The 120,719-nt window shown below is 38.7% G+C and overlaps 1 protein-coding gene across 4 annotated transcripts; it reads right to left on the bottom strand.

The window, feature by feature from the left end:
* Positions 1 to 46,710: 46,710 nt before the first annotated feature.
* LOC118709645 (cytohesin 1 interacting protein) lies at positions 46,711 to 117,939 on the bottom strand. Of its 4 annotated transcripts, none has more exons than XM_045575329.1 (9): positions 117,826 to 117,939; positions 116,320 to 116,572; positions 68,535 to 68,584; positions 68,234 to 68,288; positions 64,313 to 64,415; positions 64,000 to 64,093; positions 60,267 to 60,336; positions 53,549 to 53,615; positions 46,711 to 49,818 (listed from the first exon to the last, which is right to left on the bottom strand). In XM_045575329.1, exons 2-9 carry the CDS (start codon positions 116,320 to 116,322, stop codon positions 49,355 to 49,357), a joined length of 906 nt encoding a protein of 301 aa, XP_045431285.1. In that variant the 5' UTR covers positions 116,323 to 116,572; positions 117,826 to 117,939; the 3' UTR covers positions 46,711 to 49,354. The 4 variants fall into 4 exon arrangements, with proteins under 4 accessions (XP_045431285.1, XP_045431286.1, XP_036277783.1 ...); XM_045575330.1 differs by having other exon boundaries at positions 116,320 to 116,437; positions 117,826 to 117,926; XM_036421890.2 differs by lacking the exons at positions 116,320 to 116,572; positions 117,826 to 117,939 and adding an exon at positions 75,408 to 75,731.
* Positions 117,940 to 120,719: the final 2,780 nt, after the last annotated feature.

The following is a 120,719-nucleotide window of genomic DNA, read 5'->3' as shown; positions in this document are numbered from 1 at the left end:
AATTCTGCCATCTTGCTAATAGCAGAAATGTTACAATTTTAGAGTAATGCATTTGGTCTATAGCTTCTTATTCTCTAGTTTATTTACATCACATGTGTCAAACACAAGGCCCGCGGGCCAAATCCTTCCCGCCAGGCCTTGTAATGTGGCCCGCACTGCGCTGTCATCACTGCACTCCGCTGGGTTTCCATCACAATGACAGTTTATGACTGTTCAGTAAACCAATTTGTCCCGCGATTTAGGCTGGATTTTAGATTTTCACCCCTTCTCTGATTGAGTTTGACACCCCTAATTTACATCTATTGAAGTCCAACCCACCCTTTAAACCCTTCAGATAACTTCCTCCATGAAGTTTTGTCTCCTCCAATCAGAAATTGTCTCTATATTTCCTACTGATACAGCCTGATGCTGGTGTTGACATAAAAACATTCAAACCAGCAAAGAATTTTTGTGAATTTATTTGAACCAAACTCTTGACAATTACCGGGAAGCAGAATCTCAACGGATAAGGATAATGCTCCAGAGAATGACAGTTTTACATCTATTTTTATATCTTACAATCAAAAGAGAAGACTTAAGTGGGTTATGTAAGATTCATTGGTGATAGATTAGGGAGGCAGGAGAAAGCAAAGGAGAGGGGACTCTGGGATTGGATAAAAATCCTTATTTTACATAGGTGGGTGCTGGATAGTAACAGTCAACAATTAACATGATAACAATAACAATGAAGGGATTTGTGGTCATATGTCCTGGCACCCAGGGCATTAGGTTGTTCCATGTGTAGTCCTGAAAAAAAGGGAAGTTACAAGTTACCCTGACATTGCAAGGATGTCATCATAGATGCAAAAAGACAATAAACTCAGTCAAGGTAAAGATTGACCTTGTCAGGGAAGATACCAGCCTAGGAGGTGACTACCCACCATAACTGCTTTAGTTAAAGTTTAATTTCAGACCATCCTGTAAGGTTTGAGGCTCAGGAAACTGGCCACCAAGGAGTTTTAAAGTAAAGTTTATTCCCCAGTAATGAGCGGACTCATTACGGAGGTAGAGAAATCAGAATTGAAGGAGTTAGGAGGGAGGATGGACCCAGCCGGGCTGCCTCCTGGACATGGAGGATCAGCAACACGTGGCTGGTCTGGGGGTTTTTAAGGGGAGAAACAGGAGAAGCTTGGACCCAGGGCAGTACAGGAAGGGGTGGGCTCCAGGACACTTTGGCAGGCGCTGATTGATGGCTCAATGTCTTGGAGATGTCTCTGTGACAGATGCCAGTAATGTCATAACTCCACCAGTTGGGAGGAGGGAGAACCTTATACATCCTTTGTGGTTACTTTAGGTCTCTGAGTTTGTAAGACTGCCATGCAGGCCTTCCTTGAGCTTGTCAAGTTAGCAATGTGGTCCCTGTCATCCACACTGGTAAAATGATATAGCACCAACATAGCCTGCCCTCAGGGGAAACAGGTGATTATGTAAAACATCTGCTACGACCACACCTTCCTTTTCAAAGACGACATCAATTATTTTTCTTTTTTGGATCTCATCTAGTGCAAAAAGATCCCAGAGTCTTTGTCCATGATGCCTCCACCCCCAGCCTTGGAATGCCTTCCCTTCCCCAAGGCCAAACAAACCCCTGACCTAACCAGGTCCTCAAATATCTTTTCTTTCGTGATACTTTCCCTGACACACAGGATTAAAACAGGATTCCTGCTACACTTTATCCTTGTCCTTCAGAGTACCCTGAACATTAAACTAGTAATTGCACAATTATCTGTAACATCTCTTTCACCAAAGAGAATCTAAGCTTTATCTGAGCAGGAACCATTTTAATTTCCTCACAGGTGTCCTCACCGTGTAGTATCTGCCTTGGACTAGGAAGATACTCAATAAAATAATATATTTTTAATATTATACATGAATGAATTTTACTCCCACGATAATACAGTTCAGATCTTTTCTAAAGAGGAGAAGAGCCCTGGCTGGGTTGGCTCAGTCGATAGATCTTCAGCTTGAGACTGAAGGGTCCTGTGTTTGATCTCAGTCAGGGGCAGGTGTCCAGGTTGGGGGCTCAATCCCCAGTAGGGAGCATTGGGGAGGCAGCAGATTGATGACTCTCTGTCATCACTGATGTTTCTATCTCTTTCTCTCCTGTTCCCTTCCTCTTTGAAATTACTAAAAATACATTTAAAAAAAAAAAAGAGAGAGAGAGAAGAGAGGTTGAATAGTAATTATAAGTATACCACCTTTAAAATTGTATCTGAGGCTAGATCCACTAAGATCTATGTCAGGAATGACAAATAACATGGCACTGGGCTCATCCTCTCCCAATGAAAGGAATTTTTAGGGGTGAAATAGGCAGGTTTAGGAAAGGTTAGGAATTAAGAGGTTTATGGAAAAAGAAGAGGGCTACAGAGCTGCAAAGGGTACATTTTCATAAGATAAGGGAGCTGGGAGTAGCAAAAGGAACACATTTACAGAATAAAGGGAAGAAAGCCCCTCGTTCAAAGAGGGGGGAAGAAAAGCCAGGAGGGAATAGGAGAACAGTAAGGGAGAAGAAGGAGGGAACCTCACTTACCTGAAGCTTGAGGTCAGGAGCTGCTATAGTGACCGAATCAAAGGGGAATAGTGACCAACCAGAGGGGAAACTGCAGCCTTTATAAATCATGGGAAGGGGGACTCGGTGGGACTTTTTCCCCCTCCCCACATGAGAGTCTATGTTTGTTTCTCAATAATTTCCATCTTTTGCTATACCGTCTTTCATATGTGGTTTCATTCTTCGACTGCACCGGACAAAGAACCTAGGAACCAGCCTACCCAAGGGAATACCGTGTTCCAGTCCCATTTTCCAGTATCACCAAGTACATGGAAGACATCTCTACAGATCCTAGAATTCTCTCCCTGTCTTCACTCGCTCTTCTCTACCCAATACACTAATTAATTGTTTGTGTAGGAGAGGAAAATACTTTTCACTCTTCTGAGTTATTGGCTGAGGCCTTGCAGTAAAAACAGATCAGAGTAAAGGGAACAGATGTTTATTAACAAGTGTACCTCAGGTATACGTAGGGGATACCCAAGGAAACTGAGTAATTCCCTGAGATGGCCCAAGTTACTTAAATATAACTTTAAATTAAAGGCAAAGGAAAGAAAGGGGGTGGGGATAGAGGCCTTATGAGGGATTACCAGTCAATGAGGGTGAGGTTTGTCCTGCAATAGTTATGCCTTCTCCATTGATGAGATTCCCTTCTGGTTTCGAGTCATTCTTCTTTCTCTAGTACAAAGGGGGAGACACACAAAGATTTTCTTTATGAATGTCCACCCCCCACCCAAAAAAGGGGGGGAATGTTCCTATATCCTCTGCTTTATTTTCAGAGATCCTCCAATGCCTGCTGTTTCTGAAAATAATTGGCTCACAGTAATTCTTAGGCCAAAAAGACATATTTTGGGGTGGCATAGTTGGTTATCCTTCATTTGTTTGATCTTATTTTGTTTGATTAACACTTATATAGCACTTACTATATGCCAGGCACTACTCAAATTGCTTCACAAATAGTACACAGTTGATCTGCATAAAAGCCCTGTATAGTTGATACTGTTATTATCCCCTTTCAACAGACTAGAAAAGTGAAGCCCAGAGAGATTGAGGAACTTATTCAAGGTCACACAGCCAGCAAGCCTACCAATAAGAGTTTGCAGCGTAGATCAAGCTGATTGCCAGCCCATGCCTGGGTGCTACTGTCTCTTTCAGCCCTAAGTTCCACTGGGCTCCAGCTTGATGAATGAGCAACCTTGCAGCAAGATGTACAAGAAGTAGTTGTAGTCGTTGTAGCCAGGAAAGGGCAGCTGACTGCCTGAGGTGGACTAGCCCTCCCTAAGGTGGACACTCCAGCTGCTGAGGACAGTGTTGGCAGGCCAGAGTGTTTCTGTCACCAGGAATAGCAGATTCAAAGATCAGAATCTAGAGTTTGAGGGCTAGGTCAGTATACCCCACTAATTTGGAGTGAAAACAGCCCAGGATCTAAGGCAAAAAAGAAATATTGCATGAAATTTGATGGAAAAAGACAAAAACCAACACCAAGCTAGAAACACATGGGGACATACTAGCTTGTGAGATCCTTAAGAGCAGAAAGTGACACTATTCTATGGAATGCCTTCAATAAACATACAAACACAGAAATGCTCACATGATCCTTGAAATATCTTCAATCACTCTCCATTCCCTTGAGACTGCCAAGCTCCTTAATCCAGGGATGCAGCAGAGAGCAGAAAGTTGAGTTTATCTTTTCTACTCCTAGATTTCTATGACCTTATAGCAACCTGCAATTCATACCCTTGGCTTAGTTTTTATGGAAGTTTAATTTTTTTGAATATTTTCTTTTTCATGCCATGCTTTGACATTTTTTTTCCTGGCATTAGATTTCAGATTTTAAAAGATAAAGATAAATGATCCAGAATTCCATCCGTATCAGCCAACCAGTGCATCACCTCTAGAAAGAGCATTGTTCATATGCTGTGCTACAGAATAATGGACATCAGGTCACTAGTTTGCAACATGTATTATGTTCCTACAAGTAGTTGGCAACATGAGATACATTTATGCCAAGATGAGTCTACCCAACAAAAAAATAAAACAGAAGGTCTTTTATCTTTAACAAGGTAAGTTGCCACCCATTGTATGTAACAAACTATTACTTGTAAAGTATATTTGAATTTGCACTGATGATCCTTAATTTAAATACTATTGCATAATCTCCACAGCATGAAACATGATTTTTTTAAGATGATTTACTGACTTAGTTATTGTTTCCCCTAGTTATTATTCTTTCTAGTAAAGGATATTTTATAAATTCATGTAAATGTATCAACTACTAAATCTATAACAAAATATGATAAGAGTTTCTTCACCTGGGTTTATAAAGTATCGAAATAAAATTATGTAAATATTCACATTCCGTTTGTCAATTGAGAAATGATTAACATTAAGGCTATATTAGTTCCAGAAGAAAGATTTAAGGAAAAGTCATAGTTCCTGACCTTTAATAACATGTGAAAAGCCAAGCCACAAGTTCATGTTATAGCTCTAACAGCCAAAGAGCACTGAATAAAAACAAGAAGTAAATTTAAAAGATCAGTGTTTTATCCTGGTAGGTTGGAGGCAATATTTATGCAAATCTCAGGTTGACATAACATCACTACTTTGGACTTTAAGCACCTTTCAAAGCCAGAGTGGTACCATGTGCAAACTTTCAGCTCAAAATCACACTAATAACCCACAGAATCTTCTGTAGAGAATAAAGTAATACCTCATGAAGTGTGCAACCCTGAAGGTCCCTGAGGAGATAGGGTAATCTTACATGGTTCACTTAAGGAATTAACATTCCAAATTTATAAGACAGAAATATAAAATATCATCATAATACAATAAAATCAATCAGTTTCCAAATATTTTAGTTTAATAAACAATAACTGCCTTCCACTGGGTATAAATTAAGTTGGTACCTTGTGTCTGTATTTATGCCTAGTGTGAAGCAACAGCTATCATTTTGGCAATACCAGATCTCAAGTAAAGGATGGCTTCTCCCAGGAAGCCAGTGATGAAGTTTATGGATAGCACTTAAGTTTTAGTGATTTAATGTAACAGAATTGGAAAATTCAGTTGCATCTTATAAGAAGCATGTTTTCTAAACTTAGAGGTGAGTCAGTGTGTGTGTGTGTGTGTGTGTGTGTGTGTGTGTGTGTGTGTGTTGGGGGGAGGGTGTCCATCATTTCTCTAAAAACAAAGCCTTTCTTATATCTCAGGGAAGGTATACCTGTTTGTGGTCTTAGAATCTGAGGCCTTGGAGAGTATAGCTCAGAAAAGAGTCACAATGTAAGTCCCTGTGACCCTGACAGGGATTCGAGATGGGGAAGGATAGCACTAGACAAGAATTAAGAGGCCCACTCAAATAGAGGACAAATGTGCATTATAATCAGTGAGCCCTATAAGTGGTGAAGAGGATGGACTCATGCATCAGATGACCTAGAATGAAGTCATGGCTCTGCAGTTTTGTGACCCTGGGCAAGGCCTATTTGCATTGCAGAAAGTCCAGAGTTGGCTTCATATTTATTTGGATCCAAGGATTTCAACAATGTCACATAACTTTTCCCAATTACAAGGAAGGTGAATAATAGTAGGCACTTGGGTGGACCTGAGGGTTCAGTCTTCTTTGGAGATCTCTAATATCTCCAGCTGAGTGTGTTCATCTGAATTATGGCCAGCCCAAGGGTGGCCGTAGCCTGTGAAAATCCCTTTCACTACCTTACATGGTGAAGGGGATTTTGCAGACATGATGTTAAGTGAGGAAATTATCTTAGATTATTAGATGGAATCTAATGTATTACTTTCACATGAGGCAAAGTTAAAGAGAGAGGTATGGATTGTAACACCACAGCAAGAGGTTGGAGTGACTCAAGGAAGGGATCATGGGCTAAGAAACACAGGAAGCCTTTAAGATCTGAAAAATGCAAGAAAACAGTTTATCCTCTGAGCCTCTTAATGGAATACAGTCCTGTCAACACCTTGATTTTAGACGTCAAACCTCTAGAGCCAAAAATATTAATTTGTACTGTTCAAGTCATTAAATATGTGGTAAGTTGTCGGCACAGTAATTGGAGACTAATACACTAATTATCCTGTCTCTGGCTTCATTTTCATTGACTGGCTAGGAGCAGAAAATTCAGTTCTTTCAGCCATTGCGGGGCATATAATTTTGATAGTCATATTCAACTATCTTGAATTGCTTCTTACTGGCCAAAAATACTTCTCACAATCAGATTGTATTAGCTTCTCTCTCATCTTTCTGATACTACAAGTTTGACTGAAGCTTGTAGCAGTTTACGAAAAACTATAAGAAAATTACAAACATTACAGCAACATGATATTTTTCTACCAAATCTCCTAAAATTCAGTCTTAAGTAAGAAATGGTCTAAATCAAGATTTAAGGAGACTGTTTAGAGCAATGGTGATCAGTTTCACAATCGGACATGAACGAATTCTCGCCACTTCTCATTGCTTCTCCATGAAGAGTATATATTATTTTTATTATTATTTGAGAATGAAAGTCTCCTGAAAGAACAGGGTATATCTCATCTACATATGCATGACTTTTTTTTTTTAACAAGCCAAACTCTGAAATTTGATTTCTGAGGCCAGACTGGTGGAGTTTGGTAGCTGAAAGGTTCTATTTACTCAGTAGAAGGCAATGTGGAGGTTGTGACATGTCTACTCTTGAGATTGGTGCACATACATGGAGTTTAGATCTAATGTGGCCTCAGTCCTATCCTTCCTGCAGTCTCCAGGAAACCTTCAGTCATTGATTGGCATCCTTTAGAATGGCTGGTGGTAGGATGTCACTGAAAACAATGGTGACATCAGTTGTATCTTATAATACACACTTTGGGTACCATGGTTTCATCTTCCTTACCTTGGATAGGGATTAGCCTATGGCCACTACAAACACCCCAGTGGTGGAAACTGATCCTAAAAGAGTGTGAAATAACAGGGTGACTGTAGACCTTGACCCATAGATTCCTCTTCACATGAATCCATGCAGTAGAGAACAAATCATGTATGAGACCATCGCAGAGCAATCACACAGGTAAGGAAGGGGGAATTTCCCTCTCTTGGTCATATGTTAGAGATATGCTTTCCCAGATGCACAAGGGAGCGCCCCCAATGAGCTGGGCTCTGTAGAGCATTAGCTAAGCAATTTTAATTCTGTCTACTTACAGTGGGATTTTTCTTAGTACATTTTAATGGAAAGAGTGCTTTCTCTGTTCACAGAGACTCTGTCAGCTATGTAGAAATAGAATTTGTGCAGGTGTTTATAAAACCACAGGGAGAGAATTTTGAATCATATATGCATACATACTCTTTGGTAGTTTGAAAATATTTTATGATCCTACTGGGGAAGCAGAACCGCTTGAAAGTGATGTCACTGTCAGCAGCCTCTCATTTTGAATGTCACCAGGAATTTAAGGCAACATGTTGTTTTTCAATGGAGAAATGCAAAAAAAATAATAATAATAATTAAACACATTTTTCCTTAAGGAACAAAGAAAAAAAACAAAACAAGTTGTCTCTGATTTTGCAAGAAGGTGAGAGTGACATGACCATGGAAAAATACAGTTCCTCCTAGGATGCCTCTGATAACTTAGCTCAGTGCGCTGTCTGAAGGAAAGCAGGAGAGTCCACAGGCTCTCAGGGAGTGAGATAAATCCACAGATATATTAGAAGCTCTTGTAAAGCCTTTGTGTTGAATCGAAGAAAGGAATATTGGCCAGCTGTACTACTGACCTTTAGATGAGGAGAGCTTTGACTTTAAAGCTCTATTTATTGATTAGCTTACCCGTCTCCAAGAACGTGAAGCCAGACAGGAAATGTACTTCAGGAGCTGTGCAACTCAGAGGCATGTGGGCACAGAGCAGCACAAGGACGCAATGGAGTCCCCACACTAAAGTGAATTTAGCCTCTGAGAACTGCTCATGTGGCTATTGTAATATTTCACTTCAACCCAATCTCCTACCTCATCTCCAATCCTCTCGTCACCCACCTCCAAATTGGGATAATAATAGTAAATCGCATAGTACATTATCTAATCACAGTAAACATTCAATAAAAATTAATTTTAAAACATTCTATATCTGCCATAATCTCCTACACACACACACACACACACACACACACACACACACTACAAACAAACAAACAAAACCTCTGCTTTTTCCCATTGTTATCATATTAAGTACAAACTCCTTATAACATGATCCAGCTACTTTACAGGTTTATCAGCCCACAGTGCCCAGTTCTTTTTCACCCTTCCATAGGCAACTATTCCATATCACCAAACATAATTTTCTATGTTCATTTTTTGGCTTATTCTTTCCTTCATATCTGGAACACCTGCCTTCTCATAGTAACTAAAGGTAGCATCGTCCTCACTGTCTCTTCCAAAGCCAGAGACCTATGTCAAGCCCTATCTCAAGTATTACATTCACTAGGAAGTATTTTATGACACTTTTACTTGTACTTTTCTTTGAGCCTCTTAGCAATTTATATTGTTTCAGGTTGCCTTGCATATTTAGGCAATTGTCTTATCTCACTACCAGAAATGCTTATGCTGTAACGAAAAGACCCTGGTTTAAACCTCTGTCCTGCCACTGAAAAGCTGTATGAACTTGGGCAAATTATTTATTTGGGAGAATGAATGTCTCATGGAGGTTTTTATTAAATTGCATGACAATACACATGTGAATCAACCACTACAGTGTCTGACACGTCATGAGATCTGAGCAATAGCAATAATGCTATTAATATATTTTCAGGTCCTTATAAACTTTGTGTGGTTCATTTTTTACTTCTGTAGAGACAAGCATACCTCATCCAAAGTTTATGTTGTATAAATATGATTTGAGTTGGCAACGGAGGTTTCTGGCATTATAATGTGATAGGAAAGTTCATTTGAACACATCTCTGACCCAATTTTTCATCCTTTTTTTTTTTTTAAATCCATTTCTATCTATTTAAATTAAAAATTAGGGATTCAGGATCCAAGTGTTGCTTTTTTTTAGTGTAGGATTGTGGTATGATTGAGAAGACGCCACCTACTGGCAGACAGGCAGCGCGTAAATTAGGAAATAAATGAACACAGCTCTATGGCCCGCAGATGTTTATTCTGTGTTCTGTTTTTCACCATCCTTCGGGCTGCAGAAAGTACTCTTACTAATATACTCCTTATAAGGAGGGGTGGCTACATCAGCCCTGACTAATCTGGAGGTGAATAGTCTGGGTCTGATTTGCCAGAACTGAAAGCCTCAGCAGAGAATTATGTGCTCCGACAGAATGTGACTTGTTCGACCGGTTTAGAAACACCTAAACAGCTAGACCTCACCCAATCCATCCAATCCTTTTGTGTGCCCCTCATCACCAGATTTTTGGCAAATAATTGACCCCATGAAAGCCATAATTCCTGACCTGAAAATCATAATAGAACCTGCCCTCCAAGGACCCTTGTGAGGGTTAAATAAGATCCAATTTAGAGAGCTTAGTGGCTGATGTCTGATATATGCTCTAGAAATGAACCTATTGCTGTGATAAGCAAAAGTAGGGTTTTGCTTGTTTTACCCATCTGTATTCAAACTTCAGTCGGCCTCGAATCTTCTTGATACCTATTTAGAGCAAACAGGTTTCTAGACCACACTCCCAGATAGTCCGTTTTTGGTCAAGACACAGAGAAGGCACTATCAGTAAGAACCTGCATGAGTCTGGTACACTGTCTCATAAGCAATACTATGCTTCCTAACTTCTAGCTCATGCCTTCACAAGGGGAAGGAAAGGGTAGCAGCTCTCTTGGAGGACAGCACTTTTTTATTATTATTCATATTATTTAAGAACTTAAGTCCTTGGGGCAAATAAACTTCTGGTAGTAACAGGAATAATAATAATAACCAACACACACTAACACTTATTGCACCAAGATTGGTCAGAGTATTTAATACACTCTCCCTTCAATCTTCCCAACAGCCCTTTGAGATAGGTAACTCCTGTTGTCATCATTTTGCAGGTAAGAAAAGTGAGGAACAGAAAAAGTTTATGTAACTTGCCAAAGTCACCTATCTAGGAAAGGACAGAGCCAGGAGCCACAATCCGAACCAGGAAAGACTGGCTCAGAGCCTCTGCTCTTAAACACAAATCCACCCTTTATTAAAAGCATAGTAATATTTCCTACCAAATCAGTCATGTGGACTAAACAGTTGTTCTTCAAAATAAGGGCCAAGTTTCCTGTATGGCATTTCCATTTAATGGAGCCTCGGGGGATTAGGTAACGAATATATCAGATACATGACACCTTTTAATGCTTTTAATCTTTTTTTTTTTTTTTTTTTTTTTTTTTTTTTTTTACTTTATCCTAAATAGGATGATCTCAAATTCTTTTACTTTTCAGAACCCAGTGTTCAATTTCGCACACTGCTAACATTCTTTAGTCTGGTGTTCCTGGATAGACTTGCAACGGTCTTTAAACTTATCTGCATTTCTAATTTAGAATTCGAACCCTTCCTTACTAAAAGTCAAGGTTCACAGAGACTGAAGGGATGGAGAGGTCCTAGTAACCTCAAAGGCTTAGATTATTCTCTTTCTCTGCTCTTTTGCATCCCTTTTATAAGGATCTCTGTGATTATATCAGGTATACAAGGATAATTCAGATAATCCACCTCAGCATTCTTAATTTAATCACTTCTGCAAAGTCCCTTTTGCCTTATAAGGTAATATATTCACAGGTTTGAAAAATGTGAACACGGACATTTTTGGGAGCTATTATTCAGCCCATCACAAGTAGAAAGTAGGGAGGAGTTTCTCAATGATACAATCTTTTTTCTAGTTTCATTGAGAAATAATTGACATACATCACTATATAAATTTAAAGTGGACAGCATGGTAGTTTGATTTACAGATATTGTGAAATTATGACAACAATGGGTTCAACGAAAACCTATTTTCTCATATAAATATAATAAAAATAAAAGAAAGAAAAAAAAAATGTGTCCCTTGCAATGAGAACTCATAGGCTATACTCTCTTTACAATGTTCCTATATATATCATACAGACACATTAGTTGTTCTTGATTGAACTTTTGGAGCCACAAGGAACAAGTCTAGTCTGTGTTTTAACTAACAATCCTTTAAATAGTTGAAGACAACTTTCAGGCTCCTCCTCCCCCACTTTCAGCAAATCTTCCCTTTTCATGCTTAAGTGAATTCCCTGTGTATACAAATTAAAATCTGTGTGTGTTTTTTCCTGTTAATCTGCTGTATGTCAATTGAATTATTAGCCAGCTAGAAGAACTTAGAAGGTAGGAAAACTTTTAGGTGTATTTTTTTTTCAGACCCCAAAGAAGAGAAGAGAGAAATATCAAAATAATTGAAAGAAAAAAAAACTTCACCAACCTAGAATTCTATATCCTATGAATTTATCCATCAAAAGTGAAGATGAAATAAAGACTTTAATCAGACAAACAAAAACTGAGGGAATTTGTCAGCAGCAGACCTGTCATGCAAGAAATGTTAAATATGGAAGTATCTAGTGAGGCAATGTAAGAGCTTCCTCTTTGTATGATATCATTCTATCAAGCATCCCTGTTCATACACATGTGAAACTTCTTGCAATAGGGTATTGATCATTGCATTAAATCCTTTCCCTAGAAACTTTATGAAAGCAATTTCTTTTTTTAAAAACATATTTTATTGATTTTTTTACAGAGAGGAAGAGAGGGATAGAGAGTTAGAAACATTGGATGAGAGAGAAACATTGATCAGCTAACTCCTGCACACTCCTTACTGGATATGTGCCCACAACCAAGGTGCATGCCCTTGACCAGAATAGAACCTGGGATCCATGAGTCCATAGGTCGACATTCTGTCCACTGAGCCAAACCAGTTAGGGCATGAAAGCAATTTCAATATACCTATTGAGTATCACATACACTTATAGAACAATGTTTCTGGCTAACAATAAAAATGATGTTATTCTATCATGAATAGTGAACTTTTGCTTAAACCCCTTCTAAGATTTTATGAATCATCTCTTTAATAATTCATTCTGGAATTTTGCCCAACATTCATATAGAGTTCACTACTTTGGAATGGCAGAATATAATCTTCTTTTGTTCCTCTTTATAAAATGTGAATCTACTTTTTTATTTTCCTACCTTCCATTTTTCCCTTTATCCTTCAAATTTCTTCACATATCACTGTCCTTATTTGTACCTTAGGATATGTCCACTCACCTGGACTATGAGGGAGCTAATAATCTAATTGTGAAATAACCCCTTATTCTTAAGCCTGTGCATTTGATGATCATATTCTTGTCTTAAATGTTACTAAGATCTTTTGATATCCATATATCTATTACACTATATACAAATGCAGATGAATAAAATTTACTTACTAATCAAGATCCCTGTTGAAATAAACCATGAGGAGGTGCCACATATCGCTCTAGTTAATAAAATGCTTATCATTAGGGTACTGAAATGAGGAAAATAAATGCCCTGTTTCTTAAAGAAAAACATTTGATAATTTCCATTGTTACTTATTTGAGGCCAGAGGCCTGGTATATAAATTCATGCCTGGATGGAGTTGATGAGGGCTGTCTTGCCCAGTCCCAGGGTTGATCGTGGTTGGCCAGCCGGGGGAGGGACTGAGGGAGGTTGGCTGGCCATGGGAGGTTGGCTATGAGAGCACACTGACCACCAGGGGGCAGCTCCTTCTTTGAGTGTCTGCCCCTTGGTGGTCAGTGCACATCATAGTGACCAGTCAAATGGTCATTTAGTTGTAACAGTTGCTTAGGCTTTTATATATATATATATATATACATATACATACATATATATATATATATATATATATATATATATATATATATATATATGTATATGTATGTATATATATATATATAAAAGCTGACCCTAGGCAGCTGGGCAGCCACCATCCAAGCTTGCCTATGCCTATATATATTTAATAATAAAGGAACTTAAAAAAAGTCAAATGGAAAGAAATACTAAATGATATCACTTACATGTAAAATCTTAAAAAGCTAAACTCATAGAAACAGAGAGTAAAATGGTAGGTGTCAAGGACTGGGGAACTGGGGGTTATGGGTAGATGTTGGTCAAAAAGGTCAAATTCCCAGTTGTAAGATGAATAAGTTCTGTAGGGGATCTAATGTACAGCATGGTAATTATAGTAAATAATACTTTGTTATATACTTGAAAGTTGATAAGAGAGTGAATCTTAAATGTCCTTATCACAAAAAAGAAATGGTAATTATGTGATGTGATGTAGGTGATAGCTAACCCTATGATTGTAATAATTTTGCAATGTATAAGTGTATCAAATCAACATGATGTGCACCTTAAACCTTGCACAATGCTATAGTCAATTATATCTAAACTAGAGGCATGGTGCATGAAAATTCATGCCCTGGAGGGGGCGTCCCTCAGCCCAGCTTGCTCCCTCTCACAGTCTGGGATCCCTCAGGGGAAGGAGGCAAACCAGCAATCAGGGGAAGGTGATGCCCCCATCACACCTCTGATGCTGCCACTGCCGGCAGCACAAGCCTTGGCCAGCCATGGTTAGGTGAGGGTGACCCTGGGCAGCTGGGCAGCCACCACCCAAGCTTGCCAATGCCTCGAGAGGGCTTGCCAGGCATCTGCCATCCAAGGCTTGCCTGCTTCTTGCCAGAGCTAACTTAGGGACTGAAGGGACTGGGGGACTCCAGAGGCAGGTGCACTGAGTGGCCAGACTTGCGTAGGGGACTGCCTGGTCATGCCGCATGCCTGCTGCCCTGGCAGGGATGAGGGGACTGGGTGCTGCCATATTGTGGCTGTGTCAGTCAATTAGCATATTATCTTCTTATTGGCTGTGGGCACCACCATCTTTGTGAGGGCATGACAGTCAATGAGCATATTCCCTCTTTATTAGATAGGATGAAGCTGGGGAAGGAGGAAAAAGTTTGAGATGATAGTTGGGTAATGTATAATATAACAATAGTGTATAATATTATATGTTGATTGTATAATGGAAAAGGGGATTGGTTTTCAAAAATGTGGGTTTGTATCTGTAGCTAACACTGAGTAAACAGAAGGCGGGACAGGGGTTGTGTGTCTTTTAATCTGTGCCTTTGCTTTCACATCTGTAAAATTGCATAAATAATTGAATATGCTGTAAACACCAACTGCATAAGGTTCTTGTAAGGGCACATGAAATACAATACATCAACTTGATCTTGGACCTAAGAACAGTGAATTCCAAAGTGTGAAACAGGATTATTTTAGATAGCTATTGTACATGTATTAAATAACACTAAATCACGTAGTAAAAATATTGCAGTTCTCTTTTAATCCTCCTAATTACATAAAGAAGAAAATGTTTGGTGCTAGTATGTTTCCCCACCTTTCTAGAACTTGTTAATCTCCCTTTGAAACAAAGGGACAATAGGTCTCAGGCCTCCTATTAGGAGGTAACAGCATTTATCTAGAATTTTAATACATTATTTTGTTTTAACTGTACATATTTTTTTCTTACCTTCTTTTTATCACAAGCAATACTTTATCAATGCCTCATCCTTTTTCAAATAATTTAAACAAAAAGAAAATGGGTTTATATTAAATAAGCAAAAACTAGTACAGCTTTGGCCAGGTTATAGTGTTGTCCCAATATGCCAAGGTTGTGGGTTCATTCCACCCTCAGTCAGGGCATATACAAGAATCAACTAATGAATTCATAAATAAGTGAAATAAGAAATTAATCTCTCTCTCTCTCTTTCTCTCTCTCTCTCTCCCTCCCTCCCTTTTTCTCTCCTCTTCCTTTCTCTCTAAAATCAATAAATAAAATTAAGAAAAAAAACTAGTATAGGTGAGTTAAAGTTTGGCAAAAATCATGAATTTAGTATATAAAAGCCTGATAAAAATATTCTGTATACCTTTTTTATGTATTTTACTGGTATTATCACTGAAGTTTTATTTGTCGTAATTATTACTATAAAAATAATCCTTGGAAAAATTGGTGCAAGATATAAATTTCTAAGTCTGCTTCCCAAAGCGTATTATATAGAATTTTAAAAAGATTCATACATAAATAATAAAGATGCAACTGGCTTTTGATATCTGATTTTATCTCCTTAAGTTAGGATCATACCCTACCTCCTTTGCTTGTCCTAAGTAACAATCAGAGTACTGAGTGCACAGTTGTTGCTAACTAAATATTCAGATGTGTTTAATTGGCATTTAGGTGTATCAGGAAGTTTGTGTTTAAGATATTAGAGCACCCCCAACTCTTCTCAAAGTACCTCCAGATATTAACTACCAACTCAATTTTTATACCTAACTCCCACTCTCTAAGTCCTAGGGAGCACTATGTTCCCCACAGTGGTTTCTATTTTTCTGGCTGAGCCTTGACAAATATAATGACATCATTTTATAATGAGGTTGAGAACGTAGTCTACCTGGCTTTGAGCCCCATGCTCAAAGAATAAATGGCACACTTGTGAAGGTAAGGAAATGTCTGTCCCCTTAGATACATGTACTACTTAGGCTACCTAAAGTTTAGCTGAGCATTGCGTGGCACCTTTGAAGTCATTCTGGTGCAATGCCCTCACTTTACAGATGAGAAAACTGAGACCTAGAATTATTAAGAGACTTATCAGAATCACCCCGACAAAAAGTAGTGCAGTGATAATATGAGTGCAAATATTCTGGGTCACAGGAAGGAATTTATTTGATTAACCCATTAATTTCTATGTCACCACACAGAGGGAAAGAGTCCTGCGACTAAAGGTGAGGGGGGAGCAGGTTGGGATCTTGTTAAGGAAGGGAGGACAAATGTGGATGGGCCTGCACTTTATGGAAAAAATTAGGAGTAGAAGAGGATGCTAAAGATTAATTCTGTCTCCTCAAAATTTGGCCAACAGAATTCATACACACACACACACACACACACACACACACACACACACATACACACAGAGTTATTTCTCAAAACCATGTCTGTTCATGGGTATAAAATTATGAGTCTAACCCAGCTTCTTTCTTTAGGATTGAGGAAACAAGTCTGCGTTAAAGTGGTAAAGTAAACTGTGAGGCATGAAAAGGTGGGGATACTAATTGCCAGCCTATGCTGAAGGAATACCTGGCTAACCTGTACTCACCACCTGGCAGGTGAAGGGCTGACCAGGGTTGTGCATATAAAATTCTCCAGAGCAGTGACTCCCAGGCCGGGGACTACAGATTCCCAAAGGAGAGGGAAGGGCGGGCTCAGAGAAATTTCAGGAATTTTGCCCATACATACAAGTTTCTAACACAGCACTTTCCATGGACTAATTATTATCCGAAGAAGGTCGAGGGTGCAAGGAGAAAATAAGGAAAATGGATCCTAAATATTCCAAATTATTAGGAGTTGTTTGAAGCAACCGTGCTGGCTTGGCCACACTTTCCCTCACACTGGCTTCCTGCCCTTGGCCACCTTGATCTTTTCTGGGTCACTGCATGCCACAGCTGAGAGAGGCAGCTGGGACTGCCCCAGATACCTGGCGCGGAAACTCAGTGGGGGCACTGCTGCTTCTGTGTGAAGACAGGATCCAGCAAAACAGAAGTTATGGGCATGGTCCTAGTCCCTCTGACTTATGTTCACATGTTTCTTTAATGCTCCCCCCACCCCAATTTCCGCCAGAGGCAAAATAGGAAGAAACAAACAAACAAAAAACTGAAAAAGCTTTGCAAATATCATCCAAAGTCACTTTGAGATTTTCTCAATTGAAAGAATTTATTGCAAATAGCAATTCGCCTCAGTAGTCAAGAGCTGTGTGTCTGATTTAGAGATTGGGTTGAGAGGGGGAAAGGAAATCTGAAGATCCCTAAGCCCAAAGTGATGGCACTCAGGAAAGTGAGAAAGGAAATGGAGAGGGGCATGATGACTCACGATCCATGGCAACGAAGGCCAGGATCAACATGTTTGGCAAGAATTCCCAAGAAACAGCCATTGAATTGAACTGAAACTAGATAACAAAGTGGAATTTTAATTTGATATTTGAATAGAAAAGAAAATAATTCTAGATAAAAGTGTATACTGTAAAGAATAAAGAAACAGATAAGATGTCTGGTAATTCCAGTGAAATTTTAAAGACAAACACATACTTTTTAAAAAAAATTTTAGATGAGTAAATAAGATAATATATCAATAAAAGTCACAAACAGTAAACTGAAAATCTTAAAGGAGAATAGAAAAGAGAAAATGCTGTGCCCATTCTATGGGTCAAATACATCACCTCCTTTAACAGTCATAATGACTGACCTTACAAGATAGTATTATCTCTGTGGGTTAAGAGGCCATGATTCTAGAAGATTTGTAATATCCCTGAGGTCACAAAGACAATTGTGTTTCTGCAAATGTTAATAAATATTCCACAAAAATTTTTGAAAAATGATTTATCCTATTTCTCTCTTCTAGAGATTAGGTGCTGAGAACTCATGCAGATATAAATCTTTTAGCCTTTTTTTTTTTTCTTTTTTTTGAGCGGGGAGAGGAGTAATCCACACCTGAGCATATTTTTTCCATTTCTTTTCAGAGAGAGTAGAAGAGAGGGGGAGAGAGAGAGAGAGAGAGAGAGAGAGAGAGAGAGAGAGAGAGAGAGAGAGAGAGAGAGATATTGATGTGAGAGAGACACAATGACTAGTTGCCTCATGCAGGCATCCCAATCAGGGGTAGGAAGCAAACCTGAAACCCAGGTATTTGCCTTTGACCAGAAATTGAACCTGAGAGCCTTCAGTGCTCAGGCCGGTGCTTTAACTGCTAAGCAACAACACGAGGGCTAGCTCTTTTTAACACTGAACTTCTCAAACTTATAACATTATGAGAAGTGTGTGTGTTCTTACTATCTTCATGACCACATGAATGTTCCCAGGAAGCATTTTGGGAAAGACAGAAAAAACCTATAATATGTAGAGCTAAACCAATAAGACTAAATTTAATAGAGATAAATTTAAATCTGGCATTTGATATTTTAAAAGCCTGATTATACAAGAACAAAATTCAGTTCCACAGTGTCGTTTAAAATGCTCAAGAGAAGTACTACCATGAGTCAAAAGATGATGACAAAGTTAAAAGTTTATGAGATTATAGGCTACATTAATAGAGGTATAGTGTTTATATCAAGGGAGGTGAAGGTGTATGCTTGGCTCTAGATGAAACCTTGAAATAGAATGTTTACAACTTAAAAGAGAACCAGACATAGACAATAAGTTGAAAGTGTGGGTGGGAACTATGTCATATGACATTACTGGGGAATTTGGGGATATTTTAATTGATGTAATTACGTGGCTAAAGTTCTGGGGTTACTAAGATGTGGTAGTTAAAAGATTGTCATAAGGATAATGGTGTAGATTTAATTGGTTTTTCAAGAGTCCCGAACTAGGACCAACAAATGATAGTTATAAGCAATTAAGTTTAGGTGTAACATAATAAAATGATTCAATAAGCTGTCTCAAAAGAAGATGGGCTGATGAAAGAGGAGGCTGGTTAGATAATGTCTTAGAACTTGCCAACAAACAGGGGCATTTTTCCAGTTACCTCACTTAAAAGCTTTCACTCTGAAAACTCACTAGTGAAAACAGCAGCCTCAGAAATCTCACAGCTGTGTTTAAGAAAGAAATAGAAGTTTATTTACTGACATCCAGATTTTAATAATATCTTTGGTTATCAAATAACTGTTCTGTTGACCCAACACAGCTACTATGCTTCTCATGACTATGCTTCTCCTCTTTGCTGCTCTACCTGCTTTGACCTGTCTCACCACCGTCTAATTTCTTACCTTCTCATGGCTTCACCTACTCATGGCCTCTTATGTTTCAGGGCAAGCAAACCTGTCCCATGGCTTCTCCTCACTAGTTCCTTTGTCTGTTGTTTGACTTCTTACGTCTCTGCTATCTGATGATTTTCCTCTGTGACTTACCTTAAAACCTCCTTTGAGATCATCTTCTTGGATTGGCCTGTGAGCCTCTAGTACAGTGCGTCGCTGTTATAGTTCTCCCACGAGGCTGTCTTATAGATTGCATTCTTCAGACAACTGCCTTTTGGACAGCTACCCAGCCACACTGCTCAGCTGGGACCAGACGGATGTCTACATGATAGCAAACACTGCAACCTGTATGCAACAAGCTCTTAGGAGACGTTATAAATGGCAGACACTTTGATGGCCTACCCCAGTGGTCGGCAAACTCATTAGTCAACAGAGCCAAATATCAACAGTACAATGATTGAAATTTCTTTTGAGAGCCAAATTTTTTAAACTTAAACTTCTTCCAATGCTACTTCTTTAAAACAGACTCACTCAGGCCGAAAACCAACTTCTGTGCATGGGCCAAGAAGTTTCAATCACACTATATGTACATGCCCACACGTCGTATTTTGTGGAAGAACCACACTCAAGGGGCCAAAAAGCTGCATGTAGCTCGAGAGCTGTGGTTTGCTGACCACTGGCCTATTCAATACCACCAACTCATAGGAATGCTTAGAAGGTGCTTCCATTTTCTATGAAAAGTTAAACAAGATCTCCTCAACAATTGCAATAGTAGTCTTCTATTTAGAGTAGGGGTGTCGAACTCAATCAGAGAAGGGGCCAAAATCTAAAATCCAGTCTAAATCGCGGGCCGAATGGTTTACTGAACAGTCATAAACTGTCATTGTGATGGAAACGCAGCAGAGTGCAGTGATGCCAGCGCGGTGCGGGCCACATTGCAAGGCCTGGCGGGACGGATTTGGCCCGCGGGCCTTGTGTTTGACACATGTGATTTAGAGCATAGCTTAAAGCCAGTGTTTTTCTTCATATGGATAAACTAACTCTTAGGTCTAAGGACATAATAGGATGACTGGCATCATATTTAGTACAGAGCAAAATTGAACATAGTTTTACTTCTTTCAACACAAGTCTCTAATCCAGATCCTTTATTAACATGTGAGACAGACAGAGAGAGAGAGAGAGAGAGAGAGAGAGAGAGAGAGAGAGATGAGAATAAGATATAAATATACAGAGACACAAGAATTCATTTTACATGTTCCACCCTGGGTCTTGGCTGAGTTTAAGCATTATTTGAATGTCTCAGAGATTCCATTTCCTCATTTGAAAAATATAGAGGCTACCACCTGATTTTTGGGGTGTGGAGATCAAATTTTATAATATAAGTATTACAATTCTTTATACATTGGAATTTTTTTTTCTGTAATATCCTTAACCAATAACCCAGAAGTAAAATCACAGAGCGTCAATATCTTGTGTGAAAAAGGTAGTTTCTCTCAAGCAACTACAGAGGATTTATTTGATGCTCAGAAGAAAACCAGGTGTTAGGAATTTTCAAAGGGGCAAAAACTCAGGCATCCTTCTAGGCAATGAACTTAGTTCCAACCAGAGGTGATGCCTTGATTCTCATCTTTCTGATCCCCACATTCTTATCATTTGATTCCCCTTAATGATTCATAAGTATAGAATCACCAATTGTTCTATATTTCAAATTAAGCTCTACAAGCCAAATTGGGTTACAACTTATTTAAAAAAATCTTAGGGGAAAAACCCAAGAGACTGTCATTTTTTGTTCTTTAGCATAAGCAGAGATCATAATTAAGATCACATGACATATCACTAAAAATAGATTTCCTGTGTGGTTTTTGTCATACACGCATCTAAGCTCTTTTTTTGTTGTTAATGTTTATCTTGATGTACTACAACGTTAGCCTCTGGGAATCATTTCACTGAGTAGCTGGGAAGCTGCAGTAAAGTCTTGGTTACTAAAATGACAAGTGGGTGAGTTATTTAAATACCTTTATGTTCATAACAATACATGTGTTTGAGGCCAAGCTTTCTATTGTGACTAATTCACAAAAAACTCATGATCTAGGTGAGAGATGCTTGGCATCTTCCCCTCCCCCCCGCCCCCCCCCTCCCCAATGCATGACTCTCTTTAGGTATTCACTCATTTATTCAACCTTTATTCAACATCTACAGTGTACCAGGCACTGTTCCCAGGACTGAAGACACTGCAGTCAGCAGGACAGATGAATATCCTGCTCTCACAAACTCATCACCCTTCTGTGTTAGAAAGGCAGACAGTAAACATGCCAATAAATTAATAGATAATTCTAGCTGGAAATGTGTTATAAAGAAAAGAAACTGGGTAATAAAATAAAGAAAAGCAATAGAGATGGGATGAGGAAGAGCTCAGTTAGATGGGGTGATTATGGCAGGCTCTGAGAAGTGAAAAACGGAGTGACGAGAAGCCTGCCACTAGAACATTGAGAGGAAAAATGGTTAAAGCTGAGGGAACCACAATGATGAGCACAACGTGTTTAAGGAAGAGGCTGCAGCATGGAAATCAGATGTGGCTGGAAATGTGGTCAGTGTGATAGACAGCAGCCAATTCTGCAAGGATATGTGAACCGTGAATCGAGATGAGGAATTTGTTTTTCATTGAAGTTCAATGGGAAGCAATTGGCGAGTTTTTAGAAATGGATGATAGGGTCTAATTTACATTTTAAGAGCTCTCTCTGGTTATTTGGCAGATGAGAATGGAAGTGGGGGAATCATCTAGGCCTTTGAAACATTCAATAACAGACAAAAACAGCTGATGGCTTGGAGCACTGTTGCAGGCAGGAAGGGAGATGAAATGGTGATTGTGAGAGGTGGTCAAATTCAGGTTACATTTTGGAGGTAAAGCCAAGGTTATCCTTTTTATAATGTGATATGAAATAAAAAGGAAGAATCAAGGCAGCAATTTCTGTACTTTATTCCTCAATTCATTTTATACTGGTCTCTGTATTGCATGGTAAGAGTTAAAACTGATATTAAAAATAGTGTCCAGTCTGTTACGTAGCCGTTCTATTACAAGGCCCATGGACAGTATGAGAATAAGGAAGGATCTATCACATGTGTCAAACACAAGGCCCGCGGGCCAAATCCGTCCCGCCAGGCCTTGCAATGTGGCCCACACCGCGCTGTCATCACTGCACTCCGCTGCGTTTCCATCACAATGACAGTTTATGACTGTTCAGTAAACCATTCAGCCCGCGATTTAGTCTGGATTTTAGATTTTGGCCCCTTCTCTGATTGAGTTCGACACCCCTATTAGAGCCTTACAGAACAACGGGCTGGGAGACCTCCATGGAAACTAAAGTAAATACTGCTTCTGGCTCTGTGATCAATGTGGGAACACCAGGCGTTCTGGGTTTGTGAAATGTTCTGCCTCCTTTCTCTATTACAACAGGTTATCCTACTTCTGTCTTTGCAGTTTATACAAGACTAAAGTTTGCACAATGTTTCATTAAGCACCACAACCCTATTATGTAATTTCAATAACATTTGGTCAGCATAAATGTGGACAATAAGAAAACAAAATAAAAGTGGGGGGAAAAAGTAGAATCAAAGAGGATGAAAGGAATAAAGGGGAAAAGCCTAGAACATGCCTGGAAAATCAAAGAAAGTTCATTTCTAATCATCAGCTCCTGTGTACTTTTGAACTGAGGAAGTTTTGAATTGAGTGAGTTCAAAAGGTGGCCAAGACTGATAAAGAGTCTTTGTTAATAGGAAAATTTAAACTGAGTACTTGAGGGAACCAACCATATTTAGAAATCTTCCAATGAGTGCTCAGTGGGGGAAAAAATCTGAGCCTGATCTTTTGGTTTAATAAGTTAGTTCTCTTTAGTGAAAGAGGTGTGGAGGGAACCAACTAATATGAAATGCTGAAAGAAAAACTAAAAAAATCTGGGCTCCCAAAACTGCATTTCAAGCCTTTCCCCTCTGTTTGCTTCATCCTCTTTGCTGGCTAATCTAGGAACTGTGTATCAGGCTGCCAGGCAATGCAAAGGCCTGCGTTCTTTGTAATGGGAATTTGAAATAAATGTTATGTTTGTCAAAGCTTTGTATTTATGGAGATGAACAGTAACAATGAAGAGAGAAAAAATCTGTGACCTGTATTTGCATTACAGAGATAATGTCCAGAACCCTTTATTCTTAGTAGAAAAATAGTATGGGATCTCAGTCTAAGTCCTTGAAGTACAAATATGATTACACAAGACCTTCAATGGAACGCTTCTGCCTTGAACTTCATGGTCCTTGGTATTTTGGTAAACCTAGATTCATAGCCTGATAAATGATGCAAGGGCATTTCAATAGAAGCATCATAAAAGTCGACTTGGGTTGCAGAAAATTTTATTTTATAAAGCTTTACTTCTGTAAGTCTCGAAGGTAAATGTACACATTCAACTTTACCAGCTCATTACAAATAGCTCCTTTTATCTATGGAATAAAGAGCATAAGAAATTTAAAGTTTCAGAGCTCTAAACTTTTTAAAATTAATTTCTAAACACTTACAGAAGATATTTTGTCAACATGAATAAATAAAATGTGGTACTTGTGTTAAAACTGGAGGTCTTGCTTTGCTAAGTATTTATATAGAACTTTTCATGGTAAAATGGCCAAGGTAAATTGGATAATGGGTCTGGAGGGAGGAACACATTATTTTTGGTGATATAAAAGCAGAGAATAAGTTTTCCTTTTTTACTGATAATCAGCAAGTACCATTGAACCTCTGTAGAAACAATATTTTTCATTAATGGAAGAAAAAGAACTAGTATATGTGGGTGATTGTGCAAATCTGGAAAAAAATAATATCAAAAGCAAAATCATGCATTATAGCTTAATTCATGTATATAGGTTGCTTTATTGGAAAGCCACATGGTATTAGAAAAAAAATAGTGCAGAGCATCTTAGTAAAAATGACATGTTTGTAGCCACACTCTATCACTTACCAACCAGGTGATCTTGGGCCAGTTACTTCACCTTTCTGAGCCTCAATGTTCTTAACAGTAAAGTTATGATTCAAAAATTAATCTTATGAAGCTGTTGAAACACAAATAAAACAGCACCTTTGAAGTACCTGACCTGTGGTAGATAATATCTAGAGAATCTTCACATCTAGTTCACAATGCCATTACTAGTATAGGTAGTAAAACTTTATCACTTTGTATTTAATGGCAATCAGACTCTATCGATAATGATAAAAGCCCAATGTGCTAATTAGAAAGGACATCCTTCCCAATGTCCTTCCTTCCAGACAAAGCTGTGGCAGGCGGGGGCCAGAGCCCTTGCACTAATTTTATGCATCAGGCCTCTAGTTCAATAAATAAGAGAAAGAAAATAATTCCATATTTATTTTCCTTTTAAATACTGCAGCCTCCTGTGTAATTACATTGAGCCATTTTACTAGGTGGCAATGAAATAACTGCCTCTTTACATGAGTGCACTTCTTGTTGCCTTAGAAGCTCAGGACAGAAAATAATGAGAAACTTGCCTTTTTTACAGGCTTACGGATAAAAGGAATAAAGTAAGAGGCTAGCACGACAGGCAATTTCTTCTCTCAAAAACACATTTAGAGAAAGGATCAGAGTTTCTACAGAAGAGTAATAAATATGGATTTATTTGAGGGAAATTTTATTATTTGGAAAGTAATGATCTGACATACAATATTAGTAATATAATATTGTGTGTCAACTGTAATTGAAAAAAAATTGTTTTAAGTAGAAAACAAACAATTTGAGTTATATAAACTCAAGTAGGCTTATTGATTAATAAAAATAAATTTGAGAATTAATAAAGCAACTTCTCAACTGTCAAGTTGGGGAGATAGGTGGTGAAGTGTGGCAGTTTCAAGCATAATTAACACATATTGAATCTTTATTATGGACCAGGCACTATACTGAGAATTTACATTAAGGATCTTATCTCATCATACAACAACTCTGTGAGGAGGCAACATTTTGATCTATAATTTAAAGATAAGGAAATAGGCCAAGATTATACAATTAGGAGACAGGCAACACCATCATCTGGTTGCAAAGTCCAAGCTCTGAACTACTTCACTCCACTCATTAACAACACTGGGAAACCTCATGAGCTTCTGCCCAAACATTTCACTCACCAGTTGCAGCCTCCTGCTGTTTAGCCATATTTTATGAGATTGAACTCTTCAAAAGGAGCAGTATGATATGGGATGCAGTCTCACAATTCATTGTCAGTTTCTTAACGAGCCCATGAAAGTCTCCATTTGGGCTTCCTATTTATTTTTCCAAGTGAATTTATAAACAAAACTATTCCATTTTCTTTTCCATTTGCAAATATTACTAGGCGTGAAGTTCAGTAAACTGTAGGATTGATTTGCAGGCATTTCCTCTTCTGCTGTAACCTATTGCTTTCAGTGAAGATATGAATTATCCATTGTCTTTATAGCTAGCATTTATTGGAATGCTTAGGATGTGCTAGGCATTGTGATAAACTTTACACCTAACTTATCCATTGAATCCTCATAGATCTCCACAGGTAGAGCTACTATCACCTGCATGTATGGCTGAAGAAACTGAGGTTTAGAAAAGTCATATGTTGTACATCACAAAGTTAGAAAAAAGGTGCAGGATTTGATTCCAGAGTTATTTGATGACAAACCCAAACTTTTAATCATAAAATTGGAATAATGGTACACTTTACTAGCAATGTGTACCTTGTGCAAGATATATAACCTCAGTGAGCCACAGTCTCCTCATATGAAAAATGGGAGTAATGATATAACTGGCTCTATGAGTTAGATGAGCAGATATGAAATAACATGTGTAAGTGTTTGAAGAATGCTAGAGCAGTGGTCGGCAAACTTATTAGTCAACAGAGCCAAATATCAACAGTACAATGATTGAAATTTCTTTTGAGAGTCAAATTTTTTTAACTTAAACTTCTTCTAATGCTACTTCTTCAAAATAGATTCACCCAAGGCCATGGTATTTTGTGGAAGAGCCACACTCAAGAGACCAAAGAGCCACATATGGCTTGTGAGCCACAGTTTGCTGACCACTGTTCTAGAGCATACATAGTAAACATTACATAAATGCTAAATAAAAATGTGATTCTCCCTAACAGTGTCCTCATGAAGCACCATGTTGCAATAATGACAGGACAGAGAAGCTTCCTGGAAAGACCTCAAACTAAGTACACACAGTTAAAGTGCGATGGTTGGTGGTGGTGAATATTGCTTGGATTTGTCCATTGGCTCAAATTCCACCTCCATCTAAACTACTATCTGAGTCCTATGGAGATAGGAGCTTATTCGTGCAAGCATAGATAGTGCTTTGTACCCAAAAATATCTGTAAGATTTTCTTGGATAGAAACAAAAATGCAAGGTGTCAGTTTTTTATTCTAGAAGTAATGGCCGGGGAGGGGGAGGGGGGAGGTCCTCCTAAAAATATTTTTCTAGGAAGAAGTTACTGGTATATGCACTCTTTATCTTGCTTTGCTGTTCAGATTGGCCACCTTAGATGGCATCTCCTGTCACACCACATCAAAGGAGTATTCTGTAGACTTAGTATATTGAAAAAGAAGCAGGCCTTGCATTTAGCCTTATCCTTTTAAAATTGTTGGGTTTGGAATTTCAGGAAACTATGTAAAATTAAAGGCGTATTTATACTTTGCTTTTCCATGCAATCTATGAAAAGTATGGAAAATTTTCTAAATGGGGAAGAAGATTACAAGTTCAGAAAAGAACTACAAAACAAGCAGACAAAACAAAAAATCATGGGATACACACACAAAATCTAGCAAGTCAGTAAAATGACGCCCAAATTGAGAGAGAAAGTTACAAACTTTTGCATCTAAAAGTAAGCCAGGGAGTCGCTAAAATCTCTTCCAGTGGCATTTTATACAGAATAAGGAGAAATAGGGACATGGTAGGCCACAAAACGCTTAGTGTATTGCTCTAAAAATGTCAAAGCCAACCCTTTATAAATAGCATAGGAGGAACTACCACAGAAGCTGAATATTTGACCTCAAAACACCACCTGGAGGTAACATGAGGAGAAAAATAAAAGGGAAACAAAGCCCAGACTTGCATATAAAGACAAATGCAACTGAGCAGAAATAAATCCAAAATGATCACTTTTAAAACTACGGTAAACCAAGAGGCTCTACTGTAACCCAAGATAACCTCTGATGAGTTCACCTGCTTCCCCTAAAATGAAATGGGCTGTGAGGTCAGGAAATAATGTTGAGTTGATGAGGACTTGGGAGGCAACATTCTGATCTGCAGCTGACCATGGCCCCAGCTCCAGCCAGTGGTGCTTGTCCAATCGCTCTTAATCAAAGCACAGGAGCACATTAATCTCCTCATTCAAAAACACAAATTAATAGACAAAAGATTCTAACATGTGATCCTCAACCAGAAGCTACAAAAAAAAATTTAATATATCAAAGGAAAAGAAAAATTAAGTTAAACAGTGTGCTAACAAAGAGAAAAAAATTAAGCTATCCCACTCTATGCTTTTATAAAATTAATGGGATTATGAGCTCTGAGAAGGGACTCCATGAAGAGGAACAATTAGACACAGAATATAACATAGCTATATACTGGGTACTTTTAAAAATAAAAGATTGATTTTTTTTAATGAGCAAGGAATGAAATAGTACTATGAAATTATGAAAATTTTAAAAAGAACAAAGTAGAACATTTAGAGAATACCATTTGTACCAGTTAATAATGCAGATTTTTTTCAATAAATGGAGTTACATGTATGTTGATATATATGTCATTTGATATGTATGCTATTTTGTTGTATTGACAATAAGCTTCATATGTCAATTTTCTGAAGGTGTTAATGTCATAGATATTTTTATGCTTAAAAATGTCAAAATTCGTGCCCAAAAAATCATTTGTGAGAAGTTTTTATTCATTATTTTGAAGAAAAGTGCTGCTGAAAGTTATCATATAGTTCAGGAAGCTTATAGTGAACATGCTGCATCTCAAGATACTTGTGAATGCTGATTTAAATGCTGTAAAAGTGATGATTTCAATGTGAAAGTCAAAGACGTCCAGGTCAACTGAAAAAGTTTGTAGACCAACAATTACAAGCATTATTGGATGAAGATGCATGTCAAACTCAAAAACAACTTCCAGAAAGATTAAACAGAAAACAATTTTAGATCAATTACAAGCAATGGGAAAGATTAATGGAAGGAAAATGGATGTCACAACTGAATGAAAGACAAATGGAAAACCAAAAAGTAGTCAGTAAAATGTTGCTTCAATGGCATGAAAGAAAGTCTTTTTTGCATTGAATTGTGACTGAAAAGTGGATTTACTTTGAGAATGCCAAATGCACAAAATCATGGGTTGATCTAGTAGGTCAACCATCAACATCAACTGCAAGGCCAAATCGCTTTGGAAAGAAGATAATGCTCTGTGTTTGGTGGGATCAGGAAGGTGTGGTGTGTTATGAGCTTTGAAAACCAGTTGAAACAATTAATACTGATCACTAGCAACAACAAATAATCAATTTGAACCATTCTTTGATTGTGAAACGACCAGAATGGGCCAGAAGATATGGCAAAGTAATTTTGCTTCATGATCATGCACCATCACACACTTCAAAACTAGTTAACGACATGTTAAATGATCTTGCCTGGGAAGTATTAACCCACTTGTTGTATTCAACAGATCTTGCTCCTTCATATTACTACTTGTTCCAATAGATGACACACACACACTTTCTGAGCAGCACTTCAAAACGTGTGAAGAAGTGGAAAAGATGGAGGCATACGTAGCTAGCGATGGACATTATATGAATAAAGCACTCTTGATGTTTCTCTTGAAATTATCGTGTTTTCTTTTATTACAAAATCTGCATTATTAACCGGTGCATCTGTATCAGCCAACCAGTGTGTTTGCCTCTATAAAGAGCGGTTTTCATATGCTGTGCTACAGAATAATGGAGATCAGGTCATTGGTTTGCAGCCTTATTAACCGGTACACCTGGGATAAAGATTGAAATTAAACATTCACTGAAAAAAATAATAAATAAACATTCACTGAGTGTAATAAATAGGAGATTAGACACAGCTGAAAGAAAATATGAATAAATTGTCAAGAATTAGTTAAATGTGAAGAAATTAAGATGGAAACAGTGAAATTAGGATATGCAAAAGAAAGGTTAAAACACAGAAGTATAGAATGAAATATCTAACATACATCTACTTAAATGTTTAGGAGAAAAGAGAATGAAAGAGATGTGATATTCAAGAGAGAGAACTGAAAAATCCCTATAATTGATGCTGAAAGATACATATTCTTAGATAAGAAAAGAAAAATACATGCCAGTCAGGATAAACAAAATATATCAACACTCAGATGTATTGTAGAGGAAAAACAGATTATCAAATATAATAAGATATTAAAATTATTCACTTAGAAAAATACTAGAAATAATAATAAACTAATAGTAGAATATCAAGAGCAACAACTGAAAAATAAAATAGTGAAAAAAGCCTTATGCATTGAGAGAAAATGCTATATGCCTATAATCATAAACCCAAAAAAATCTTTATTTAAAAAATGTGAAATAAAAATTTTTTTTAATCTTAAAAAGAGTTTATCATTAGATTTTCACTAAAGGATCTTTTAAAGAATCAATATCAGGAAGAAAAGAAGTGATCTCAGAAGGACTGTCTGAGATGTAAGAAGAAATAGTAAGAATTTAGATAAGAGAATAAATACTGCCTTTACAAAACAATCATCTATATATAAAAGCCTAATATGCAAAGTGTCCCCTCAGGAGTTTGACAGGAAGACCAGGAGTTCAATCGCTCACTCCTGACCACCAGGGGGCAGCACAGAACAAAGGAAGGCCCCAACCAGCAGCCAGTAACCAGGGAAGGGAGACCCCAGCCAGCAGCTGGCGGCCCGCAGCCGGCAACTGCTAGGGACTCTACCCATGCATGAATTTTGTGCATTGTTATTATATTTAATTTGTATGGTTAGACTACAGGATTGAAATGCTGGAAAACAATAGTATGCAAATCAATAGAAATATGATTAGAGAGTTAATGGGTAATATCTTTGCCTTCTTCAAAAAAGGAGACTACTGTTTTTATTCAGAACTTAATTCAAAACTTCCTAGGTCACATACTACAAGTCTGAGGGTATCCATTAAAAGAATAGAAATAGGATGTGTACCCTTCAACCCAACCCAACAGCATGAAAAACAAAAACAAAATCCATTCATTTAAACAGAAGCATTTTAAAAAGCATAGAAAGAGTGCATCAATAACCTATCTTGGCCAGTTGCTCAGTAGTTAGAGCATCAGCCTGTGGACCGAAGGGTCCCGAGCTCATTTCCGCTCAAGAGCATGTACCTTGGTTGCAGGCTCCTCCCAGCCTGAGGCCTGATCTGGGCTCATGCAGGAGGCAACCAATTAATGTGTTTCTCTCACATAAATGTTTATCTCTATCTTTCTTTTCCAGTCTCTCTAAAAATTAATGGGAAAATATCCTCGGGTGAGGATTAACAAAAAACAAACAAACAAAATAACAGTACCAGTGATTTTACAGTTGAGTTCTACTGAGGCTTTAAGGAATAGATCCTGCCAATTTTTCAAAAATTCTCCAGGAGAATAGAAAAAGAGCAAATATTACTTGGGTTAATCCTAAGGCTTGTTTTACCTTGATAGTCCACAGGGTCACAGTAAGGGGAAGTAGGATGATTCAGTTAAGAGTAAGGACCTTCACCAGTACTACAGAGTTTGGATACCTTAAACTTTAAGTAGGATAGAGAGGATGGAGTGGTGTGGAGTGATTGGAAATCTGCAACTAACACAGACAAGGAATAAGAAAATCAGGAAATCATTAGCATGAGCAAGGGCAATCACAATGATCAGGGGATTCTTATTAAGATCATGTTGTTATGCTAATGAGAAGGAAAAAAATAAAAATATAATTACTAATTTCAAGGTGATATCATTACCATTTTTAAGGTTTTATATAGTTAAAACCTGATTCCAAATTTTACAAAAATAAGTGGATTGCTGAATGGAAAAAGAAATTTTGACTTGTAAAGGAATACCTTTATAAACAAGACAAGGAAATGAAGAAAAAGAGAAATCAGGAAGAAAAAGGTAAAAGAGTTGGAGAAGAGAATAGTCAGATTTTTAAACTACTAGAAGTGGGAATGTAAGAAAAAGAGAAAAAGAAGATGAAGCAGAGGCAATAAGCACAGAAAAAAAAAAAAAAAAAAAAAAAAAAACAGAAGCAAACCGTGATTGTGATTGTGATAAAAAAAAAAAAAAAAAAAAAAAGATGAAATGTTTAAGATCAAAATATCAATTTAGACAAGTTTAATTAAAACATTCCCTACTCATAGTCCTGGTCTGATTTATAGGCATTTTTTTTTTTATTTTAAAGACAAGTATTTCAAAAACACTTCTCAAGGGGAACCAACTGCCTATGGATTGTTTACCTGTAGAAGTAGAAACCAAAAAGCAAATAATATTTATTACTATCTTGAGAAAGGAGTGTGATCCCATAATGCATCATGCTACCAGTACAAAATTCACTTAAGAAAGCAAACATTTTCATATATCAAAGGCTCAGAAAATACTATTGAAATTTAAAACATACTATTGAAAATACTATTGAAATTTAAAACATAAAATCCCTGAGGGATCTGACCTAAGCTGGCAGGTGGACATCCCCCAATGGATCCCCAACTGCGAGAGGGTGCAGGCCAGGCTGAGGGACCCCCTGTGTGCAAATTTTCATGCACTAGGCTTCTAAATAAACATAAATGACCAGACAAAGGCCTATAAGAAAACTCACTAAAGTGTTAACAATACCTCTGCGAAAATAAGAATAAACTGGGAAGATTTTAAATTTGATTTAATGAAAACATAAAAGTTATTTTGTCACTGCCAGTCTCATAACCTTTCAAAGGAGATGCTGTTAAGCATCTTGCCTGTCCTGGCACCTCACAAGAGGATTCTGTTCCCATAAACATGGCACTTTCAAATTCTTTTTTGTTTCCAAAATAAGCCCAAAGGGCACACATATTTCTATTACTGTCTAACATGATAACCAAATTTGTGTCCCTTCTATGCTTAGTGATGCATGCACAATATTTAAAAATATATATATTTTAAGGCAAAAAATGTTTATCTTTTGGACCATTTTGAATGTGAAATTCTTTCCCCTCAAATAGCAATAATAATAAAAAAAATCTCCAATTACACAGAAGTAAAGTACATGGACTTTTTAAAATAATTCATTCAATTGTAAAACCAGCAGAGATACTATTGTAAACATTTAAACACCTAAAAATGCAAAGCTTTTTCTGAAAGCAATGAACATCAACTCAGCACTGGCCTGCCAACACACCATTTCTAAATTCAATGTATCTTTTTTCCAAGAGTTGGTCCTTGTGCCATCTCTGATGACAGAGGGAAGAAACTCATTTGTTACACTGGCCTGCAAATTCTGAAACAGTCTAAGTCTCTTGAATAGAGTGCAGTAAGTCTGATAGGTCCTTGGAAACTGCAACTTTAAATGAAACAACAAATAAGGAAACCAGTTTCCCAGAGGCTAATTGATATAAACAAGAGCCAAGTTCCCACAGTATATTTCTGTCACAAAGACAACACCAAATTTCTAAACTAAGATCCAACACACTCCTGATATTGATAACATTAAATATTGATGTGAGCTATACATACATTTAAGAAAAATTAATAAAACAAGTAAGATACTAATGATTTTCCAACCTGCTTATTCCATCCAGTTCAGGGTCGCAGGTGGCTATCCTGGCAGCTCAGAGTGACAGGCAGAAACCCACCTGGACAGCTGGGCACACACACACCAATACTCATACTGGGACAATATAGGCAAGCCAAACAATCTCTACAGACATGGGGAATACTACAAACTCCGTAAAGACAGTGGCCCCTGCGGTAAATCAATTTTTTTTTTTTCTCATCAACATTATAACACGATGACATTGAATAAAACAATGCCATTCAAGGACCTGCTGTGTTTAAATACATTCCATTCAAAACCTCTCATTACCGCCTGACTGGAATGGCTCAGTGGTTGAATGTCAACCGAACCTGGAGAACACGGTTTGAGTCCTGGTCAGGACACATGCCAGACTTGAGGGCTCAATCCCCATTAGGGGACACGAAGGAAGCATCCAATCAATGACTCTCTCTCATCATTGACGTTTCTATCTCTCTCTTTTTCTGTCTTTCTCTATGAAATCAATAAAATATATTTTTTTAAACTTCTGATTACCAACTGGTTTGAACACTCAGAGGATCTGGCCAGTCAGCATTATTTAATCCCAAGTGAGAGAAGAGAGGATTTGGGGCACAACAAAGCAAGTGAGTCTCAATACTTCCCATGAGCATGTACAACATTAGTTCTATGGGAAACAAATGATTAAGTAAACAAACCTGCCTTCAGAGAATGTAGTATGTTTATGGACATAAGACCACAAATGACTATATAGCATAACAATGAGGAATATAACCAGTGCTCTTAGGAAACAGAATCATAAAGACCAAGAATAGGTAAAGGATGGAGAACTCATATTAAGGTGGACAAGTTAAGAGGAAAATTGTAGATGTGGGAATGGCCATGCATGCATATGTATGTTTGCACATACCAGTATAAGGGGTGCTGGAGAGGGTGGCATTTGAGTCAATTTATAATATTGGATTCAATTTCAAAAAATTAGAATGAGAAGGTGACCTATAGACCAGGGGAACAGCATAAACAAAATAATGTCAAGAAAGCTTGGGGATGGAATGAGACTGCAAAATATTAAATATGATATGAGATAATTTTGACACATAGTCAATATGTCTACAAGGTCTGTTAAAGCAGATAAACTTAAAAATGTTATTTACCTGAATACATTTTATTTTAACCTAAAATAGACAGGTACGGATTCATTCACCAACATTGTGGCCTGAGGTTAAACATTCTTCTTTGACTATGGGTCCACTAATTGGAATTCCAAGGTCATCCTTTTTGTATAGAGCCTTATCCAAAATATCCAGTCCCAGCTTCTTTAAAGTGAAAGAATAGCAGACCTTTATGAAGCAATCTAAGTGCGGTATGTTGGATTTTTATTAATTTCTTCCAGTTTTTTATATCATCCTGCCAATTCAGCAATAATTTTTAAGTCACAAGTACAACTGAAAACAAAGACAACCAAACCTCACCTGGCTGGTGTGACAGAGGCTGAGCATTGACCTATAAGCCAGGAGGTCACAACTGGGTTCCAGGCACACGCCTGACTTGTAGGCTCAATCCCCAGTGGGATGTAGCGGGGAGAGGGGGGGATGTGTGTGCAGGAGACAGCCAATTAATGATTCTCTCCCATCATTGATGTTTCTATCTTTTTCTGTCTCTCCCTCCCTTTCTGGAATCAATAAAATATAAATAAATAAATACAACTAAACCTTGAATATTATAACTTACACCTCAACTTTTGAGGAAGTAGAGGTGCATGGCCACACCAAATGTGAATTAACTTGGTGCCTCCACTCACTCTTATCCTTACACTGAGGCTGAGGGTCTATTATAAAATGATTTGTCTTACTCCGGCCCCCACACACATTTGTGTGTTCTCCTTAATCTTCGCAATCATAGAAATAGAAAAGTTTGTTTATTCAAACAATTGATATGCATGTAGGGAAGCAGAAAAAAACAAAGCTGGGAAAGATTATGACTTTATGAAAGCAAGCATTTAGAGTTCTGCTAAGGTTTTAATGCTCACTTTGATCAATAATGGAATATATTGCCGAAACCGGTTTGGCTCAGTGGATAGAGCATTGGCCTGCGGACTGAAAGGTCCCGGGTTTGATTCCAATCAAGGGCTTGTACTTTGGTTGCAGGCACATCCCCAGTGGGGGGATGCAAGAGGCAGCTGGTCGACATTTCTAGCTCTCTATCCCTCTCTCTTCCTCTCTGAAAAAAAATGAAGAAAAATATTTTTAAAATAATAATAACTGAATATATTACTTGGGAAATAATATGGCCTGCAGTTCACTTTAGTCTTAGAAAGATGAATTTGGCCATCAAGTAGGGTGAGTGGGAATAAGCAGAATCTGGAGTTAGAGAATGGATTGTGCAGGGAGTTTCTTCAATAACTGAGGTTTAGGTCAGAAGTTGCAAACTGGTTGTCATTGGGTCAAATATGGCTGTATAATGAATATTTTGGGGGGCTTGCACTGTGTTTTCTAAACTTTAAAATTTAGTTATCTACATTTAGGAAACAGGGGACTATGTACAACCCAATTAAAAATAAAGACAAAAAAATCGGGGGGGCGGGGGGGGGGGGTAATCACTGGAGCTGAATAGTAGCTCGTTTTCTGGCCATGAGTTCTCCTTTGCTGCCACCTCTTACTCCTGTTCTTACACTGAGGCTGAGTGTCTATTACAAAATGACTTGTCTCTCCCTGGCCCACACCACTCATTTATGTATTCTCTTTAATCTTTTTAATCATAGAGACAGAAAAGTTTGTTTATTCAAACAATTGATATTCAGAGTATGTAGGGGAGACAGGGAGAGATACGATCAGAAAATTGGATTAGGAGCAAGGAATTCTGGTTTAGAAAAACAGCTGAAGTACTCAGACATGATATTTGAAGTTGAGAGTCCTAAAGAAAAGAGTGTAGGGAGGGTCAAGGAGAGAGTAGGGGACATAAATGGATACCACAACTTATTTTGTTGTTAAGGAAAGAACGTAAGGAATGTCTCTCTTTTAGGTAGGTGGGAGAAGAATTAGAAAAGGAATAATCAAGAAGGCAGAAATAGACTATTTCATAAAGAAAACAGTCTTATTACAGATATCAAATATTACAAAGAGGTGGAAGAAGACAAGGTTTAATAAAAAGCCATGGCATTTTTCTTTAGAAGGTTGACAATGACAAGAATGTTTTATGCTTGAGTGATAGGGCATGATCCAACTAGTGACTGAATTAGAAGAAAGTGGAGATGGTAAATGGGCGGAGCACTTTTCCAAGAAGATTGATTGCTAAGACAGGGAAAATGATACAGCAGCAGTAGCAGATTCAAGAAAAAATCAGTGAAGAGAAGATGCTTAGTTATGTAGATATACAAATGTGTGTGTGTATGCATTTATGTATACACTAGAGGCCTGATGCATGAAATTCGTGCAAGAGACTCGGCCCTTGCAGCCCCAGCTGCCTTGTTGCCCTAATTGCCCCTTGACCATGAGGCCCACCCACTGATCTCAGGAAGGTCATTCCACCATTCAGTTTAATTAGCATATTAGTTCTTTATTATATAGGATATACATATATATCTGTAGATATACATGCATATTAGAGGCATGTAAAATTATTACAAATTTCTCCAAGTCTAGAAATGGAGCCTACAGCTTATTTTGTTGTTAGGGAAAGAATCACTAGTGTGACTCTTCAGTTAGCTAAATGTAACACACATGGCAACCTACTATCCTAGTTGTAAAGATACAACAGGACCCTTCATCAGTGAACAACTGATGTCCTTGGTATGCACAGCTGCACACCTTTGCACAAGAGTTTAGAAGCCAGAAATGAAACACCAATCACTCTTTTTAAAGTCTAAAAACTAGATATGTAAGACCTCTGATGAATTGAGATTGTCCTTAATAAGGTCCACTAACAGGAAAACCTCACAAAAGAGATTTCACCACAAGGCAAGCAGCCTTAACTATGGTCTTTGCTCAATACCCAGGATCTGCATGTTAATGTCTCTTAGGTGATTCTTATGCAGCCAGCCAACATTGTTTGAAGACTGCTGCTTCAGAACCACTATCTTAGCTCATGTCTAGGCCAGTGAGGTTTATACATGACTATTCACCCACATCCTGTTTTTAATCGGTGGCTGTCTGTAGTTTTAAAACTAAACTAAGTGTTGCACACTGTGGTGAAGAAATGACAACTGTATCTTCAAATACAGCTAGGAAGGATCAGACCCATACACATTATCATCTTTCATTCTTCAAGAATGTTCTATATATATATATATATATATATATATATATAGCCTTTCATTCTCCTCTCCCTGTTCTTCACTTGTTTTAATAGTTTTTTTCTCTTCCCCCACCCTCCCACATTAAGGTCATTTTCTATATCTTTAAGTTCACAAATTTTCCCAGTATCTATGTGTTATATGCTGTTCCCCCCATCATTAAAATTTAATTTCAAAGACAATGTTTTTAGACTAAAAATGTATTATATGTACTTAAATCCTTCTAATTTATGTTAATTTTTACTCCACTATAGTTTCTATTCCTTAATTTTATCCTCTTTAATCAATTTCAATGTATTTAATTTTAATAATCTTTATTTTTTAGAAAAGTTATAGATTTACAGAAAATTGTACAGATAGTATAGAGGTTTTCATATACCTTGCACATATTATATTAATATGGCACATTTCTTATAATTAATGTAAAAAATATTGATACATTGCTGTTAACTTTGCTGTAAAAATATTGATACATCGCTGTCCATACTTTATTAAGAATTTATTGTCATGCATGGGTATTTTTTTACCTAGTGTTCAGGATGCTTTTCAGGACACTATATTATACTAAGTCACCATGTCTACCTAGGCTTTTCTTGGCTATAATAGTTCTCAGATTTTACTTAATTTTTTAAAATATGTCTTATAGATTTTTTACAGAGAGGAAGGGGGACAGAGAGTTAGAAACTTCAATGAGAGAGAAACATCAATCACTTGCCTCCTGCAACCCCCTACTGGGGGTGTGCCCGCAACCAAGGTACATGCCCTTGACTGGAATCAAACCTGGGACCCTTCAGTACACAGGCCGATGCTCTATCCACTGAGCCAAACTGGTATCTGCAGATTTTATTTATTTTGATGACTTTGTCAACTTTAAGAAGCATTGGTTGGTATTTTGTAGAATATCTCTTAACTGTAATTTGTCTGATATTTTCTTATATTAGACTCAAGTTATGAGTTTTAGGAGGAAGACTACAGAGATAAAGTGCCATTCTCACTACATCATATCAAGCATACATGTTATCAACATGACCTGTCACTATTGATGTTGACCTTGATCACCTGGCTGAAGCAGTGTTTGCTGGGTATCTCCACTGTGGAGCTTCTTTTTTTCTTCACTTTCTATGCTGCACTCTGTGGAAGGTAATCACCATGCTTAACAGGATCTGGAATTATACTCCATCTCCTTGAGAGTACAATCCTATCTAATAAAGAGGGAATATACTAATTGACTGCCTTGCCCTCAAATATGGCAGAGCCCAAAGCCAATAAAGAGGGAATATGCTAATTGGCTGTCAAGCCCTAAAAAATGGTGATGCCTTAGCCACAAGATGGTGGCGCCCAGACCCCTCATCCCCACTGGGGCAGCAGGCATGTTGCAAGGCTGGGCCTGTCCCTAAGTAGGCCTGGCTGCTTCATGCACCTGCCTCCAGAGTCACCCAATCCCATCAGCCTCCCAGCCACCCGGGGCCAGCAGGCAAGCCTCAGATGGCTGCCCGAGGCTCAGATAACCAGGGCCAGCTGAGGCTTGCGCTGCCAGCAGTGGCAACAGCAGAGGTGTGATGGGGTGTCGCCTTCCCCTGATCACTAGCTCACCTCCCACTCCTGAGGGCTCCCAGACTATGAGAGGAGGTAGACTGGGCTGAGGGACACCACCCTTCCTCCCCCCCTCCTGCCCCCCAGTGCATGAATTTTCATGCACTGAGCCTCTAGTATCTTTATAACTTTCTTGGAATTGTTCTGCACAGGAAATTTGTCTTTTCACCCCATTTGTTATTTATTGTTATCTATTTGTATTAGTATGGATGGAGTCATGCATGGACATTTATGTTATCTTTTGGGTTACAATCTAATACTCCTTTATTTATTTATTTTTTGCTCAAACTGTTGCATGCTTGGCCCCTGGAAGCTCATTCAACTAGTTTCTGTGTTCCTTTACTATACCATCATTGTGAGATTTTGCTTTGTTTTTAAAGATTTCCTGATATTATGCACTACACAATACTTCAAGCTCTTCTGGTACATATTTTGTATCATAGAATCAGTTATTTGTTCAAGGAACCTTGGTTTCTTTCATTGAAGAATGGAATTAGAAACCAAAATCTTGGGCGTTAGATGTGCTCATTGCTACTAGGGTATCCTTACTTCCAGCACCTCTCAGGTGAGAGAGCAGGTTCATATATGTGTGTATACTACCCCTTAAGTGTAACATATCTATAAATATTTTTCTATGTAATCTGTATCTATGTTAAGCTAATATTGAGTGTACACTGATGTTTCTAACTCTAATCCATTTACACATGGATTATTCCAGCCTCTTCTCTTGCTTGCTTATTGGTAAACTCCTAATCCAACAGTAAAAACCAGGCTCTCATAACCAGTCATTATTTTATCAACAGTTCAGTTCCAATATACATGGATAGCAGGACCAGAATGGTTAACTGGAACCCCAGGGGAAACAACTTTTCCAACTAGAGCACAATGTTTATGTTTAATTTGACCGACTCCAATTAGTTTCAAAATTATGTACATCAGCCCCTTTTCCTACCACTTTCTTAATTAGGTTGTTGCATAATTAGTAAGACAGTTAGATTGTTTTGTCACATCTGCTTTCCATCCTGGGATTCCCCTGATTTCCTAAGTTGCTTTTCATAATTTGCATACAGTAAGAGTCATTCTTTGTGCTATAAAGTTCTATAGGTTTTGACAAATGCATATGTTCATGTATCCACATTTATAATATCATACAGAATAATTTTACCACTCTTGTCTTAGTCTGTTCATGCTGTCATAATAAAATTCCAAAGACTGGTTGGCTTAAACAACAAAAATGTATTTTCTTCCATTCTGGATGCTGCTTCCAGATTTAGGTTTAAGCTGGGTTTGGTTCCTAGTGAGAGCTCTCTTCCTGGCTTGCAAATGGCTGCTTTGTCTTCAAATGGCTATTCCTACATCCAAAACTCTGCTAGGCAATTAGTTTCCAAAACTGTGAGATAATAAATTTCTACTGGTTGAGCCATCCAGTCTGTGAGATTTTGTTTCTGTAGCCCAAGCAAACAAAAATAACTCTGTAAAATTCACCATTGTTCTATCTCTTTAAACATAACACACACACACACACACACACACACACACACACACACACACTACTTCACCCTACCCTCAAATCCATAGGACCACTTATTGCCATCCGATATAATAAAAGCCTAATATGCTAAGTATCCAGTCATCCAGTGACCAGTCAATTGTTCAGCCAAAGTGTAATATGCTAATGATATGCTAAGGCTGCTCAACTGTTTGCTATGACATGCACTGACTAACAAGGGGAAGATGCTTAGACTAGTAGGTTAGCTTGCTGCTGGGGACCAGCCAATTGGGACTGAGCAAGATGGGCTGGACATGCCCTAGAGCCTTCCTGTTTCTCTCCCTGGCCTAGAACATGCACCAGTTGGGTCCCTCATCCTGGCCTGCATTCTCTCACAATCTGGGACCACTCAGGGGATGTTGGAGAGCTAGTTTCAGCCCAATCCCACAGGCCACTCCCTTTAGGAGGGCACCTGATGCAGAGCTCATGGCTGGGGAGTGCTGCTGTGGCAGTGTGAGCCTCTCCCGATTGGGACTGATGGGGCATGAGCCTTCAGCAGACACAGTGGGGCTGGGATGAGCAGCAATGGTAGGTAGGAGTTGCAGACAGCATTGGATTGCAGACAGCCCAATCCACACAGGCCATCCCAAGGGACCCCACCTGTCCACAAATTCGTGCACTGGGCCTCTAGTTCTATAATATTGCCTCTTCCAGAATATCATGAAAATGGAAACTTAGCAATAGTAATGTAAGATTTGTCATGTCTTTGCCTGGCTTGATTACTCATTTCTTAATGGTTAAATAATAATTAATTGTATGGATATACCACAGTTTGTTTATCCACTAACCTATTAAAGGACATTTTAGTCACTTCCAATATTTGGTGATTATGAATAAAGCTGCTACATATATTTGTGTGTGGGTTTTGTGTGGACATAAGTTTTCAAATCCATCAGGTAAATACCTAAGAGTTTGATTGTTGTATCCTATGGACCATATGGATTTGTAAAAAACTGCCAAATTGTCTTTCAAAGTGGCTGTACTATTTTTATATTCCTACCAGCAATGAAAATCATTGCTGTTGCCTGACATTTTTTGCCAAGAATTGGTATTCACAATTTTTGTTTGTTTGTTTGTTTATATTTTAGTTGCCCAATAGCCATGTAATAATATCTCATTCTTGTTTTAATTTTAAAATCCCAAATGACAAGTGATACTGAAATCTTTTAATGCAAGTATTTGCCATGTATATATCATCTTTTGAGCTGTTTATTCAGATCTTTTGAACATGTTTTAATTGGGTTGTTTGTGTTCTTATTTTTTTAATTTTAAAAGTTCTTTTTATAGTTTAAATACAAGTCCTTTTACAAATATATGTTTCGTAAAAATTTCCTCCTGGTCTGTGACTTGTCTTTTGATTCTCTTAATAGTATCTTTCTCAAAAGAGACATTTTTAATTTTAATAAAGTCCAATGTGTCAACTTTTTCTTTCATGAATCATACTTTTGGTATATTTAAAAGTTCATAACCAAATTTATCTAGACTTTTTTCTATATTATCTTGTAGAAGTTTTATAATTTTATATTTTACATATATAAGTCTATGATGCAATTTTGAGTTAATTTTGCAAAATGTGTAAAGTTTTGCATATGGATGTCCAATTGTTCCAGAAACATTTGTCGCAAACACTGTCCTTTCTTCATTTAAATGCTTTTGCTCCTTTGCCAAAGGTCAGTGACTGACTATATTTATGTGGGTCTGTTTCTGAGCACTCTACTCTGTTTCACTGATCTATATATCTACCCTTTTGCCAATACCATGTTGTCTTAATTATTGTAGACTAAAAGTCTAGAAATTTGATTTCTCCAACATCCTCTTACTCTTTCTTTCCCCCCTTCTTTTCCTCCAATTTTACATCAGCTATTCTAGGTCTTTTGCCTTTCCATATAAAATTTAGAAGCAGTTTGTCAATGTCTTCAAAATAGTTTGCTGGAAATTTCATTTAATATATACTATACTAAATCTATTATATAAGTTAGGAAGAACTTACATCTTAACATTACTGAGTTACCTGATCCATGAACCCAGAGTTTATTTAAATTCTCTTATATTTTTTCATCAGAGTTTTAAAGTTTTCCATATATAGATTCTGCATATATTTTGTTAGGCTTATATCTATTTCATTTTAGGGATAAATGACATTATTTGTTTAATTTCAAATACTAGATGTCCATTGCTAGTATATAAAAAAACCAATTGACATTTATATAACAACTAGAGGCCTAGTGCACAAAATTTATGCACTGGGCGAGGGTCCCTCAGCTCAGCCTGCACCCTCTCCAATCTGGGACCCCTCAGGATGTCTGACTGCTGACAGTTGGACATCCCTCTTGCAATCTGGGACTGCTGGCTGCCAACCCTCACCTGCCTGCCTGATTGCCCCTGACCACTTCTGCCTGCCAGCCTGATCACCCCCTAACCATTCCCCTGCCAGCCCGATCGACATCTAACTGCTCCCCTGCTGGCCTGATTGCCCCCAACTGCCCCCCCCCCCTGCCAGTCTGGTCACCCCCAAGTGCCCTCTTCTGCTGACCTGGTGGCCCCCAACTGCTTTCTCCTGCAAGCCTGGACGCCCCCAATGGCCCTCCCCTGCTGGTCTGATCACCCACAACTGCCTTCCCCTGCCAGCCATCTTATTGTAACCACATGGGGGTGGCCATCTTGTGTGAGTGTGTGATGGTCAATTTGTATATTACCTCTTTAGTATATAGGATTGTATCCTGTGTCCTTGGTATATTCACTTATTAGTTCCAGGATTTCTGTTGTTGATTCTTTGGCATATTCCACATAGATGACCATGTCATTTGCAAACACACATAGTTTCATTTCTTCCTTCCCAGTTTGTATACCTTTCCCTTTCTTTCCTTGTCTTGGTGTACTGGTTAGGACTTTTAGTACATGGTGAATAGAAATAGTGAGAGGTCATCCTTAGGGGGAAAGCATCCAATTTCTTACTGCTATGATATTATATTTTTTGTTTGTTTTTAAATGTTTTATTGATTTTTTTTTAGAGAGAGAGAAAGGGAGAGGGAGAGAGAGAAACATTAATTGGCTGCCTCCTTATGCATCCTACTGGGGACCAACCTGCAACCCTGGCATGGAAATGGAACTGAATGGGAATGGAACTGGCAACCCCTCGGCGCATGGGATGACACTCAACCAACTGAACCATGTCAGGGGGCTTAGCTGTAGGTTTCTCTGAGATATTCTTTATTAAGGGACTTGGCCACTTCCTAAGAGATACATGTTTTATATTTGTTCAAACTGTTTTTCTCAAATAAGACAATTCTGCTGTTTGTTATATCTCCTGACCTCTGCTCATCATTGTTCCTTTCTTTTGTGCTTTGTAACTTTGATTATGAGTTGTTTTGTTTTTCTGTTGAATCCTTATCCTCTGCTCATAAAGATGCAGCGATATAAAAATGATAAAGTCCAGCATGCCAATCATTGAATTCATTTAAATACATTCAGACTCCCCCAGCAGAATTGGAAAGCAAGTAACCATTTAAGTTCACCTTTTAATATTCTTTTAAAATCTCTGTCAGTCCAGCCAGCATGGCTCAGTGGTGGAGCATTAACCTATGAGCCAAAAGGTCAGGGTTCAATTCTTGATCAGGGCACTTGCTCCAAGTACAGGGAAGGCAGGAGGCAGCCTATGGACGATTCTCTCTCATCACTGATGTTTCTATCTCTCTCTCTCTTCTTCTCTGAAATAAATAATAATAATAATAATAATAATAATAATAATAAAATTTCTATCATTTCATGTATCTCTGGGACAAAGTTGTGAGGTTAGTAATAGACTGGATTCAGTTCCCTACTCAGCTTGTTGGCTAGTTATACAATCTTGACCAGGTTCTTTAACTTTAAGGATCTTTAATCTTACCATTTATTTATAGAAAAATTAACAATGGTAACATTCACCACTTATTTTTACTCAAAATATTTTGGAGAAACTCATTATCTTTATATTGTCAAATGTGTGACCTCCTGAATGGTGCTGTGAGGACTCTAAGGTAGCATACTGATCTCCACCTCCAGATGTTTCTGCCTTTGCATATCCCTGTTTCTAGAGGGTGGGTGGGTCCTGTGACTGTGTCTAACAAAGAGAATATGGCAGTTGATGGGATGTCCCTCTGCAATTCTGTTCTGCTGCAAGGAAAAAGTGAGGGGATGCCACCCCTATGTTTGCACTCCATTATTTAAGACTCTGTCTTGCTTCAGTCTTTGTTTCCATTGTTGGTTTTTAATAAGCAAGCTGCTATGAATCTTATGCCCACAAGGAAATTAATCTGACAACAACCCGAGGGAACTTGGTAGTAAATCCTTTCCCAGTCCAGCCTCCAGGCAAGAACTCAATCCTGGGTGACACTTTGATTGCAACCTTGTGAGACACTGAGCAGACCCAGCTATGCTTTGCCCAGACTCCTGACCCTCAGAAACTTTGAGATGATAAATATGTTTTAAACCTTCAAGTTTGTAGTAATTTGTTAAAGAACAGAAAGCTACTATAAGTGCAAAGCCTCAAATAGTAGGTAATGCCTTTTAGGAACCTTAAGATGTGTCAAGTGTTCACCCCATATTTTTAAAAATTTATATTCACAACAGCCATTTATTTCATTTAAGGCAGGTAGAGAAAGAGATTAGATAGAGATAGAGAAAAGGTTCTGACACTGAATAATGGCATCCTTTATTTCAAAAAGTTATCAGGTGTATTTTTTTGTTGTTGTTTTTTTTTTTTTTATTGCCCATAGTGCTGTAGAAAATAGATATAAAGTAGCAATAGTTTTGTGATCTGAAGGATTCAATAGTTTTGTATTATTTACTACTACTTAGATTACATTCTATCTAATAAAGAGTAATATGCAAATTAACCATCACTCTGTTACACTCATAAGCCATGCCCACCAGCCAATCAGGAGCAAATTAACCCAACCAAGATGGCTGCAGCCACGGAGAGAATAGGAGTGAGGCTTGGGTTTCCCAGGCAATGGAGGAATCCAAGCTTTCAGTACACTCTGGCCTGCCCAGGCCTCCACTCAAGGCTACAAAGTTTCAATTATAGAAAGTAAATAAATCCCAGCAGAAATGGTTGCAGCCACAAAGTGAGCAGAAGGCTTGGCTCATCTCTAGGCTACAAAGTTTCAACTGTAGAAGGTAAATAAACCCCAGATACCAGGGCCTCTGCTTGGGTTGCGGGGGGTGTGTGGCTGGCCTGCAAACCACTACAGGCCCCTCTCCAAGGCCATCTCACACCCCAAGGGAACACACACCCTGATCTGGGACACCCTTTAGGACAAACCAGCTGGCCCCCACCCATGCACCAGGGCTCTATCCTATCTAATAAAAGAGTAATATGCAGATTGACCATCACTCCAACACACAAGATGGCTGCCCCCATGTGGTCAAAGATCCTGCCCCCAGGTGGACACAACATGGCCTCCACAAGATGGCCAGCAGGGGAGGGCAGTTGAGAGGGACCAGACCTGCAAGGGAAGGCAGTTGGGAGGAACCAGGCTGGCAGAGAAGAGAAGTTGCGAGTGACTGGGCCTTCAGGGAAGGGCAATTGGGGGAGACCCAGGCCTGCAGGAAAAAGCAGTTGTGAGGGACCAGGCCTTCAGGGGAAGGCTGTTAGAGGTGACCAGGCCTGCAAGGGGCAAGCAATTAGGGGCAAACAGGTTGGCAGGGGAGCAGTTAGGCATCAATCAGGCTGACGGGGGAATGGTTAGGGGGTAATCAGGCTGGCAGGCAGAAGCAGTTGGGGCAATCAGGAAGGCAGGCAGGTGAGCAGTTGGGAGCCAGCAGTCCTGGATTGTAAGAGGGATGTCCAAATGCCTGTTTAGGCCCAGTCCCACTTGAACGTGGCCTAAATGGGCAGTCAGGCATCCTCTGAGGAGTCCCAGATTGGAGAAGGTTCAGGCTAGGCTGAGGAGCACCCTCTCCCTGTGCACGAATTTCATGTACCTGGCCTCTAGTACATCCGTAAATACTTATACTTTATAATCCGAACACATAAACTGTGTCTATGTTTGACTTCTTTAGTACAAACTAGAATTTTTAATACTGTTTGCATCATGCAACTAAGATATAAAGGTATATAAAGTAGAAAGTGATGAATAAAATTTTATTTCAAAAATATAATTTCCAACTTTTTGACATGGCGGTGTTCCTTTAACGACGTAACAACAAAATTCTCAATATGCTTGATTCAAATTATGGCTTATCAATGCACACTAGAAAATGCATTTTCATAACAAATTGTCAATTAATGCTAATCACCAATATTACATATTTGACAAGTTTGGGGTTAAAAAACAAACAAACCACTTTTCAACCCTTTTCTTAGTAAATTACATCAAAGTGAGTCATTTTGTGTCTAAGCAGGGAAATGAAATCTAAAGCCCTACTAAGGTCACACGCAGTTTGAAAAGCTATGTTTTGAGAAATTTACCCACGTTTCCACTAAACAGCAGCTAGCTTTCTTACAACATGTGAACACACATACCATGTCATACCCTCCCTTCCTGTACTCTGGTTAAAAGCTGCTTTCCTTTTTTTCCAGAACTGACTCTTGACTCTAATTCGTCTTATCACAGACTACAGTGCGACTTGCTCTGTTCCTTCCTGGTGCCTTTTCGTGGGGGTGGCTGACTGTGAGGAGGAAGGTCTGCACTAAACTTAACACTGAAAGCCACAAGCAAAGCGAACGACCTTGGGTCTGCTTTTCCAGATGACCCATGGCGGTTCTCAAAACACGGCTCGCACCGCAGAAGACTAGTCATCTTTCCTCAAATAAATGTGATAATTCTTTCTGCTGAACTCTGTGAAATAGGATTAACAGGAAATGCATTTGTGTAAGCAGATCTTTGACGTGATAATTCTAGTCTATGATAAGGAGTAAGCTCTATCAGTTGAATCACAACCCATTTGCTAGCCCCTGTTGGAAAGAAATGTATTGCTAACCATGCAGTTACAAATGTGCCTATATCTGAAAACTTGCTAATGCAGCCCAGGAGAATCACCCTAAATATCGATAGGTGTTTGTTTTCCTGTTCACCAAAAACAGTCTCTTTGTCCATGCAGTAGCTACAATTGCACGTTTTATATATTCTTGGAGGGAGAGTGTACCCTCCTGTGTTCTGTGGTGATAAAATAACTACACAAAACCAGCAAAAGGGTAAACAACCTCTAGGGAGACTATAATGATAGGTGAGAGACAGGAAGAACTGGCTTCCAACGTCAGCCCTGCCTCTGCCGATGGGAACGTCTGCAAATTCCTGCTTCTGAGGGCATGTCTAACACTTACCTCCAGGGTCATGTCAGGGATCGCATGGAAGCCATTTTTAATCTTCTAGGCAGTCTGGAGATGTAGGCAAGATTGCTATTGTCTCTGTGAAACATGCTGCACTCTACTTTTCGTGTGAGTGATTCTCAAGTACTGTCCACTGTATGTTTCTGAGTTCAAAGAATTAATAGAGATCAGGTCTCAATTAGAGATCACTTTTATTTTATTATTATTATTATTTTAACCTGCAGGCTTCCTTACCCTCTCCTCTGTTTTTTACTCAAATGATTGATTCTTCCCTCAGTTTATTTGAATGTAGATTTCCCACTCAAAGTCAACTATCAAATGACTCTATTTCTCCCAAACATACACACACACACCTTAAAATCATTAAGGGCTACTTATTATATTGCTGGAATATTATATTATATTGCTAGAATAGAGGCAGTGAGCAGCTATATCATGAGAATAAAAAAATTATGAACTTTAATAGGCATTGAATAAAAAAGCGATTGAATGGCTAGACATAATATGATACTAATGTAACAAATAGGCTAAAGAGTGCCATGGCAATAACTATTTAAAATATATAACATAATGTAAGGAGTGGTATGGAAAAAATCTACAGGAGGAAAATCCTTTTCTTGAATATAGATTTTTTTTAAATTTTAGATTTGTTAAAAAAATTACAAAGCTATAAAATCTTGCCAGTTCAATATTAGATGGAATAAAAAATGAATCAAGTAAGAATAACATTTCCACCTATTTTGTTTAGGCTGCCTATAAAAAACAAACAAACTTATTATAATCTTTCTCAGTACCCACTTTAGACAATATCATTCCATGAGTCTCATGAAACTTAAACCCTCATATTAAATCTTATACTTCCCATTTTACCATCACTGTAGATGTGAAAAATGGCTGATGGTCATCTTTGTTTATAATCCTTCAGAGATTTCAACAGAAACTTCAAAATTGCCTATTTTTAAGCCTCCCCAGAGATTACTGAGCCTAAACTAACATCAAGTTTTGATACCTTCTTATTTACCTACAGAAGGCATTCCAAATAATTATATTGTCACTCTTTTATTTACAATGGACTCCAAAGTTCTCAATTTTCCACATGGATAGCCTAAAAAATAAATATTACTCTTGCCTTCACAGGCAGCATTAGCATGAGCAAGTATTTGTGTTAATTTGTTATATTATCTAACTTACAACTTTATTCCCTTACTGTCTGCTTAGAACTTCAGCTGTTCTAAGTTAAAACATTAAGAAGCAAGGGGGGTGGAGGGGGACACAATAGAAAAAAATTTAAATAAAGGTCACTATTGCCATAAAATGGGATGTCAGTTTTGCAATTCATTTGCACTTTCCCACTAAGCTGGGTGGAGTTGATCTAAACAAGTCCAGAAATATTTACGAAATACGCTCATAGGAAGGGGCATCCCAACCCATCAAAAGCGACTCTCTTCCTCTTCCACAGGGCGGTGGAGGCCAGGGATGAATTTCAAGAGTTGTTTCCGGACGCTCCCCCTTCTGCTTTTTCGGGGCAGAGTCCCAAACATGCTTGAGAAGTTGCTCTCCCACATGGGAGACATGGACCCACTGCTGGCGGTGCTGATGCTCCGGTGCCTGGAAGAGGACTTCTTCAGAAAATCGTCCCCATCCCTGAGGACAAAGCACTCGTCATCGGTGCTTGTCTGCCTGCTGAAGGCTCCCTTGCTCGAGTCCTCAGACACACACGTCTGGTAGCCGTCCTCGCTGTCCATTGTCACGGAGCTCAGCCAGCTCTTACAGCTGCTCTCACTGGATAATCGGTTCCGGTCCGGGAGGGCTGAGCCTGCCCCGGGCAGGATTCCAAACAAAACAGATTCATCTATGTCCATGTTTTCCAAACTTGGGCAGTTAGCTGCATCACCTAGAATGCAGAAAACAAAGTCTACTGTGAAATGGATCTGAGCATTATCACACCCCACAAGTAAAGACACCAAGCACATGTGTCAAACACAAGGCCCGCGGGCCAAATCCGTCCCGCCAGGCCTTGCAATGTGGCCCGCACCACGCTGTCATCACTGCACTCCGCTGCGTTTCCATCACAATGACAGTTTATGACTGTTCAGTAAACCATTCGGCCCGCGATTTAGGCTGGATTTTAGATTTTGGCCCCTTCTCTGATTGAGTTTGACACCCCTACAAGGGTAAATAATATTTTTCACTGAGCCTTGACTTGCATGAATAAATGGCTGGTTATAAGGTAATTTGATAAACCTTATAGTAGGATTTCCAAAACTATTGTAGCTGCCCATGGCCTACCTGCCATGTAAAAAGGTTCATGGTCACGAAAAGAGTAAGGCCAGATCAAATACATTTAAACCAGATTCTTCATATGAGAACAAGTACTATTCATGCGACAGCATGCCAGCATGACTTGTGAACTTTTGAAAGGATAATCTTTAAACTGAAATGACTCTGCAACCTTTTATTAAAATTATTGATAAAGAAATGGAGCTTTAAGGAATATACTTGGAGAAATGCTATCTTATAGATTTTCTCCATTTAGTTCCTCTTATGTTTAACTACTGTCCTTTTTTTAGTGATTACAAACTTATAATAGCATTATCTGACATGTAGTGGAAACACAGTTATAAAACCTGCATCTAGCCGAAACCAGTTTGGCTCAGTGGATAGCATGTCGGCCTGCTGACTGAAAGGTCCCAGGTTCGATTCCGGTCAAGGGCATGTACCTTGGTTGCAGGCACATCCACAGTAGGGGGTGTACAAGAGGCAGCTGATCAATGATTCTCTCTCATCAATGTTTCTAACTCTCTATCCCTCTCTCTTCTTCTCTGTAAAAATTTAATAAAATATATATATATTTTAAATTTGATTAAAAAAAAAAACACCTGCATCTGTAGGCTCATTATAAAGAAGTCAAGGGTTTTTAAGGCAAAAAGGATATTGTCCAGTCTCAGTATTCCAAGTTTCATATTAGAATGCTATAATACGTAAATGTTCTGAAATGGTTCTGTACCCAGAAAATAGCTTTGTCCTCAAATCCTATCTAATAAAAGGATAATATGCAAATTATGTGTCACTCTGTCATAAATATGGCAGCGCCCATAGCCACAAGATGGCAGCTCCCAGTCCTCTTACCACCAGAGTCCTCCAGACCTTGGGGGGGCGGGCGGGGGGGGAGAGGGGCGCGGCGGGGTGGCTGCTGAGAGAGGGCAGTGTGAGCAGCCTGATGGAATGCTTACTTTGTCACTGCAGCAACAGGGCAAGCATCCAGCACCCAGGCTCCGATGGGCCTCTGGACAGCCCAGGGTGCAGAACACTGGTGTCATCACCCTGGCAATGAGGCAGGTGTTCCATACCCAGTCATGGATGGGCCTCTAAGCATCAGAGAGCCTCTGGGCAGCAGGCATAGAGCAGCCAGACCCCACAGAGAGCTAGTGGTGCACAGATTCATGCACAGGGCTACTAGTAAGTAATAACTCATTTGAAGGAATTGAGTTTTATCTGCTTAGCTGAATTTTTTTCATCAACCTTTTATAATCTACATCTGGGCTACCCAAACTCAAATTTTATTCACGTACCAATATCCTGTCCCACCCCCCTTGCTTCTATACTGGCTGCTTTAATGTGAAAAGAAAGCAGATTGTCTGTAATACCAGCCTGAGAAAGACATACATCAGCCCCCTAGATTCAACCAATCACTGATCTAAAATATTTGAGAAAAATAATAATTCCAGAAAGTTTCAAAAAGCAAAATTTAAATTTTCCATGGCACCAAGCATTACACTGAATCCACAAGAATGAAATATAGCGTACCATTTTGTAGCCTTACATGGAAATATAAGTTGTATGAAAATACTGTAGCATTTAATGGAATGCTACTTGGACATCTTGAATTTTGGTAACCATAGGGTGTGTCCTAGAAACAATTTCCCATGGATGCCAAGGGATGACTTTAATTAGATGGTTAGTACTTCAAGAAAAACAGTAGAGCCCAGCTGGGATGGCTCAGTGGTTAAGCACTGACCTATGAACCAGGAGGTCAAGGTTCAGTTTCTGGTCAAGGGCACATGCCTAGGTTGCAGGCTCAGCTCCCAGCAAGGTGGGGGGGAATGCAGGAGGCAGCCAATCAGTGATTCTCTCTCATCATTGATATTTCTGTCTTTCTTTCCCTCTCCCTTTCTCTCTGAAATCATAAAAATATTTTTAAAAGATTAAAAAAGAAAAAGAAAAAGAGAAGCAATAGAACATTGACATTCAGAAATGGTTTCACTTTGCATTCGTTTATTATCTCTACTGCTCTCTCCTTTGTCCTTGGTTGACAATATAAAAGGAGACTGTTTATTTTTCCTTTTGATCTGCAAGGTTAAGTATGGCCAGCCCTCAGTGAGTGATTAATCATAATTCTTTTCTTTTTGCTAATACAACAGACTTTATTTCATTTTGCAATGCTTTGATTAGAGAACAATTGCTTTATAGAATTTCATTCCCTGAATATTTATTCTAGGTGAGAAAAAGTAAAAAGAACTCCTTCAACTCTCAAAAAATTTTTACAACAATGGCCTTATGAGGATTCAGTCTCCTTGATTCTTACCTAAGGATCTTGTGTCCACAAAGCCATTCCTATAGAAATCTAAGACAAATCCCATCTCTACTCCAGAATGCTCCAAAAGCGAAGGCAAAGGTTTCCCAAACCTTCGGGTCTACAGAAACCCAATAGGTAGCTAAATTCTGTACCTGTCTTGCTAGTAATCTCCAGACCCCCCAAAAATCTGTTATGATTGTTTTAAAATATTAAGTTAAATACTTAAAAAATAGAAGTAACTCATACAAACTTTTTATCAAAAACAACTTCAACGTAAAGTTAGTGCCTAATTAAAAATTAAAAGTACTTTTTTTATAAAGAAATTATAATTTTTGACAGATATCTAGGCTATAAATAGAGACTTTAGACTTGGTATTATCTGAAGGAAATATAACCTACCTTTCACACCCACTCTGCTAGTGCTTTCAATGAATTCTTTATACAGACAAGTTCTTCGGGTCACACAAGTCACATAGCAAATTGTAAATCGACAAATTTTAAACTCATTCCTTCCCTTTACAATGTACACAAAGGCAAGAATAATGATGTTACTATTATTATTATCATTCAAATTTCTGTCTTGGAGGTCATAAAGGGGAGTATCTCTGCATTAATGTTACCTATACAATATGAACAAGTGATAGGAGCTCTACACAAAGAGTGTGCTACCATTCCAGCCTCCGGAGTTTCTGGGAACTGCACAGCCCCTGAGCCATGGACGTTCTCAGGAATTTCACTCATCTGCTGAAATCAGGCCATCGTTCCTACTGCTCTTCTAACATATCCAGGTGCCTCATGAAAGCATGTGCATGCAGGTGGGTATATGCATGCTTGGATGTGCATTTGTTATGTATATGAAGGATGTGCCTTGACTTATCCCTCCTCCAAATACATAGGTCACTCCAAAGAAATACAAACTATTGTAGTATTCATTATCCATGCTACACAATTTTTTTCTTATAATGATGATAATCTTAAGCAACTTAAAGGCAGAAATGCTAAAAGGATGAAATGTTAGTGTGGTTTCTGAACAGGAAATCACATTTACCATAAAGCAGGCGCTGTTCCTGTAACTGCAGAGTTCTGAGCTCCACCCATTTCTTCTTTAAGGTTTGCTGAGAAAAAAGAAAAAAAAAGTGCTAATATTAGGAAACCCCAGTGAAATAGCAATTTACTCCTAGGTGTTGAGATTTGTGACTAATTTTTCCCCCCTTTCTTTCTGGCACTAATAACCTCCCTTGTTCATTTGAAAGATGTTTTTCTGTATAAAAGGAAGATATTGGGAAAACTACTTCCTCAAGAAATATCTGAATAGCACCAAGAAGTTGAAACCATGACATCATTTCAATAGGAACAATAAAAGCAATAGACAATAGAAACAATGACATTTGTATATTTTTACTTTAAATAAATGTCATAGGACCAGATTGCTTAGGTCTGTGTCCATGTAATATCTGTTTATACAGGGACTTATATTCTAGGCTTCTCCCACATGCAGGATGAAGCTAATAATAGAACCTAAACACTGGGATTGTCATGCAGGTTAAAGAAGTTAATAGACGTGAGATGTTAGATCTTAGTAATTGTTCAATAAATACCATCATCATTCTTTAAACCTGGCACACTGAAACTTCTTGGAAAATAAAAAGCTGTCTTTTCTACTGGACAGCTTCTTATTTTCTGCACCAAAAAGAGGAAGTCTACCTGTTCTGAAAGGCTTCCTTGGAAGGCTAAACTTAAAAGACTGCTTAGCACCCTGACTTTTTAACTCCTTCCTTCCCCTGCTGCCCAGCACCTAAGAGCAGTGGCCCAAGGTGGGAATGGAGTGGCTGATGTGATGATCAAGGTGGCAGTGGAGGCTTGGACCAGCCCAGGACTGGGCTGAGGTGATGGGAATTGAAAGCTAACCAGGCGAAAGCATTTGGCAAGACACCATCAAAGGCTCATTCTCTCTCCTCTTTGTTCTCTACCCCACCCCTTCCTTTGCCATTTGAGGGCCTCACAGCCAGCCCAGCAGGCAGACACAGCTCAGCTTTGCCTCTGGACACCTGAGAAGGGGTCCTTCACTTGACACAATCTGGGAAGGTCAGATAAAGTCTAAAACTGAAGAGAAAAAGAAGCACATTTGAAAGGGGAAGGCCTAAAGGAATGAAAATAATAAAATACAAGAATGTCATTAAATGCTTAAGGGAAAATGGCCGGTTCCTCAATTCTGGGCCTAAACAATCGCTGGGTAGGATTTTCCAATCCCTGATAACACTTAGTAGCAATCCTATGATTGCAAATATAATATTGAAAAATTCAAGCCATCAACTTCCTGTTCTTTCTGTATTATAATGTAGTCCATATGGCTCTAAGACTGCTGGGCTACCTGAATCACAGCTGTTATCTGTGTACACCTCTCATCAGTCACACCTCCGGTCAGAATTATGGAACCAAGGAGTATAGAACTAAAAAGATCTGGCCTATATGCCCACCCTCTTTCTTTTTTCTTCAGGAGGCTTATCTCCTGCAAAGTAAGAGTCTAGTAGGGGAACATGAAGCTGGCGTGACAGTCAAAACCAAATAGAGAGAAGAGGAAGTTGTATTTCTGCACCTAGATATCCAGAAATACAAAGTCAGGGCTTGCTACATCCTGGACGTTTTAAAAAATATATATAAAAGTTTTAAAATATCTAATCTGTTGATCTGGCCCAGTCACCTAAGTATGTCATCACTTAAACCAAGGAAATACCAGGGTAAAGAGCAGATACATCTCAGTGACTCAGTTTTTAGCCTATATCTAAGCTTCCCTATTTTCCTCGGAGCCTGTATCTGGTTGCTATTAGCATCACAGTTGTATATTTGCACCAATTTAATCTCTCACCATTAAAAGACAAAGCACATGGGAGATTTAACTATACCGGGCCACATTCCCTCACTATAGATATAACTATACCGGGCCACATCCCCAGGTCAGTGCCTCACATAGCAACAGCTCAATGCATATGGATTGAATGGGCATGTAAACTAGCAACTCCCTGAAACAACACTCAACTATCACAGATTAAATAGTTTGGGTTGGACATATTTCCAATGTTTTCAGTCTACATGAGACACTCATGTCAGTTAACTATTTTCATGGCACTTTACTACTTTATAGTGCTTTTGTGGATAACCTGCTATTTAATTTTCCCAACTGTCCAAATATGTCACAGATTAGAAAATAAAGGTTCGATATAGCAAAATATTTCCCAAAGACTACAAATCCAGTCAATGACAGAACTAGATTAAAAAGTAACTCCCCCCATTAGCCCATTGGATGTATCATTTTCATGTTAAACTGTGAATCATAGGTCATAAGAAAGGGAATCCCTGAAAACACAGTCTTTGATGAAACAGAATGCACCCTTACATGCTAAATGTCATCCTGTGAGGGGAAGCCAGCCTGACCCTGGTTAAAGGTCATACCCGAGAAACTTCTGGCTCAAAAGATGAACTGGAAATTTTATCATTTCAAGTTGAGAAAAGGAACAGACATACAAGAAGTAAGCAGGAATGAACCCAAAGTCCGGCTGGATGTGAAGAATCAGAAAGAGGTACTAGGAATGTGGATCTTAGGGTGATACATAGTTTAAGTACACTTAAGTGGCACAGGACAAAAACAAGTTTCCCGCCTGAGAAAAGAACCTTGGCTGAAGCTCCACCCCATGCAAAGGAGGCTGGGGAAAGGGTCCAATGGTGGCGATGGCTCAGGTAGAGCTTGCACCTAGCGGGGCAGGAACACATGAACGCAGCCTCAGGACCTAAGCCACGCCATACACTGACCCTCCAGGGAAGGCCTCCTAGCTGCCAGACCTGGCCCTGGGTTGGCAGCTTTGATATGTATCGTGGAGGCAACTGCCCAGCTATCACACTGAACAGAAGGAGAGGCCACCAGGCAAGGGAAGTAGGCAATCTGCATTTCAAAACACCCGCTGCAGTTCAGTAAAAAGGACAACAACACTGATCATCAGCATAAGGAGGCTCTCCAAGTAAAATGAAAATAGAAAGTGTCCAAAAAGGGTTTAAAATGAAGATATTGGTAATCTTCAGGGAGATAAATGATATCAATGTGCTAAGAAGAAGAAATTTGAAACAAAAAGGAACAAGAATTGATCAAAATAAAAAAGAGCTACTTGAGAACAAAAAATTAAATTTTAATAGAAAGAACACATTCTGTATGGAAAACAGACAGCATTACTGAGGCTGTTACTAAGGAATTCAAAAAGAACATTAAAAAAGTTAAATAATACAAAATATGAAAGAGCACGTAGGCAGCCTGAAAGGCAAATCAAGGGACTCAAAAATATGGAACGGAACTCCACAAGACAATCCAGGGAATGGTAAAAAAAAATAAATAAATAAAAAAATTAAAAAAAATAAAAGATAAAAAGATACGGTTGACCCTTGAACAATGTGGAACCTCCCCCCGACACACACACCTACATAGTAAAGCATCTGCATATAACTTCTGACTCCCCAAACTTAATTACTGATAGTCTACTATTGGCTGGAAGCCTTTCCAATAGGATAAATAGTTGATTAACACTTATTTTGTATGTTATATGTGTCATATACTGTATTCTTACAATAAAGTAAACTCGATAAAAAAAATGTTAGGAAAATCATAAGGAAGCGAAAATAAGTTTAGAGTATTGTATTTAAAGAAGCCATAAGTTTGCATCGCCTGACTACAAGAAGAAAAATAATCCATGTGTATTAGTAAGTGAATCCATGCAGTTCAAATCCACGTTGTTTAAGGGTCAACTATCTATTCAAAGATATCAAGCTGATAGTTTTCTAAAACTAAAGACCATTTAGATGGAAAGGGCACTCAAGTTCTAAGTTCTACACAGTTTATATTTAGAAATGAACCCAGATGCAATCACATTGAGGTGAAACTATAGATTGGTAAAGTCAAAAGAACAGCTTAAAAGCAATCAGCAAAAGATAACAAATTGGCACAAATTGAAATACTCATTTTTTTATTAAATATATTTTATTGATTTTGTACAGAGAGGAAGGGAGACATATAGAGAGTTAGAAACATCGATGAGAGAGTCATCAATCAGCTGCCTCTTGCACGCCCCCTACTGGGGATATGCCCGCAACCAAGGTACATGCCCTTGACCAGAATCGAACCCGGGACCCCTCAGTCCCCAAGCCGACGCTCTATCCATTGAGCCAATCCGGTCTCGGCTGAAATACTCATATTTTTTAAAAGACTCAAAAATCCTCTAGAAAATTACCAAGAAATAAAAAGATGAGAAAGCATAGAAAGTGGTACAAGTAAAAATGGGGACATGATCAGTTGTGATAGAAAAGAAGAAAGAAAAAAAACACGAGAATAAATTTGTATTAAAAACTTCATGCAATTATTTAAAGACTTTATTAACAAAAAGATAATTTGACAAAATTAAAACAGAAAGCCTGAGTAGTTTATAACTAATAAAGAAACTGAAACAATTTAAAAATATTTCTACCAAAAAAAAGAACTTCTAGCCCTGATGGTTCAGATAATGTTACAAATATTCTACAGAGAACAAAAATGGGACATGTTCCCTAGCTCATGCTAAGAGGCCAGTAAATGTGATACCAAAACTAAAGAAAGAACAGCTGGAGGGGCATTGGCGGTGGCGGGGGGGGGGGGGGGGGGGGGGGGGGGGGGGGCGGGCCGCGGATAGGCCATTCTATCTGAAAAGTGAAGCTACCTTCAAATATCCTTAAGAAAATGTTAGCAAATCAAATTTATAAGTTTATAAAGAATTATTATAAATTATGAATCAGATTTGGTTTGTTTTATAAATTCAAGGGTGGCTTTACATTAGAAAACCTTTAAATGTCACTCATACTGACAGATTTTTTTAAAATAAAAAAATGAAATGACCATCCTAATAAGTGCAAAAACAGGTATTTGGTAAAGTTTAATATACCATCCCTATAAAAACTACTAGCAAACTTGGTATTGAAGGGAGCCTCTTTAACCTGAAAAGTATATTCATAGAGAGCTTATTCCTGACATGAAAGAGACAAAAAATTCCCTTTAAAGTCAAAAACAAAACAAGGATCCCCACAATTATAGTTTCTATTCACCATGATATTGCAGGACCTAGTTACTAAGAAAAAGAACTGAATGTCATTCTTAACAGATAGTTATTATCTTCATAGAAAGTCCCCAAAAATCTATAGATAATTTATTAGAAATCTATAGTTTAGAAGGTGTTTGAATATAGTGACAGCATAAGAAATGTTATTTTACATATCTATACTTTAATCAAAATCAAAATATTCATTTTAAGTAAAAAAAATATAGAAACAAAACCATAAATTATAAAATGATAAATCTAACAAAGATTTATAGAATCTGTAATTTATTTCAAAAACATTTTATAATTTATTCATGCAATTATATGTTATATTTATTCTTAAGTACCTACTAATTTTTCTTTCTTAATAAATATATTTTAATATTAAAAGATTTTAACTTATTGTTATTGGTTTTTAAATCCAATAGTCTTGCCAATCTCCCTTTATTCTAATAAAATGTTTATAGATTCCCTTAGAGTTTTCTGTATAGTTATAAATTTATTTGTAGATAAAGATTTGTCCCTTTACCTCCAATTATTCAACTGTGCTTGAAATAAGAAAAGTAAAAACCATAAAGATGTCAATTGATTTTATTTATTCTATAAATGCAATTCAATTTCTATGAAAATATAAACAGAATTATTTTGCCAAAGAATTTACAAAATGATTTTAAAAATAACAGGAATAAGCAAAATAGCAAGATGTTGGCAAAGAAAACAGGTCTTGTTGATTAATTATATGTGGGGGAAGGGTGTACAACATAAAATATAAATATTGTATAGTAACTCCACCCTCAATGGAGTGAATAGTAATTAATAATAATTAATGGGCTCAATAATTTAGAAGTGCATACGTCATAAAGAAAACTAGCAAATGGCAGCTATTGCTATACAAAACCCAAGTGAGCAGACTGTCTGCAGCAAACCCTGCGATCCCTGCTCAGAGGGCAGCAGCCCTGGATGCAGAGGTCCTTGGAACCGGCTGGGGTCTACAGGGCTCTGACCCAGGTGTACATGAGTGAGGGTCTGAGCTTTATGGCCTGGCAGAACTCCTCCAGTCTCCTAAGACTTTTTAGTCCTTCAAAGAGCCATACCAGAAACTTTCACTGAACACCCTGCACTGTGCACTATCTCCTAAAAGCTTTATTTTTTCCTATTCAAAGTTGATAGTGTGCTTGCCAGTGAAGACAGATTCAAGGACAGCCAAAGGAGTGCAGGGAGATTATTTCTATGGTAAGAATGAGGCAGAATGGAAGGATGCAGAGGAAGCAAAACTTCCAGGCCCTCTGTACACAGACACACAGAACTTGGGAAAATGACAGACCGGCTTCTCCTTCTTTGTTCCCCCTCACCTACCCCATACAAAATGTAAATCAAGAGAGAAAGGTGCATTAATGAAATGCTCTTTAATTGATGTTCCTCCCTGTTGCCTTTCTGAGCCTCATAGACACACAGAAGGAGGAAGGAAATGATTTGCGCTGGTTTGTGAAATTTAATATTCCTGCGAAGCCAATTGTCTGGCTCTTGATAATTCAGCCTTTTAGACTCATCATGACATTTCATCCTCAAGGGCTATCTCAATTCCTCAAATAGATCTTCATTCTACCACTCACACATTCAAGGATGAAAAATGTTCCTCACTGTATTAAATTAAATTACCTTTAAAACTTGCAGCTTTGCTTCAAGCTCGGCTTTCTTGAGAATTGCTGTTCCATTAAGAGTCTCTATCCTGTTTTAAGAAAAAAGGGGGGGGGGGAGGAGAAGAGCATGAGTGATTCATTCAAACAAGTACCATCCTTACGAAGTACTACAATTTAAACTCAGACTCCTTAAAAGGCAACATAAACATTAAGATTCTCCTGCACTAAAAGTATCTGGACTGACTTCAAATCTAACAACATTCAGAGAAAGAAAATGGGGAAAAGCAAACAAACAAAAATAACTCCCCTGGAAAGGGTGACTGAAAGATTTTTGTTAATTTGTAAATTGTAGCTCATTTTGTAGAAGCCCCTGTATGGCAATGGTGGTTGTTTTCTACTAGGATCTATTCTTGTGGAGTCTAGCTGAATCGCCTCGAACATTTGGTGAATATTTATTGGACATCTACAATGTACCAGACTTTGGACACCACGCTAAGCATGAGGAATATAGCAATAAGAATAGCAAGCAATGAGAATAACAATAAGAATTTCAAACAGTGGCATCAACATGCTATTCCTTGAAAGGGAAAAATCTTTTCCTCACTAAGGTGTCAGGAGCTTTTATTTCTGTAAATTGTCTTAACTTTGGAACTAGAACAAAGAAAACCAGAACTACTATCAGTTAGTAACCTTCATCTGACTCTCTCATCACAAAACCTTTTAAGCTCACAACTTTAATCCTAGAATTATCTACTTAATGGTGTTATTTCTCCCTATATCTTTATTAAAATAAAAAGACTTGTTCTATCCTGAGTGATTTGATTTGTGTTGTGGGCACAAGTTAAGGCCTTTATTTTCACCATTAAGCCATCAATCTGAATAAAAGTTTTATGTCTGAGTCACAGACCTAAACATCTTTAAAGTATTGGTTCAAATTCCTTCTGATAAATAAACTGTAACTCTTTAAAGATGCAAGAATTTTTCAAGGCATCTATAATAATAAAAGAGTAATATGCTAATTAGACCGGACAGCCGGACAGCCGAACAACCTTCCGGAATGACCAGTGAACAGCGGTGGGGCAGGGAATCTGTTCCACCATGGCCAACCATGGTGAAACCCACGACCCCCTTCTGCAGAGGCAGTGGGAGAGGGGGCAGCACAGGCCTGGAGCCTCCACAGAGGCCGGACAGGGTGCTACCATAGTGTCTCAACCTCCCACAGCCCCTCCCCCAGCTGGCTTAGTTCCAGATTGCAAACCCACCCCCACCCCCCAGCACCAGTGGGTTGGGGGGGCAGGGCCAATGCCAAGAAGCAATGAGCCCAGCTTCTGGTTGAGCCACACTCCTCTCCTGACCCCTGCTCAGCCAGAAGCCAGGATCATGGCTGGTGAGCACAGCAGAGGTGACGTGAGCATCTTCCACCTCCACAGCAGGCAGGTGGTGAGGAACAAGGGGTCCTGGAATGTGAGAGCTCTGGGCTGCGAGAGGGAGTTCCATCTTAGGCCCTATTCCTGGGGTATCCTGAACTATGAGAGGGCACAGGCCAGACTGAGGAGCCCCACTCCCTCAGTGCACAAATTTTGTGCACCAGGCCTCTAGTGGTAAAATACTAGCATTAAAGGTGGAGATCAATTTTCCTCAATTTCTAATAGCATCATACCCACAATAATGAGATGATAGCAAGCCAAGACATTATTTGCTGCCTCATTAGAGCAGTCTTGATTGTGAGCAATTGTGAGGATCCCTGTGGATCTGTTCCATTGGAATTTTTAATGTCAATCTGACCTGTCCAAGCAACAGATTGTCTATGTCCAAAACCTCAGGCCTGGATTGGCTGCTCTCTTCAGTATTCGTATAGACTATCATTTTCCTGATCTCTGGCTTTCCCATTGTCTCCAGCCATTACTCCTTAGATATTTCCTGAGGCTTACACGAGGTTTAGTTAAGAACAATCTTCTGGTGCTTATAGAGCACTGAGTCCAACTCTATGGATCCTATGAGTTTGGGTGAAGAGAAGCTTGAATCTGCAAGGCAGAAACCATATAGGATCCAAGAGAAAATGCAGGCAGTTAGACTTGGTCCTGTCTCACCAGCAGGCATTTTCCAAAACTACTAGACACACCCAAACCATCCTTTGAAGTTTTAGACCACCATCACTGAAGAGAGGCCGGTGGATTTTCTATTGGCAGCTTACAATGAGCAGCTATGCTGTGACTGAAGAGAAGAGATCTCGGCATCCAGAGCAGGTGGTCAAATCCCAGCCCCGTGACTTACTAGATGGTTGATCTTAACTAAACCTCATTTCAGTCTCAGTTCACTTCACCTATAAATAGGAATAAAACTAACCTCATGAGGTGGTTGTGGAGAAGAAATGAGAAAATATAGGATCTAACATAACCAGAATAAATCCTAAACTAGCTAGCCTGGTTCATAGACCCATACTCTGCCCCCGGCCAACTCCCTGTCTTTGTTGTTAACTGCATCCAAAGAAATTTTTCCCATTGATTTTTAGAGAGGGTAGAAGGGAGGGTGGGGAAGAGGGAGATGAAGAGAGAGAGGCAGACATCAGTGTGAGAGTGACACATCCATCAGTTGCCTCTGGCATAAGCCCCAACAGGAGCCAAGAATTAAACTTGCAACCCTTGACTGGGAATCGAACCCATGACCCTTCAATACATGAGCCAATGATCTAGTAACTCCTGAGCACACTTGCCAGGGCCCAACTCCCTGCCTTCATCCCTTATTATATTCCCTCTAATTCACCAACCACCAATTACACTGTCTTTCTTTCTCTTCCTTGGACGTGCCAAGCCCATTTTGACAACTAAGAGACCTCTCTCTTCACCTTAAATGCTCTCATGAAGAATTCATATAATCATCCTTCTCTTCATTTAGGTCTTAGCTCAAAGTCCACCTCCTCAGAAAGGACCAATTTAAACACTTAAGCTAAAGTATCAGCCCTCTTACTCAATGTTCTAACCCATTCCTTATTGTACTTGCTTCATAGCAGTTATGGATAATTAAATACCAAAAATAATTTTTGGAGGTTTTTCTTATCCATCTCCTTCCATATTTCCTGAGCCTATCACAGTACTGAAAACACAGTATTTGCTCAAGAAATATCATTTTAACAAATGAGTGAATTCCATCTTTTAACTAAATACTAAAGTTTTATTAGGTCCTACAGATGGCATAGTCGAAAAAAATAAATTAAATCTCCAATAGGGAGACCAGTGTACCATTAGTAAGTTTGGAATAGTAGCAGGGGTGAGTGTGTGTGTGTGTGTGTGTGTGTGTGTGTGTGTGTGTGTAGGGTGGGAAGGGCTGTCAGACTTGGTTCTTCCTTCCAAATAGAACACTCGATGAGAAAAACTATTGGCTTGTGGTATAAGATGAAAAACTCAACCATTCAGACCTTTTATTTGTTCTAATAACAAGATTATATCAGCTATGGAAATTGGATAATTTTTTGTCAGTCCAAGGAAAATAAGTGCCAGTTTAATTGAATTTAATGTTATTTTTTAAAATGCTCTCCCTCCCACTTGGATGTTTGGGCTATCAAACATGTTCAAGTTTGAAGAAACCTTGAAAAACAAAAGGAACTGATAAAAACGGCTGTACCCAGTTCCAAAGCTATGGTGCACTGCCTCCCTTCTTATGAACCTGAACAATAAGTCTATTCATTCACTTAACAGGCATTATGAGAGAATGTAGCATTTCTGAAGCCCCATGAGAAGCAGATGGATAGTTACGTTAGCACGTTTCCTGACGATCTGATCAGGTCAACAACTTGCTTGTGGGTAAAGCCTTCGGTGCCCACACCATTGATATTTGCAAGGACATCACCTGGGAGATGCCAAGAAAAAAAAAAAAAAAAGAGTGTTAATGTGGTGGATTAAATAATCCTTCCTGACATGCAAACAAAGAAAAACAAGCAAGCCTCAAACCTTAGCAACATAAAAGCACTAAGAAAATCCAAGGCAACAGTACTGTCCTGACCTTCACTACCAGTTTTCTCTTCTTGCTATTTAAATAATTCTCAACATGAGCAAAGTTGTAACTTACCGGTTTGCAGGCCTGCACAGTGCGCTGGGCTGCCCTCCTGGATTTTGCAGATCAGAGTGCACTGCTCTGAGGCGCAGGTGTTCTGGTTCTGGAGCCTGTAAGTCTGCAAAAATTCAAGTGAGACATAATTACTACTCCAAAAACTCAACGTCTGTTTGTCAAAAAATAAAATGGTGTCAGATGTCTTAAGTGGTATAATGGTAAATGCAAAGAACAATTTGAAAAGGCTTTCCTGAATATAAATTGAATCAAATATACCAATTGTGTAATCCTCCCAGATAATCTTCAACCAACCCCATTCATTAAAAAAATAAATAAATAAAATAAAAATAAATTAATTAATTTAATTTAATTTAAAAGAAAAAGTCTGCCTAGAGAAAAAAAAGTGGGATTAAACTGGCTCAAGCTTTAATATTTTCAGGCCTAAGAGACCACCTAATGCTATCATTATGGCATATTTCTTGAGGAAAATTAAGTTTCTCATTTCCCAAATGGGATTTTTAAAAATGGTGGCCAAGAGCAAAGAGAAAGATCCATAAAAATCTCCCATGCTAAAATACTCCATACCGATACAGGAGTCAACAAAACAGTCCATGTCCAACAATGGAAATATGCCAACAATAGTTCTTTTACTGTAGGGTTCTGCAAATAATGACAATCTGCCCTGCATTAATTCAAAAGTACTATAATTAACTCAACCACTTTCATTTCTGAGCACTTGCTGGTACACCTGTCTTGAATAATCACTGGTTCATTAGTCACCCAACCAAATTAGAAAAAGTTATGCTTCACATCTTGCTCAAAATTTGGCAAGAGCAGTTTGTTTTTGTTTTTCAGATTGTACCTTGAGCACTGGATACATGTTTGCTAGATGACTTATAGGCCAACACACGTAAGTTATGAAGTCTAGTTCCATTTATTTATTTATTTTTAGACTCAAAATCACCATTCTGATTCCTAAAATTAAACCACATTCCAGAACTGCCTTCTTATGAAGGAATTAATGTCTGATGAGTATTCCTTCTTATTTTTAATATGTTTTTATTTGTTTTTTTAAGAAGAGAGGAAGGGAAAAGAATAGAGAGATAGAAACAACAATTGACTATTTCCTGCATACCCCTTACAGGGGATCAAGCCTGCAACCCAGGCACATGCCCTGAGTGGGAATCTAACCAGTGACCTCTGGTTCCTGGGTTGACACTAAACCACTGAGCCACACCAGCTGGACCCTTCTCATTTACAAAAATATATGATGTTGTTTTTATTAATTTTAAAAAGAGAGGAATGGAGAGGAAGAAAGGGAGAAACATTGATGTGAGAGAGAAACATCAACTGATTGTCTCCCATATGCATCTCTACCTGGGATCAAACCTGCAACTGTGTATGTGCCCTGACTGGGAATCAAACCTTTCAGTGCAGGGAACAATGCTTAACCAACTGAGTCGCATTGGCCATGGCTCATTCCTTCTTATTTTATAGACTCAGGAGCTCTAGAACGAGAAAATAGTCATGTGCAGGCAACTTGTAGAAATTTGACTTTGTTAAAATGTAAGGTTCTATTCACTCAAGAAGGCATTAGAATTCCCATAACTTAAGGTAAAAGAGACCTTTAGAGGTCATCTCTGTAAGAGACCCTTTAACAGTTTTTCTGCCAGGAAGTCTTGCCACAGCCAGACCTTTCCAGCCCAGACCTTTCTGGTATAAGAACCATAGACACTCCATTTGGAAACCACTGTTATACCAACTCTGTTAGCAGTGAGAATATGCCCTCCAGATCCAGGGATCAAAGTGAGTGCAGTGAAGGAGAAATGTTTGCCAACTGATGTAAAAATTGTGGGTTAGAGATAGGGAAGAAAAGGCAGAGGTCCCAAAGTTATTGGAAGAAATAACTGTTGAATCTCTCTCTCTCTCTCTCTCTCTCTCTCTCTCTCTCTCTCTCTCTCTCTCTCTCTCTCTCTCTCTCCCAATCTTTAGAGACACAAAAGTCACATTGCCCTTTCTCATACCCAATGACCTTCATTCTAACACTTGTCATTTGCTGATCTTCTGCCGGTACAAATACATTACTAAGTATTTTGTATGCGTTACTTCATTTGAAATTCCTAAAACCCCCATAAGGCAGGTGTACCTGAATCTAAACTCTATGTTCCTATCACACTCTATGATTCTCATTAGCAGCATGTGAGTAGCAACCATGGAAAACCAGAGAGGACAATGAAGTTGTTCTCTTCTAACCACCCCTTCCCTTCGTAGACCAGGACCCACATAGGTGTTAACATTATGAGCACATGAGGTTCTGTCCGGTCTTCACAAAGTTCCCACAGCATTTCCTCTATTCAATGAATATGCAAATCCTGCAAGTACTAGAGAAGAGAGACGACATGGAGATGGTAATGGAAAGCATATACACCCAAAAAGAATGTGCAGAGGAGCGGGTTCCTGCAGTACTGAGATGACACATAGGTGCTCCGGTTCAGAAGTGAAGCCATTAGCTTATGTAGAGCTACAAAGGTTCATGGTGCTGTAGCCTGTGGTCTACTAATGACGCTTGCTCCACATAGAATGTGTGTTTATGGCATGGGGGACACACATGGGGCCAGTGACATATCATAGAAGCATGACAAAAATTTTCTATTTGTCACTTTAAATAAGGGTACATGAGTAGCCACTGGTCCTGCTTTCAGTAGCAATGGCTGCACATCCTTGTGCATAATTCTCATTTAAAAATAAGCAATCATAAAACATACATTCTCTGCAATATAACAGGAGTTGCTTTGTGTGAATGGGGAGAAAGCATACGACTGCTTTTAGAAGCATAGTACTAATGGACGAATTATAGATTTCCCCAAGTTTTAAAATAGAAGAGGGCAGAACGCAGAAGGTATCTTCTGTTCTCCTACAGCCTCTTCATGTTCATTAAAGACAGAGCTCCGTTTTGTTTCTTTATCCATAAAGCATGCTTTACTTAGCAGCTTCCTGTTCCTTATCTTAAAATACACACTGACTTTCCAATTGTGGAAAGTCACCAACGTTCTCTGAAAGCAGCACCAAAGCTAAGACCTAAAAGATGATGTGCATTATAAGAATGTGATTGTGCAAATGCATCTAAAAGAACCACAAAAGTATAATGGAAAAAACACACAATGAATACTTAAGTTACTACTGTACTTAATTGCATTAGACTTCATTTGCCCTAACTCATTGTCTTTACAAATATGGCCATTTAAAAAGCAGGCAACAAATAAGAATTAAAGTTTTTAGGCTATTACATAGAAACCTATAAACTTAAAAATTTCTCAGAGTATGAAGCACTACACAAACAGAGCAATGTTTTTAAGTATTTCAAATAATTATACAGTGTCATCATTAATATAAAAGGACAAATTTGTCATAAAATAATTTTTTTCAAAATGTAGTAGGAGTTATATATGCATGCTGTCTACATGTACAAGTATATATGTTTTCAAGTATTTCTTAAGAATCAAAGTATAGATTTAAAATCTGACATGTAGTATAACAATCATTATGCAAACACGGCAGACATGCAAATATTCAAAATACACATCTATGAAGAGTTGTTCACTCTCCTATTTAAGACCTGCCATGGAACATATGTAATACTTTCAACAATAAGGATAAAATAAAAAGATCTGGTTGAGCATTTCTGCTCAGCCTCAGACTTTCATGGAGACTGAAGCAACTAAGAACAAGGAGTTGAGCAAGTCTCAGGGGTTTTAGTTTATGTGTTTCAATGTTTTCTTTCCTAGATGGTACCAAAGACACTAAGAACTGCCAAAATAACCACACACTGAATAAAAATCACAGTCTCCCATCATCCTCTAACCCTTACTTCATTCTTTCTTTGCAAATATCATGACACTACTGGAGCCACTGTCTATGAAAAGTTTGAAAACTGCCCACCTGAATTTCAAATCCAAAGGTTCCATTATCCTGCTTCTCCACAGTAACAAGCTTTCTGTAATAAAATATATAAAAAGTTTTAAAAAACAATGCACAAAGAGCAAAGTATCATATTTGTCACATACTTATTGAAAATAAAAAACAGCCACAATTTAAAATAGCTGACATTTATGTAAATTGTAGTATTGTAAGTGTGTGTGTGTGTGTGTGTGTGTGTGTGTGTGTGTGTGTAAATAAGTCTGGAGAGCTGTGTCCCTAAATATGTTGGTGAGAAACCAAAACAATAAATGAATATCTTTACCTTTGAGACCAGGCAAAGTCACCCAATGAACTTGATCTCATCAAAGCGAGCTGAAAAATACAAGCACATCATTACCAAAAGCTCCTTAAGACAGATCTGTAAATGTTCTAAGTCACAAAGAACTTTGTTCTTTATCACCTTCTTTGGCTCAGCTCAAAGAAGGTAAAGGCAGTAATTTCCATTCTTTAGTGGTAGTAAAGGAAAGCTGGCAAAGCATTCTGTTTAAAAGATTAAAAAAAGCTCTGATAATAATACGCTGTGGCAAGAGTCAGTGTAATGTGGCAACACTCCAAAGCTTCCCAAAAGAACTTCATATCTAATCTGTATTAAAAATAGACTGAGAGATTAACCATAGCAATTTATAATCACATTGAAATCCAAAGAAAAATAACACCCGGGAATGACATGCAAAGCCCAAATACTTAATAGTTTTTTGGAGATTCTAATGAAATGACTGCGTTTATAGTTACTTTAAAATGTTCTTTTTAAAAGCAGGTTAAAGTATTTTCTAAAGAACCGATTCATATGCAGAAATACAAACCAAGTAAAGCCAAACACACAAAACCTCAATTCTGTTTATGATTTATTTTTTGTAATAGTTTTGGAAGAGTGCGGTGAGATTTCCAGCCAAAGGAGAAAAAAGGAACCCTGGGATGCTATAAATGGCATAAAGAATATCACCTTTACTTTATGTTTTGGAAGGAGATCATATACGCATAAAATTCCAAAATACTGTCAACCATTGTAACTGAGGAAAAGCTAATAAAAGGTGGCATCTAGTTTTTCTAAGTGATCAAGTGAGTTTCTGTGTGTATTTTGTTCATTTGTTGAGGAACTAACAAATGCTAATTAGCCTTTTTTCAAGTGTTGGTCTGGGGCCCTAAACAAAAACACTCATGCTCCAAGCTTACCCATGATGCTTAACTGTCAACTTAACATAAACTTTCAGGAGATCAATACATAGTGAGTCTACACAAATACAAATAAAATAGAGGATAAAAACTGGAAGGAGAAAAACGCATAGAAGGAATTAATGCACAAAATAAATCCTCTTTAAGGCATTTCTGAGGAGAGAAGCCCACAGCCCTGTAAGGAATTGGAATTACGTAGTAGTTCCGGGTGCCAACATTCTGACACATTTTCTGGAAGGCTCGGTGTTAGGGCAGAATTTGGTTGTTGGTCAGTAAAGTTAATGTAATGGAGCGCTGGTGTATTCCCACCAAGTTGATGTAAATTAACTACATTTTTCTTTTGTGTCAGTTCAAGACCTCAAATCATTTATGTCATCCTGCAGTAGCAATAGGAAGGCTCAGACCCAAAAAGATTGTCTTGAGTTGCTGCAAAGTATTTATTTTCAATTTATAAGTATAAGGACTGACTGTGGAAGAGCTACAACAATGTGCATGGTTCATCTCAGCCTAATTTTGTCCTGGGAAATATCAACAACAAGAGTGGGGACCATTAAGCTGCGTAGTAGGCTAACTGCTGGTGGAAGAGAGTAGGAAACGATACTCCCAAGCATGCTCAATCTTCACCTTGTTATTCTCATTTTCTTAATCTGCTTTTACTATTTGCATCTCATTGGCTTTTATCCTTACTTGAAATTATAAATTACTTAGATAGGTCATATCTATGTCATCTATAACCATAACCAGGGTTTATATTTAAAAATACGACTCTTGCTATTATTTAGCAGATTAGTCATAGCATTGATAGGAACCTCAAGATTTCATCTGGTCCACCCTCAACCTACCTTCTAAATAAATTTTAAAAAAAAATCATTCTAGATAGATCAAATTTAAGATTTTTTTTTTAAATCCACATGACAACTCCAAGACCTAAAGAAGAGGGATCATAAACTCAACCCCAGGCATCATTATATCGGTGGCTAGCGAGGGGTTAAAGAACTTTGGTTACTCAGCAGTCTTAATTGAATTGCCAAATTGCTAAACCTAGCATTCTCATGTTAGATGATGTGTAATAAGAGAAGGAAATCTCCCCGCCTTTCTCTTGCTACCCTTTCTATCTAGCTAATTGACTTATTGAAAATGAAAATTAGAGGCAAAGCGGGTACTCAATTCTTGTGGACTGCCTGATTCGGGTTATCAATGACACACCCAAAAGTCAGACTAAACCAAATTATAAATTAGTTTCCACTCTGGGTTGCCAAGGAGCCTGTTTTAGAGACCTAACCTTTAAATAAGGAAAACAATTTAAATAAAATAGACACCATCTAATTCCCTGACACGTGCCACTTCTTGATACAGAGACTGCTTGCTTTTGATCTGGGCTGTCAGAAACAGGTGATTTGGAAAGGAATGTTCTCAGGGTTCAAACTTGCTCTCACACAAAACTTCCTGCCTAAGTGCAAAGAAGTCTGCCTGAGGTCTTATCAGAGGCCTGACACTTGGGAAAATGTTTTCCCTGCAGCCCTTTCCCCAACGGGAGCGGCCCTGCTCTGGGACCTCACTGAGGAGTCTCTACTCCCAGCCTGCCCTCCGGAGTCTCTTCTCAGGGCGGTAGCGACGGTACGAAAACTCATGAATGAGGCACTGGTGTGTAATGAACAGCATATGCTGGCAACAGCTGTCTTTTATTACACATTATCTAATATGAGAACGCTAGGTTTAGCAATTTGGCAATTCAATTGAGACTGCCGCGTACACACAGGTCTTTAACTCCTTGCTAGCCGCTAATGTAGAGATGCTGGGGTTCGATTTATGATCCCTCTTCTCTTGATTTTAGTCAGATGACTTAAAAATCAGGCATTAACATTCGAGGTATAATTTTCCTGCTACGCAATGATTTACAATGTCCCTTGTTAGTGGGAAACCAGGACCAAAATGCTTCAGCTGTCAGCTTGCAAAGGAGGGGATGACCTGTAGCTCAGTCAGATAGCCTGCCAGGCTCAGAGGAGCTCAAAGGTCAATACTGTAGCCACTCCTGCTGTTAAGTAACAGAGTGCTAACTTCCTGGTCCCCACTTTGTGTGCTCACTTCCTGAAAGTGTTGAGGGAGGAGAGAGAGGGGAGGCAGTCATTCATAGGTGAGGAGTGTTTTTGTTCGTTTGTTTGTCTGTTTCCAAAGTTCCAAATCATGTGATCTGCGCCCTTTCCTGTCCCCTGCCTCCCTCTCCCCAGTTCTTCCCTGAATACAGCTTGCTTGCTTTTTACTTTGAAAGCAGGATTCTTGGGATGCCAAGGCTGAGCAGATGACTCTAAGATACATGGAAATAAAGGCATTGAACTCGCTTGATTAGTAAGTGCCCTGAAGGAACCCAAAGCGGGTTGCAGCTCCTCAGGGAAGTCTCATGGTGAGCTCAACAACCCCTTTCCTCAAGAAGAACTGTTGGAACTTGACTCCCAGCATGCAACAGTACGGATCAGAGAAGACTTTCCCAATTCTTTTGTGGTGAAATTAACAGTTTTCTACCTAAAATGATTCATTCAATGAGCAAAATACCTTCTAGTTAGGAGAAGCACTTGGGAGTGTTGGTAACAGATGGGTGTGCAGCCACAAATAATGCAAAAGCTCCTCACGGGCAGGACCCATCCCAGAAATACACGCCTTACAGAATTGAGCACAATATTCCACATGTGAAGTTTTCAGTAAAATTACCCTTCCGGAAGTTGTCTGTTTAGTAATACAATTGGCCCTGAACAACATGAGTTTGAACTGTGCAGGCCCATTCTATGTGGATTTTAAAAATAAATAGTGTAAATGTATTTTCCCTTCCTTATGATTTTTTAAATATTTTCTCTTCTCTTGCTTACTTTAGTATAAGAATACAGTATGTAATACATATAACTTACAACAAAAGATATGTTAATCAACTCTTTATGCTCTCAGTAAGGCTTCTTATCAATAGTACGCCCTTTAATAATTAAGGTTTTGGGGAATCAAAATTTATACAGGGATATTCAACTGTTAGCACCCTTAGACTCCACGTGTTCAAAGGTCAACTGTAATTGGATAACCAAGAGAAAACCAGGCCAAGAGGTTCAGTCTGTGCACCACTAGTGCATATTCCAGCTTCTTACATGTCAGGCCCCTAGCCTCACTACACCATTTGGTAAAAACTGTTTTCGAGGAGCAACCCTAGTCCTTGGGCATTCCAATATGTCTAAAGACTTTCCTTGTGGTCCCCAGTCTCCTTCCTACAGTGTTTTCCATTGTAGATATTTTCCCCCTAACACTGTGTTCAGAAATAGAAATAACTGCACTGGGGTGTCTGTCAGCTCCTACAAATACAGACAGGTATTGAGATAAATACGCACACACGGAAATCTATTTTTAAGCAATTCTGAGTGTAAACACCCTAATGATTCTGAAGATGCATCTGAAACTACAGGCTAACCAGGTACCGCTTTGCAGAAACCAAAGCCAACAATAATGAGAAGTGTGAATTGTTGACGTCAGCCCTGAGAGGGTTGAAAATAACAGTGGCCAGAGAAACACCTGCTCTTGTGGTGGCCTTCTGGAGATCTTGTTGCCTGCAATCCAGTCAGAGCCAACATTATTCTCTAAAAGCCAGTCCAAGGAAATGGACCTCCTCCTGGAAAAGTGCATAATGTCAGGATGAACTTGCAACAAGTCTCACTGATTAGTTGAATAGAATCAAAAGTATCATGTACAAGAGTTTTGTCTTGCTTTTTTTTAATAAAGTAATTCTCATAACACTAAGAAAAAGCTATTTGACTAGGAGAAAGGACCATGAGAAAGGGGAGAAGAAAAGACCTACAAAAGATGAGAACATACCAGCAAATTATTTGTGTTAGAATAAATGTGTACGTATATGTGTTATACACATGTGAACATATACACATACTTGTGTGCATCCCATATGCTTACATCCCTCTCTTCTTTCAATAACCTCCTACTGATTGCCTTTTCTTAAGTTCATGCTATCTTCCCTCAGGCTTAAAATCCAGAGGTCCCTCTTCCATCTTCATTGCCTTTGGTATTCAAAATTTTGCATCTCTTCTCCATTCCCTCCATTTCCTCTTTCTCAATGAGTGTAAGAGTTGCTCCCTCACCACTAGTTTCTACCCATTTATCCACAGACCATATTTCCAGAATAAGATTCCTAAGTCCTTTTACTGCTCAAACACACTCAATGGCTCCCTGTGCTGCTCAAATGGGTGCTGCCTCAGGGGAAGTGTCCAAGTGTTTTGCAAAGCAGCCCATCTCTGAGGTCTCCCCTCACCTCCCACACAGACACTGGGTCCTCCTGACCCAATAATGTGTCCTTACCTAAACATCCCCTGAAGACCCAAGATCTGTGCTTCAGCATTAAAAATCCCTTGTTCTGGAATACCAATATCTGGAATCTCTCTCCTTCAGAGTTGTATTAAAAAACACATAGTATTTGGATTCAAGCATTTATGCTGTTTATTTTGTAAACACCTACTCATTCTCCTGCTTCATTGTAAACCCAATAAGGACAGGAAACATGTTCTCCTATACTGCTCTTTTTTGAAAACTAAATAAAGATTAGGGTACTTCCAATAGTTGCTTTTTTTCATACAGGTAGTAAATTGATGGACGTGCTCATCATTATGTTAAATTTAACATCATAAAAACACTTTTGCATTGAAAAGATTGATAATCTAAACCATGGCAAACGATGCCCTCATCTTCATTGTGAAAAATCCCAAGGTATCAGCTACATACATCACTGAGAAAAGATCATGACTCCCATCATGTTCTACTAATTCTAAAATTAAAAGGTTTATGTGGAGCACATCATACATTTGCAACATTAAGGGCATTTATGCTCTAAAGCAATTGTAAGTATTTTTTGCACAACTCATATCTAAATTCAGATGTGTACTTGGTGTATTATAGCAGGTTAAATAACTGAAGAGGTGTTATGGTTTTAATTTTTTTTAATTGGAGGTAAAAAATATAAAAAATGTTTACTATAAATCCAGTTAAACATGAGTTTTTTTCCTAATGTGTTTCCCTCTCTGGGGAAATATTTTGCAGTAAAAATAAAAGTAATAACATAATTATTGAGCATATACTGCATTTCAGTCTCAGTGTTAAGCACTGCATATTTCTCACTTCAGCAGCTGAAGAATTCCATAGGGTGGTTCTATTATTATCATCATTTTAGGAAAAAGAAATCTGAATCTTAGGAAGGCAAGTGACTTGTCCAAGATCCCACAGCTCTTCAGTGACTGAGCTGATGTTCCATCTGCACTCACTTTTCTAATACAAATATTTTCAAGAGCATGAGGTATGTGCCCATGCCTCAAAGCTGAAGATAATTTAGTCCATAAAACTTGTCCTCAGAAAAAGCACTCTCTGCCCTAGCCAGATTGGCTCAGTGGATAGAGCGCTGGCCTGTGGACTGAAGGGTCCCACGTTCGATTCCAGTCAAGGACATGTACCTTGGTTGTGGGCACATCCCCAGTAAGGGGTGTGCAGGAGGCAGCTGATGGATGTTTCTCTCTCATCGATGTTTTTAACTCTCTATCCCTTTCCCTTCTTCTTTGTAAAAAATCAATTATATATTGATGAGGCTGGGAGGAAAAGAATCGATGGGACACAAACAAGGGGGAAAATCAAGAATTCTCAAACGGGTCATGTCTATAAATAGCATCTTCAAATGATGAAGATTTGTCACCTCTCCAAATGAGAAAAGCAATCTTCTCTTAAGTTTTGTCATGACAAACAAACAAACAAACAAACAAAAACACCCTTTGGTTATGGTCTTAAATTTTTGGACCAGTATACTAGTACGGTCTGGGCTCCACACCTCCTTCCTCTTAGAAGCCTCTAAAATAACAATTTTAGAAGTCAGACAGACATATCACTCTGCTCTCAAGAGAATGTGAACCCTCTAAAAGTTACAAAATAGCAATCGTACCTGCTTTCGTCCCCGAGGCAAAGTAGCCACAGTATCAGCCAGCATTTGAAGCCTTCTATTATCATCCATGGAAAAGCTGCCTGTGAGAATGGAGTATGAGCCGCATGCTGGACCAGCACAGCAGTCCACCAAATTGCCATTGCTGCTCTGGTGCATGAGCCTTGGTAAAGACATTGTGCCTAAAGATCACTCCAGCTGCCACATGGTTGAGTGGCCTTGCAGGATGGGGGAAGCTAAATGTATAACTCTCTGACAAGTAATCAGAAGTAGCAAAGCAGAAAGAGCCCATGTGACTTCTGTGGTTTGAGGTACTTGCTACAGAAACCCTATCTTGCAGTTCACTCCCATTTCTCAGTGGCTTTTTTCTTTGCGGGCTCCTGAGAGAACCTAAAGCTACTTTTTACCACTAAAAAAGAACCAACTTATTTCTCCCCCCCCTTCAAACAGCCAGGACTCGTATGCGTTCGTGTTCTCTGACAAGTTGTGTTCAAAACACCATCTGCCCTTTCTTTTTTAAAGGAAGAAAAAATTTTCCCAAGTTCTTCCATTTGTTTCCCATCCATTTTCCTACTTAACATGAGCAAGGCAATGTAAAAGCCAGGATGTTCGAACATTCAGTCCCCGTGAGTATAAGCAAGAATTACAGGGTCCGGTCATAATGTTCTCTCGCAAAGTCCTTGTAATGTACTTTCCCCAAAGTACACCGTAGCCCATTAATGTTCATCAGAAAGACATTATATGTGCCACTTGGACTGTAACCATTCAGCATTCTCCTGGTTGTCCTTTAACTACTTTGTCCTGGCTAACATTATCCATCATCTTTACAAGGAACAAGGGGAGGAGAAGACCAGCACATTTAGAGAACAGAACTGGCTATATTTTAGAGTGGACTTTGCTGCAGCATCAGCAAGTAGGCCTGGGGAGGAATGGAGAGGGCAGGAAGGTAACAGGCAAACCGAAGTGGCACAGGAAATGTTGCCAATGAGCCCTGCATGTGCGTATGGGTCAAGGGCACCATGGTGAAGTATTTAAAACCACAGATGCTATTTCTGACTGGGGCTTGGGACATGGAGATTTGAGAGAACTCGTTTCAAAGGAGCAAGGGATGGAAGTAGAAGGAAGAATCAAAACAAAAATCAAAAGGAGAAGTGTTACATAGTCTAAAAATCAACTATGATTTTTGAAATCATTTTGACTGTCAACAGTAGAACTAGAAAGTCTGTCAACTAAAATGGAAGTCAAGGTGAATTCAGGTCAAGCAGAAACTGTCAAATGTAAAAAAGTAAAACTTTGGAGTTAACAGTGCTTTATCATTGGCATTGTTAATTGCCAAAGTCGCTACCACCCAGGGTATGGTATTTGTCATTATGGTATTACTAGAGGCCTGATGCACGAAATTCGTGCAAGGGGCTTAGGCCCCGCAGCCCTGGCTTTGTCCACAAGTTGTCCGGAAGGACATCCAGAAAGACCTCCAGAAGGTTGTTCAGATGTCCAGTCTAATTACCATATTATGCTTTTATTATCAAAAATGGTATTAGTGCGAGCTAATACACTCTGAACCTCAGTTTCCACATATCTAAAATAAAATAAAAATTTTAATGAACCAAAACCGGTTTGGCTCAGTAGATAGAGCGTCAGCCTGTGGACTGAAAGGTCCCAGGTTCAATTCCAGTCAAGGGCATGTACCTTGGTTGTGGGCACATCCCTAGTAGGGGGTGTGCAAAAGGCAGCTGATGGATGATTCTCTCTCATCGATGTTTCTAACTCTCTATCACTCTCCTTTACTCTCTGTAAAAAATCAATAAAATATATATTTTTTAAAAATTTTAGTGAGGAATAGATAAAATAGCCTGACATATCACTTCATACAAAGTAAAGAATTACCATGGAGTTTTTGTGTCAAGTAATAAGAATTCAAAAGGAAAAACTTTAAAGAAAAATGATTTTAATGCTCTATGAACTGCCCTATCCTTTACCAAATGCACATATATGCACATATATGCAGCAAGGACAGCCTCATTCACGACCTCAGAATCATCTAAAGCAAGCATGTCAAACTTGCGGCCTGTGGGCCGCATGACTTGTTTATTTGGCCCATGTTTGCCTAAGAATTTGACATGCTTGGTAAAGGTTAGAATGCATGAGAAAATCTTAGCTGTCATTCACCAACGTATGCTTGAAAAGTAGTCAGAGCCAGTTCTGAAGTTTCTGGATTGCCATTAGCCCGACTCATCTATCCATTAGGGTATACTTGGGAATCAATGGTTACTTAAAATAAGGATTCCTCTCTGTCCTTCTGATTTCATGATAGTTACTGAGTTTCTGTTCATTTGGTTTGGTTATTTGCTTTTATTTGCACAAAAAGACTTTATTTGGCTTCCTGGAATATTAAAGGGTTTTGTTTTGTGGTTTGCTTATTCTGTTTATTTTGGCTTTTTGCCTTTATTTGCACAGAAAACCTTTATTTAGCTTCCTGGACTGATGTAGGAAATGGATTAAAGTCATGAAGATAATGTTTGAATATTTTTTTTGAATTTATATAAGGTAGACTTAATTTATTATAGAGTGCCCACGCATTGTGATAACTGCTTGTCCTATGTCTCACTTTGAGTGATTGGCCGGTGGATGGGTGTCTCCATCTTCCCCACTCAGTGTGGATTATTGGAACTCTCAGAGCAATTACCATAGAGGAGTAGTCTTTCAGAAAAAGGTAAACTAAACTCTACAATCAGGATTGGCTCTGAAAAATAGCCCACACAGGAAAGGGCAATAAAAAAAACAGAGGTTGTGAGTCCCTGTATTAGAAATCCCAAGGTAGATGCAAAAAAATATTAGTTTAGAGTTGTGACATACATATTTAAAACAACACACACACACACACGCAGCTTTAACCTAATATAAATAATAACTAACAATAAAGCATATGCATATATTGTTAACACATACACAAGGAAACAATTTTTTAAACTATTAAAGTTTGATGCAGTCAAATAATTACAATATCATCCCAGTGCTTATGGTACTAACTTCATCTGGGCCCTTAAATAGATTACCTAGATTGGCTCTTCAGGAATCCACGTAGATAATGTCAAGCTTTCTTTTAAATGTAAAACTAAATGTCTTGATACTTTCATTTTATGCACTTATCACATAGAATCATCATTAACTTTATTTTTAAAAATTTTACTTTTGAAAAATGTTTTTCTTTGCTTTGAACAATCTCAAGTAAGCTAGGAATTGAAGGAAATACTTTTAACATAACAAAAGGTATCTATCAGAAACACCCACCAAATATTATCTTGAATTTTGAAATGTGTCCCATTATAGTGAGAAGGCAGTGATGAAAATAACCCTCACCACTTGTCACTGTTTTACTCTTTATCATAGATAAGAGGTATAGAATTTGTTAAAAAATAATAAATAAATAAATAAATAAATAAATAAATAAATAAATAATAAGGAAAGAAGAGAGATAGAGAGAGACAAAACTGTGAGGCTTGTTGGGAATATGGTTGCATGACTAGAATATCCAAGACACGCCACTGAAGAGCAGACTTAGTAAGACAGTTTTTCTAAGTGTAGAATTCAAAGGACACATATAAAGAGAAATAAATTTCTCAATAGCAACAATGATGATAAGGAAGGAGTTATAATAATAGAGGAAAGGAACACTGTCAAAATAACCAAAAACGTCATAAAACAGGAATAAACGTAGCAAGCATTTTTTAACCTCAACCCCCTTCTTTTTATTGACCAGAGAGAGAGAGAGAGAGAGAGAGAGAGAGAGAGAGAGAGAGAGAGGGAAACACTGATTATTCCACTTATCTATGTATTCATTAGTTGATTCTTGTATGTATCTTGACAAGGGATGGCAACTGTAACTTTGGTGTATTGGGATGACACTCTGAGCAACTTGAGCTACCTGGACAGAGCCCTAACAACCATTTTATGATTTTTATGAAGAACATTCTAAAGTCCAAACTATGGGAAAGAAACATCCTTTCCCATATGAGAAGAGTACTTCTTGTAAAAAATGTCTATTATCCCCAAATTTTTCTAAAATATTCAACGTACTATAGACCAAAATATCTGCAGGTTTTGTTTATTTGCTTGTTTGTTAATAAAATTTGATATGCGTACTTATACCTATATGAAAAAGAAAGTCCATAAGACTAGCCAATAAGAATTTTTGAAAATAATAATGGTAAAGGATGAAGGTGAGGATGGACATTGAGAAAACTACCCTACTTGGGCATCAAAATATATTACAAGATTTAGAACTGCATTGTCAAATAGAACAAGCCAGTAACGGGATATTGACAAATAGCCCCAGCTGGGTGACTTAGTTGGTTGGAGTGTTGTTCGATTCCCAGTCAAGGCACATACCAAGGTTGAGGGTTCTATTCCTAGTTGGGGAGAATATAGGCGGCAATCAACTGATGTTTCTCTCTCGTATGGATGTTTCTCTATCTCTCTTTCTCCCTTCCTCTGTCTCTAAAATTAATAAAGATATATTCTCAGGTGAGGATTAAAGAAAAAGTTAGAAAAATAGTATTGATAAATAGGATTTTGATGAATGAAGAATCACAAAACATACACATACTTATTCAGAAATTTATTATATCACCAAGTTATCTTGGCTCATTAAGAAAAGAATAGACCCTTTGACAAATAGGGTTAGAACCTATTTGGAAAAAATTAAGTCATAGTCATTTACTATAATAATAAAATGAATATGGCTTAAAGAGTTAAGTGCCAAAATAATTTTAAATACATAAAATAATAATAGAAACTATAGACTATTTTAGTAAGATTAAGTTGGAAATGGTTTTTCTAACAATACATATATATCCAGAGATGATTAGCAACATAAAGATTAAAAACGTCTGGTCAATGGAAGCTATATGTACATCATAGGTTCAAGCTACGTGACAGATAGCAAGAAATCATTTGTAATACACAATTGATTTAAGGCCATAATATATAAATAGTTCTTAAAATTAGATTTTGTAGAAAAGTATTTTTAAATGAGCAAAAGCTATCAAAATGTATTTTAAAGAAGAAATAAAAATCATTAATACATTTATTAAATAATGTTTGAACTTATTAGTAATCAGGAAAGTAAAAATTGAACCAACAGTTAGACATTCATTTTTGTCCACCAAGCAAACAAAAAATAAAAAATGGTGAGTTCCAGTGTGATGAAGTTATAAGTACCTGGGCTCTTAGCACTTTGCAAAAATATAAATCAATAAAACTTTCTTAGTAGGGTAATTGAACAGTATTGAAATTTAAAACATGCATATCAGGAATTCTACGTCTAAGAATTTACCCTGCAGAAGTACTCTGACATGTGAAAAAAACAGCACAGAATGCTTCTGTGGCATTGTTTGTAATTGTGAAAAAATGTATTTTTAAATGTGTATCAATTGAGAAGTGGCTAAAGCTTATAGTAATTTAATTCAATGGGATACTCTGCATCCACTAGGAAATATAAAATAAAGTTATATTTATAAAGATCTTTAAGACAAAGTAAAGGAAAAGAGAAGAACAATGTGCATAATATAATCTCATTTATGCCTTCTTCTTAAAGAAAGGTCACATATGTATAAGTACACTAACATGTATAGATAAAAAAGATACACAGATCTACATCCACCTGTTAATAGTGATTACTTCTTAAGTAGTTGTGGAATATAGGGGAGGAGTGTGAAGGAAGACTTTCAAATTTTATTTCATATATAGTTCGATAATAAATGTGAATTAATATATTATTTGGTCAACTTTAAAAGTATCAATAAATCACAAAAATATTTTAAAAAACCAGTCACATTTTGTTGATAACACTATCTTGTGCCTTTATAATTGGTCCTCATGCTTCTTTCTATGCTTACTAATGAGAATTATTTGTCTGTCTTTTGGATGTTTGTTGTTTGCTTATAGCCAAAGATCTTGTTTAATGGGATTTTTTAAATCATTTTAGGTAATTCTTCCAGATCTCTCATTTTCTTCCAACCAAGTAAAATTCCTCCTAAGAAAGGATGCTTGAGGTGTACACAAAATAATGTAGAAAAGAAGAGAAACACAATTATGGGCAACTAATTATACTGATTCTTTCTTTCTCATTATTCATTTATCACCTGCCTTCCCCCACCACACACACAGTTCCATTTCAAAATTTGTCCTTTATCAAAATTTAAGATAAACAAATGACAGTGCTCCTTTCACTTCCCTTAGCTAACACCATGCGTCACCCTCAGTGATCAGCTTTTACTGAGCTTTCCCAGTGAGTCTGGGCAGTGCCACCAACAAAACTAGGAAGAGCTTCAGGACTTTAGAATGTAATTTCTTAGAAAGCAAGAAACTGGCTAGGGACTGGAATTTTGTGTAAATACTTGGAACAATAAAACATCCACATGATATCTAGGTGATTTCCCCTTGGCCTTTGAATAAAATCCAAACTCTTTACTTAGCCTATTGTTTGAGGTCCTGAATCTTCTAGTAGATTCTATGATGATATACCATACCACATCCTGATCACACTGCCCTTTCTCATGCCCCTAAGAAGTTTATAATCTAGATAAAGTGATATAATCTGTATACAGTTAACCTTAAGAAAAGGAATAGTGACAATTATTTGGTTTCTATCTGTGAAGGCTTGAATTATGCTTCCCCCAAAATATGTTCAAGTCCTAATTCTTGACACCCATGACCTTGACCTTCCATAGAAATAAGGTCTTTGAAGGTGTAATCAAGTTGAGGTCTTAGGGGGAACCTTAATCCAATATATAATATAACTAGTGTCTTTATAAGAAGAGGAAAATACCATATTGATAGACACAGTGTAATGACAGGCAGATTTTGGACTGTAAGTTTGGAGAGGTATGTCAAGAGACACCAAAGGTCAGTGATCACCACTAGAAGCTGGAGAGAAACCAGGAAGGATTCTACCTGAAATTCAGAGGAAGCGTGGCCCTGCTGGTACCTTGATTTCAGACTCTTGGCCTCTAGAACTATGGAGGGGAGGAAGTTGTTTTAAGACACCAAATTTGTAGTAATTTGTCACCAAAGCCCTAGGAAATTCATACAATATCCATTCTTCTTTACATTTAGAGGTCTTATGACAAAAGTAATGGTGGGAAGTGCTGTCAATCTCAAAAATGGATGATTATTCAGCACCTCTTTGGTCTGGTTATTGATTCAAAACACAGTGGAAGGTCTGAAATAACAAGTGTTGAAATTTTATGTACAAATACAGGATATCCCAAAATATGTATACACACTTTGACTAATTATCAATTCCAATGGGTTCAATATGAAGAAAAGAAAACATCAACTGAGCTATCAGCTGTTAAAGTGTGTATGCATGTTTGGGGATACCCTGTATATGACAAAGAATTGTGCTGAATTCAGAATCAGTGACACTTTCTCATTAGCCCAGTGAACATTCTATTTTATTAACAAACTGGGGAGGGCTGGGGAGGTGGTGGAGCAAAAAGGTTGTGATATGAAGGGTTTCACCTGAGGTAGTTTGACAGTCGGCCTAGTTCTCTAAACAGATGCCTGGCAAAATGGCCATGTGAGCTTCCAGAGGCAGCCAGCTAGGACTGCTCCCTCCTCACTGATGGAAAAGTACGGGAGCTACTCCCTCCCGGAGCAAGCACTTGACTTTGTGGTCCTGCCCATGCCAACCAGAAAACGGTCCACTGCTTTTGTCAGGCAAAAGTTCTACCTAAAAGTATTGCTCTCCAGTGTTGAGTAAACCTAGCAATTACCATTGGTGTGGCCATTTACACCTCTGAGTACAAAGAGGAGTTGAGATAAAACCAGTGAAAGGAACAGAGGATTGAGTAAAAGACAGGAGCAATGATCTGGACCCCAGGTCTTGTTTCCTTCCCTGGGGCTTTGGCAAAGACAGTGCCCATTTGGGGTATGGTTATCCATATACCCAGTACAGGGAGAAATGCCACACTATTGTAAGGATCAAAATACATAGCATATAAAACAAAATAAAAATTAAGAATGTAAAGTCTTAGAAAAATTTAAGGGTGTTAAAAGATTGTAGGGTGCTGTAATTGAACACACTACCTACATGTCTCTGGTACTATATTTCTAAAGACCATTATTATCTGATTCCATTATACACACCAAAAGGGTGGTGCCATAGTCTTCCAAATCCAGAGAATGCTGTCATTCCAGCTCCTTCACTTGATGTGCAGCACCTCCCCTGACCTTTGTCCCGCCTCCTTTCACAGCAGTATATCCCTGTCTGTGTGCCTTTACCCGGATACTGCTTGTGAAAGAAGTAAGGCAAACTGGATCCGCTTGATTAACTAATCTGTGCTTAGTTATAAAACGGGACCACTTAGACTACATATCACCAAGTAAAACCTAACAGTACTCAGCACATAGTAACTGCTCAATAAATGCTTTCTGTAAACACCCCTGGACTGCTGTGTTTCCTAAATACACATGGTCTTTTCCAACCTCTTAACCTTGTCCACACACATGGTTCACCGGGTTTACCTACCCCACTTCTGTATGTAGAAATCGTACCCGTTCTCCCAGGCCCAACTTAGATGCCTCATCATTAATGAAGCCTCGCCTGATCCTTCCAAGCAGGTGTGAGCATCACCTCTTCAGATCTCCCAAAGCACATCTTGGGGCTCTCTCCTATGATGAATCATAGTTGGCCTTGTTAAAATTATGTGTACCTGTCTTTTCTTCCTTAAGAAATTGTGAGCTCACCTCCTCCACTCCCACCCCAAGACAGAGTGCTTTGTCGTTCATCTTCGTATCCCTCCAGCACTTTGACGAGTGACTTTCTCATAAAAGCTGCTCGGCAAGCAGTTGATGAATACATTCATAATCTGCCCAAAGCTCTGGCAGTTGATTTATTCTCCCAGTGATTCTTTACTTTGGGTAATGTAGGTGTCTGATGAATAATATTTATTGTGTTCTTAATATTTAAATGTCATTTATGTTTACTGGATCTTGTTTGGCTTAATTGTAAGGAGCACAAAATCATTTGTAGTTTGAAAGGAAAACTTAATACAGTAATAATGTACATTTTATACTTTGGTTATTTGATGATAAGGTGCCATCACAGCAACACGCACCATTAATTTACTAACTACTACGTTTTTTAAGAAAAACTTCCACATTAAATGTACCCATAGGTCGTAAGGAGCATCCCAATTTTAGAAATATAAAATGTGAAGAAAATGTGCATCAGAAGTGAAGAAATGAAGGTAGGGCTCTCATCTCCCAGAATATCCCCTTCCATGTCCCAAGATAGACATACATTAAACTAGGCTTGCCTAGCCACTCCTATCAGGCAGAACACAGCCTCATCTCATTGTGTCAGACTTCTCTTTTTCTATTTGATTGGACCTCACGTGTTGTTCTTCCTGCCTCTAGAACAATCCACATCTGGCTCCTCCTTTCCATGACCACCTGCATCTTCCAAGCCCCAGGGATGGCCCTCAACACAACACAATTGCAGGCAACTGGTTTCCCTCTATATAGACAACCCAACCCTTCCTATCATGCCATATGCCCTGCCTAGTGAACTAAACTTAAACTTCTTAGTTTTGCATTCAAAATCACCCATAATGTAATTCATACTTAATTCTCCGGTCTTAACTTCTAATCTAAGTAAATTGATTTAGAGGCTTCTAGATAGAATAGCCTTCCTCCTGAGACTATGCCTAACATTGTCAAACCTTTGCACCTTTGTTTCTTCCTAAAACCTCCATCCCAATTTTTACTCATTGAAATTTCCTCCTTTGTTAAGACCTGAGCTCAAATGCCACCTGATCTGTAAGGCATTCCCTGACAACAACCGCTGGAACGTCCCATTACCACTAGTGAACTCCTATAGAGTTTAGTATCTACCCACTCACTAATCCCTTAACACATTACCATATATCCTAGTTATTTTTTGGTATGGCATTCTTCTATATTTGTGACCTTCATGGGCTTAAATGACATCTTAGTTTGGTAAAAATATATGTCAAGTAAATTTATACAATTTTGGGAGCAGATATTTCCTTCAATTGGATGTTACATGGAAGTTACTGAGTAACACAGAGGGAATAAAAGCAGATTAAAGGACTGACATTAAGAATTTTATTTCAAACTCACACGTGCATTCAATGGAACACTTCGAACACGGGGCATCTTTAGGGATGCACTAAGGTAAGAGAGCCATTATCCCTGACCAACTTGCTTGGTTCAGACCAAGTAGAACAAGTGCAAAGTGGAAATGATCAAATGTTAAATATTTTTGGGTACAAGGAGGAGGAATACTAGAGTGCATGCAATCACCTAAACACCATGGCTTTAGGTTAGCAGTGTCCGAGAAAGGCATCACACCATTCTACAGGAAAGAGAGAAGGGAAAACAAGCCTTGTTACAGGAAGAGACGGGAAAATGTGTTACTCACTGGCCTCTAGCCACAAGCTAAGAAACTGAGTGGAGGAAAAACCAGATTGTATCGATCTGTCGCTCCTATCTATGATGTGATATTCCACTCCATCAGTAGTGAGGTCTCCACTCACTGCCTGGGAAGCAGATTGTTAATATTCCCCAGTCTTTCTCATACTGCTATATTTCATCTCTGAATAACAGCTAGCATAAGGGCAAAGTGTGTTTGTCACATATTTTATCTCACTCACACACCTGGCAAAACATTCTGTGCATATCACACACCAATATGTAACCAACTAGGGAACGTTTCCTTCCCTCTTCACTCCAGAAAACAAGGCTTGCAACATGGTGATTTTTTTTTTTTTTTTTTTTTTTTTTTTTTTTTTTTGGTGTGTGTGTTTTGGCCAGGCTATTGACTCCCAACTCTCCCTGGCTGAGAGAGTCAATTTACTAGCTGGCTGTTAGAGCAGATCTTTAGAAAGAAATGTTTTTAAAATAGTCTTTCTAAAATGCAAAGATAACATCAGCAATGGTGTTCACTACAATAAACTTAGATTTGATTTTCAATTACTACAAACTGATGACTTATTATACTCATGCCTCTGAATTCCCTTGAATAGCAAATAGTTTACAAATGCGTACCATTATACACTTGTCACTCTCTACTGTATTTCTTACTTGTTGTTTGCTATCCTTTGCTTAATGGTTTAGCTTTTGGGATATGGTTCATTTTCTCAAGCAACTGGAAAACCTAAATCAGGGAACTCCCCAATGTGTGGAATTCTGGGAGTGGTTAGACACACTAGGAGGTATTATAAAATAGCTTTTGTCATTTTCAACTGAACTACCTTGGCTCTGGGTAAATTTCCCTTTTCCTTCTCTCTTGAAATGTGATTTTCCTGAGGGCAGGACACATGTCCTGAACCTTGGACTGCGTGGGACTTGGAAGATCACGGAGTCCTTGCTCAACAAACCCAAGGTCCTCTTTGTCATTCCCCAAGTGAGTAACAGTTAATGTTTTACTTGATTCCATGGATCTGAATGATTCCGTGCAGAGAGGAATGCAATTCTTGTGTTATTTTGCTTTTCAGCACTGCCAACCTGTTAATTTTATTTAGTTTTATAATTGTTTTTTTTTTCCCCTCTTCACTTATTTGCAAAATCTCTAACAAGGTTTACAAAGAAACACATAAAATTGGCATGCAAACCAGGTGTTTTTGTGGGTTTTTTAGGTAGGGCAGGCTAAGAGGAAACCAATCAGTGGACACCCTAGAAGAAATTGTACTTGGCATTGATTTTTCTACTTACACACATGTTTTTCTTGTATGCAGCTGCTATTTGAACACTTGCTAAGAATAAGCAAGATACAATGGGCTTTGCAAAAAGAAGGAAAAGAAGATAAGAATTAAGCCCAAATGTCAACATTGTAGATTAAAGAAAATGTCCCCCAATTCTGAATGGTTTATCCCAAGTTAAAAAAAAAAAACAAAACTCTTTTTTTTTTAAACCAAGGTGAACTCCATCCACACTCTGCATATTTATTTTCTCATTCTATATTGCTGAAAAGCTATTATAAAGTATGAGCTGAAGGACCTTAAAAATCACCCAATATAATGCCTCCTTTTACTGATAGGGACAATTTGACACAAAGGACTGAAGCAACTTGCCTGGGGACACCTGGTCATTGGGAGCAACTGTAAAATGTGTCACAGGCTTTCTATTTCCCAGACCAATGGTCTTCCCACCAAACCATGTACCTTTTAGAAACCACTTTGCCCTTTTTGTCATCTCGTGTCATAAATTCAGCCTTCAAAAATTTCCCATCAGGTTTATGGTCTTTCAAGAAATCTAAAATTTCAGCATGGCATATGCCAGATAACAGGAAATTTTTTGACAAAATTTAAGATAATCATTTCATTTGTCCATAATGACATCAAAAGTTCCAGCTCTCTAACTTTACTATTTTTCTGTTCACCCTTAATAACAGAATTTTTTTTTTATTTGAGGGAGAGAAGAAGAGGGAGAAAGAGAGAGAGAGAGAGAGAGAGAGAGAGAGAGAGAGAGAGAGAGAAGATCAATTTGTTGTTCCACTTACTGATGCATTCATTAATTGCTTTTTGTATGTGTCCTGACTGGAGATCGAACATGCAACGTTGGCATATCAGGATGACACGCTAACAAACGGAGCTACCAGGCCAGCGACTAAAAATAATTCTTTGCTGCTATTTTCTTAAGACCAAATTCTCATACATATTTCTGTTTTTGCTTTTTTCCTACTCCTTTTCATTGCTACAGATCGCATTGCTAAGATTTCTGAAGCCTGACACAGAATTGTTTCCTACTCAATCCTTCTGCCTACTGCTGTCATCCATCCATCAATTCCAGCATGAATATGTAGGAACGTATTTCAGTCTTGGTAGGACAAATTTTTTAAAGACTCTGACTGATTTACAACATTTTACTAAATTGCTAGAAATATATCTGACAAGAAAAAAATCCTCCATACTAAAACATAATTATAGAAAAGAAAAAAAAAAGGGTTTCATTCTATAGGTATCTGAAAAAAGTCCGAGATAAAAGAACACTAGATGAAATACTGATTTTCTTTTTGTCTGTTCTAAATATAAGACACTTTTTTGTTTGATAATTTGAGGTAGGGTAGAAGAGGAGATAGAATACAGAGGCAATCACTGTAACTGGAATTTCAAAGGGAAATAAAGTTAATATATTAAAGCAATAAAAATCCATTGTACTAAATGTGCACACTAAGTGAGCATGCCCTTTTCTCGTGAGAAGGAAAAATATTATGAATATGGAAGGGACCTCACTCTCCAATTCATATTCTCTCTCCTGAGCCCTTGCTATCTCAGGTCGGAAACTAGGGAATTGCAAAGTTAATTTAGCATAAAAATAGCACAGCTTAAAAGCCACACACGGACATTGCCACAGATGTTTTTTTGTTCAATATCAGTCTATATTACAATAGGAATTTGGAGAAGTCATTGCATAAACATCCTTAAAACTTGCCTTTTTTTCTCTCTTGAAGAATCAAATGGAAAGAAAAAAGAAAAAAGAAGAGCATAAGAAGAAAGTGAAGGAAAATAAGGGGGAAAAGGAGAGAAAAGCAGCAGGAGGACAAGGTGGGAGACTGAGTTTTGTGAAGACTCTCTCAGAGGGAGGAAGATGAATTTAATTTGACTCCAAATTTTTTAAATTAAATTTATTGAACCAAATTTTATTAACTTTATAATTCATGTCTTTCTGCCAAATACCCCTTCAAGTCATCTTTATATCTAAAAGTTTATCTAGAATCACAAAAATTTAAAGATATGAGCAGAGCTAAAAACATGCTTGGGACAATCCCCTTCTTCTGCTTCATCTTACACACAAAGACATGTAGATAATTATTCTAAATCAATCTGAAGAAGAAGAAAAAAAATGACTCCAAAACAAAATTACTCTGGGGAAATGGGCATTTAGATCAGTTTACCAATAATTCATAACTGAATATTTAGAAAAGATATACTGTCTTTCTCAAGTGTTCAATCCATGCTTATGAAAACACTCCAATTAAAGGCTAATACTGTCCTTTCGTTAAAACTAGTCAGAGGAGTATCTCTTCCTGGTCCTTGAGTTTCTTAACGAGAAGTAGAGCTGAACTAGCTGGTGAAAAGCAAACTTCCCCCACTGAGCTTACTTTATGTAGAAAAAGCTTAAATATGAAAAAACGCTTCAGAGTAAAGAAAGGCCCAACTTTAGCCTTTCGTAGATTGTGGGTACCTGGAAGGGGGTTCAGAGAAGAAATCAGGAGGAAGCTAAGACTTGAATGACAGGGTGTGGCAGAGCAAGAGAAAAGATCTGATGAGTGTTTTATCTAAAAGAGGATGTGACTGATATCCTCAGAGGTCCAGACAAGAACAAGCTGGTTATTGTTCTTCAAGTGACTACTTGAGGTGGTGCTAACAAGAAAGGAAAGACCATTCAACATTAGCATATCTCATCAAGGGAATGTGTGGAGTGACTTTTCCTGAAGTTTGACGAAGTTAGGCAAGGCATAGAAGGTTGGATGAATTCCAGTGACTGCAATAAGAACTGAGTGTATAACAATTTAGAATCATCAAGCACCCTTCTAGCTCTAACAAGTCAAGCAAAGGACCAAGAATGTGTGGACAAAATAAACATATCATATTCTCTTTAAAAATAATGGTGGGGGAAAAAATTGCCTTACTCTGTCTCCCGACATTTGCAGAAGAGAACACATTGTTTGAATCTACAGAGACTAGAAGATAAAAAATTATCAGTTTGTAGGGTGCCAGTTCCTGCTAGAGTAACCTAATTGTCTTTGCTCGCTTTTCATCTGGGTGGATGTGGTGAGAGTGGCTGATGTTGCTTAACAGTAGAGTTGGTGTTAAATATAGAAAATTCACAAAAAGATTCTTATCTGCAGAGGAGTGGAAAACTGTTACACATGCTGAAAGGGTCAGAGAGAGGGGAAAGAAGGTGGAAAATGTTCCCTTCCTGCTCATATTTCATCTGTGAACAAAACTCCCACTGGCTTCAAAGGAAGATCTATACCCAAAAGAAGTAGTTAAATGTGTAGTGGGGACTGAAAAGCAGGTCCATTATGAATAACATTACAAAAAAAAAAAAAAAAAAAAAAAAAAGAAAGAAAGAAAAAGAAAAAAGGTATGTATTACCTGAAGGTGGTGATGGAAAAATGACAGTATTCAAAACTGAAAACAAGGTAACTAGATAGTGTTACAAGGTACAAAGAAATTAGTTGTGAACACTACAACTTTTAATACAAAAGAACAATAATCTGAGGCAAAAAATTACAAGAAAATAAATTTTAAATAGAGCAGTTTCATGTCTTTAATACCTAAATTTCTGTGACCCTAATTCTCAGACTGGCCTACATCTTAGTTGGATCTTGTTAGTACAGATGAAGATGGAAAGACATATCACTTCTCATAAATGTACCACATAATAGAGCTTACCTCTAAAAAAGATAAGGAAAATAAAGGCATAATATATATAAATCAAAATATTTAAAGACTTCTCATGGCAGCACATTGGGTAAACAACCATTGGTGTTACTATTTGTGTCTACGAGGGCAGTTAGAATTGAGAAGCTCTAATACACAGATCAATCACTGCACATCATTTTTTTTAAATGTATCTTTATTGTTGTAAGTATCAGAGGTGTTCCCTTTTCCCAGATACTATCTCCCTTCACCCCATTCCTACCCCATCCCCAAGCCTTCCCCGCCACCCCCCCTCGCACTATTGTCTGCCCATGTGCTATACATATCTTATCTAATAAAAGAGTAATATGCAAATTAACCACCACTCTGCTACATCCACAAGCCACTCCCACCATCCAATCAGGAGCAGGTATGCAAATTAACCCAACCAAGATGGCTGTGGTCACAGAGAGAGCCAGAGGCTTGAATTTCCCCAATAATGGAGGAAGCCAAAGTTTCCACACAACCTGGCCAGACTAGGCCTCCACTCAAGGCTACAAAGTTTTAATTATAGAAGATAAACAAATCCCAATAAAAATGGCAGCAGCCATGAAGCTGGAGAGAGAGCAGGAGGCTTGGGTTTCCCTGGTAATGGCGGAAGCCAAGCCTTCCACACACCCTGGCCAGCGGAGGCCTCCACTCAAGGCTACAAAGTTTCAATTATAAAAGATAAATAAATCCCAACAAAAATGGTTTCAGCCATGGAGCAAGCAGGAGTCTTGGCTCTACAAAGTTTCAATGATAGAAGATAAATAAATCCCAGATACCAGGGCCTCCACTTGGGTCGCCGGGGTGTGTGGCTGGCCTCAAAACCACCATAGGATCTTTTCCCAGGCCACCCCATGCCCCAAGGCAGGGGTCCTCAAACTTTTTAAAGTGGGGGCCAGATCACGGTCCCAGAGAGCTGGAGGGCCAGACTATATGAACTACTAATTCCTACTGTAACACCTCGGCTGCGCTCACTGCCCAAAAAACCTGGCGGGCCAGATCAGACTCCTCTGTGGGCCACATGTGGCCCGCGGGCGGTAGTTTGAAGACGCCTGCCCCAAGGGAACCACCACAATGATCCAGGTCACCCTTCAGGGCAAACCAGCTGGCCTCCACCTGTGCACCAGGCTTCTATCCTATTTAATAAAAGAGTAATATGAAAATTGACCATCACTGCAACACACAAGATGGCTGCCCCCATGTGGTCAAAGATGGCTGCCCCCATGTGGACACAAGATGGCCAGCAGGGAGGAGAGTTGAGGCCTGCAAAAGAGGTCAGTTGGGGATGATCAAGCTTATAGGGGAAGGCAGTTAGGGGTGACCAGGCCAGCAGAGGAGAGAAGTTGGGGGTGACCAGGCTTGCAGGGAAGGGTAGTTGAGGTGGACCCAGGCCTGTAGGGGAGAGCAGCTGGGGGGAGGGGTGGCCTGCAAGGGAGGGCAGTTAGGGGAAAACAGTTTGGCAAGGGAGCAGTTAGGCATCAATCAGGCTCGCAGGGTTGTAGTTAGGGGATGATCAGGCTGGCAGGCTGAAGCAGTTAGGGGCAATCAGGAAGGCAGGCAGACGAGAAATTGGAAGCCAGCAGTCTTGGATTGTGAGAGGCATGTTTCAGATTGGAGAGGGTGCAGGCTGGGCTGAGGGACACACCCTTCTGTGCACAAATTTTATACACTGGACCTCTAGTATGTATATAAATTCTTTGGTTAATCTATCAATATTACTGCCCCAATTTTTGAGGAAAGAGTCCTAGTGCCATTTGACAATTATATATCTTATACATAATAAATGACATTTAAAATTTTTTACTTAGAAAATATAATCAGAGCAATTAGACACCAATTAATCATACATTTTCACCACACCAATTTTACACCCTTTACAAAAAACCTTGAGTCAATTTTACCCTTTTCCCAGAGAGAATCTGTAAAAATCAATTTCAAAACAATGACTATTACCAAAGGCCTACTACATATCTGGCTCTGGGCTAAGGGAAAGTGATGCTGAAGTTATTAAAACCTCATCTCTACCCTGCATGAGTCTAGGGAGAGATCATCATGCCCACTTCCACAGAGTACAAGAAGGCCCGGGTGGGGGTTACGGTGGGGGTTAGGGTGGGGTAGGGGAGAGAATAACCAAAGAAATTATACGCATATATGCATAATCCATGGACACAGACAATAGTGGGGGGGGGGGGTAGGTTCTGAGTAGAGCAGGTCAGTGGGGAGAAAAAAAGAGGACATTTGTAATACTTTCAGCAATAAAGATTTTTTTTAAGTGGAAAATGAAAGAAATCGCAAAAAGCACTTCAAGAACGCACAATGATTTCTTCTTGAGATGTGAGCAAGAGTTGCCTTTGAAAGGAGGAAGACAAGTTTAGAGAATCAGTGTAATTTCAACAGTTAGATAAGGCAACAAGTGAAGAATAAACATATGAATGAGAGTATAAGGAGAGTCATCAAGAGGAGAGAACACAGAGATAACTGATCAAAGATTGATTTTTAAATGCTGGTATTTCAGGAGGGTGGGATGCTTAGTAAAAGATAACTACTAAGCACTTTATTGGGGCTGGATGGGTAAGGGTCCCTATTTTCTCAATAACTTGGACATGACTCAATAATCACTGGGGTCAGGTATATGTTGGCAGAAGAAGATCTGAGTTTGTTTGGTGGGCACACAATGCAATATACAGATGATGTGTCATAGAATTGTACAGTTAAAACCTATATAATTTTATTAACCAATGTTACCCCAACAAATTTAATAAAAAATAAAACTAAATTTAAAAAATAATCACAGGGCAATCACTAATATTTTGAGCAGTGACATATAAGTTAACTAAATACAAAAAATTTTAGGAAAATCGACTTGGCAGTGAATTATAAGTAGTTGTAGGGGAAAAGAGCTACAGTTTGACTAATGCCAGAAACTTATAAATAATCAATAAATGCTTAAACAGTGTTAGTGAGGAGAGGGGAAAGGAAAATAAGAGAAACCAGAAGCACTGGAGATGGCCAACCAATCAGACTTGGTGATTCCTATGAAGAAGGAGAAACGGGAGAGAGAGTTGATGATTCTGAACCATCCTGGGCAATGATGGAAGGAAGCTATTTCACTGCCACAACAGTCGTCAAGCTCCAGTGTTCAAACTATAAGATCCAAAAATTAAATCACATTAGGAAATCTTATATTTGCTCTATTCCACACTATAGAAAACATTTACCATGACAGGTTAACAAATACCAAGATTCTGTAGCTTTCCAGAAACAACAGTTCTGAATGAACAGGTCACATTAAATGTACACCTTGAACTCAACTATTGTAGATAATTCATGTCTGACCATCCTTTCAGAATACTGTTCAGTAAGAGAATCTGACCTCTGCACCAAAGGCTGTCATGAAATTCATGTTTCAGCTGCTTCCTCTTCCTATATCAGGCAACCCCCAATGGTTACCATGACGTCATACTCTACCAGTTAATCTTATCAGAAGGGGAAGAATGTGGACAGTGATGGGAATGCAGCTAAAGATTGACCTTTAATGACATATCCAAAAGTAATAAGTTAAAGTAGTTTAAATGTGCCTTAGCCAGTTTGGCTCAGTGGATAGAGCATTGGCCTGCAGACTGAAGGGTCCCAGTTCAATTCCGGTAAGGACATATGCCAGTGTTGTGGGCTCAATCCCCACTAAGGGACGTGTAGGAGGCAGCCAATCAATGATTCTCATCATTGATGTTTCTATCTCTCTCTCCCTCTCCTTTCTGCTCTGAAATCAATAAAAATATATTTTAAAAAAATAATATATCTTTAAAAAAAATAAATCAGCTTAAATGTTAAAAATAATAAACTAAATTAAGAGGGGCGGGGAATGGAGTCAAGAAGCACTATGAATACCCACTTGGGTGGAGAAGTCAGTGTAGGCAATGTGACAGAAAGTTCTTACAAGTAGCCAGAAATATTAGCAAAAGATATGCACACAAGCTCTTTTAAAATTGTATCTCTGGTTCTAAGCTCTGTAAACACATCATCACTGAATCTTAATGAGTGTTTGCTCTAACTCTATTAGGACAAAATGGGAAGAAAGGCAGAGCGGTTGGGGCTTAACTGCCTCATTTAAGACCGCTATGAAAGAAGACCAAGAGTGTGTGCATTGCAGTATGTGAACATTGCAGGGAGTAGGTTTTGAATGTGGTGGAGATTAATCCTTGGGCTAGTTGCTTTGATTCAGGGATATCAGGTGTGTGATTTTTTTATATGTTTTTATTGATGTTTTAGAGAGAATAAGAGGAAGAGAGAGAGGGAGGGAGCGAGAGAAAGAAACGTGAGAGTGAAACATTGATTGGCTGCCTCCTGCATGCCCCTTACCAACACTTGATGCTGAAATCCTGGACATGAGCCCTGATGGGAAATCAAACCAGTGTCCTTTTGGTGCATGGGACAATATTCATCCAATTGAGCCAGTTTAAGTGATGCAGTGCCATATGAGAACAAGTGTTTCCAATCAATGTCTAGTGAGCAGAGGAGGTTGAGAACTGACTCAGGAAACAAGAGAAACAAAACCAACAAAGAAAAACAAAACCAGAAAGAAAAAGAAAAAAAAGACAAGACATAACAGGAATGGGTTCTGAAACAAGTTCTGTGAATAGGGCCTTCCCTTCTGTCCCCACCCTTCTCTTATGAATAGCTTACTTTGCTTTGCTTGGTCAGGAGATGAGTTCTTCAATACAAACCTCATCTAGTGCTAAGAGACCTGGTCTCAGAAGCAGAGGACCCACATTGATACTATCAGTTGTTCAGGCCCTGCTCTGGTAGGCACCTGTGATATTTATGTCCATAAAATCTAAGAGCACACAAAGGTCAGCCTTCACACTCCACCCTCATTTTTCTACCCAGAGTTTCACCTTCGTACTAATTTAACCACTGCCAAATATACAATAAAGGAGGCGTTTGAGCAATTCAGGGGCGCTTCCCTAGAAAAGAATAGGGCTTTAAGCGCTGACTGTGGTTCCTAGAAGATGCAGTCTCAATGCACCTGCTCGCATGAAACCCAGCATTGTGCTAGCCCATTTCCCCTTCACAATCAAAATGGCACTTCTCAGAAACCTCTTGGACAGAGAAAAACGCTCAAGGCATCTGCTAGTTTCCCCAGGGGAATATTGTAGAAACACTTTTTCTAGCCACCACTAAAAATTGTGCCTAGTGAGGTTTTATACCCTGGATCTTGCTTTTGAAATACCCAGCAGCATCTTCCCAAGCATGAGCCCCACCTCCCCTCCCTTGTTAGCCTAGCTCAGTGGCTGGCAGACTGTGGTCTTTGGCCCCCTGAATGTGGCTCTTCCACAAAATACGTGGCCTGGGCTAGTCTATTTTTGAAGAAGTGGTATTAGAAGAAGTTTAAGTTTAAAAACTTTGGCTCTCAAAATAAATTTCAATCATTGTAGTGTTGATATTTGGCTCTATTGACTAATGAGTTTCCTGACCACTGGCCTAGCTCAGTACAGAGTGCTGCCTCCTCCTAAGCCTCATTCAACAAATGCCTTTGGACATTAATTGAGCATCTACTCCATATAAAGCTATGGAGATAAAGACCTAGATAGTAGAGGGATGAGCCCAAAATGAAAAGATACTTGTGGAGAATAATATTTTCCAAAGATGGCCTCATCAATATAGCCCAACCCACCTGCTCTTACCATATGAATTTTGAGAGTTGGGATATGCATTCTCCCTGTGGATTCCTCAGTAAGCCTGTGACCACTACAAAGATAAGACTATGTGTCATCCAAGGGTAAGTTAGAAAAGGCAATAAAGTTTCTGCCCAGTTCTATTGGGATGCTTGAAATCCAGTCACCAAGCTCTGCGGAAGCCAAGCAGCTACATGGACAGACTGTGCATAGGTGTGCTAGGCGCTGTCTCACTCAAGGTCCCAGCTGAAAGCAGCACTGCACACCGCACATGTGAAAGATTGAGCCTTCAAATGACTTCTGCTCAGTCTCTGAGCCACCATCTGCTGCTGAGTAAAACAAAGATGAGATGTTCCCACTGAGCCCCACCCAAATTGCAAGTCTTTGAGCAAAATAAATGTTCTCATTAGTTAAAGCCACTAAGTCTTGGGCTCATTTGTTACTTAATAATAACTAACCAGAACAGAAAACATAGCATGAACTCAGAGAACTTATGGTCAATTCAGGGAAGAAAGCACATTCACAAAATGACTGTAATATGTCAAGGTATGACACAAATCCTTAAGAGACCCAAAAGCTAAAATAAATATCTATTCATATATGTTTATATAGCCTGGTTTATGCATAGATTATTTCTAAATAGATTAAAAACTGGTAATAGTTACACTTCTGTGGGTAGACCTTAGGTATAAAGAAAGGAAGAGTTTTGTCTACGTGATTGTATGTTTTAATCCTTGCCTTATACATGTACTTCTGTAACTTCAAAATCAGTTTAAATTTCTAAAATAATTATAGATTAAGAGGGAAAGAGCTAAAAATATGATGCAGGTACCACATAAGGCACATGTGTCAAACACAAGGCCCTCGGGCCAAATCCGTCCCGCCAGGCCTTGCAATGTGGCCCGCACCGCCCTGTCATCACTGCACTCTGCTGCGTTTCCATCACAATGACAGTTTATGACTGTTCAGTAAACCATTCGGCCCGCGATTTAGGCTGGATTTTAGATTTTGACCCCTTCTCTGATTGAGTTCAACACCCCTAACATAAGGAATTGGTGCCCTATGAGGACAGTATAGAAGTTATTGAGACTAGCTGCATTATCTCCCTCTGTGCCTGTTTTCATATCTATATAAATAAACTAGAGGCCCATTGCACAAATTTGTACATGGGTGGGGTCCAGCCAGCCACCCCAATCAGGGCCACTGGGGGTGGGGCCAGCTTGGGGGAGGGGCTACGGGAGGTTGGCCTGTTGGTCCACCCCCATCAGGCCCATTGGCTGGCCACAGTGCATATCATAGTGACCAGTCATTCCAGTCGTCTGGTTGCTTGGCTTTTAGATAGAGAGATATACCAACCTCAGAGGTTTTTTTGTGAAAATTTAAGTGCTGTAGAAGTACCTGAGAAATACTAAGAATTTAATAAATGTTAGTTAAAGTATCTAAGAAATCCCAAGCTACTGGCATGGCATGCAGACCCAGGGACCCAGTGGGCAGAAGTGGACTATTGCTTTAGAAAGGGAAACATTCTCCTCCCTAGATTTAAGGATTGAAAAGAGCCAGCATTTTTTTAAGGTAATGTTGCAAGAGAGGGTATATATCATCTTTGATAACATTGCAAGAACTTCTGCAAATACCATATGACTTATATTTTCCAAAATGCTACAAGACCACTAAATTAAAACCTTCACACCTACTTCTCTATTCTGCTTCCCCTTCATGGTTTTCACTGGGTGTGACAGTGGTCTGCGTATTACACATGACTGCCATACACAGGAGGCCAAAGAGATCCGTGTTTGCTTTTGCACATAATGTTTAGCTTGTCCCTGCATTTTTGAGAAACTGAGCATTGTCTCTGTTATGTCAAAGGAACATGTGTCTTTCCATGTGTTCTCATATATAGTTTTCTCATTCAAGTTATATAGAATAAGATACATCATTCAAAAGATGGGATGGGTGAAGTTGTCTTCCCCAAAGTGCCCCATGGTCTAAAAAGTTGGTAAAAACATGACCTAGTTCTAGAGGTATGAAGGGTTGGAGTGGTCTAAAAAATGGGTAAGGCAAAGTTGCTCATGGGATTCATGATGCAAGAGCATAACCATAGTATTTTCATAATCGACATTGAGTTATCTTAAGTTTTGTAGATTTTAGGGTAATGGCATTATCATTCTGTTTGCAAAGTCAAATGAGTAATGAACAGTTCCTCTCTGACTCAGGAACTTCTGTTTTTTCCTGTTTGGTCTAATTTACCCAAGTGTCTTAGAAACGTGAAGTATTACGTAGCCCCTGATGTTTCTGGGGGCTTTTTTTCTTACGAACCAGGCATTTCATCTCATCCAAATTTATGGCATTTTAGGAATAATTTTACATCTCCATTTTCCTCTTTTTAACTTAGAGATGATACCAGCCTCTCAAATATAAGAAATCAATCTAAACTCACAATGAATTGAAGAACAACAACAAAATGAAAGTCTTCCGAAGACAAGAGGAATCATGCTAAATGTGGTCAAGACCTAACTTGATGGATTTTACTAAAATTTAGCAGTTTGATATAAACTGGGTGAGACTGAATAAACCAAGCTATTAACTAAGCAACAAATAAAATCTTGCTGATTCCACTTTAGGTGATGAACACACAATGTACAGATAATGTATTATAGAATTGTACACTTGAAACCTATATAATTTTATTAACGTATGTCACCCCAATAAATGAAATAAAAATGTTTAATGATAATAAAAAAAATCTTGTTGATTCCCAGATTCGCTATGTAGTGAATGTGAACAAATGTGTCTGTGAAGTGTAATGAATACGAAGTGCACAGCTTGCATATTCGAATTTCCTACTGATACATTGGATAGAATTGTATGGGGGCATGAAACATTTCTAATGAGGTCTATAGGAATGCTTCTCTCTTGAAGGGGGAAAATTACCTACAACAATTATATGACAACACTTAGCTGGGACTTCTGAAAGCTGGTTAAAGCCACCAGAAAAAAAAAATAATTGTACACAGAATAATACTATGCAAACGTCAGTCCCAGCCTTCTTCCATACCATGTTTCCTCTTTTTCATTGCCTCTGCCCAGACTAACAACATTCTGGAAAAGAAAGTGGAAGGCCAAGTTCAGATAAGACTGAGTCAATGATTCTCTTGGCTACCTTGTAGAAGCCTTTTATCACAAACCATTAGCAAACAGGTTGCTTCAACAAAAAGGTGACTCGGTATAAGAAGAATAAAGTATGAGGACAGAATGTATAACATGTAAGTATAGTTGATAACACCATATTGTTCAACTGAAATTTGCCAGAAAAATAGAATTTAAATGTCCTCACTGGGGGGGGCGGGGGGGGGGAGTAACTATATGAGGTAATGTATGTGTTAATTAACAGAATTAGGGGAATCATTTCACAATGTGTACATTTATCAAACCATCACTTTGTATACCTTAGATATCTTACAATTTTATTTGTCAGTTGTATCTCAGTGAAGCTGGAGAGGAAAAGAGAAGTTCACTGAGCCTAGCATCACTTTACTCCAAAACAACAAGAAATAGTCCTACCACCCCATGGCCTGTGGCTAAATACACCTTTCATTCTTAGTCTCTCAGGCCATAGCTCTCTCTCCACCACTCTAAGCGCGTCTTCAAAGATCTTATTAAAACCAATTTGACATCTGCTCTAACTTTATTCCCTCCAGATAAGGAATGTCTACACTTTCTTAACCGTCTGCACACGTGCACACACACAAACACACACACACAGCCCCTTACCTAACAAAGAGTAAAAAGTTAAATTTGTTTTCATATGTTCTTTACTATTTTATTGAAATATGGTAGCAACCATACTTGGGTAAAAACTGCTGTTTGAATTTTAACCCTGCTATCTGGCTTCGACATTCGATTACTTGCTTAAACAATAGGGTAGTTACAGGAGATTGATTCCCACTGACTCAGTAGCTTCAGGAATAGAAAATATAGGTAACATTTAGAGATTAACCTGTGAATTCTGCTTCTGCATTATCGGCAAGATAGGGCCACATTCCAATGTTCCCAGCCTTTAGAATTTAGAACAAAGGAAAATTCCTGTGGTTTGAATATTTAAATAGACTGCCTACACTTGTGACCATCCTGACCAGTTTTTCAATAAATCCTTGCCTGCTTTTTTTAATCAATCATCAGCCTCCGGTGGTCTTATTTTGAACCCAGGGTTCGATCCCACAACAACATTTATGAATCTTATAATAAGTTTTAAAAGTTTCATTAAAAGGTGAGTTTTCAAAAAAATAATAAAACTTCTGGAGCATGCCAAAGCATCAGTATATTTGCAGCTTCCTTAGAAACTGCTGATGTTAATAACACTGATCTAACAATCGAAGCACCTCTCTCTCTGTTCCCAAGATGGGTGTTGTTTCAAATAAAGTACTTAAGATAAAAGTTTTGTGCCAAGAATTAATGGTTCTAAACCCATAATACCCAGCAGATAGTACAAACAAAAACAAAACAAACAGAAAACTAATGCCTAGTGACACTTCTGCCCTAGGATGGAATACTCTGTCCTCCTCACTATTCATTGACCACAAAGTCTGACAGACTGGGTTTCTCCTACTTGGGACCCACCATTTGCTTGACTGTGTCCCTCAAAAACACATGTGTTGATATTTTAATACACACTGTGGTAATATTTGGATATGAGACCTTTGATAGGTAATCAGGTCATAAGGGGGGAGCCCTAACGATGGCATTAGTGCCCTTATAGGAAAAGATAAGAGGGTTTGCCTCTCTCTCTGCTCTCTTTACCATGTGATGACAAAACAAGAAGAAAGCAGAACTCAGTTTTTTACAATTCCTTGAGCCTCTAATCTCATCTGTAAAATGTAGATAATATCTCTGTGCAGGGTTGTTTTAAAGATATATGAAAAAATACCTAGGACAGTGCCTAGAATATAGTCACTAAAAAAAAAACCAAAACACCCACATTAGTAGTAGTGGTAAAAGGAGACAAAGAAAGTAGAAGAGGAAGAAAGGGAGGAGGAGAAATGATAGCAGTAAAAGTAGTAGTAGTAGTTATAATAGCAGTAGAAGTAGTAGAACAACAAGAAATAGTAGTGGTAGTAAGAATAGGAGCAGTAATAGTAGCAGCAGGAGTAGGAGTGATGCTAGTAGTAGAAGTAGTAATAGTAGTTAGTAGTGATATTATTAGTAATAGTAATAGTAATAGTAATAGTACAAGTGGTAGTACAAGTGGAAGGAGGATTATAGGTAAAAATGTCATTAGTGAAGCTATTTGGAATGCTATTAGAGGATGATGAAAAGAGAGAAGTAAGTGGAGCCCTGGGATACTACAGACTGATCAAGTTAAAGAGTGACTGTGGAAGGCATTCGAATTTAAAGTTCAAGAAGTCTGAGTCAGAGAAGTTTGCTTCTGAGCAGAACAAAGAAGAATAGAAGGCAACCTGGAGAAATGGCATCATCTTTTCAGCCGTGCCCACGCAAATCCTCTCCAATGAGGCTGTTCAGTGTGGATCCATTCTCAGAAGTCACTACATGGGCCTTGAACCAACCTCCAGTGAAGTTAGGTCTATAGTAAGACACTAGAAGGATCCCTGGATACAGCAAAGCACATTCAGGATTTTTGTTCATAAAAAGAAATCACTATGTATATATTTTTATGTTTCACCTGTAATAAGTAACACAAAACACACCTCAAAAAATGTAATGATCCAAAGCACCACCAGAAACATAAATTAGTGATTTCCATTGCTTGCCAGAGCCTGGCCAGGCTCAGTTTGGGTGACTTACTGCTGCGGTATCCTGGGGCTTCTGGAATCCCAGTGTGTGCTCGTGTTACAGGCATCATTCATGTGCCTCCCATGAGGCATCCGACCCACACAGCCTTCGGCCTCTCTCCTTCAGGTTCTAGACTGCCTCTGCAGGCAACTTCCCCTGACCACCCTCTCCTGAGGCCAATCTAAGCATCCCTCTTGTGGTCTATGTTCTATCGCACCATGAGGAAGTCTTCATGTCATGCCATATTGTAATTGGCTCTCTCTTTTCTATAGTTTCCAACAGAATGGAAGCTCCCTCAGGGCAGGCTCTCTTCCTTCTTTTTTTGCTTGTATCTCTAGCATCTAGCAGAGTGCCTGGTAATTGTTGGTGTTCTCTCTCTATTTGCTAACTGAATGAGTGGCTGCAGAAGGTAGAAGCAATGGTGACAGTGTTTACAGAAGAGGTTCTTAGCAGCAGGGATCCCAAAAGGGAAGAGAGGGGCTTATATGACACAGAGTAAAATCCCAGGCTAATACAGCTCCACACTTCTAAGGAGACTTAGTAACTCTGGAGGCATTTGAGCTTACCAATGGGCCTTCCCATTTTACATGAGTATTACACAATTCTGGTTGCGACGTCTATATTTACCATGCAGAGCAGTGCCAGACTCAGAGCTGTATTAGCAGTAGGTATGTACCCACTGAAAGATGAACTGGCCCAAGTGACAAGATGTTCCTGTAAATGGGAAAAGCGCCATTTGCATTTGAAAATTTGGCACCTGGGGGATGGTATTTGGTGGCAGCCAAAACTGCCTTCAGAGAGAAAGTGGAGATGGGAGATGAAAGGTAAGAGTGGAGGAGTGTGAATTCATATGCATCATCTCTTGGCTCAGTCGAGCAAAGCAGCAAAACAATGCAAATGCCATGATGATTAACGTCCTGGGACTCAGTGACATCTTGCTTTGTGAAGCCAACAACCAGAATCACATCTCTCGGTTGGATGGTGAACCCCATGGAATCTTACTGAGGCTGAGAGGTAAAAAAATGCTCCTCTCTACATGAAACAGTTCAATGATGACTCAGTGGAAAATACAGCTTTAATTACATTTTATTTCTGTTCAAGTTGATTAGACATAAGAAAATTATGTTCATGATTTAACAGAAATACATTGATATATCATAAAAAGGAAGGAAATAAAAATAATGTTATTTTCTATCATGCTTTACTGAGATCACTCACTGTTGGGATATGGGGTTAGGTGGTGGTAGGCAGGTTAGTGCCAGGGAAGCCAGGAAGAGTAGCCCAGAGCAACATAAAAAGATATAAACTTGACCGTGTGGACCAGGGATCCAGTACCCTGAGAAGAAGCATGGAAGAGCTTGACTCTAAAACATGAGGTCCACATAAGGACTAAAAATGTGGGAAAATAAATTCTCCTGGCCATGGAGCAGAACCTACAGGGAAGAGATAAATGCATGCAATTTCCCAGGGGAGAAAAGCATTTAAAGAAAATAATTAGAGCTTCAAACTCCTCTCATACATTTTAGGAAGTACAATTCAGATGAGGGTAAGAAGAGTTGGAAACTTCTGTATGTTTTGACTATAAAAAAATGCAAACACAAATCAATAAATTACTTTTCCTTTGCCTGATGCTTCCCCTTCTTTCCAAAATGTATATTGTAGTATGAATTGGAAAATTCATAGACTCAAACAAAATAAGGAGAAAATGCTAGAGACTGAGTTCCAAGGTTCATTCCTTTGAAACATCTTAACCAGATATTTTAGAGGTGACATTGAATATCTATGTGAGTTTGAGAAGGGAACTAGTTTGTTTTAGGAAAAAAACACAGATTTTATCAACATTTCCCGAGAGTATCTCTTCCCAAAATGTAGAGAGAGAAGCAAAGTTCTGTCTGTTTAGTTCTTCTATTGACCTTAACTTTCAAGGTGCTGTTCAAAAGCATAAATTGTTCTAATATTTTTTTAAGCTCCATCCTGGCTCTGCCATCATTTCAGATATGAGATTATATGCATGTGCTCCTCACTATTTTCAATTATCTGACTTTTTAATTTTATTGTATTGTCCTCTGTATTTCTGAAGCATAGTAACCTCCATCTTGTATAAAACTGCTGTTTGAATTCTCTGCTATTGTTAGCTAGTCCTTAGTCTTGTAAACTCTGTCATTTTAAACTCTGTCACTTTAAGACAGTCTCTTATTCTATAAAATGACTTTGTTTTTAGTTCAAATAATAGAAAAAGATAAACTTAACTGTCTGACCTTGCAAGCTAGCCATCCAATGTAATAGACTAATATAGACTAATACTGATAATAATTCCCATATTCTTATGCCAAGTACTAACTCATTATGAGCTCATGGTTACAACTGTCTGTGACAATAACTCTCACAGAGCCCTTTGTAAAACCTGCAGACAAAGAAGCCCAAAAGGTATAAATATGAAAAACTTCCTGTGTGACTTTGCTCAGAGATTTGGAAGAGACACCTCCCTCTGGCTGCTCACAATAATCCCTCATTACGGTGTCTTGTATCTCATTCACTGATTTATGGTACAACATTTTTTTTCTTGTCTTTTCTTTTAAAGAGACAGATATCTGTTATTTATGCATTCATTAATTGATTCTTATATGTACCCTGACTGGGAATCAAATCTGAAACTCTGGCATATCAGGACAATTATTTAACCAGCCGAGCTACCCAGCCATTGTATTCACTTTTTCTTACTCAAAATAAGTTTTTCTCAATTATTATCTGTTTGTTTTAGGCAGTTTATAAAATATCAATATCCCTCCACCACCAACCAATAGCTATGGTGAACATTTGTCATGAGGCTTCTAGTCCTTTTTATTGTTACTAATTTTAATTAAAAGAGACAATTATGCTTAAATAATTATGTATCCTTTCTTGAACCACATAAACTGCTATCTAATAAGCATTTTCTTTTCTCACTAAGAACTATTCACAACATGATTTTAATTGTGGTATAATAGTACATCCTATAGCTAGCTATATCATCTTTTCCAGTTATTCAACTTATCCAATTTTATTAACTATCAAGTTATTTCGGCATTAGAAATAATGTATGATAAAAATTTGAATATAAATCTTTGTCAACATTTTCATAGGATTAATCCTTATATAAAAATTTTTGCTTTGAAAAATATGGCTGTTTTTAATGCTCTTGATGGATATTGCTAAATTATTGACCAAAAGGTTGTGTATTAAGTCATTGAACCTGCAGAATTCCTGACAATTTTTATTACTACCAGTTAAACATCTTTGTTAATATGTGCTCTGTGAGAAATACTACTTTAATGTTTTTTAATTGATTTTTGAAATTTTGTCTTTTCTGTATTACAAAATAGGATATTTTTTCATATGTTGTTAACCATTTCTGTTTCTTCTTCTGTGATTTTCTTACAGATATATATTTTTAAATTATAATTTATCAAATGTGTTATCTTTTCATTTTGTTTATGACATATAGACATTTTTTATTTTCTCCATCAACCTTTTCCTCTGTAATTTCTTTAATTGCTTATAAATTTAGAAAGTCCTTTTCTATCCAGAGATGAGAGAAATCTTCATTTACATTTCTTCCAAAATATTTTGGTTTAGCTATTTCTATTTAACTCTTTAATCTACTTGGAGTAAAAATGGGCAATTATTTTTCCCTTGAGGTGTGTGTATGTGTGTGTGTGTATTAACCTGATTTTTTTTATCTGAATAATAAATTTCACCAAATAGCATTATAAAATTACCCATGCCCTATTTCACAGATTTATGGTGTTTTCTTCATTATTAAACTTTTCTGTATTCTAGTTTCTATGGCCAACATATTTTTTTCAGCTGCAGTGGTGGGGAAATGAAGGAGGAAGGTGGAGCGCTTGTCTGCAGTGGTGCAGTGGTGGCCGAGTGGTGTGCAGCGCAGAGGTGCACAATGCAAGACATGGTAGGAGTGGGGGAGGCTGAGAAGGGAAGGCCAGGACCAGTCTACTGAAATGGAACCACTGCCCTCTCTTGCTGGCTATCGTCTGGCCCCAGACCAACCTTGGGAGTCTCTGAAGGTCCATTTCTATAGGAACTGAACAGCCTATTTATTTCTATTACATTCATAGCTCTGATCTCTAGCTAGAACTATGATGTTCTTACTATTGTGGCTTTTGCACCCAGTAGAATGATTAAGAATTTTACTCTGGAACCAGGGTGCATGTTCTCAGATTTCAAATCTACTTCTTACTAGTTATCTAACACTGAGCTAGTCATGGCCTCTCTATGACTCAGTTTCCTAATCTATCTAATGGTCATACCAATGCTATTCAATCATGAGATTGCTGTGAAGATTAAATTGGTTAATAAAAAAAAGAGCTTAGAAGAGTTCTTGGCACATAGAAAGTGTCACAGAAATCATAACTATTACTACTATTGTCATCCCATATTAATAAGGTAATTCCTTATAATTTTATCTTTCAAATTTTTCATAAATATTTTGTTTGTTTTTCTTTCAGAAAAATCTTCATTTACAAATAAAAATATATTATTTTTTCTGATAATAAAAGGTTCATGTCCATTAATAAGAACATTTTTCAGAAAATGCATAAATATAATTATAAGTCACTTATAACCCATCACCCAAAGATACATGTTCTTTATATCTAGCTAGGAAATTACCAAATATTAACTATTTATTAGTTGTGCAAAACTTCTTATCTATATATATATATATAAAAGTCCAAGCAACCACTACAACCAAATGACTAGAACAACCAGAACATCCCATCAACCAGTCATACTGATGTGCACTGGCCAACAGGGGGAAGACACACAATGCTGGAGCTGCTCCCTGGTGGTCAGTGCACTCCAACAGCCAAAGTCCCTAAGTGCACCACTGCCCCTCACTGGCCAAAATCCCACAGCCCCTCCCCCCAGGCCCTGATCAGGGGTTCAGCAAACCAGCCTCCCTTGGTCCCTTCCCCTGGCTAGCTGGCCCCCTAATAGGCCTCTAACACTGGCCAGGCCGAGGTACCCCACCCATGCCCAAATTCATGCTCCAGGCCTCTAATTTTGATATGAAGATAGTCTGAGAGACTAAGGCTCAGAATGGGTGTTTATAACTAAATGTGAAAGAATAACCTAATAGGCAAATGCCAGTTTTGCTCAAGTAGCTAAATTTCTCAGAACTATGCCATGTCTAACTTGCCAGCTTCAATTCTGTCTTTCTCTGCTGCTTTTACCTGCTTTAAAGATAAACTAAAATTGTGAACACAGAAAAAAGTGTTCTAAGAAGACAGAATCACAGAATCACAACTTTTGGGGATTCCTTTTTTTTCTTCTTTTTTTTAGTTAACAATGAGTCACCGTAGAGTTACATCAACTCACAACAGTAACTGTGATGCAGAGTTCTGTGCAGCCCTGAGGGAGCTATATTACCAAGCAGAGGGCTTCCAGGAAGAGGTTTCTCTGCTCACCCACCTGTGCTGCTGCCCAGTCATCTCAGGATCTGTATCCAGATCCTAAGTATGAAATACAGAGAAGAGATAGAAGAATGAACCATGACTATCATTTGTCAGACATTTCCTGTCCAAGGGATAGAGTCATATAACAAGATATCACTCAATCTCGTGCAAAAAAAAAATAAATAAAATAAAGCAATCTGTTATCCATTTAGAAAATAGAGTTCTCTATTTTGGCTATGTTTGACTTTTTATAATATTTTAATATAAATTAATTTCTGATGTACTTTAGTTTTTAGAACAGTTTTAGGTTTACAGCAAAATGGACCATAAAGTACCAAGTTTTCATCTCCTCTTGCCCTATACATGAAAATCCTCCCCTACGATCACCATCCCACATCAGTCAATTCATTTTAATCAATGAACCTATCGTGCCACATCATAATCACCCAAGTCCACAGCTAACGTTAGGTGCACTTTGGTGTTGTTCAATACATGGGTTTTGACAAGTATATTATGACAGTATCCACCATCGTAATATACAGATTAGGTTCATCGCACTAAAAATCTGTTCTCTGCCTGTTCATCCCTCCTCTCCCTAACCCCTGGCAACCTCTGCTCTTCGGATTGTGTCCATAGTTTTGTCTTTTCTAGAATGCCACCAAGTTGGAATCATACAGTATGTAGCCTTTTAAAATGGACTTCTTTCACTTGCTAATATGCAGTTAAGGTTCTTCCATGTCCTTTCATGCCTTCACAGCTCATTGATGTTTAGTACTGAACAATATCCATTGCTTGTAGGCATCACAGTTTATCTCTGCACCTACTTAAGGATACCGTGGCTGCTTTCAAGTTTTGAAAAATATGTTTTGGATACATCTTTGATCAGATAGATCTTTTGCAAGTATTTTCTTCCAGCATATCTTCTCATTATCTTAACAATGTCTCACAAATAAGTTTTAAATTTTACATCAATTAACTTTGCCGCCCAAAGTGTACAAGTATAACAGACTATTAAGTGCAAGTTTTCTGTAACCCCAGAATTAGACATTAGGGCCCCAATACTGGGATAAAGAAGCTACAGAACTAACAGCTGGAGACATCACCTCTTTCAGGCTTACTATGGGTCAGGGGAGCAGGCTGTGCTGCTCTCAATGGTCACCCAAACCAGGCCCTTCCCTTCCCTGGTGGAGTCTAAAAGGAGACGGCACTGGGGAAGAGAAGTGGAAAATCAGCAATGCTGTGAGGTGGCCTTGGGGAAGGAGGAAGAGAGTGATGCTGCAGGTTTTCCATCCACTCCCCCAAAGACACGCCTGTCACCACCGAGCCGGAGCAGAGCTGGTTATGGGAGCTGCAGGGCTGCCAAGAGAGCCCTTAAAGCCAGGAGGGTGCCTGTAGGAAGGGAATGCCGCTACTTCTTTTCCAGCTTGGACCTCTGCATTTGCAGTGGCCTTGCCCTGTCCCCGTCTGAATGAAGGAGGGGAAAAAAAAAAAAAAAAAAAAAAAAAAAAAAAAAAAAAACATGGAAAAGAAGTCACAACCATGGGGCAACTCACAACCTGTGTCCTTGGGCTGAGTGAACTGAGGCACAGCGGCCGGGTTTGTGTTAACTTGCCATTTTCCGTGCATGAGGGCAGGCTGCTGAATGAGCAGAACCAGGTGCAGGAGGCTGGATGTTCACAGGGATACGATCTTTCTGGACTGGTTCTCCCACATCAGTGACTGCTTTGGGGATGCCCCCAGGGTGCTGAGAGCTCTTGTGAATGCCAACCACAGAGGGCCTCAGCCTGCCAGTCCATGTGAACCAGGAAAAAGTCAAAATTTTACACAGAGGAAGGACTATTATATGTGAGAGACTTGTCCTTTTATTTCCTTTGTCCCTGTCCCAAATCTCCCCAAATTGTAATAGCCAAAGGAGGGACATACCCCACCCCTCTCCTTCTGATCCCCAAGTCCAGTGTCTAACCTATGATGTCAGTTAAGATAGTTTAAAATGAAATTGAGTTTTATAACACAAAATTAGTTGTTTTGTTTAAAAAAAAAAAAAAAAAAAAAGACCCAAAGATTATTGTATCTGCCTAAGGAAAGCGAAATGTTACTTATTACTCAAAGCAAAACAAAATTATATGATATTTCCATTAAGAAAAAGGTGTTCCACTAAAGTGGTCACGGTGAAAAGTTAAGGAGGAGGACACATTACATTGTGTTTGGTTTTTGTTTTCTTTTGTTTTTTTCATTACATTGTATTTTTTATTAATAGTTAGGAGACCCTGAACCAAAGGGCAAACTCTACAGGATTATTTCAATGAATGCACTCAGCACAGCAGACGGATGTTTTATTAGAGGTGGAGAAACATGGGTGTTGGAATTAGAAAGAGCTGGGTTCAAATCCTGACTGCTATCTGCTACCTCTGTGACCTCTCAAGTCCTCGCGGAAAAGGGCCACAATGGTGCCTGCTAACAAGGTTAGTGTAAGGACTGCAGATGAAGAGTGACAAGCCTACTTCTGAGAGGAAACTGGGTTTTGGGATGTTGATTTTTAAGTTGTTTGTTGGGAAGCAGAGCTCAAAGGGAAACTTTGATCCTCCCCACTTTCCTGCCCACGAGATTCGGATAGAAAAAAAATTGCTTCAGAAAGGGGATCTTAGGATGGTCACCTCAGACTAATTTAAGTGTGTTAAACAGGAAGGCTTCAGGCAGGTGCCTATGAGCTAGATGCCCCCGGTATCTCATTGTTTGTGAGTTGCCTTGTAAAAAATGTCTTGCATGTATGTCCCCCAATTCCTCAACTACCTGTAAATTCCCCATTCTCACTTCTGAAATAATACCCTATTCCCCTCCTTTTCTCCTTTATCCAAAATGTCTTACATACCCAATGCTGCCTCACTGTCTTTGGAATTTTCATGCCTATGTGAATTCCCCATGCATATGAGTTATTGTCATAGTTAGCTAGCTTATTAATATTAATAACAGGAAGAGGGCGAAGGGAAGACCAGACATTATAAGAATGGTCACCTAGGCAGTTTCACCAGGAAGCTATAGCTTCTCATTCCCCAAGGAATCTCTAGTCCATTCCCTGCAGGTCTTTAGGGGAAGGGCTGGAACAAAGGGGGGCGGGGATGGGTACAGTGAAGTCAGGGTGATGCAGGGAAAGTGCTTGCCTGTCAATCTAGCCTGGGGCACAATGGATTGGCTAGGAATGGAGCCCATCAAAAAATGTGCAAAATCTTGGAAGGTTAAAATCCTAAGACCAAGAGTTCCCTTTTTCTTGCTCACTCCTGCTCCTGTGTGCTATTTCCTCTGGTTCTGTGACCTGCACTTGCCCATGTGTTTGTATATTCTCTCCATAGTCATGTGGCCTTAAGTAGCTACATGCCTATAGCCCTGTGGAGCCCTCACACAATGGACTTCAGCTGTGAACACAAGCTAAGCTGGTGCTGGGCTGGACTTTACTATGGACAGTAACTCTGGATCCTGGTTTCTATTCTGGCCCTGCTGAAGACAAAATCAGACTTTATCCATGGTGGGACGGACAGAGATGGGAACTTGCAGAGAAACCCCTTAATTTAACAATATCAATAAAGCTTTTCACACATCCCATTCTCCCAAGAACTGCATTTCCACCAATATCACATGTATTAAAACTGATTTTCTCCTGTTACTCTGCCTCTGTTAATGTGATGATTAGAAGGTGGGAGAAAGAGCATTAATATTTAGAAGGTGGGAGAAAGAGCATTAATATTTTTTTAGCCCCCCCAATACCTAACAAATATAGGTGCTCAGAAAATGGTGGCTACTATTATCGGCATTGTTTCTTTACCATTTATTTATTACCATGTTCCTTGCCCTAGCCAGCGATCTGGACAATTGGGGCTAATCAGGACTGTTTCTCCCAGTCCCAATCAGGGCCAAGTGAGGCTGGCCAGTTGGGGGTGGGGAGTGGAGAGGGAAGGAGGAACTGCAAGAGGTTGGCTATGGGAGTGCACTGACCAACAGAGGGCAACTCCTGTGTTGAACATCTGCCCTCTTGGGTCAGTGTGCATCATAGCAACCGATTAACAGGTCATTCACTCAACTGGTCATCACAGTCACTTTGGCTTTTATATATATAGATCGCCATCTATTATCATGGTTATAATTAAAAACTCTGGTAAAAATGTATTTAAGTTAAAATCAGGGTTTATGCAAAAAAACAAACAAACAAACAAAAAAAACATATAAACCCACATCACTAAAACATTCATAGTTCCGAGTAAACAAAATTCTCAAAATAGTTAGCATTTGACAATAACTGAGGTACCCTCGTTTAGGGACTACTTTCCAGCTGAAAAAAACATAAAAGGGTTGGGATTCAGCCCACTTTCTGTACCTTACCACAGTGTCTCAGGACTAGAAGGTGCCTTAGGAAAGGAAAGCTCAAAGAAGCAACATGATTTTCTTAAGACAGTCTGATCCACCCTACTCCCACTCATCCTTCATACATACATACATACACACACACACACACACACACACACACACACACACCTATACACTTTTGGCTGTTTCAGTCGCAGCATTCAAGTGCTGCTCAATTCCATCTTTATCTTTTAAGAAAGGCAGCTAACTAAGGTGTCAGCCCCCTTTCCTCTGCTCTTCAGGCTTCATCTTGGGAGAGCACTTGGCAACAGCCACATGCGAGCCAGCCAGCAGATTCAGTACAACCTGACATTTACCAGACAAGGATTTCACTTAATTGCAGTCTTTTTGATTCGTGGTTCCTGTTCCATTCCTCCTTTGATCGTTTTTTTCTCTTCGTTCATCACTCCACGTAGTGTGGGTGGCAGATATGAACAAATCACCAAATTTGATATATTCCACTTTGTTCCCTTTTAGAAGTTCTTATCATAGTTTTCCTGAGGAAAGTCAATTAAACTGTTGACTTAAATACTATTTGGGAATCAATTATAATTCCAATTAGCTGTGCCATCTGGGTTGTTCATTACCACTCTTGGGGAAAATTTGTAATGGTGATAAAGTCTCCCATCCTCATGTATATTCATCTTCTGTTCTAGAATTTATGTTCAGACACTGGCCTTGGACCCCCAAATCCAAGAACTAACCTCCGGGTTAGTGACACCTTGGCTTTTTCTGCAATTATTTTTCCTAGCTACAGAGGGCTTGTCACTGACATTTCCTTTCTCTCCCTACTTTGAGCTAACATTTACTGAGTGCTTTACTATATGCCAATCACTCTGCTAAGTGCTTTGTATCCATTATTAGCATAGGTAGTTAGTTATTAATAAAGTAAGGGAGCAAAGGGAATCAGACATCCTACATAATAAATGCCTAATATGCTAAGTTGATCGGTTGGCCATTCAACCAATCAAAACATAATATGCTAATGATATACTAAGGCCACTCAACTGCTCGTTATGACATGCATTGACCACCAGGGGGCAGACAGTCCCCCAGTCAACCAGTTGCTATGGCATGCACTGACCATCAAAGAGCAGATGCTCAACACTGCAGCTGCCCCCTGATGGTCAGTGCACTTCCACAGTGGGAATATTGCTCAGCCAGTAGCTGGGATCATAGCTGGCAAGCACAGCAGCAGTGGCAGGAGCCTCTCCCACCTCTGAAACAGCTCTAAGGATCCTCCAAAACAGGCATCTTCAAACTACGGCCCGCGGGCCATATGCGGCCCGCAGAGGAGTCTGATCCAGCCCGCCAGGTTTTTTGGGCAGTGAGCGCAGCCGAGGTGTTACAGTAGGAATTAGTAGTTCATATAGTCCGGCCCTTCAGCTCTCTGAGGGACCGTGATCTGGCCCCCACTTTAAAAAGTTTGAGGACCCCTGCTCCAAAAGGTTCTGGACTGTGAGAGGGTGCAGGCCGAGCTGAGGGACCCCTCCAGTGCACAAATTTCATGCACTGGCCCTCTAGTTAAGTATAATAAACTAGGGAGCTGAGTTGGTCATTAAGCCTGACTTACTAGGAAGCTATAACATTCACAGGCTTGCTTCCCAGGGTCCACCACATCCTGCCACAAGGGGACTTAATCCCCAAAACAGGTTGTGGGGGGCAGGATCAGCCATTATCCATGATTACCTAGGGAGGGAGAATATAATAAAGAGGAAATTCCTGCTGGGTGCATGTACAGTAGGAGCCAAGATGGCAACCGAAAGGAGGAGGAATCTAACCTGGAAAAAAGACTGGATTGGATAAAGGGAGGACCCCATACAAGCCCGCTAAGAAGCAGGAAAGAGGTTGGTTAGTTTGACAAAATTTACTTCTTCCCAAGCCCAATGTAATATAATCAAAGCTTAACAAAGCCCCTTCGGTAGCACCTCTTCGTTGGCCTGTGTGTTCTTTGCTGTCTCTCCATAGTAGCTGTGCAGCTCCAAATGCAGGTCCATTGCAGCCATGCAGGCCTGGCAGCTGCGCACACCCAAGCGTGGGCTTCAAGCAGGGCTCCCAGCACAGACTTCCATGCAACAGCTCAGCACCAGCCAAGCACAGCCTGAAATGGAGACTAAGCTAGCCAGAAAGGGGTAGGGACAGAGACTGGGCTGGATTAAGCTTTGGCATGGGCTAAACTGACTATGACAGCTTCATATGCCCTACTAATGCCAGATAGTGGCACAACATCTCTGGACTCTGGCCCTTGTTGTGGACTTGATGAAGACTTCTTCCACAGTGGGATGGAGCTAAGCTACCTGGTGATGGATGAAATCCCCAACACCTGGGTGGTCCTTTGTATTTGCTACGGCTTCAATAAATCTTATCGCTACACTCCACTCTCTCAAGTGTGAGTCCCTAAAATGCTTTTCTGGTGACTCCATGGAAGAACCCCATTTTCACTGGCAAAACACCATGAGGTAGGCAGAATGGTTCTCTTCTCAGCATGGATGGACCAGGAGAGTATTATGTTAAGCAAAATAAGCCAGTCAGAGAAAGATTAGTATCACATGATCTCACTCATATGTGGAATCTAATGAACAAAATAAACTGATGAACAAAATAGATCCAGAGACATAGAAGCATGGGCCAGACTGATGCATCTCAGAGGGAAGACGGGGGTGGTGGTAGGCGGGAGTGATTAACCTGGGAACTTATATGCATATATGGACACAGACAATAGGGTGGTGGAGGTCTGTGAGGGGTGGGTGTGGGGTGGAGGGCATCAATGGGAGAAAGAAAAAAACAACCAACCAACAAAGGGGACACCTTTAATACTTTTAACAATAAATAAAAATAAAAAGGAGAAACCTGTCTCTTAGAGAAGAAAAGCACTTTGGACAAAGCCACAGGGAAACTAAACCCCGGTCTCTGGAACAGGCCCTGCTTCTTCATCTAAGCTTCTCTGGGCTCTGAACCTACAGTCCTCTCATGAGATAAACAAGCTAGAGAAAACTTGCACATTTTTCTCAGAAGTGAGGTCCTCCAACCCCTGCAGTTTTGACAAAATAAAGATTTCCAGGGTTACTCCTCCCTCAACTTCCTGAATCAGAATCACTAGCAATAAGACTCAGGAACCAGTCCTGAGCACTTTTATTGCTTAAAAGTTTGGGATCCACTGCCCTAGGTTTCTTGTTATTTGTTTTGTTTTTTTCTTCTTTGACACAGAAAGTGTCCTTTAATAAAAATTTCCTGGAAATAATGCGCTGACCCCTGGTGGTCTAACCCAAAAGTGTGACTCTGCCATGATAGGGATTTGAGAAAATACTCTCTGATAAGCTCACAGCTCACCTTTGGCTGCATTTTATTTGATTAAGTATCCGCTGCCTCTGGCTTGAGTTCTGGCCTATCTCATAGAAAGCACATCAAAGCAACTAGTTCGATGACCTTTTTTGGTAGCAGCTACAAAAGAGATAACTTTTTTATCAATAAATATTTATCAATTGTCTACTAGCAGGTGATACAAAACTGAAAGAACAGGATTCCTAGTCTTAGAAATGTTAGTGTAGCTATAGATAAGAAAAAAAAAACCTCTGAGAGAGAAAGAGAGAGAGAGAGAGAGAGAGAGAGAGAGAGAATGAGCTGCTTTACCCTGTCTTCATTAGAATATCATGTTTGAGCTCTAGTGCTTAGCCAGATTAAACTTTGCTAACTCTCACCAACTCCTTTTTTCTTTTACTAAGAAACTTTCACTTTCTTGACCAGTCTTTTTCCCCTTCTTCTTTCAACGATATCACACACCTGTATTTATTGGACCTCTCTGGTTATTACCAAAAATCGTCTGGCTATCACAAACCCAATATTTGACCTAATAGAAGAAATACCCATTATTACATTCACTGACTCTATGATATAAGAAGAGACTTTGTAACAAGAATAACTACAATGGAAACACAAGTGGAAGTCCAGAACATTTAGAGGGGGAAAACCCTAAAAGCTAACCAGCTTATTCAAGAAACATTTGAGTAATGAATTTCCCGCAATAATTCCACTAATATTTTATTCTTCTTCATATGCAATGCTACACTAAAACGTGTTCATATCCTCCAGTCCCCCACATCAAAGAAAATAACAGTATTGTATAATGAGAATCAACCGGTACGTTTAAACCCACACTTACCATAGAACTTCAGTTGGCAAATGAAATGGAGTGGGCAAATCACCGACAGTGATTCCTCGTCACCCAGCCAGAAGGTATGAGGTTTCGCCTCTCCTGCGCTAAATGAATTTACAGCGCCCTGCAATGCAACAGGACACTGACCTTCTCGAAAGGAAATTCGATCTCACCCCAATCATGCCGCCCTCCTCCCCTTTCCAAGGGCGCTCCCATGAGTTTATTGCAGGACTTGGACAAACTGTCTAGTATCAAATACCTTAACATAAAACAGGAAAAAACAACAACAATTCAATAATGCCTATGTGATTCACAAGCCCTATACACATGGAAAATCAGGGTTCCTCGTTCCGGAATGAATGAAGTGGAAAAACAAACCACTTCTTATCTGGAGTCACTCCCAAATCAATGTTTCACGTGTGGTTTTTATGGGCGTGCTGATCTTTCAGAGTTTCAATGTTGCTTGCTATGATCTAACTGCGAATTTCACTGTGCTTGATCTTGGTTTCAGATTAATAGCAAGTACAAAACAGACACCAGCTACATGGTCTATGTTTTTAACAGAAAACTGTTAGCTTTTGACCACAAAAACATTCATCGCCAGTCCCCAGAAACAATTTATAGAAACAGCAAATTTGCCGTATGTATTGCTATATACATATAAATATGTATCATGAAAAAGATGATACATGTATCATTCACAGAAAACCTCATGATTTGATTTAGAAAACAAGTCACTTCAAAGTTATGGAAAATAGGACCTGTTCCTGCCTTAAAGGCAAGATCTGCCACCAATAGTCATTCGCATGATTCCGTACCTGTAACCAGGTCTCTGTGCATTCCTTTGAGATAATTATTATGCATGATCATTTGAAAGCTAATAGAACCTCAAAAGGAAAATTTTTTTTTCTTGAATTTGTTCATAAAGAACAGCCATTTAAATAGAAAAACAGCTTTTATTTTTTTCAAATCATATTTAAACTATTTAACTATTAAGTTTCTAAAAATAAAAGCAATTTTTATAGTAATAAACAGGTTGGACAATTTGCAGCCTATGATTATTTATTGTGAGACAGAATCCCTTCATGTGCCATCATTAAATATTTTTTTTTAATTGTGGGAAATGTAATCATACTAGTTAAAATGTTTGCCCACATGAAAGAAATCTGGCTTGTCTTAGGAGTATCTTCTAACAAAACTACAGTAGTTTCTGCCGGTTAGAGTCCAGGTCTTATATTATGGGTATATAACCATATGCACTTTAGAGTCCAGCTGTTTGAGCACATCCTCACCATCACCCATATAACACCCTCTGTCTCCCTTCCAGGATTTAGTTTGATGTGTCCTCACAGATCAGCCTGTCTGTCCCAATAGCTTTTTCCATGCCTGGCCAAGAACTTGCCTTCCTCTCTACAGCCATCGCTCTAAGCATCATTAAGCTCCACCTAAATTCCATTTCCCCAGCATCTCTTGAGAAAGAAATCTGTCCAGCGGCGTGTACTTTGTCCTTACCTCTCCTGCAGGGCTGGAGAAGGCAGTGAGAGCGATGTGGCTGCCCTTTGGAAGATCCTGGCCCAGCACGGAGCTGGGGGAGGGCACAGGATGGGGCAGCTGGGGGAAGAGAAGGAGGAGTAATTTCTGTGCCACTGCAAACATGATAGGGTGCCAACAAAAACACCATTCTTTTTCCCAAGGAGTTCAAAGCACTTTGCAAACATTAACTCATGAGGCCAAGCAGTCATAGAGCAATTATTACTTTATGACGCTCTTCAGATAACCATTGCAAGCAAAGTCACTAGGAAAGCAAGTCTGTTCATTGTTTTGTAATTCCTCCGATACTTATTGAGCTTCTACTATGTGCTGGATACTGCAGTAAAAAGAGGGGGTATGACAGACAGGGCGGTACTCCTACAGGCTCTCACTCTAGGCCATGTCCACTTGCTCACCCCTTAGACAGGGTATTAAGCACTTGGCAACACTACTTTCTACACTCATTTACACTTTATTTTGGTCCAAATTGTTTAATGGAATGTGCCCTATTCTTTAGAATGTCCATAATGTGCTAAGTGCTGAGCAAATACACAGAAGAAAAAATATTTTGAAATTGCTTTCTTTTAAGATGCTACAAACAAAGCTTGATTGTGAGCAATCCTGTTCCTTTGAAATGTTTGTAGAATTACTAGACTGGACAAGGAGAGTTAAGATCAGAAATAACATGCCAAGCTGTTTATGTAAATAACCTGGCTTTTAAAAATGATTAATCAGACATGCTTATGTCTGGTGAAGTGGAGAGCCTTTATCCATGAGATTTTTTTTCCCCTGGCCTCTTTTTAATTTTCCGTGATAAAATGACAGGTCAGGTGCAGGAAGTGACTTATGCCATTTCTACATTTTTCTCCTTAGGCAACAGACTCCAGACATTTTATTTAACATTAACTGGACCAGGATGGTGACTGCTTTTTAAAAATGCATGACTTTTTGATGAATCAAAAGGGATTTAAGCCGTTATGTTTTAAAGATGTTAGATAAGGATTCTAGTATGTTCTGGGAATCACTAACCCAACCCAGGCTGCTACAGTTTTCACTCAGAATTTGCACATATTTTAAAAGTCCTAGAAAATTACACCATCATCTAAAGTTCAACTTCCCTCTTTAATAAACACATCCCTGACTGAACTAAATAGAAGTATTATATTGATTCACTACTCAAGTGTACTTATTGGTTAACACACATACTCAGTGAAATTCAAGCTCCATATCTTATCAGTTAAACAACATCTTCATTTGGCCCCAAACTACCTTCCTAGCCTCAGCACTTCCCCAGTACTCTAAATAGTACCCCACAGATTTTTATAATTTTTACTATATCAAGCGTATCTTATACCCTCTGCCTTGAAAGCTATAATTTTTACTATATCAAGCTTATCTTATACCCTCTGCCTTGAAGGCTGCCCTCTCTCTCTCTCTCTCTCTCTCTCTCTCTCTCTCTCTCTCTCTCTCTCTCTCACACACACACACACACACACACACACACACACAGTTTGTCCATCTGGAAAAGTATTCATTCTTCAAGATGAGATGACATCTTCCCATTTCCCACACTACTAGCTTATCACATTTATTTATATAGGTGTCTAACTAAAGCCTGAATATTTCATGTAAAGCCATCACATTTTATTCCTTTGTATCTTTAGCGCCTAGTTTCAAATCTTTGTTGAAGTTGACTTTTCTACAGAGCATCAATAAAGCACTTACTGAGGCTGGCAAGGGGATGGGTTGCACTTGGGTTTACTCTGCAGATGGAAGCACAAATAGGATGATTAAAACCTCTTTATTTAGCAGAGCTGCAGGAGAGAGAGAGAGAGAGAGAAAGAGAGAGAGAGAGAGAGAGAGAGAGAGAGAGAGAGAGAGAGACAGAAAGAGAGAGAGAGAGAAGACAGAGAGAGAGAGAGAGAGAGAGAGAGAGAGAGAGAATAAAAGCAATTCAATAAAGTATTAAGTTAAAAACACCTGTTTTTAAATTAAATGTCTATTATATTAATATCAACACCATTGTCATTCAGCTCTTCACCTTTAGGATGGTCAATAACTCAAGAGCTGGGACCATATTCTACTCCAGATGTAATAACAGCATTGAAAAACAGTAGACTTCCTGAATGGGTAAAGGAGATCAGAAACAGTTAAGCTTGATAGCAGTGGCAATGCTAATTGAGACTACTTGTTTCTGCTTTCAAATCAAACAAGAGGAGAACAGAAGGGAGGGTTAGGTAAGGGCCCAGAACAAAGCGGAGAGGAGGAAAGGTAGAGACTGGATTGCTGTAAAAGATTATCCTTAGAATCCATATTTGCCATTTTTATATTTTGGAAACTGAAAAATATTGACGTTCTTATAGGTTGTACAGAGCATAGTGATAGGCAGTGGAAGATAAACATTACCTAATAAAAAAGTTGTTCTGTCTCTAGAGCCTCTTACAAAAATTATTTTTAAGGGCATCCTGCTTTCTTTCAATGTGTCTAGAAGGTTTCTTTCATTCTCCAAAGTTGAATTATTGATATGTTTCCTAAATTTACCCCCCAAAATTTCAGAAAGTCAGTAATTGAACAATGTTGCTCTGTACTTTTTATGAACTTGTGTACACCATATATATGGGTCTTCTTGCACAGATCATATGTTTAACCCTCACTTTTTTTAAAATTTTTATTGATTTTTTTTTACAGAGATGAAGTGAAAGAGATTGAGAGTTATAATAGAAACATCGATGAGAGAGAAACATTGATCAGCTGCCTCCTGCACACCTCCTGCTGGGGATGTGCCCAAAACCAAGGTACACGCCCTTGACTGGAATAGAACCTTCAGTCCACAGGCCAACGCTCTAACTGCCGACCCAAACTGGTTAGGGTTAAAC

Source organism: Pipistrellus kuhlii, unplaced genomic scaffold, assembly GCF_014108245.1.
Source record: "Pipistrellus kuhlii isolate mPipKuh1 unplaced genomic scaffold, mPipKuh1.p scaffold_m20_p_7, whole genome shotgun sequence".
Lineage (NCBI taxonomy): Eukaryota > Metazoa > Chordata > Mammalia > Chiroptera > Vespertilionidae > Pipistrellus > Pipistrellus kuhlii.
Note: the sequence above shows the minus strand (reverse complement) of the source record. Positions and strands in the feature narration are given on the sequence as shown.

Bases quoted from the DNA above. Each gene is read 5' to 3' on its own strand.
- LOC118709645 (XM_036421890.2), bottom strand. From the start codon at position 75,581: ATGTCTTTACCAAGGCTCATGCACCAGAGCAGCAATGGCAATTTGGTG. The intron at 68,289-68,534 runs GTAAAGATATTC...ATTTTATTACAG, and splicing joins GACTTTGCCTGGTCTCAAAG to AAAGCTTGTTACTGTGGAGA. The intron at 53,616-60,266 runs GTAATTTAATTT...CTTTTTTCTCAG, and splicing joins CAAAGCTGCAAGTTTTAAAG to CAAACCTTAAAGAAGAAATG.